Below are 144,179 nucleotides of genomic sequence, written 5' to 3' on the forward strand. Positions count from 1 at the left end.
TAAATAAAAATATAAATAAAGTGGAGGTATGGTAAATAAATAAAACCTCTTTTCATACTTCATCCAAAGGTACGGTAAATAAATAAAAATATAAATAAACTAAAGGTATGGTAAATAAATAAAACCTCTTTTTTTATTTAGTCCATAACCCTCTTTCTATTTAAGAAGGCTCAAAAAAGAATCCTTTGAGTCAAATACCATATTTATAAAAGAGGTATGGTAAATTAATAAAAATATAGATAAACGGGAGGTATGGTAAATAAATAAAACATTTTTTTATATTTACTCCATAAGTCACCTTATATATATATATATATATATATATATATATATATATATATAAGGCTACTTCTATATTAATACAAAAATATTTTACACTGAGGCCGTGACCTCGTAGAGCTAGCCCAAAATTGCGGCATGATTACAAACAAGGCATATCTGTATGCTGAAGTGCAGTAGAGTAGTGCCCTTAAGAACTGTGGAGAGCCTGTTCATGAGTGAGGCAAAAATACAGAAAACCCCATAATAGTACTTAGATAAACTGGGATTATACGACAGCCAAAACTTGGAATTGAGAAATAAACCAGAGCTATACGACAACCCAGACAGTAAAACTAGACTTGGTAGCTATGACCCGCTGCACGACAACCCATAACTGTAAACAAAGGTGACTGTGACTGCGACCAAAATTGGAAAATGAAGGCTGGCAGAATGCCCCTTTCGTGTGAAAAATTGGCAGTGTGAGCTAATGCATTTGTCAACATATCTAAGACAGTGATGAGTGAACCTTCTCGAGCTGGCAGAAGTCCATGAAAACCAGAAAGAACCGACCTACTTAAGCATCAGGAGAGGTGTCAGGCGGCTCCTCGGTGATGCGGCATCCATATTTGTAGTCTTCGTCGTCATTAGAGGAGCTCGCCTGAAGCTTCATACTTTGAGGAGCTTTAACTTTACCAGAACCTGAGGCTTTGCTCTGATCGAGGTTTGTCTGGATGGGGCCTGGTTCTTCTTCCGCCTGCCTATCCGAAGTCGCTCTGAAGGAACCAGCCCCTTGACCTGAATTGAGCTCGCTCATCTTGATTGTAACCGTGGCCATAAAGGAGGAGGAGCCGTGACTGCAGGGGAAGCGTAACGGAGCGGCGTTAGTCATGGATTGGAAAGAGCTCGGTGCTGTTATCTGTAATCCTCTGCCCCTACCCCGTCCACTCTGAGTAGCAGGGTACCTATCTGAGCGAAGGTCCGGGCCGGAGGTTGAAGAGTCTATCGGGGAGGAGGCGGCCTGGCGCCCAATTTGCCCGTGCGAGCTGCCCCTTTTGCAACTCATACGCTGTCGCAATTTCGGCATGGCTGGAAGGGCGTGATGATCCTGGCTTCGAGGAAGACAAAGGAAGCAGAGAAGGAAAATGACAAACTTGGCTTCAGAGCTCAGGGCAGCGAGCGGGAGGTGGACTAAGGAGCAGGGGAAGCAGAGGATGGCTTGAAGGCAAAGCCAGAAGCTCTGCCAGCAAACCAGAGCCCGGTTAACTTCTGAGAGAGGCCGAGAACGAGTCGCTGCAACTGCAATGGAGGAGGAGCCAGAGCGGAGATGATAAGCGCGATTATGGCGAGTTGATAACGCCATGATCAAGAAATTAACCGGCGTAGGTGAATGTACAGGCATCATTAAAGTCGCATTAAGCTGGAGCAGAGGCAGAGTGATGACCAGAGCTGCGTGAGGGTGTGTGGCATTGAAGATAAACCACGCACTCATCCATACCTCTGGCCACGTGTGTCCGATGCCATCAGACACTCGGATCCGGGATAAGTCACCTTATATTTACGAACACTCAAAAAATGAGTTATATTTAGGTGAATCCTATGGCCCAAATACTATGGGCCAAATACCATGGGCCAAATTATTATTAATACCATGCCAAAAAACATTATTAACCCTAATATTAGTATTAATAAAAATAAAGATGGCACATGGTATTGACGTGGAATGTAGCCTATTTAAAGGGGGGAATTAAACCAGCATAGATCCATCTTTACTCTGGGTCTACTAAGTGCCGAGAGGGATCAAATATTGTGATATGCAAACTAGCATAGAGTGAAAAAATATTTGATCCCTCTCGGGGCTTGGTAGATCAAGAGTAAAAATGGATCTTGTAATTTAATGTCACTTAAACATTTTAACTTGGTTAAAATAAGTAAATGAATCAATCAATCATTAATTTTTATAAATTACTAATAGTAGTTTTTAAGCTCAAGGTTTATGATAACCCATGGTATTGACCCAAGGTAATATTATGGTATTCATGTGAGCATAGACTATTTAAAGGGGAAATTCTATCAGCTTAGATCCATCTTAATTCTGGTGTACCAAGTGCTCAAAGGGATAAATAGATTTCATCCCTCTAAGAGTGGTAGATGTGGAGTTAAGATGGATATAGGTTGGTTTTTATGATAATAAAGATATTAAATAGACTTAGGAAATTATATTGTAAAAAACATCTTAAGGTGAATGGTTAAAGCTACATTTAGTCACTTCACAAAATTTACTAAAAAATACCAATATCTCCATTAATATTTGGTTTTCTGATTTAACAAAAAAAAAATCAAACCAGTGAAATCTTAGCACTCTTTCCGCATCACCCTCGTAGAAGAGAGATAGTTGCTGCTCAGATTTCCCGCCATTTTTCAAACATTCTTAATATGATATCTTCATGAAAAAGTTAAGGTACTGATGTTGGATTAGTTGTTTGAAAAATATACTGGTTTGTACAACCTTTCATCTTCTCTGTTATTCTTAGTTTGTCGTAATGATCTGTAGGGGTTGAGACACTGCACCATATTGTCCTAAAAGGTGAAGATTGTGCACCAAAAAGGAAATTAATCCACATGTTACAACGTTGTTAAAAGATGTAAGACGTATGAAGGTAGTGAATTATGCTAATAAGCAATTTAGATTGGGAGAGACGTAATTAAATTTTATTGTTTAATTGAAGATTTCCAATTAAAATAATAATAAATCTACATTTATATATTTATATATTGATTGGAAGGCTTCTGACAATGGTCACTTCTTTCCATTAGATCCCCTTCAGGCCTTTGGGATACCTACTACTCTCTTATATTATATAGTTGGGGTTTGCTACTTGTTGGCATATTGGGGTAAAGAAACTTGATGTGTTTTTTTTTATCTCGCAATTGAGTCTATGGAATAAGAAAGAAATTTGATAGCTTGACAAAAGTGGTAGAGAAAATATTAATCTCTCCTACCTTGACAGAACTGGTGGTCAAGATCAACACCTGCAAGAACTTTGTTGTGGAATATTATCAAAACTAATAGAAAGATATGAAAGAGTGTACAGTAAGAACCTTGACAAACACGACCACTGAAACTTGCAACATTGTTTGTAGGAAGAGAAAATTATGTTTCTTTTTTTCAAACATGTATGCTAGTATATTACAGTTTAATGAATATGTTTTCCTATTATCATATATGATTTCATACTTTAACAAAACATTTGCCATGACTTCACAATGTTTTATTATTCAGTGAAAGATTTTCCAAGATCTTACAAGATTTTATAATTCAGTGAAAGATTCGCCATGACTTTACAAGATAATATAATCTGGTGAGAGATTCGCAAAAAAATTATATATACATATTATATTATTGATAAAATCGTCTCCCATTTTTCCTATGTATCATGGGGGTTCGCCCATTTATTATACATATAAATTTAGGTTGGTTCTTAAAATTTTCCCTGCACCAAACTATAACAAAAGATGAAAGGTCAAGATCACATGGAAGACTCCTCATCTTCAAGTCATAAGGAGTAGGAAGAAGAAGAACATGCACCATCTTTTTGAGAAGACACAAAAAAAGCAACAACAAAGAATGGCTTTACATTGCCATGTCATCGTGTAGTTCATGTCATCAGTGTCATGTCATGTCGTGTCATGAGTCATCATGTGCCACATCATTTTTATTGAATTTGTAATTCAATATTGGAGAAATGTATTGTAAAATGGAAGTCCAAAGGACATGTACAGAATATGAAGAATCATGTAAAGTCTAAAAGTCATGGGAAGTCAGACAATCATGAGGGTAGTTAAAGAGTCACAAGGAAGGTGAAGCATTACCTCCCCATTGATTATATATACACCCTAATTGTATGAGCAAGGGAGTTTTCACCTTGGTTCCTCCCGCAAGGCATTAGAGAGACAAACTAGTTCTTTTGAGGAGTAAGGAGTGGCTACAATGCTCCACTACTAGAGCTGGTGGTGTTCACTGTATACATGTGTCTTGGAAATTTTACTTAATATTAGAAGCCTTATGGCCAACACTTTCTTCATGTATGGATTATGGATATTTGTAAGACTATTCTGTGAATGTTTGTAATTCATGTTTGCCTTCATTTGTGCTAAAATAGTTGAACTATTTCAGTTATTTTGGTAATTATCATATTGAGAATGTTGTAATGGTTATTATCGGTGTCGCATCCTCATGGACTATTCTGCTGGATATTAGACAAATATTTCTTATTTTATTGGTTCCAATGACCATCGCATCGTTGTGGACTATTCCGCTAGATGTTGAAGGGATTCTTCTTGTTTATGTGTGTCTCTACTAAGGTGGTAATATTAACTTTCTCTTAGAGGCTCACTTCTCCCCCCCTTCCATAGTAAAACAACTTTGACACACATACGACCGAACACACACCAAGCACACCCCTTTATTTTTGAAGGCACATTTGCACTCCTCTCTCTGACTGATAGTTAGAGCCAAGGAAAATCTATAAGAATATATGGTAGTCAGGATAATACCTCAGATGGGGCTCCTATTCCAAATGGTGGGAGGTCTAATTGGGACTTCACATCGAGGAGACTCCCTTGGTTGATGGATTTCCAACACCGTCAACACCTCTATATGGACACCATTGTTGTAGTGGTTGTAGTGGTCGTTAGGATCTTTGCACTATCATGTTGTGGTTGTTGTATTTTTGCCTTTTCCCCCTTTTTATTCTTCTTACCTTCCTTACAATTTTCTTGTTCCTCCTTCTGCTTCAATCCACTTGATTGCGCTCTCTTCAGGCCTATGTTCTCCAGGTACTGTGCTTGTATACAAGACTCATCCATCGATTTGGCCTTGGACAACATCACTTGCTCACGTAGATGGCGATGAAGACCCCCCAAATAATTGAGGAGTACATCTAGGTTCACTGGAGGGATATCCAACATTATAACCATCTTCCTGAATTCTGTGGTGTACTCTTGTATGCTTTGGCCCAACTTTTGCCTGAAGTAATGCCATTAGATCCACTAGTCCTCAACGTACCCAATGGGATAAAATTGTGACTTAATGAGGGTTTTGAAATATTCCCACTTAGTCCCTGGAGGTTATCCCTCCAACCTCAAGGTTTTCATGTGGTTTTCCCACCAAGTCAATGCATGGCCCTCCAATTTCAACCGCGCAAATGAGATTTTTTGTCCTTCCTCAATTTGATGGATGTTGAAATATACTTCCAGTTATTGCAACGAATGGTTAAGCTTGAGAGTGTCGATCTCGCCATGGTATGGCTTGATATCGACTTTTGCTTCCATTTTAAACAGGGACTGATTCACAACACTCGAACTGGGTTTATCTTTTTTGGATTCTTTCTTTGATTTGTTCTCCATTTCTCCCCGATCTTTTGATCCCCGTTCAGATTTGTCCTCTGCATTTTAACCCCCATCTTCTCCAAATATCCCTAGCTTCTTATTCAAGGCCGCCATGAGGAGGTTTACATTGCGGTTGATATCTATGACTTGTTGTTCCAGCCGCGCAAACCTCACCTCTGTAGGATCACCATGATTAGGGTTTTACGATTTTCGGCCTTGCCTATCTAGATTCTTGCAATCTCCACAAAATACCCAAAGAAGTCTTCTCTGGTACCAAGTGATCCGTAAACTGTCATGGATATTCCACTGGATAGTTCATCACAACAAATTTGATAATAAAATATTAAATGTATAATTTCTACACTATTACAGTTTTATTAAACTTCTAGACCTGTAAATTTAACTGTAATTAGTGCATGCATGCAAATTGAAATTGTGAAAAAAAGTAGAGAACGATAAAATAAGCTCACACACACACATAAGACACAAGATATGCACTGGAAAACCCTTTTGGGAGAAAACCGAGATGGAAGGTGAGGTCGCTTCACTCTCTTTATCTGTCTGTAAAATAAGGCTACATGTACAAAGAAATAATGCATGTGGCTTGTGGGTTGTTACAGTGCACAGATCCACTCTGTGTGCTCTACCTCCTATCTCTCGTGCCTATCTTTTCTCAACTGTGGAACAAAATTCTCTTTAAAGAATGGAATGCCTCTTCCTCCTAGTGTCTTGGTTGAAACATAACTCGATAGCCTAATAGTGGTTAAGTTTGACTACATAAACTCTTAACTAGAGTTACAATATATACTCTTCTAGAGTGTTTTACATCTAAAACACGTGGCTAACCCCTTTTCCATGAATAATGGGAGTTGACGGGACATCCTCCCAAACTATAGGTGTGAAAACATGAAGGTAAACTTCTGAGTGGAATAACTTTCGCATACAGACTCCAATTTACGTGCTTCTTGCACTGTTGGAAAGATCTGTGTGTGTAGAATAGCATGAAAAGGTGCAACGCAAAAGCGACAAATTTTTACCCCCAAAAAATGTCATTTGATGCCTCAAAACGTTCCCAGAAGGTTCCAAACCTCGTTTTGCTAAATTGGGTCCTGTAAGTAAAAACGATCCCATGAGTTGATTCCTCCACTTTTTCCACTTTAAATGCATCGAGATGGATGAAAACATTATAATGATTCATTTCAGATCACACAATTAACCATTTTCTATTGTTTAATATACAACCTTGCTAAATAAAGTAAGTTTTGCTCATCAATGTAATAAAATCCCCACACACAATCCATAAAATGTGAGTCTAAACTGATCAAATTCAGGAAGTTGGTTCCACTACTTGGTTGATCCCCATTTCATCATTGACTACAGATTTTGACAAGGTGAGGTTACACCAAGATTCATCGGTTCTAATACAACACAAGTTTATGTTTTAAAATAATAGCATTGGACTTTGTGGGTGTTGTTTCTCATCTTCACTTTGAATGTTATCAACCAAGGAGGTATATCAAGCAGATTGATGCGCTTGAGATGGTTGTGGTTAGTTCTGTAAGGGATCCTAGCTTTCAAAATGGTTTCATCCATGTCTCATGTAATTGTTCTATTAACATGGATAATGACAACCTATGTGAGTATCATGGTTGTTTGAACCCATTAAATGCATAGTACACGTGATCTCTAATGTGCAACAAAAGTGAAAGGGATGGGTTCAACAAAGAGTTGGATGAATATATGTCTTTTGAATTGAAATTAAAACCAACCAAATTGAAATTTGGTTTTAATTTCAATTTGAAGGATATATATTCATCCAACTCTTAAGTGATAAAAGTTGGAAATATTGATTTTTTTCTTGGTTTCACTAATATGTTTGTGATTAGAAATACTATCCTGTGGTCTAAGAAATCATAACCTAGGGGCATCTAAGCCATCAAAATCACCTAGAAATTTTTCCTGGCCTAGGCCATGCTAACCCTTAACATGGTTGGATTTTTATTTATTTTTCCTCCCAACTACTGCAAGTTTCAAACCTTGGATCCTTACAAAATAGAACCCTCAAAATCCAATTGTGTTATTGGGTTTTGATTGGAAAATTTGATTGTACTTCAATGAAGTAAATGGAATGTGCGCTCATTCTAGCTTCCTTTAGTGTGGTTGAGGAGGGGTTGGTATGGATGGTTGGATTAGTGAAAAATCTAGATTCAATATTGACCCATGTGTCAGTTGTGGAGAGAACTATCTTTTACCACACAAGCTTGTTGAATTCCTAATGCAAATGGGAGGCATACTTTGAAACAAGTCGCAGATCCGACTAGAACATCGATATGGGCTTAGGGATGGTTTTATGCCAATGAATTAAATTTGTTGATTGCCTTTTTAGATCACTGACTAGATTATACTAATGCTCTAAATATTTCTCATGTAATATTGAGGAATAAGGATGACAATTTGAGTTGGGTGCACTCCCCTCATGGGGAATATTCTCCAAAGATGGTTTATTTGTATATCATCGCTGACAGAGAGTCAGGAGATTGAGCTTGGTGGTGGAAGAAATTATGGAAGTTAAGTTGTCTAGAAAAATTTAGGCTCTTCCTATGGTGCATTCTGGAAAATACGATTCCATCTGGTGACAATCTAAAGAAGTAATGCATAGTTGGGCCTTCTTGGTGTACACTTTGTAAAAATGTGGAGGAGACAGTGGGCCATATTTTCCTTGTGTGTCCCTTTTCCACTGTTGTGTGGAATACTATGTGTTCTTTTATGAGATTATATTCTATGTGGCAGGGCCCCTCATGTAAAGAATCTTGGCAATCTTGGTGGGATCATGCAACCTAAAAAAAACTTAGAAATCTCCTGTGTTATAGGTCATTTTGTCGCATCTAATAAAATGGCCTAAAACCCTGGATCAATCAAAATCCTTAACACTTTTCCATTATCCATTTGCAAAGCCTTAAGCATCATCTCTCCAAAAAGTCTGATATTCTAGGTCAATCAACTCAAAAACCATGTTTTTGGCCCCAACACACTCTACTCTTCAGTCCACTTGTGATGATCACATGTTTCATAACTGAGAACTTGCACTTACCAACACAGGTTGCTCTAATCTGTAGGTGCGATGATTCTAGAATTTCAGGAAAATTAAAAAATAATTTTTAATCTTCTCCTTCTAGAAGCTTCTAAGGTGGTTTTAACTATTTACCATGGATAGAGATCTCAAATTCCTATATGATCCTACTCTAGTGGTCTTATCTCTTATCCCTAGAGCTTATCTTCCTTGATATGTTGATCCCAATCCTGAAATGGTAAATCCTAAACTACCACTTTCACCCTATATATTTATTGCCTCCCATAAAGTTTGGGTTGCATTTTGGAGATCACTAGTGCCCTCATGATGTTGTCTTGAGCTTAAGGAATCACCATCCATTTATGCATTAGGGTTGAGTTTGGAGGTTTGTTTTGTGGCAAGGAAGGATAAGACAATTGGGGAGATATCTACAAAGTCAACATCTATAAATGGTTGTAACTATCTCCTTTATTTATTAATACAAAAAGCATTATGCTTTCCTAGACTTGTGTCATGTTGATGCTTATGTATTGCAATGCCATTCTGACTCATTGATTAGAGACATTTATTTATGCTATCTAGATATTGTAGGTCTCTTTCTTGTTTTAGTCATTGTTGCAAGTTCCATTTATAGCATGTGGAGCCAGAGTTAGAGCTTACAAGTAAAGAGAAGAGGAGGACTTACTACAAATTCCAGGTAAGTCTTTTTTCTGTATTCTAATATCTGTAAGGAAAAGATAGATCATTTTGCCCTTTGTTGTTCTATATCAGACTGCTAGATCTAGGGAGTTCATTTTTTCCGCAAAAGTGAATTTTCCATATAACACCTGCCTATCATTAGTTGGGGAATTTGGATTGCAAGGAATAATGACATTTTCTAAGCAAAGACTACAACTCCAAAAAAGGTGGTAGCTCATGCTCTTGCTACTTATGATTTAATCTCTAAAGCTACCTCTGTTCATAGACCTCATAATATTACTATTGAAGAAGTGGATCACTCCTACCCTTGGGATTGTTTTGATGGGGCCCCTTTCCGGGGGAGAATGTGGCAATGGTGTTATTTTATTTTTAAAGGATAATCACTTCTATAAAACAAGGCGGGCTAGGCAGGGGTACTAATAATTATGTAGGATTAATTTGTCTCAAGAATTTTCTCTTGTTTGCTATAGAAAAGGGATGTATGCAACTTTAGATTTTCGGGGAGTCTTTGGTTATTATAAATTGGTTCAATGAGGTCACTAAATGTTACATGCACACACTAATACCTATTCTTGAAGAGATATTATAGCTAGAACATGATTTTGATTAGATTTCCTATTGCCACATCTATTAGATTTTGGGTAGCTCGGAAGGTATTTTCAAGAGAGGACAACCCATCAATAAGTTGTTTGTTGGCAATTTACCCAAAATGGGGTTTTGGACCTAAGTAAGGGGTTTAGGACTAAGAAATAAATAATAATTTATTCTCAGGGTCAAAGAGGATAAAACTCTAGATCTAGAAGTTTTTCTAAGTGACCCAAGGAAAAGCATAAAGGAGCCTAAGGTGAGGTTCATTAGAGATATTAAGTGTAAGAAAATATGTCATCATTCTTGTGCTAGGAGAGCCCTAGGAAGGTTGAGTACCCTTGTTATATGAAGGTTGAGGATGGATGAAAGGCTGCAATCAACGAAGAGAAGAAGCCACAGAGATGAATCAGGCCCTAGATCTGAGGGTTGAAGTGAGCATAAGGCAACCGAGGGCCTCTAGGATTGCTTTGTCATATCGTGTGCTCATAAATGATGTTGGAAATGGAGGTCGAGACCTAAAGAATAAAGGTCGAGGAAATCAATATCCTTGACCAAGAGATTATAGATTAAAAGGGTCGATGGAGAATTCATCACACAACATTGAAACTCGTCTTATGTGAAGACAATGGCCTAAGAAGACCACAAATCCTCAAGGAGTTGAACTAGAGTTGAAAGAAGAAAGACAAATATACTCCTTGTGTTCTAGTGTAGATCAAGCTTTGGAGGGCTAGTTGAGTTGGTTTTTGGATATGGTTTTAGGCATATGAACTATGGAATATCTTTGTGTAAAGGTAGAGCTTATTCCTATGCTATTATGGATCGCCAAGACCCTCATCTTTGCTAAACATAGAGACCATGATGCATATGGTGAAGCTGGAGTGAGGGTCGACTTCCCTAAAGTTATGCGCATGAGTTTAAGGGATGATCATGTGAGGTAACCGTAGATATTTATAGTTTCAGGTGGTTGCAGGAAAGAGCAGACCCTAAGGTGGCCGCAGAGGGTTAGATCAGGGTTGAGATTCCTAAGTAAAGAGTGCCACAAGACCAAGTCTTCTCATATCTAAATAAAGGTAAGTTGGGAAGGATATTGGATATGTATTAAAGTAGATGATTACAAAGGTTCATGCTTGGAGGACTGTCCACTAAGGTGTGCTTGGACAAAGGTTGTTGAGGACTGATATACAATGATTTGAGGGTTGTCAAACACTGTGAGAAGTCAAGGTTTTTGGGTTGTCTTGGACATTGAATTCTGGGGTGAATTCAAGTTGCGTGCAAACCTTGTTTTGTGTCTTAAGTACATTGATTTGATGAGGCAAACACCACTATGAGAGGGTAGATATCTGAGCCCATGAATAGTGACCTTGGAGTAACATTGTCATTGTGTAAAGGCAGATTGTTAGAGCTTATGTGTTCGAGTGTTTTGGAGCAACAAAACCCTTGTGAGCAGATGATTCATGGAGGCAAAGGCATTGATAGAAAACAAGTGCAGAAAGGGCTAATATAGATGGGCTACTTCAACAAGTAATATATGTGTTGGTTCTTATCTATTTCTTTGTGGGTAGATTGTAGATTTAATGTTGCAAACTGCAAGTACTAGTTTGTATATTATGTATACTAGTTTTATTTGAGAGTGAGGGCCATGATCCCTAGTACAAGAGCCCCATGATTCTTTTGTTAATGAATTAATAAAATAATCAATCTCTTGGCTCATATCTTTGTGCACTAAATTGATTTCACTGCTAAATATTTTTATTGTGCAAAGTTCTTAGAGTTGTGGTATTCTAGTGTGTTTGTGATTGTATTTTAGACATAGACATGATTCGAAAGTGTTGAGGAAAAAACGAAATGGCATGAAAGCGAAGTCTGAAGGCACGTGGATCATAGTGTGCATAGGAAGTAGTGTGTTCCAGTGGAGGTTGTGTAGACTTAGAGGGAGTCTAACTTCAAAGGGAGACTGTAAAGGATTGTCAGCTGCCCTATGGAAGTTCAAATCATTAGGTTCAAGCAATTTCAAGAAGTTTTTAGCCCATGTAAGGTCAGTCAAGAACCATGCGAGATAATTCATGGTGGTGCAAGGAAAGTCATAGATCCTGCGAGGACAGACAAGGATCATGCTTAAAAATTCATGTTGCATGCGAGAACATTCATGCACCATGCAAGTCAAAGATAGGCCTAGAACAAAGAAGTCACGACACACACATGGATGGATATGGCTATGCAAGGAAAGGCATGACTCATGCGAGGATGTTAATGGGCATGCAAGGAAAGGCACGACTCATGTGAGGATGTTAATGGGCATGCAAGGAAAGTCATCGAGCTAGAAGCATGAATGAAATACCTTCCTCACTAAGAGGGAGTGTTAGATTTTGGGTAGTTTAGAGGGTATTTCTTAGAGAGGACAACCCATCAATAAGTTGTTTGTTGGGAAATTTACCCCAAAATGAGGTTTTGGACCCAAGTAAGGGGTTTAGGACCAATAAAGAAATAATAATTTGTTCTAAGGGTTAAAGAGGATAAAACCATAGATCTATAAGTTTTCCTATGTGACCCAAGGAAAGGTATAAATGAGCCTAATGTGAGTTTCATTAGGAATATCAAGTGCAAGAGAAGATGTAATTTCTCTTGTTTTAGGAGAGCCCTAAGAAGGTTGAGGGGGGCTGAAAGGTGCCAAGTTATGTATAAGGAGGCCACATTAAACTAAGATAAGAAGCTGCAGAGATGAATCAAGCCCTAGATATGAGGGTCGAGGTGAGCAGAAGGCATTCAAGGGTCTCTAATATTTCTTGGTCATAACATGTGCTCAAAAATTAGGCTTGAAATGATGGCCCAAGCCTGAAGAATGAAGGTTAAGGACCTCAAGATCCTTGACCAAGTAAGAAAAGATTAAAAGAGTCGAGGGAAGATTCATCACACAACATTACAACTCATCTTGTGTGAAGATAATAGCCTAATAAGACCGCAAATCCTCAAGGAGCTGAGCTGGAGTTGAAAGAAGGATGAATATACTCTTTCTTGTGTTCTAGAGTAGTTTGAGCTTTGGAGGGATGGTCGATTGGTTTTTGGATATGGTTATGGGCATATGAATTGTGGAATATCTCTTTGTAAAGGCCAAGTTGATTCCTGTGCTATTAAGGAGGTCTGAGACCCTCATCTTTGTTGAATAGAGAGGCCATGAGGCCTGTGGTGAAGACAAAGTGAGAGTTGAGTTCCCTTAAGTAATTCTCAAGATTTTAAGGGATGAGTACGTGAGGTAACCATAGAGATTTATAGTCTGATGTGGTCACAGGAAAGAGTAGACCCTTAGGTGGCTGCAAAGGGTTAGATCAAGGTTGAGATTCCTAAGTGAAGAGTGCCACAAGATCGAGTATTCTCAGATCTGAGCAGAGGTTAGTTGGGAAGGATATTGGTAATGTCTTGAAGTAGATGGTTGCACAGGTTCATGCTTGGAGGTTTGTCCACTAATTTGTTCTTGGATAGAGGTTGTTAATGACTGATATACAATGGTTTGAGGGTTGTCAAACACTATGAGAAGTCAAAGTTTTAAGTTGCATTGGGCAATGAATTCTATGGTGAATTCAAGTCATGTACAAACCTTGCTTTGTTCCCTAAGTATTGTGATTTGATGAGGCAAACACCGCTCTGAGAGGGTAAACATTTGAGCCTATGAACAATGACATTGGAGTTACATTGTCATTGTGTGAAGGCAGACTGTTGGAGTTGATGTGTGCAAGTGTTTTGGGGCAAAAGAACCCTTGTGAGCAGATAATCAAAGGAGGCAAAGGATATGTTAGGTGTTAAGGACAATAAGTGCAAAAAGGGCTAATCTAGATGGGGTACTTCAACGAGTAATCTATGTGTTTGTTCTTGTCTATTTCTTTGTGGGCAGATTGTAGATTTGATGTTGTAGAATGCAAGCCCTAGTTTATGTATTATGTATACTTGTTGTGTTAGAGATTGAGGGCCATGATCCCTGATGCGAGAGCTCCATGATTATTTTGTTAATGAATTAATAAAATAATCGAGCTTTGGGCTCATATCTCTGTGCACTAAATTGATTTCACTGTTGAATATTTCCGCTGTGCAAAGTGCTTGGATTTGTGGTATTTCAGTGTGTTTGTGATCGTGTTTTAGACATAGAATTGATTCTGAAGTGGCAAGGAAAAATCAACAAAATCTACAAGAAACATAATACTACTACAAATGCACTTTCTTAGGTGGGCATTGAACATAATTTGGGCACGTGGAAGATCATGGAGCAACTAGATGACACATTTTATGAGTACTATCATCGACCTTTTATAAAAGGCCTGCATATGGATATTATTAATCTTTGAAGACCATATTTCTTGTTGACTCTGTTTCTTCTCCAAGATATACTTCCCGGTTGGCTGGAAGTTTCTTATTTTTGGCTATTTTAGCTATGTATTTGTAATATGTACTTATGTAGTGAGCTGATTGGAAATGGGAAGGGTTTCAAAGGCTTGTTATTTTTCTCTTTGTTGATGGATGATTGTACTTCAAAGCAACCCTTTTTTGAATGCATCCTTGTGCATATTTAAAATGTAATTTTCTAAAAGAATTCTTCAGAATATATATATCTATCTATCTATCTATCTATATATATATATATATATATATATATATATATATATATATACACACAATATTGTACCATACCGTCATATATAATCATTTAATCCTTTTTATTAGTTAGTGCACACAAAATGGGAAACAATTAAGGAGGTTCAATTTAGAGGCTTTACTATTAATGCCCATATGCCCATAATACATGACAAAATTATGCAAAAGAAGAGAGAGAGAGAGAAATTGAGAGAGAGAGAGAGAGAGAGAGAGAGAGAGAGAGGGGCGGGGGGGGGAATTAAAGTGCATATATATATTATATATATATATATATATATATAGAGAGAGAGAGAGAGAGAGAGAGAGAGAACTAGGATGTTGGATGTTGATTTCATAAACAACAATGAAGTGCTTCAATGGGAGCTATACAACCATAAAAACTGACTATGAATATCAAATACTTATTGGAATTAGTGGAATCAATGAGCTTGTTGGGTCAAAATCAACAAGATAATGCTCATGTTAATTTCATAACAAAATGTTATAGACCTTAATGTCTCAATGAAATATGGGTTCTCAGTAGTCATGATGCAAATACACTAACCCCTATACATCTCCTAACTCAATGTTATACTTGATTTCGTAGACCAACATGCTATTCTCATGCAAGAGCACCTTGAAGCATTTGTTGGGCGTGTAATTGTACATTAGAAGCTTTGATAATGCATTTTTGCACCAACTAAGAAGTTGAATAATGTTTTAAGGGCAGTGTCTAGTGTGTCGACTCCAATTGAGAAGTTCCATACTTTCTCATATTCTAATTCCTTGCACATCCATAACTCCTTCATAGTAATCAGATCATCATTTTCCATCTTTGCATTGTAGACCATGCCTTAACAACCTTTTATTGGTTAATGACATATTAAACGAATAAATTAAGCTATTGAAATGAAGTCATCTTCCATGACTATTGGTCTTCGAATGCTCCATATTCACATTGCTCATTTAATAAACCTTTGTCACCAATCAGAGGCCCAAAAGCATCATCATTGTTTCCATGTTGAATAGAAGGATCATAACCAACTTAACTTCATAAGACTCCCAAGCATGCTTTGGCACTTATAAATTTTGCATGTCCTATAGTATGCAAAGTGCTACATTATAAGGCATTCACTTATAGGAAACCCTTTGAACATAGTTGTCTTTAACAAGGACCCAAAGAAATTGTTGTAATATTAATAGAAATGAGATGTTGAAGTTGGGGAAGAGAAAGTAAGTTTCTAGAAAGCATATTGTGAGATATATTTAAGAATGACAATTTAGTAAGCCCAACGATTGGTATGGAACTTGGAAGATTGCTCCAATGCAAACTCAATGCAATCTCTAATCTTTGCATTATTTCCATCTCTAGAAGAATTTTACGTCTGAATTGATTTTAGTCTGGTAATTGCATATCATTGCAACCGCTAAGCATCAACGACAATGTCCTCAACAATCTAAGAATAAAAAGAAACCAAGAATATAACTATTATTATCTTTAGAATTGATGATGAAAATATATATCTACTATCAAATAACATGAACTAGTTTTTTTTTTCAACTTTCACAATATTTAATCTTCACAAATTATATATATATAAAACTTTAATTCACTATATTTAACAACAACAACAAAAAAATTGAATTTTTATAAATGATAAAGTGAAACAAATTTTTATTTTAATAAATCAACTTGAATTCTCACGGTAGACTACAACGCAATATATAAATTTTTATTGAAAAGAAAACAAATTAATAACATGTCACCTTTATTAAATTAAATATTATATTTACACTTATTATCCCTGTCGTGGCAGGTATTACGCACTACCCGAATTAATGGAGCGTTGACTAAAAATTAAACAACCAATATGTAAACGTCGACATTAGAAGATCAATATAATTTATTTTCTTAAATTTTAAAATTTGATTTATTCACCTTTTCATTGGCCCAGAGGGATTTTGTCACACCCCTACACCTGCGGTAGTCTTCTAACCGCTTATAGCGAGGTGCGGCACCACCGAACACTTTCTTTTCACTAATACTAATGTTCATGGACTACGCCTCATTCACTTTTCCTTAGTTTGTGTTTCGCAACCAAGCAATATTATGTTTAGCCTTTATACTAATGAACACCCATACTCATTCATTATCCACAGCAATTATAAAAGAGAACAACAATTGCACAGTATAAAGGGAGGGGCAACTCCCTGAACAATGAGTCTGCCCGATAATATATTAAGAATATCAGTTTACAATATACAAGTATGTCTTGGCAAGACCAAGTCCCATACTTAGCCAATTTTACATCAATACAATCTTCGTGCACACCTTGCACGATGGGCGGGTGCTCACCCGAGTCACCAAGACACCCTCGCCAAGTCCCGGCACAATATCACAACCGCACATCCAACCCGGGCACATCTTGCCCAACACCTTCACCTCTCACCGTGAGCAATCTCCACAAGTGCGTATCTCCAAGGAGTGCGCATGAGCTATGCGCTCAAGCTCCTTCTAAAACTGCGCACTTCTCCAAGAGCGTAGAAGATGTGAATGCTTGTCGAATTGTGTGTTGAATTTGAGCTCCATCGCACCAAATATATAGGCTTCCTTCGTGCGTGGGTGGGCTGCCCAGCCGACCGCCCACACACCCCGCACACACACCCGTTCAACGTTTTATAAGTCGGCCTCACCGCTCATCGCAAGTCGGGCACGCCCTCATCGCAAACGCCCTTCGCGTGGGTATAAACCATCGCACATTTGCCTTAGTCGCTTTTCGCTATCGTCACATATGTCGCCACCGTCGCACATCGCGCTCGTGTGCGCTCACCCGCATGTCGCACCGTGTGCCCGCGCCCGTGTCCGTTTACCGCGCCCGTGCCCGCGCTCTCGCCTGTCGTGCGGCCCGCACCCATCCGCGCCCGCTCGCCCAACCGTGCCCGACTAAACTCGAGGACCTTACAGATTTGGTCTTATTAGACAATCATGATTTCCACTGTCGCTGTCAACTTAGTTTCCTTTGTTGTCATACATGTACCTGTCAAACAATACATTCCATACCTTCACACTTGTCGACACAGACATGATGTTTCCCATGTAATTGTGTTACTATTAATTAGAAATTCAGATTCAATTAATTTTCAAGGGTTCACGAATCAACAAAAAGCAAGACGTGGCATTACATGCAATAATCCCTAGCTAGAGATCATCCCGTTAGTGACGAAAATCGTTAATTTTGCGCCTTCAATACCGTTCAACAAATTTGTGGGATGCTATTAAAAGAGCCAGTTCACGAAGACTTTAAATGAGCCGAGAACTAGAAACGCTGGGTAAAAGTTTGTTTGGGTCCAAAATATTTTTCAAATTATTTTGACAAGTCCTCTCAAAATATCCCATTGATACATCGAAGTCACAAGTCATTAACACTCTCCAACATTTATCATAAGGTAATGTGGCTCTAGTGAGTTATGTAAGGCTTAAATTAGGGCCTTAACAAATATTTTGACTCTCTCGTTTTTACAATTTTTAAAACAAGAATTACTTTAAATTAAATGTCACCATGGAAACGTAACATTTGTAGACGATAATTAATTTTTTAAATGACAATTTAAGTAAAACAAATTGTTATTTGAAAGATTATATGTTCGAATTTTAATAAATAGAAAGCTATATAGTTACCTTAGATCAAAGGTCTTCTATTTATAGAATCACTTTATGCTTTCGGTATCTTCTAATAAGAAAGGAGGTTGCAAGCAATCAGAAAATAATTTTCTTTTTCTTTAATCATATAAATTAAATTAAATTAAATTAAATGCGACCATTATTAAACAATATTATTACATTAAGTAATTAAATAGATATGTTGTATTTAAAAAGTGTACGCTATAATATATATATATATATATATTCAATTATTTTTTGGAATATTAGTACATTTTAATTAAAAAACAATTATAACAAATACAATATGCATTTAAATGATAGATATTTCATTGCACAGTTTTAAGTTATTGCTAGATGGTATCTTACGAGCAGAAAAACAAAAAATTGGTTGGATAACAACTCCTCATCCACGAGCATGGTAACATTCTCATTCATTATTATTTAAAACAAGTGAGGTGTTGTGTAATGTTGACTACCATGAATTTCTTTTCTGCCAATATAATATAAGTGTGTATTTCATTGCTAAGTATGAGATGAAAGATACATTTTATAACTACTTTTACAAAACATAGTAACTAACAATAATTATCTTATAATTTCACTATTTTTTAGTGAACGCTAACTATGCAACCTTGTTAATAAAATATTTTTAAAATACCCTATTCCCAACCTATGTTAGAAACAAACCAAACATCTCACACACAGATGCAGTGGTTTTATTCCTTTGCATTATAGAGTTGTTGTCTATAGAGTTTATGAAGAGGTGAAAGTCAAAACTAGAACCTCAGTGGGTATTTCATACAGCTTTAAAAATGACATTGGAGTCAAGTAAGGTTGTCCTTTATTCCCTGCTCTTTTTGGTTTATATATTGATAAACTAGAAGAGTCGCTAAATCTACAAGGTGGAGATGGTGTTCGGTTGGGGGAGTTTGTGATAAAGCTTCTTTTATATGCTGATGATCTTGCATTGATTTCTAAATCGACCCATGGATTGCAGATGCACCTATGTAGAGGAGTGGGGATGCAAGTCAATACTAGCAAGACCAAAATAATGATTTTCTCTAATAAAAGGAAGCAAAACCAACATACGTTCTTCTTTGAAGGCAACATTCTTGAAAAAGTAAATGAGTACAAGTACCTCGAGATTGATTTCAACGACAAACTTAATTGGGATGATTGCAGAAAGAAGATAATTTTAGGAGGGCGTAAAACATTATATGTTCTTCAAAACAGATGTAGAGAGGCAGAGTTATGGGATTGGAAAACGATTAAAGTGCTTTTTGGACTCCTAGTTTGTCCACTAATGTTATATGGGTGTCAATTGTGGGCTAGTTGCACCCCCGTCTCAAAATGGAAACAAATTGAGGAAATCCAAAAATGCTTGATCATGAGCAAGTTCAAAATAAAAAGTTTGGTACCTTATGAGATAACGTTGAGTGAAATAGGAACAACTCCCATTGAAGCAATTGCTATGGTGCGACTCATAAGATATCTAAAAAGAATTGAACAAATGGGAGTAGGTAGATGGCCTAATGTTATCTTCAATGAAGGCATGAGTGAAAGAAAGAAAACATGGATGAGACAAAAATACACATGGATGAAAAAATGGAATATCTACCTCAATGCCTGTCTCACAAATGATCCGTAAACTGTCGTGGTTATTCCACTGGACAGTTCATCATAACAGATCTGATAATATTATATTAAAAATTTGAGATTCTATACTATTACATTTTTATTTAATTTCTAGATCTATACAATTAACTGTAATTAGTGCATGCATGTAAAAGTAAATCAAGTAGAAAAGTAGAAAACGACAAAATAAGTTCACACACACATAATACACAAGATATGCTCTCTAGGAAACCCTTTCGGGAGAAAACCTAGCTGGAAGGTGAGGCCACTTTGCTCTCTTTCTCTGTCTGGAAATATGGTTGCAGATACAAAGAAGTAATGTTTGTGGCCCGTGGGCTGCTACAGTGCACAGATTCTCTATAAGTGTGCTCTACCTCCTATCTCTCCTGGCTATCTTTGATCAACTATGGAACAAAATGCTCTCGAAAGAATGGAATGCCTCTACCTCCTAGTGGCCTGGTTATAACACAACTTGATAGCCTACTAGTGGTTAATTTTGACTACATCAACTCTTAACTAGAGTGACAAAATAAACACTTCTAGAGTCTTTTACATCACAAACACATGACTAGCCACTTTTCCATGAATAATGGGCTTGATGCAACATCCTCTTGAACTTTAGGTATGAAAACAGGAAGGTCAACTTATGAGTGACATAACTTTTGCATACGGTCTTTGATTGACACGATTCTTGTGCCGTTGGAAAGCTCTTTGTGTGTAGAATAACATGAAAAGGTGTTGCACTTAAGTTGCAAAGTTTTACCCCCCAAAAACGTCGTTTGATACCTCAAAATGCTCCCAGAAGGTTTCAGACCCAGTTTTGCCAAATTGGGTCCCGCCGGTAAAACACAATCCCATGAGCTTATTCTTCCACTTTTTCCACTCCAAATGCATCGAGATGGATGACAAACAATATAATGATCCAATTCAAATCACACCTACCCATTTTGGGAGGCTTTTGGTCCCCAAAAGCTTTTACTGAAGGAGGTGAGGGAATTTTTCCTCCACACCCTCTTTGGTGTACCATTTAGCTTTGCCTGGAAGTTGTCCCTTCAACCCAATCTGCCAAAGGTCTTGTTGCCCTTGTCTTGTAGTTCTAGACCTCTTCTACAAAAAATATATCTTCTGTCAACTCTTCTCGAGCGTCTGGTGCCAAATCCTCTATAGAAGGTAGCACCTGTTCCTCTTCTTGATCTAGCATGGAAGGTTCATAGAGTTTCAAATTCTCCACATTTACAACTGAGTAAATGCACATATATGGTGGTAAACTGAGTCGATATGCATTATCACCCACCTTTTCTAGTATCTCAAAGGGACCATACCTTAGAGTCTTGATTTTCTTACCAGGCCCCTGCAGTCTCTCCTTGTTCAACTGTAGCCATACTCTGTCTCCCACCTTGATTGATTTCTCTGTTTTGTGCTGATCATGCCTGGCCTTATACTTCACCTACAACTTATGCAGTGTTTCATATACTTATAGATGGATCTACCTGATCTTCTCTATAAAATTTTCAGCCCTCAAAGCATCTCCTGTAATGTCTTCCTTCACTCCTCCTTGCTGCCCATATGAAATATCCAAAGGTTAAGGTGGCAAATATCCAAAACAAGTTTTAAATGGGGACTTTTAGAAGAAGTGTGAACTTCTCTATTATAAGAATGTTGTATATATACCAGATTTTCATCCCAGGTATTTAGATACTTTTGGTTGCAACCCCTTAGAAGTTGCACCAAAGTCCTATTGACTACTTCTATCTGCCCATCTATCTGTGGATGGAATGCTGTAGATCTCTTCAACTTCGTGTCCATCTTCACCAACAATGTGGTCCAAAATGCACTGAGAAATCTTGTATCCTTGTCTAAAATGATGCTCCTTGGTATCCCAAAGTGTACCCAGACCTATCCAAAGAACGCATTTGTTGCTTCTTGTCTGCTGATGGTCTTTTTACAGGGCATCAGAACACACATATTGCTAAACCTGTCAACTACCACGAACAAGTGCTCATGTCCCTTCCTAGTTGTCGGTAAACCTCCCACAAAGTCCATGGAAATGCTTTCCCAAGGACGAGTAGGTACAGGTAAGGGATGATACAGACCCTGTTTCCTATTGCTAGGCTTGCTGGTACAACAAAGCATGCATCCTCTTATGAACCTAACTACTTTTTCTTGCATCTTGGGCCAATATACATACCTATGCAAGTTAGCCATGGTCTTCCCTACACCAAAGTGCCCTGCAACCTTGGAGGTGTGAGCCTTTCTAATCAATTGCCAATGCTCACCTTTAGGAACACATAACTTATCCAACTTGTAGAGTAACCCATCTTGGAGATGGTATTCAACAATGTTGTCGCCATCATGCACATGACATTGACTTTGCAATCGTTGATACACCTCCTTGAAGTCCTCATCTTCTGAATATGCCTCTTTGTATGCATCATGGGTGAATGGCTCCATGTGCATAAGAGTCCCCAAAGCTGTAATCTTTGATGCGGGTGGCCTTGAAATCATATCAACCAACTTTTTTGTGTTTCCCTTCTTATAATTGATCACCAAATGAAACTGCTGTCAAAACCCCATTCACTTGTAGTGCCTGGTCTGTTGTAGCTTATTCTGGGCCTGCAGGTACTATAACAACTGATGATTTGTGTGGATTATTGTCTCCTTTCCCATCAGATAGTGCTTCCACTTCTTCAAAGCTTGCACTATGGCATAGAGCTCATTGTCGTAGGTAGGGTAGTTAAGAACTGCCCCATGAAATACTTCAGAATGGTAGCAAACGAGCCTTCCTCCTTGCATTAAGACAACTCCCATAACATACCCACTCGCATCTGTCTCCACTTCAAAGGGTTGTTGCAAGTTTGGTAATGCTAGAACTGGTGCTTCATTAATCTTCTTCTTTAACTCATCGAAAGCCTTTTGCTGCCCTTTTCCCCACTGGAAACTCTTGCCACTTGTTGTTATGGCGTGGAGCGGTGCTGCTATCGCTGAAAACGAGGCTATGAATTTCCTCAGGTACTGTGCTGCTCCAATGAAAATCCTAACCTCAATAACATTAGTAGGCACCGACCATTTCATGATGGCCTCCATCTTGGAAGGATCTATCTTCAATTCTCCTCCACCAATCACATATCCCAAATACACCAAGGACTGTTGCACAAACTCACACTTCTTGAGATTTGCTAGCAGCTGGTGCTTTTTCAATGTTTCCAACACCTGCGTCAAATGTGAAATATGCTCCGCCTAGGTAGCACTATATACCAATATATCATCCAAATACACAATAACAAATGAATCGGACGCAATACATCATTCATTAATCTCATAAATGTAGCTGGGGCATTACATAGGCCAAATGACATAACTAATCACTCATACAAACCCTGCCTGGTTTTGAAGGTGGTCTTCCATGTATCTTCTTCTTTGACTTGAACCTGGTGATATTTAGACTTGAAGTCCAACTTGGTGAAATAATTTGCTTGCTGCAAGATCTAGAAAATCGTCTATCCTGGATAGGGGGTATCTGTTCTTAAGCGTGATTTTATTCAACGCCCTGTAATCTAAACACATTGGCGAAGTCCCATCCTTCTTTGTCATAATGATGATGGGTGACCCACATGGTGATGCACTTGGTTGAATGACACCCTGTTCCAGCAGCTGCTACAACTTTTTTTCACCTCACTTGCTTCTATAACAGACTACCTGTACAACCCAATATTTGGCGATGGGGAGTCTAGGAATAGCTGGATCTCGTACTCCACTTCTCTCTTAGGGGGTAGCCCTTTAGGCTCTCAAAACACGTCCCTGTATGCCTGTAACAACTCCTCCAATTGTTGTTTTTGTTTCTTAGTACACCCCTCTAGGGATGCCTTGCCTCTTATTGACTCCTCTAAAGACCAATTTTCCCTTAAAAACAATAAAACATACTTCTTGCTGGAACTGACCAGTTTCTTAGCTTGGTTGACACTTACTAGTGAAAATTTCGACTTGCGTTTGTGCGCGTTGATGATGAATGATTTTCCATCCTTGATGAGCCGATATTGGTTAGCTCTCCTCATGAATATTTCATCACGCATGTACATGTATGGACTCCCAGACATGACTCCACATACATCAAGGGGAACCACATTCAAATATACTTCATCAATAAAATCAACACTAATAAGAAATGTAATTTTACACTGTTTTGTTACCTTCAGCTTTGCATCCTTATGTACCCATCCCAATGGATATGGGTTTGGATGATCACGAACTTTCAGCCCCAACTTCTTGACCAAATCTGCTGCAATGAGATTTGCCTGCGATCCTGAGTCAAACAGAGCATCAATCTTCGTCTTCTTGACCTGTATCTTTACATGGAAGAGTTTGGTCATTTCTTTCTCTTCCTATTGCTGAAGGCTACTCAGATTCATCTCCTTCTACACTGATGTACAAACAATCTTCTCATCCACGTCCGAGCTGCTTTCAACTTGGTTGCTCGAATCAGTGGCCATGAGATTCTTCTTCTTATTATCTTTCTTCTCGTTCTTTGGGTTTAGGTCTGGATGCAATTTCCAACACTTCTCCTTTGTATGGCCATCAATGTTGCAGTGGTTGCTAGGATCTTTGCACTAGTGTGTTGTGGCTACCGTCTTTTTATCTTCCCCCCTTTTTGCTTCTTCTTCCCCTCCTTAGAAGTGTCTTGTTGCTCCTTCTGCTTCGATCCACTTGATTTGCGCTCTTTTCAGGCTTATGTTCTCCATGTATTCTGTCTGTACATAAGCCTCGTCCACTGTTTTGGGCTTAAACAACATCACTTGCTCAAGCAGATGGCAATGTAGACCCCCCAAATACTCGAGGGGTACATCTGGGTTCTTTGGAGAGATACCCAACATTATAGCCATCTTTCTGAATTTTGTGGTGTACTCCTACACACTTTGGCCTGACTTTTGCCTGAAGTAATGCCACCGGATCCATTGTTCTTCCACGTACCCAATGGGATAAAACTATGACTTAATGAGGGTTTTGAAATCCTCCCACTTAGTCACTGGAGGTTCTCCCTCCAACCTCAGGGTTTCCGTGTGGCTCTCCCACCAAGTCAGTGCATGGCCCTCCAATTTCAGTCGCGCGAATGAGATCTTCTGCCCTTCCTTGATCTGATGGACACTGAAATAAACTTCCAGTTGTTGCAACCAATGGTTTAGCTTTAGAGCGTCGATCTCACCGTGGTATGACTTGATATCGAATTTTGCTTCCACTTTAAACAAATATTGGTTCCCGACACTCGAATGGGGTTGATCTTTTCTGGGTTCTTTCTTCGGCTATTTATCTGCGTCTTTCTGATCTCTCGACCCCCCTTCTGATTTGTCCTCTACATTCAAATCCCCTTCTTTTCCAAATATCCCCAACTTATTGCTCAAGGCCACCATGAGGAGGTTTACATTGCGGTTTATATTCATGACTTGTTCTTCGAGCCGCAAAAACCCCACCTCTGCAGGATCACGAGATTCGTTTACAAATTCGTCGCCCATGATTACGGTTTTACGGTTTTCGGCCTTGCCTATTTAGATCCCTGTAATCTCCACAAAATACTCAAATAAACCTGCTATGATACCAAATGATCCGTAAACTGTCGTGGATATTCCACTAGATAGTTCGTCACAACAGATCTGATAATGTTTTATTAAAAATCTGAGATTCTACAGTATTGTAGTTTTATTTAATTTCTAGATCTGTAAAATTAACTGTAATTAGTGCATACATGTAAAAGTAAATCAAGCAGAAAAGTAGAAAACGACAAAATAAGCTCACACGCAGATAATACACAAGATATGTTCTCTGGGAAACCCTTTCGAGAGAAAACCTAGCTGGAAGGTGAGGCCGCTTCGCTCTCTTTCTTTGTCTGGAAATATGGCTGCAGATACAAAGAAGTAATGTCTGTGGCTTGTGGGCTACTACAATGCACAAATCCTCTCTATGTGCTCTACCTCCTATCTCTCTTGGCTATCTTTGCCCAACTATGGAACAAAATGCTCTTGAAAGAATGGGATGCCTCTACCTCTTAGTGGCCCAGTTATAACACAACCCGATAGCCTACTAGTGGTTAATTTTGACTACGTCAACTCTTAACTAGAGTTACAAAATTGACTCTTTTAGAGTCTTTTACATCACAAACATGTGGCTAGCTCATTTTCCATGAATAATGGGGCTGACACGACATCCTCCCAAACTATAGGTGTGAAAACATGAATGTCAACTTTTGAGTGGCATAACTTTTGCATACGGTCTCTGATTGACGCGATTCTTGCGTCGTTGGAAAGCTCTTTGTGTTTAAAATAACATGAAAAGGTGTGGCGCTTTAGCGACAAAGTTTTACCCCAAAAAAACATTATTTGATGCCTCAAGCCGCTCCCGAAAGGTTTCAGACCTCGTTTTGCCAAACTGGGTCCTGCTAGTAAAAACGGTCTCATGAGCTAATTCCTCCACTTTTTCCACTCCAAATGCCTCAAGATGGATGACAAACAATATAATGATCCAATTCGGACCAACAAATAACAAGGAGCTAAATAATTTTTTTATGGAGAAGTTTCGTAAACTGCTATGGGGAAAAGAGTTAGGTAGAAAGAAGTACTACATTGAGGATTTCAATCCTCTAAGTGATCTCCAACAAAAAGAGTACATTGAAGCTAGCATTCTGTGGAGGGCAAATGTTCTTATTGTTCAATTAAGAACAAACTCGCATCAACGTGTGAAACATGACAGTGAAAAAGGCTTAAAGAAGCTTGGAAAGAACGAGTGTGTACATTTTGCACGTTTGGGGCGGTGGAATAGGAAAAACATTTCATTTTGGAATGTGATGCGTTCAAAGACATCAAAAGAAAGTTATAAGAATATGTTAGCGTCAGTTTCTTAGAATTGTCTTTTCAGCGAGAGAATTGTTGGAAGGTTGGGCTAGCTCATCATCAATTTGAATAAAAAAAATATTAAATTGCAAAAAGCGAAAAACATAACATTAATAATCCCATAGACTATTTTTAGTGTCATAAACGTTAAAATATCATTTCATTTCATTTTTTCCAACACTAAAAAGTTTTAGAAACTCGATGTCCCATAAAACTACGACTTCCGCCAAAATTTTATCAAAGTTAAATTGAGAAAATATTGGAAGTGAGGATCGTTTGAGTGGCCCCAACACATTTGAGACTGCCATGTACAAGATCATCAAGTGTAGGTTTAAGAAACTCGATCGATCCGCCAAAATTTTATCAAAATTAAATTGAAAAACTAATTGGTACTCAGGGTAGTTTGAGTGGCCCCAACACATTTGAGACTGCCATGTACAAGATTATCAAGTGTTTAATGCCAGCATTAACCTTCTCACAGAGGTGATGAGCGTTCATTTTTCCTGTTTTAGATGTTTTTAAATTTGACAACTCCTAACAAGTAAAGACCATAAAAGCCTCACCACGCATACGAGTGGAGTCCACAGAAATTTTTGAAAATAATATTCATTTTAATGTGTAGTTTTTTTTATAATAGATATCTACATTTTATATCAAGTCAAAATGGCAATTTTTAATTGCAACATGATTCGGGGCTAAAACAGCAGCACCATTGAGTAAGTTGGACTCACAGGAGTTGAAGGGTCGGTACCATGCTGCGAATACTCGTAAGTCCTCCATACTTTAAAACAGACAACCGCAAACAGCTACAAAGCAGTAGGCCATAGAATTGAACTTCAATAGCTCAGAAATGGCTAATTGGGCTACTGTCCTTGCTATAGGAATTGCAGTGATTGCTGTCCTTATAGGGATAGACCCACTGCGAATCAGCCTAGCTGCAGATTTTCCGAATTTGACAAAGAAGCCAGTTGCACTCCATCCCCTCTCATCCCAACCCGAAGTCAGAGATGTACATAACAGACTGAAGAATTCAGGGATTGCTGCTGTGATTGATGGAGCAGTTGGCCCAGAGAGCTTGGTGTTTGACAATGAGGGCAGAGGTCCTTACACAGGGGTCAGTGATGGGAGAGTCCTTAGATGGGATGGTCCTGATGTGGGCTGGACTGACTTTGCTGTTACATCGCCTAATAGGTAACTGGGTCTGCCCTCTGCTCTTTACTTGATGGGTTTGTACGTGTATACTGATGTTCAGTGTGTGAAGTCAATCTCATCCAGCTAAAGAAAAGTTAGAAAAAGATATATGCAGACTCCATGAGGAAAACCATTTTGATAGCTTTATTTTCATGGATAGATAACTTTATTGAAAGAGGTTTATTCCATTGACTCAGATCTTACTCGCATTCGTGATCTTATTCTGAAGGTGGCTTAAGACATATGATGGTCAAATTATCTTGAGCTATTTTATATTGCCTATTTGAAAAGTATCTGTTTTATTCTTGAAATAACGCCCCAGAAACTCCTGGGTATTTTCCTGTTCCAAGGATGCTACTAAGTATAACGCCTACTCTGTGGAAAATCGTGGACCTGTACAGCACACCAGGTTACTGGTAACATCATGCCAATAATGGTATTAACCAATTGAACTGAACCTGAAGGTTACCTATTTGAAGACTATAGGCCTGATTCTGCCCATTTTTAACAACTGATAAACAAAAGCAAAGGTTTTCTCTACAATAAGATCATCTCTGTTTGCCCGAATCCCCAAACTATGGATCACACTAGAATCCGATGTCCTGCCAACTCTGTTGAATCTACTAAACATGATTGCAATGTACAGTGAAGAATCTAAGAGAAAAGTTTAATCCCTGAATCTCACCACATTTAGATTCATCTTTAAATATGATTTAATATATAGTAAACCTAAGACTATCTTTTTTTTGCTGAAGCAAGAGTCGTCGTACCTTCTATTTCATTAAATCAAACATAGTTTACAATATATACACTTTTCCTTCCCACAGAGTGGCGTAAGCCACCAAAGAAAAAGTCCTATAGAATCTAGGCCCTCTGACCTCCAAAAGTGCTAGCCACTCATGAATGAGTATTGTCAAAACCAGGCGACGGGGGTCATAGGGCACAAGAACTCTCCCCACTGAACCCCGTGCCAGCAGACCTTTATCATGCCTCAAAATCTCTACCGTCCGCGATTTAACATAAATCCGACGGTGGAAAATCTTATCGCTTCAAAAAGTAACCAGATATTTAATCCTTCGGACCCACCAAATCGCACACGCCATCCAGATCGTCGATCGGGTTTGCAGTGATCAGACGGTCGCGCTGAATATCGCACGCCAGAAGTGACCGTTGTTTAATGTGCGATGAGGGTGGTTTTTATACCCCGCCCTCTTCCACGTGTCAGTTGTTGTATGGAATCGCTGCCCCTGCAATGAAACCACCTTCTTCTTAAATGCGGTGCGATCGCACCAAAACCGTCCTAGAAGCGGTTTTAACTCCCAACGCTGGATGAGATGAGAAATGAGGTCAATCCTGTCTCATTAATCTTCACTGTTAATTCTTCTAACCCAATCCGACGGCAGCGGACAATTTCGCGATGGAAAGAAGCCCGACACCTAACTAGCCCGACCACCAAACTGCTCGAACCATCCCAGCCGTCGCTCCACATCATATGATCGGACGGTCTTGGAATGTATCGCACCCCCCAAAATCGTCGAACAATAGTGTGCGATGAGGGCGATATTCCAACCGGCCCCACTGCCACGTGTAAACCTTTGAATGGGATCGCTGCCAAATCGGGAAAACCGGATTCCGCCTTCGGGGCTAGCGATCGCCAGAAAACCACTTCCAAGCTGGTAAGCAGATTCCGGACAGAAAACTCCGGGTGGTGCGACCGTTGAGAGTGCCAGACGATGCGCCCATTCTTTCGGAACGAAAGAGAGAGGAAACCCCTGCCACAGAGCCAGTCAGGGATGACTCTGAACCAGCCTACAGGCGAACACTTGAGGTGATGCTGCAGTATGAGATGTTGCTTTCTTCGGTCAGGGCAACTTTGACACCCATCATGGAGAAAAATCCTAATCGTTGTTAACTTAATCACTAACTTTGGCTTGTCTTCCATCATGAGCCTTTTTGTCCAATCTTGAGCAGCCCTATGACCTCTGATCATAACTAGTTGGTTTCTGTCATTTTGCTTCTATACTCTTCTATGTCTTCCTCCGCCTGGTTATGACAGAGTTTTTTCAGGTTGCTTTGCGCCATTGTGTTCCACCTCCATAAGATTGCGCTGTCCTTGCAACTGACACCTTGGTTGGCAAGAATGTCTGCCAATTTGTTGGCCTTTCTTTTCACATGTATAAATCTGAGAGTACGAAGTTCCTGTAGATGAACTTGAATTCTCTGTAGAACCCACGTTAACCTCCCGTGTTTTGTGACCTTTTCCGACCCTGTTCCATTACTGATTCTCCTGGCTGCGTTGATGACTAACTCTGAATCCGCCTCTATTATGACATTTTGGCAATTGTTCTGTATCAAAAATTCTAAGCATTGTTCCAAAGCCATTAGCTCTGCCATGTTGTTAGTGGCTTTTCCTAAGTGTCCATGGAAGAGGGTGATTATTCTACCTGTTTCATCCCTTAGAGCTTCCCCAAAGCCAGCCTCCCCCGGGTTGCCTTTCGAAGCTCCATCAATGTTGTACTTAAAAAAACCTTCAGGGGGAGGATGCCAGAATTCTTCCACCTCATCTCTCATGCTTGTTTTCCTACCTGGACCCTGAGGAGTAAGCCCCTGCATGTCTAACATCAGAAAGATTCTCAACTCTTCTACTAAGGGAGGATTTTTGGGGAGATTCCTGACTGTGGTACCCACTGTCTCCTTAAGTTGTTCTACAATCAGCGTCACCAAGCTAAGAGAGTCAGTCTTTACCTCTTTGAATATTCTTTTGTTCCTTTCTTTCCACACATTCCATATAATGAAACCCGGAAAGAGTTCCCAGGCAGAATTGAGAACTTCATTATCAGAGAAATTAATCCTCCAATTGTTAAGAGTGTTACCAATAATTTCTTTGTCTCTATTAGACTGCCTGAAGATGTTGGTAAAGAAATCCCATATCCTGTCTGTGAAAATATAGCTGTTGAGAAGATGCTTGATGGTCTCCTCTTGGGTTTCACAGAGATGATGTTGGTACCATTCCTTGACCTCCTTTTTCCTCTTGAAACACATCGTTTGCCTACCTTTTTCCTTCATACATCTCTCAGACCCCTTGAAATTGATTAGTTAACAGTATTATAGTTGTTAAATGCATTAGAATTGATTTATGAGTTTTATGTTAAAGAATTAGGGATTTTTGATAAAAAGACTACAGGAAGTTGCAACATCCTGTAATTGGTTTATTGTTTGACATATGGCATGACAGCTAAGCTAGAGCAAAGGGTAGGGATGAAAAATAGAATGTACAAGCATGGACGAACACCTATCCTCCAGCAGAACCAACGCTCCTGAATGCGCGGTCAATGATGGTCAAAGCACAGCATGTTGGCGACAAAAGCAGCAACAGCATAGGGTTCTAAACCGATTTAGTTTTGTTCCTTTTTGGAATCGGTTCAGAATGGAAACAACTTAAAAACTATGCCATAGCAAAAGCGGCAACAACCGCATAACGAATGTACATTCATTCCGAAATGTAAACGTTGTAAAACATATGTAAACACAGTTATGTGTTGTTAGTAGAAGGTTATCATTGTATCGTTTTGAAAACAAAGCTTTTGAACTTAATACCAAAAACACGGTTGCAGTCACGATTTCATTGTTGCGTTGATTCTATAGTTGCTTGAGCACAGTCCAGTATACCTTTGAAACGCGGACGGGCCCTGCGTGGAACGGGTATACTGTCATTTCATTTCATTTGCAACTTCTGAATATTCAATAGTATGCACAGTGATTAGAGTTTGGTTTATGTTTTCATTGATTTAATTAGAAATTTGTATGAGTAATGTTTATGATGATAGCTTGAAGGATTCATCGCTGAGATCGTTGAATTGTATCCTGTAAGGGATTTGATCTTTCGTTATTTCTAAAAGCATATTCATGAACCCTGTTTCTCATATATTTGAATTTTAAGTGTGCTTATGATTTTAGTATGTTTCAATCTTTCATGAATGATAAACATTGAATGCTGAGTGTTCACTGAACAGGGGTTTTATGCACAACATCCTTGTAAGGGGATTGAAATCTTGGTTTAAGTAATACACAGTGTTTTTAAAATAAGTAGATGAATTGAGTGATCTGAGTGTCCAGGTGATAGGGAGCATACCTCAACCTTCCGTAAGGAAGTTCTGTAACCTACCATCACGAACACTTAGTTAGGAATCCTTTATGTCTATAGATTGTAGACACATGCCTCGAAGTTTACTGATCCTGGTCGATAATAAATATAGCCTAATCTAGCACCCTAGATAGGACACTACATTTTGGCGCCGTTGTCGGGGAGGCGTAGTTAAAGGATTTAAAAAGAAAAAAAATTCAATAAACAAAAATGAGCAAAAACATAGATTTAGAAATCATGTTCATTTATGCCCAGATTTAGAGATAATCAAGGTAGGTTCATAAAAACCCCCCATCCAAAAACTAACCTATCATCAGGAGCAGACTCTTTAGGAAATACAACACCAGCTGAGGAAGTCACCATACAAGCATTAGAGGATAAACAAAAGTCAGGGCAAAGACTTACTCTCATCGAAAGGCAAACTTTATTAGCACATAAATCGCAGAAGAAACACTTTCCTAGATCCTCTATACAAGGAGAAAGTAGCACAGTGACCGAACAATCTTTCTTTAATTTTCTCTTTAAAACAAGTGACACCGACACAGAGGAACCTATTAAAATGGCTGAGGAAGGAGATGGATCAGTACCAAATCAAGGACGAAGAGATGAAGAAGAGTCAACCTTTAAGTTTCCTATTCATGAACCACAAGAGGATGATGAGATCAAAATGAAAAACATACCTCCATCCGTGCTACCAAACTTCTATGGTATGGCTTCGGAAGACCCAGACTCATTCTTGTTCGAGTTTGACATTGTATGTCGAACATACGGTTACACAGATGATGCCCATAGGCTTAGACTCTTCCCAGCGACATTAAAGGCATTAGCCTTAAGATGGTTCATGAGGCTTGGTGAGCATGCGATAATTGATTGGGATGGCATGAGAAGAATATTTCTAAGGAAATATCAACCTTATTGTAGATCCAAAGATTCCAAAGATGATATCTTTAGAATGAGCCAACAAGAGGATGAAACCTTAGAGGAATACTTAGAACGGTTTGTCTACAACTTACAAAAATCCAAACACCGAACTATGCCTCTTGATTTGATTCGCACAATATTCTTGAAAGGCATCCGAGAGGAATACATGGATGATCTTAATTTGATGGGCAAAGGTGACATTTCTACCTTACGTTTTGAAGAAATCACTGAATTATGTGAAAAGTATTCAAGGAGCAAAGCTAAAATTGGCAAAAGAACCCTGTCATCCAAAGTCACAAAATCTGCTTCAGCAAGTGTCATAAGGGCTGAAATAGGGAATCTGTTAGAAGAATTTAAAACAGATCTGTTAAGCACCTTAGGGAACCAAATTGACACTCTAAAAGCTAAGAAGAAACAAGAAGATGAAGATCAGATAATGGCTATCTTCTGCCCAAAATACCGGAAGAAACATGCCTTAAAAGACTGCCCATTAGAAAACATCCAAGTTTGTGCCTTCTGTATTGAAAATCATGATATATTTAATTGTCCTAAAGTTAAGGTTTTGCAGAACTGTAATATGGCAGCTAATGCAGAGATGGAAAATGTGTATTACATGGGCACAAAGATATCATGGCAACCAAGGCCAGCACCTCAAGGTATGTTTCCAAATCAAAATTTGCAATTTCCTGTAAATGATCAAATGTATGCTCAGAATTCATGGAATGTACCCATGCCATGGCAGCACCAAAATCACCCACAGCAACAATGGAGACCATCTCAACAATACTCTCAATCATATCATACATATCCTCAATCATACCAACCATATCCGCAGCCATATCAACAATATCATCAGCCATACTCATCACATCCTCAACCATATCAGCAGTATCCTCAGCAGCAAGTTGTTTACCAACCTCAACCTACTCAACAAGCACTGCCTGCTCCTCCATCAATAAATCCACCACAACTGCAATTTCCATCTAACTCACAACCTCCCAGACCTACTCAAATTCCTGCTCAAACTGTCCCAAATCCAAATAACAGAGCAGAGAGGCCAACCTACAATGTAGAAGAGGGAACCTCATATCCCACACTACCCTTGCAAAATATCAACTTGAGGTCTGGTAAGGTACTCCACAAAGATTCTCCAATAACTGATAAACAAGAAGAAAACACAGAAAATGAAAACGAAACGACAAATCAAAGAAAACTAAACGATGATACCAAAGATAAGCAAATGCAACCATTGCATCCACCTTTTCCAGACCGATTGGTCCAAATGAAACTTCCAATGTCTATACCACAGTTTGATGTTTTAGATGAGCTCAAGAATGTCTATATAAAAATTCCGCTACTGCAAGCCATAAAAGACATTCCCATATATACTAAAGCAATCAGAGAAATGTGCCTTAAGAAGCCCACTAGGAAAAGGATTGATCCACAAACCATTCATGTTATAGGACATTTAGCTGGCCTTATGACAAATACCATCTCAATGGAGAAGTATGTTGATCCTGGTATCCCCAGAGTTACTACAATCATTAACAACATACAGATCCCAAACACTTTAATAGATCTTGGGGCCGCAATAAATGTCATGACTCTTGAAACCATGAGAACACTCCAGCTTATAAATTTGCAACACACAACGATTGTTCTAGAACTAGCTGATAGGTCTAAAGTGATTCCTGAAGGGATTTTGGAGGACATAATTGTTTCACTAGACTCTTGGGAGTACCCAGTGGACTTCTTAGTTCTTCAACCCAAATCCAATTTAGGAGGGCACCCTATCATTCTTGGTAGACCATGGTTAGCGACTGCTGATGCATTCATAGGATGTCGATCAGGCAACATGATCATTTCAAGAGGGACCGAAAGAAAACAACTCACTCTTTATCCATCGGCACAATCACCAGCAGTAACACACAATTTATGGCTTGATGATAAATACAATGATAAAGAAGAAGTACAATCTATTTTTAGCATCGACCAAATCTATGATTTCCAAGAACAAAATAATAATGATTTGGTAGAATTGTTCCTTTCTCAACCTGATATTTCCGAAAATTTGAGAAACGACCAATATCATGCTGCAGATGTACTTTTAGCCCAAAATTTTCAAGAAACATGCACCATTCAATCTTTGCAAACCACATTCCATGATATTTTTCCAGTTCAATCCATCACAAACACACAGAGTCAGATCATAGAGATTAGTCCAGGGAAAACTCTGAACATTGGCAGTCACCTAGACTCATCTCAGCAAGAGAAATTGACTCAACTATTGAGAAAATACCAGAAAGCATTTGCTTGGGACTACACCGATATGCATGGGATTCACCCCGACACATGCACTCACCATATTTATACAGATAGTACTATCAAACCAGTGAGGCAACTGCAGAGAAGAATGAACCCCATGCTCCAGGATATTGTCAGAGAAGAATTGCAAAAACTGTTGAGAGTTAATTTTATATATCCCATTTCTGATAGTCAGTGGGTATCCCCATTGGTTATAGTGCCCAAGAAAAATGGTAAGTGGCGCATTTGTGTTGATTACAGACAATTGAACAAAGCAACGCTCAAAGATTACTTCCCACTACCATTTATTGACCAAGTGTTAGACACATTAGCTGGGAAATCATCATTCTCTTTTCTTGATGGTTTCAGTGGCTACAACCAGATCAGGATAGCCTCAGAAGACCAGGACAAAACCACATTCACCTATCCTTGGGGCACTTATGCTTATAATGTTTTGCCATTTGGACTTTGCAACGCTCCAGCTACATTTCAGAGAGCTGTATTAGCTATTTTCGCTGATTTAGTTCATGATTGTGTTGAAGTTTACATGGATGATTTTTCAGTGTACGACAATTCATTTGAACATGCATTAGAGAACCTTGAAAGAGTTTTGAAAAGATGTATTGAAGCTAATCTATCCCTGAGCAATGAAAAGTGCTTTATGATGTTAAACGAAGGGATAGTATTAGGCCACTATATTTCTTTTCAAGGCATTAAAGTTGATCTAGCAAAAATCCAGATCATTGTTGATTTGCCAATTCCAAAGAATCAAAGGGAGGTAAGAAGTTTCCTTGGGTATGCAAGCTATTACAGGAGGTTTATTGAACATTTTAGTAAAATAGCTCTACCTTTGTTTAATCTTCTAACAAAAGATGTACTTTTCAACTGGAATGAGAACTGCTAGCAAGCATTTGAAGCACTCAAAAAGAAGTTATCAACCGCACCAGTCTTAAGAGGGCCTAACTGGAGCCTACCATTTCATATCTTTACAGATGCATCTGACACTGCAGTAGGTGCCTCATTAGGCCAAAAAGAGGAATCTTGTAATTATGCCATTTATTTCATTAGCAAAAATCTAACACCTGCAGAATCAAACTACACAGTCACAGAAAAGGAAACACTTGCCATCATATATGCTGTGAATAAATTCCGACATTATATAACTGGTTATGAAGTCTTTGTACATACTGACCATTCTGCCATTAGACATTTAATGAATAAACCAATAACTAGTGGCAGAGTTACCAGATGGTTATTATTGTTACAGGAATTTAACATCACAGTGTTAGATAGACCAGGTAAAGAGAATCAGGTGGCAGATTTTCTTTCTAGACTGCAAAATCCAGGTGAGGTTGTTCCGGTTGAAGATTCTTTCCCAGATGAAAATTTATTTGCAATTTCCATAGTGAATCCTTGGTATGCTGACTTGGCCAATTATTTGTCTACAGGAAGGACACCTCCATACTTTACTCCAAAGGAAAAGAAGAGACTAGTCAAACAAAGTGCTCGATACTCATGGATTAATGGCGATTTATTTTACACTGGTTATGATATGATTATTAGACGATGTGTAAGAAATGATGAGATAATTGATATTTTAAAATCTTGCCATGATGAACCGTGTGGTGGGCATTTTGCAGCTAAGCGAACAACATTCAAAATTCTTAGTCTTGGATACTACTGGCCATCCATTTTTAAGGATTCCAAGAGGTACGTGAAGAGTTGTGATAGCTGCCAAAGAATGGGCAGGCCAACAGCTACAGATGAGATGCCACTTCAGCCCCAAGTTCACCTAGAGCCATTTGAAAAATGGGCTCTAGACTTTATAGGACCCATTAACCCAACCTCCAATGGTAAGAAGTACATCTTAGTATGTACTGATTACGTCACAAAGTGGGCTGAGGCAAAAGCACTAGTTAGAGCCACCGAACAAACAGTGGTAAATTTCCTTTTTGAAGAGATTTTCGTAAGGTATGGAGTACCAAGGGAAATAGTGACTGATCAAGGTACTCAATTTACTTCAAAGTTAGTGAAGGACATCACAGACAAATACCAAATCAAGCATAGAAGAAGTACACCTTACCATCCACAGGCCAATGGGCAGGTGGAATCCACAAACAAAACTTTGGAAGGGATCATCACTAAAACTGTGGCAATGAACAGAAAGAATTGGGAAGAGAAGCTCAAAGATGCACTCTGGGCTTACAGAATTACGTGGAAAAATACTACAGGATTTACACCATATCAGTTGGTGTATGGCAAAGAGGTAATGCTTCCTATTGAGTTTCAAATACATACTTTTAAACTGGCTGCAGATTTGCAAATTGACCTGGACCAAGCACAACAAGAAAGAATTCAACAGTTGAACCAGCTGGATGAAATGAGGCAGCAAGCAGAGGAAACCACAATCCTCATGCAAAAACAAAGGAAGCAGTGGCATGATGCACATATCAAGAAGAAGCAGTTCAAGGAAGGAGACTGGGCTTTACTTTTTGACTCTAAATTCAGAGATCATAAAGCCAAGTTTACCACACATTGGATGGGCCCATACCAAATTATTCAGGCTTACGACAATGGTTCAGTCAAGCTCAAAACTATTGATGGAGAAGGTCATTCCTTTATTGTAAACGGTCATCGCCTGAAACTTTACACTAAGCCCATCAGCAAGCAAAATTTTCTCCAAACAGTATCTCAACAAAGAGAGGTTGAGATACTGCAGCCTCCAGCTGCAGTATCTCTGCCTTAGTTCATTTCATTTCAATTTAGAAATTCAAAAGAAATTAAAAAAAAAAAAAAAAACAAAATCTAAAAAAAAAAACACAACAAAAAAATAATAAAAATGGGTTAGATGTGAAAACCAGACTCTGGCACACTCTAACCCCGAATTCTTACTTGAAAACCAATTCGTTGGCGGGTAAGAATTCCTTTTCTTTTGTTTCCTATTTGATTTATCAACTGAATAATGACTTGAGGACAAGTCAAAACTTTAGTGGGGGAGAGAAGCATCAACATTTTGTTTTCTTATCTCCCCATTGTAAATTCTTAAAGATTTCTTATCTCCTCACTATAAATTTCCAAAGAAGTTTGTTTCAGCACTCCAGATTTCAATAAAGAAGTTGTTTTGTCATTGTTTTATCTCAGAGGGACCTGGTTAAAAACATTATGCAGGGGGACCTGTTCTGTCCAGAAGACCATGTTACCAACACCAGCAGTAATGGGACCTGTTCAAGACACATAAAAGGGACCTGTTAAGAGACTGTTACTTCAAGATTACCTCAACAAAGCTTCATCGAGTTTCAACAAGGAACCTGTATACATATAGTTCTTTTTCCGGATTTCAAAGAAGCTGCATGAACATTTTCCAGATCTCAGAGGGACCTGTTGCATTCGAATCTATCTCAGGGGACCTGTTATGAACAACAAAGAATAGTCAAAAGAGACTAGTCCTACCTAGCATGCCAATGCAACGCTTGAACAACCAACAAAAGTGTAATGTATTCCTTATTCTTAACATTTAAATTCTTAGATTAATTTTTAATGTTAAATTTAATAACTGTGACTGCTACGATCAATTTCAGAGACACCTCCATACCTATCACTCCTTATCCTATTGTTAATCCCTATCATCTTCCAATACTCCAACCCATCTCATACTTATATGATTTTGTTAATCCCCTCTCATATCACCTTTTCAATCTCTGTTACCAACCAATTAGACCCTACAACCATCCCAACATTTCTATTTGGCCGGGTACCAACAGAAGCAGGACACGTGGTGAATTGTGTGGAAACCAAATGTCATGCGGGCTTGTTCATTATGTTTGAAACGGCCGAATTATGATTTAACCACCCGACGAAGCCAAATGATGCAAACGACTACCTGAAATCATATCCCAGTACTTCATATATGCTTCTAGCGCTTCTATGATGGCATCCATACGACCAGTACAGCCATTCCTCTGTTTCGAAAGATGAATATGTTATGAATTGAGTTAAGCCGGTTATTTCATTATCATTTTCAGTTGTTCTATGTTAGCATTCGACTCCTGTGACTTCAACAGTAAAGACTGAAAGTAGCAAGCGCCACGAAAGGAAAATGTAGTTAACTGGGTTCGACCTCCACCATAATTACAAGACAGTCAATCGAGCATCGCTTGGGTTACTAAAGGAGCTAGTGTTAAAGAGCCGAGGACGCCACCAGGTCAGCAGTATTGGGCGGAAGACAAAAGGTAACAAATCAAAACTTCTTTGTTGAATTTGCAAAACATAAACAAAGAAGAGTTAGAGCACAACTCTCTGCCAAAATGACCAATAGGGTCGAACCAAGCATATTCGACAGTTCCCAGTATCACGAAGATTGCATTTCAATTCTTAAAGAAATACAGTGGCTGCCCTTTTTAGAGAAATTTCATGGAAGTAATGAAGAGGTCACCAAACAGTTCGCTTTTACATTCAACGGAGAGAAAGCTCTGATAGGTAATTTTTCATTCAGAGTTTCGGAAGACACCATAGCTCAGTCCCTAGGGATTAGCCCAGAAGGGGAGAAGTACTTCAAGACAAAGCAATTTAAAGAGAAATCATGGACTCAATTTATGTCCAGATCTAGGGTTTCATCCGTTAATTGGAAGAAAGGTGTCCCAAGGAGTTGGCTGGTGCATCCCTGGGACGAGATGGTCTATATCATCCAAAAGTTTGTAACTTGTGAAGGCCGCTACAGTATTGTTTACTTGTACCATATCAAGTTACTGTTACATTTGAAAGGGCAATGTGTTATCAGTCTGCCATACTTCCTCTTGCAAAGCCTAACCAAAATGTCGAAGACCATCCAAAAGCAGAAAGGTAACGAAGACAAGAGCTTATATCACTTTGGGCTAATTAAAATTCTTATTGAGTATGAATTACAGAGAAGAGGGAAAACGTGGAAGGAGTTCTTGGCTGCTAACCAAATTAAAGACGAAGAGGACAAGGAAGAACCACAGGAAAACTCAGGATTTATGAATGATATCGATGAAGAAATTCCTATACACAAAGCAAGCAAGGTGCCTCCACCTGTTAGTAGTATAAGGACGAGAAAAATGAGAAAAGAGAATGCTCGGAAAGCAGAGCAAGATAAAATTTTTACCACCTATTCAAGAAGAACCAGGAGAACATCAAAGGCCCAGCTACAAGAAGACCAGCCTGAATCAAATGCACCTATGCCGATGGATATTGAAAGTAGTGCCCACTCACAACCTGGACCAGGAGCTGAGATGGAGGTTGAAAGCAATAACAGGCAAGAAAAAGATTCACCACCTGCCATAAAGAAACAGAAGAAACTGGAGAAGCAAATTGAGAAGTTAAAGGAAGAACTAATGGAGGCCAATATGCTGGAAAAAGTTATCAAGAAAGAAAATGAAATGCTCAGAGCACAGAGTAAAGAGACTCAACAGAAAATTGAAAAGTTAAGGGAACAAATTAAGGAACTTGAAGCTGAACAAACAGATATTTGTAAGTGGGCCACTAAATGGTACAACCAAAAGAAGGTCCTCAAGGAAAAGTACAAGAGTTTAAAGCATGAGCTCCATGGTCAGAAAGATGCCCAGGTGAAGAAGAATGTAGATACATTGTTGAAGGCAGCAGAGGTACAGGCAGGGACAGAGTTCAGAGGAAGCACATCGGGGTTAGCATGAGGTCATGCTAATTCATTAAGTCGGGGAGAGATGTTGGTACCATTCCTTGACCTCCTTTTTCCTCTTGAAACACATCGTTTGCCTACCTTTTTCCTTCATACATCTCTCAGACCCCTTGAAATTGATTAGTTAACAGTATTATAGTTGTTAAATGCATTAGAATTGATTTATGAGTTTTATGTTAAAGAATTAGGGATTTTTGATAAAAAGACTACAGGAAGTTGCAACATCCTGTAATTGGTTTATTGTTTGACATATGGCATGACAGCTAAGCTAGAGCAAAGGGTAGGGATGAAAAATAGAATGTACAAGCATGGACGAACACCTATCCTCCAGCAGAACCAACGCTCCTGAATGCGCGGTCAATGATGGTCAAAGCACAGCATGTTGGCGACAAAAGCAGCAACAGCATAGGGTTCTAAACCGATTTAGTTTTGTTCCTTTTTGGAATCGGTTCAGAATGGAAACAACTTAAAAACTATGCCATAGAAAAAGCGGCAACAGCCGCATAACGAATATACATTCATTTCGAAATGTAAACGTTGTAAAACATATGTAAACACAGTTATGTGTTGTTAGTAGAAGGTTATCATTGTATCGTTTTGAAAACAGAGCTTTTGAACTTAATACCAAAAACACGGTTGCAGTCACGATTTTATTGTTGCGTTGATTCTATAGTTGCTTGAGCACAGTCCAGTATACCTTTGAAACGTGGACGGGCCCTGCGTGGAACAGGTATACTGTCATTTCATTTCATTTGCAACTTCTGAATATTCAATAGTATGCACAATGATTAGAGTTTGGTTTATGTTTTCATTGATTTAATTAGAAATTTGTATGAGTAATGTTTATGATGATAGCTTGAAGGATTCATCGCTGAGATCGTTGAATTGTATCCTGTAAGGGATTTGATCTTTCTTTATTTCTAAAAGCATATTCATGAACCCTGTTTCTCATATATTTGAATTTTAAGTGTGCTTATGATTTTAGTATGTTTCAATCTTTCATGAATGATAAACATTGAATGCTGAGTGTTCATTGAACAGGGGTTTTATGCACAGCATCCTCGTAAGGGGATTGAAATCTTGGTTTAAGTAATACACAGTGTTTTTAAAATAAGTAGATGAATTGAGTGATCTGAGTGTCTAGGTGATAGGGAGCATACCTCAACCTTCCGTAAGGAAGTTCTGTAACCTACCATCACGAAGACTTAGTTAGGAATCCTTTATGTCTATAGGTTGTAGACGCATGCCTTGAAGTTTACTGACCCTGGTCGATAATAAATATAGCCTAATCTAGCACCCTAGATAGGACACTACAGATGACATCTGGAGGGTCCCAACATGCCTCTTTTTTTGAGGTTGTCCCAGGTTAGAATTTTCCGGTGGTGAACTAGCCACATGAAGAGTTTGATTTTCATCTAGCCTTTGTGCTTCCAAAGCTTCTGCCAAGTTTTATTTGGAGCTTGTGGTTCCAGATCAAGGAGAAGACCTTTAGCTTCCTTGATATTAAAGTTGCCCTCTTTGTTGTTGCCCCATCTCAGTTGATCCTGCCCTTTCGTTACAAGAATTATTCTCTGCTCCAGCATTCTTTTAAGGGACTCAGCTTTACTGTTGAGGGTCCTATCCTCTCTGCTCTCTATTTTTTTCCAAATTCTCCACTTTCTTGCATTATGTGGATTCTCCCAAAAGTCTTTCACCTTAGCTAATCCTTGATTGCCAGTCTCTTGCTTGAGGCCTAAAAATTCTTCCCTTAGAAGATTAGGTTCTTGTTGCCATTTGTCCTCCCAAAAAAGTGCCAGATCTCCCTCTTTGATTTCCCAGAAACTATTCTTTTGTACCACTTCTCTGTTCTCCCATGCCTTGTTCCATATGGGGGAGCCTTTCACTGTTCCTGTCATACGTATTATATCAGAAGCCGACCAGGCATTGACATATTTTTCCTTCCAGATGCTTGCCCATTGAGCTTTAAGATCCTTAACCTACCTCCACCAAAGTTTTGCTCCAAGAGCCTTGTTGAGGATCTCTAGATTGTCCAAACCCAGGCCTCCTTGGTTCTTGGGTTTGTAGATCTTTTCCCATGAGACTAAAGCCCATTTTTTCCTTGTTTTCTCTTTGCCCCACAGAAAATCTTGTTGAATATTCCAAAATTGCTGTAAGACTCCAATTGGAGCTGGGAGGGCTGATAGCATAAAGATTGGGATAGCTTGGAGAACTGCTTTAGTAAGAACCAGTCTACCAGCCAAAATTTAGAGATCTGTTTGTCCATTTCCTGACCTTGTCTTGCCTTTTAGTAGCTAATGGATCCCATATGCTCTTGTGTCGGGGTTTAGTTGTAAGAGGAACTCCCACATACTTAGAGGGAAGGGATTCTCTTTGAAAGCCTAAAATTCTGGAGACATTTCTCTGGATGGCGATATGAGTGTTAAAGAAAAGGACTTTTGATTTGGTAAGGTTAACTTCCATACCTGTAGCCTTCGCGAAGTTATTCAAAATTTGTTTGTAAGCCTGTGCTTTTTTAACTGTGGGAATTCCCTGTAACATGGCATCATCTACAATCTGTTGATGAGTGAGAACTTTCCCATTCTCCGAAAGTTGGAGTCCTTGACTTTTTCCCATCGCTCTTGCATTCTTGATGGATCGCCCCAGCCCTTCCATCATGAGGATGAAGAGAAAAGGAGAAAGCGGATCTCCCTGTCTAAGACCCCTGGAAGGGAGAAAAAGTTCAGAAGGAGAGCCATTCACCAAAATTGAAAAGCTGGAAGAAGTCACCAGGGCCATGACCCATCTGACCCAATTATGATCAAAACCAAACGCTGTGAGCACTTTTTTGATGTATATCCAATTCACTTTGTCATATGCTTTGGCTATGTCCAGTTGCATGATCATTCCCGCTCTCTTGTTGCATGTTAACGAGTGAACCACCTCGTGAGCTTGAATTATGTTGTCCAAAATTTGTCTTCCTTCTACATACCTTGTTTGTTCCCCGAAGATAAGCCTGGGCAGCAGGGGTTTAAGTTTGTTAGCCACAACTTTGGAAATTATCTTGTAGACAACATTGCATAAGGTGATGGGCCTATATCTCTCTGGTGTTTGAGCATTATCTTGTTTTGGAATAAGGGCAATAAAGGAGGTATTGAGAGCTTTCAAAATGGTCTTGTTCCTCCTGGAGTCTTCCACAATCTCCACTATATCCCTTTTAACGATATTCCAGCAGGCTTTAAAGAAATCCACATTAAATCAGTGTTTTAAAAGCCGGCCGGCTCAAAACCGACTCGGTTGAGTTGGTCCGAGCCGGTAAAAAAATTTGTGACTCCGCCGTCGAACCAGTTCGGCCAAGTTAAGACTGACCCGGCTGAGTCATGCCATGACTCGGCCGGGTCAGTCTTAACTTGGCCGAGTCCGTATCAACTCTGCCAGGTCACTTCATGCGGCCAGTAAACCCTAAAAACGCAAACTTTTATTTATTTATTTATTTTTTATATTTTTTTCTGAGTGTGGGGGACTCCAAATGGTTTTATTAATTGGTTTTTTGGTCTTTGGGGTCCATTCCCCTCTCCTAGTATTGATATGCTATTCAAATTTCATGGTAATATTAAATTTTTAAAGTAAAAGTGACATTCTCCTTAATCTTCATTTTCATCCTTTTACTTAAATTTTTAACATTACCATGAAATGACTCAGGATGTTTGAGAGTGGTTTTGGCCTTATTGGATTTCATATGGAGAAAGTAGAATTTTAGATTTCATTCAAAATCCAGCAGACTTATCAGTTTTTCAGGATTTCAGGATTGGGGGATTGCAATGTTTCCATTGAATTTTGTCATGTATTAGGGTATGGAACTCGTATTTAATCAAGAGCACCAATCCCTCTATGTACCTTGATGTTAGTGACATTGGTTGTTGAACTCCTCCGGGATTCGCTCCCAAACCGGGAGCTTCTGAAAATGTCGCTCCCGCTCCCGTTTTCGCTCTCGCTCCCCACTTTTGCTCCCGCTCCCAAGTAACACTGAGCCAGATGATGTTGGCAACTCTAGCAGTAGCTAGTAGTACTGGTCACAAACTTTTGTTGTAGAGGCCATTTATAGCCTCCTTGGTTATGTGTTTTTGTTTTGATCTTTATATCATCATCGTGTATGTTTTGGACAATGCACTGGGTGCCATTTTGATATAATGGATATATTCATGAGCCTACTTTGATCATATGTTGTCTTCCATCTATATTCTAATGTTGTGTGTTTGGAAACATGAATGAAAATCTTTAAAATTATGTGTTTTTATAAAAAAATAAATATTTAATGTATTTTTTGCAACGACCGAGTCATTGAAATCGAGCCGGCTGAGTCGATACCGAGTCGGAGTCGGAGTTGGAGTCGGCCCTCGGCCGAATCAGAGTCGGAGTCGGAGTTGGAGTTTTAAAACATTGCATTAAATCCATCCGGCCTTGGTGCCTTGCCATTTTGCATTTCCTTGAGGACCTCACTGACCTCCTTTTCAGTTACAGGTCTATTGAGATTACAATTATCCTCTCTGGAGACTAGTTTAGGTATGTGTTTAATTATGTTCTTAATGAAAGGTTCTCTTTCTGAAATGTTTTCTTTGGCAATGTCCCGAAAATGCTTTACTAACACTGCATCTATCTCCTCGTGGGATTGATGAATTTGGCCATTTTCATCCTTGATCGAAGAGATTCTGTTGTGAGTTCTGTTCGCAATGGTAGATCTGTGAAAAAATTTGGTATTACGTTCTCCTTCTTTCAGCCATAGAACCCTAGATTTTTGTTTCCAAAAAATTTCTTCTTGTTTGCACAACATTTCCCATTCATGTTGATATTTCTCTGCTAGATCATTTTTGTCTTTATCAAAGCCATTCCTGATCAAAGCTTGATTGAGCTCTAGAATTTTGTTTTCTACAATTTTTTTACTTGTGAAAATATTGCCAAATTCCTTCTGGTTCCATTCCTTTAGCTTCTGCTTGATGTGCTTTAGTATTTTATGTAGTAGGAACATAGAAGATCCCTGAATTTGCAGGTCTTCAGCCCACCATTTTTCAATGTTGCTGTAGAAATCCGGGTGTGACAACCATATATTTTCAAACCTGAACGGTTTGTTTCTTGGGGTGCCAATGCCCTTGATCTCCAATAGCATATATTTTTCCTTTTGGAGGTTCATATCACTGGCCCTTGTCTAGAAGCATGAGCTCTTCAGAGATCATGAATCTGTCTAGCTTGGAAGTTACTTGAGAATCCCCTCCTCTTTTGTTTTTCCATGTGCAAAGGCCATTGTTTGTCTCAATGTCCACCAGCTTCATGTTCTCTGAAAAACATTGGAAAGCTGAGGAATCTTTGTGTAGTGCTCTTGTACCCCCTTTTTTCTCCAAGAGAGATCTAATCATGTTGAAATCTCCTCCTATAACCCACGGTAGCCCTGCAAATCTGTTTCGAAGGTCCACTAAGGAATCAATAAACCTGATTTTGTCATCTAACCTTTGAGGGCCATAAACATTTGTAACAAGATAAGTGTCCCTGTCACCTACAGGCTGAATAACAACTGATAAATAATTCCTTGATGCCTCCGCATCAATAATACCTATTTTTTGGGGATTCCAGAGGATAAGGATACCCCCTGCTGTATTTTCTGCTTTGACTTCTATAAACTCATATCTGCTGAGCCATTTACTATGTATTTGTCTTATCTTTTGAATAGAGCATTTCGTTTCTTGGACAAAAATTATATCCGGAGCTACCTGCTTCATTCTATTATTCAATATTCTCTGCTTTCTTTTGCTTCCTAGACCTCTGATGTTCCAAGTTGTAAACTTCATAATTACAGATTGGTAAAGGAGTAACTGGTTAGATCTTTCATCTTACTTGAGTCTATCATGAGCTTTCCACATTCCATTAATAGCTCGTTCTGCTTTTTTCTGCCCCTTTTTTTCCCCGGGTTTCTTGGAGCTAATCCTGGAGTCGATTTTACTGCTTTTATTCCATGGTTGGCTTGTCTTTCCATGCTGTTATCTTCGCCCATGCTCTTTGCCTGAGTTTTCCATAAGAATAACTGCTTTATTCGATTGCATTCTTCTTGTGGTAGAGATTCTACCCCACCCGTTGTTCCCTTACTCAAGAACCCTTCTAGATCTAGGTTTTCTCTGTCAAGAATCTCTTGCAACTCATTATCTTCCATTTCCATTTCGCTCTGAGTCATTTCCTGATCCATATCCATCTTTGATTCACTCATCATGATCTCTTTCTACTTTTCCTTTCCCTTTTCTTGATCCTGTTCTTCTTCCTTGTCCTGCTTAACATATCCATCCTTCATTAATTGATTTTCAATTGCTGTATCTTCCTCCACTTCAAGAACTTGGAACTGGTTCGGCCTCACTTTTTGATCTCCACTTTGGTGTTGTTTTGTCCCTTTTTTTTCCATTTCTACCTTTGTGAGCTACTTTGTGAAAGCCCTCTGTTTCTTTCATTGTGTTGGGATTGCTTTTGATCTCTACCTTACTGAGAGGGCAGTCTCTAAGAAGGTGCCCATGTTCATGACATTTTCGACATCTAAAAGGAATATGCTTGTAGTCAACCGTCTGCACCCATTCCTCATCATAAACCTCCAATATAACCTCGTCCGGAAGTGTTCCAGATAGGTCCATCTCTACACAAATCCTGGCAAAGGAGGTTTCCCCTTCTTGTGGCTTCAGAAGTTTTGACATACCTCCCTAATTTATTGCCTATAGCTGTTAGTGATTCTATTTGCCAATAATCCAGAGGTAGCGAATAGAGTCTTACCCAAACCGGGACTGAGGTAAAGGTTTCTCGCTCCGGCATGAAGTTCATCATCCACGGCTACATATAGAGCCCTGCTGCTGCAAAGAAGTAGGGCCCACCTTCAAACACTCTATCTTTGTCCTCAATGTTTGCAAACACCACAGTGAAAAAACCCTTGGATCCTAGATGAAGATCAATGCTTCCTTTAGGCTTCCAGTGGTTTCTGATCCATGTTTGTAAAGCCTTTTCGGTGGGCCATAGTCCCATGAATTTGCATATGATTGCATAAGTCTGCATGTGCTCCTTGTGGGCCTGCAACTCTGGGTTATTTAAGATTACTCTGGGAGTGATTTCAGCTTTGGGCTTGCACAGTCCCTTTTGGTTCTTGTTTGTTGTTCCCTGTTTTTTGTCATTTTCCTCCTTGTCTTTTGTGCCATCATTTTTCTTCTCCTTGTTACTTACTGTTTCCTTATCCCTGTTTTCTCCTTCTACCGTCGAGTTACCTCTGCCTGATTCCAGGGGTGTCTTGCCCTTGTTAACCACTGCCTCTCTGAAGGAGGGAGTGGAGCCCTCCTCTGCGACTGTCCATGGAGAAACACCCGCGCAGAAGCTCTCCGCCTTGGTCTTCCGCAAACTCCTGCGCTCCCCAGTTCAACAAACCAAAAGGTGGTGGGCTTGGCCCGGGCAAGTATCCCCGCGACTAGTCAATGCCCTCGCTCAGGTTTGAGCACAGGACCTCACTGTCTTTACGAGTCCGACTTTACCAACCAGCCGCCTCTGCCGACCTTTAGTAAACCTAAGACTATCATTCTTCAAGTATTTTACATTTAACATTAAGTGCAGGGTCAACTAAAAGAAATCTCTCGTTTTTGTAATAGTAAAAAATGAGGATAATATTGCAGCACAGACAAAAGTGAGTCCACTCATCAACTGCTTGTGTCTAGTAGCAGAATAAACGTAAGGCATGCGCATAGATGTCAACTCTTGCTTATCAAATAAAAGCTTAGTATTTACAGCATTATCAAGAAATACAAGTCTGTCAAGTTCATTGTTATCTATTGCATGGTGCAAACAATTCAATATTGAAAATTTGCATAAGAAGAATTGATTAAATTGGATACAACTAATTTGAGTCAAGGTCCAACTGGGACTTTTGAAACCTATTTGTACATGACTAAGACATTTTATGGATTCGATATTATTTGGGTTTTGATCATAATATTATACACTCAGTTTTTCAAGGTATAGACCTAGGGTTTCTTCATGCTCTTGGGAGATGCCACCGACTAAGGATTCAAATTAGGAGGTAGGGAGCATGCCCTCTGACCTCGTCCCTAAGAGGAAGAGGATGAGGCTTGAGAGAGGCACACTACCTCCTTCCCAGCAGCTGAGGCTATGGGTATTATTGGGGCCAACACTCTACTGGAAGCTGATTTGGGACAATTTTGGGGGGAATAATAGTTGTTCTATTCTATTTGTTCTTTCAAACAAGAACCCATCCACCTTCATTGTCATTGTTGGCTTGGGTAAGAGACTGACCATAGTTTGAGTAGCATGTGTAGTGCGGATAAGGGATAATGGGGAGTCTGGTTGGGCCTTCAGTGTGTATTCATGGATTTTATGGTCTAGATTCTAGACTTTGGCATAAAAAATGAGAAATGGTTAGTTTAGTGTATCTCATAGGTTATTTAACAATTATATCCCTTTACTTGAATAAGGACAAACTCCTTTAAATCCTTGAATATGTTGATTACTAGGCAAACCCTTTTATAGGCTATAATGTTGAAAAATTGTGAATGCTTATGACAGATAAAGCCTTCAATGGGTGCTAGAGTATGAAAAAGGGCCATAACTACATAGGCAATGTAGGGAACTCGACACATGCAAGACATGATCATTGGTTAGTTTGGTTAGTACTCAACAACTCCATTTGCTACCATTAAAATCTGCACTTCAAAACATAACTCCAATTGTCAAGCACAAACCCTAGGGCAACTTGAGGATGCCACCCTTTGTCACCTTGGTGATTCTCCTCCTCACTTTAGGCCGACTCTCCTCTTGCACAAGGGTTGAATACCTAATAAAACTACAAATTCATCCTTTAAGTGCTGATGTAGTAACCAGATCTGTAGAATGAAATTGTTTTTAATTTTTAAAGATAATATGGGAGAAGCCCAAAAAGATCTACTACCTTGCCCTTGGGCTATGGAATCAACATAACAAATGGACCTTGAAAATGGATGAAGATGTGATAAAACCACCAAACAAGAAGTATTATTGGTCATCGGCATATCTGATACATATGTGATGGCCATGTGAAATGTTCAAGGAAAACACAACACATCCATCAACTTCTTGCAGCTACATAAGGTATCCAAGACGAGATTAGAGTAATAGAGACAACTTTCTCTTGAGTGAACAATCCCTTAGTACATCATAATTCATATTTGATATCCAAGGAATAAAGAGGGTTTAGAGACCATACGTTAGTCTCCTTTTCAAACAAAGAATAACTCAATTTGATATGTAAAAAATTCTTACACAAAGATATAGCAGGAGTACATTAATGACAGCCTTACACACACACCAGATTGGTGAAAAAAAATAATATGGAAGCTCTAGTTGGTTAAGCCCCTCCTCATTTCCCCTTCAATTAAAAACTTTTCCACCTTAGGGAGATTTTCATCCGCTTGAAATCTACCTTACAAAGGAGACGTTTCCTTCCTTTTATAGCCTTCAATCAAAACTTTTTCATTAAATTATTCATCAGAAGATACTAGAAACCCTAAGAATGGAATGGTCCTCTAGATGCTATTGACAATCAACTTTTCCGAGTGTGATCATCTCCTATAGGACATGTTACCGCACAAACTAGCAGGGGTCCTTAAAGGGAAACCTAAAGGGACAATTACCAGGGCATAGTCACAATATGGAACAAGGAACCACTATCACCTCAGTCAATGTCCCCTACTCTTTACGGATTTTCACCGATGGGAGGAGTCCCGGTATAGGGGAAATCACTAGGATGATATAGTCAATGGCTAGGTATGGATTGATTTCTGAGGCCCATTCAAAGGAGAGACTCAAATAATGGCTCAAATGCTTCAAAGGGAAGCTAATGGCTCTCCAAGAAAGGCTTACGAGGAGACCCTCACTTGAGGTAGATGTATATTTAAGGAAGTTATGAAGTGAGGCAAGGTGGCTCATTCAATGGAAAGTTCAATGAAAGTGTGAGCTTTTGGAGGAGCTAGGAAGAATTTCCAAGAAAAAACCCTTGAAAGAAGATCTACATGATACCTAGCATTGAGATAGTTTATGGTACAAGGGTTCATCCGAGGTCAAGATAGACAAGAGAAAAGGCTATGAATGATATACTTCAACAAGTACTAAAGCTAAAGCCTTCAAGGAATCCCCAAGTTGAAGGATTAGCCTCTAGGGTTCCCTCTTGGTGTGATAGCTAGGGCATCAATTATATTGAAATTCCACTGTTGGAATTTGCTCAAAACTAGAGGATGCCTAGAGGAGACATTAAGGAAGAATCTTGTCTAGATGGAATTAAAAAATTCCTCCTCCCTAAAATTTCGCACCAAGCCTTAGAAAACCTCCTTATCCTTAAAGGGACGAATTTAGAGAGACAAAAGAAGAAAATTAATGGATTAATTCCAAGTTTGACCACCAAGGGACTTGACTAGTGCCTAGACCATTGGGAGTATGGAGTCATGGGTGCTTATAGTAGGCTAAATTGACCTTCAAGGAGGCTAAAAGAGGAAGCACTAACTACCCCTTTCAACAATTACCTTCATTAGAATTAATTAATAGAGTTTCATGGATAAATTATAACAATTTTCGACTAGGAACATTCATTTCATATCATCAATAACACATGCAAAACTTCCTCACAATTTCACACCATATCAAGTAAATTAGGGCATAAATCTTCACTATGAGAAAAAATTCCATGCATTAGATATTTACATAAAGATATTCAACAAGGAAAAGCACTTACTAGACAATATGAAGTACATCTATTCATCAATAATGCATTTAGAAGCTCCAAAAAGACAACAATATATCCATACATCAAAGTGCATCTCAAAAAAATCCAAATCTTCTCCAAAATTGTAGGTCTGAATACTCTAATGAGGCTAGCAAAAATCCCAAGTGTGATGAATGAATGAGAGTGCCTCTCTCTTATTAATACAATCCTGCAAGGGATTCGAATGTTCTAATTTAGCCTAATGATGCCCCTAAAATAAAATAATGTGCAAAATAACCCTACTTCTGTGACAAGCCCACTAAATAACTCCAAAGTAAGAATAATTAGCCTCCCAAGAGGGCCGAAATGATAGAATAGTAGCACGAAGGGCTATTGGAAGGCTAAATGAAGTCCCTCATGTGCGATAATGAATAGGAGGGCTCCAATAACAGTGATGAAGGGGGTGGCCCCTGTTAGAAAATCGGAAAGGCAAAAAGATCTTTTTATACATGATAATTACTTGTGAGATTCTTGTGTTCTTATTAATTTTCTTATGTTCTTCTTTTATCTTAGTTCATCAAGCAATTACCAAAACAATAGCACAAAGATCAAGGACACCAATTGTAGGTGGATAACCAGGGCAAAACCCCAATCTTGGGGAAAACCTAGTAAACAACTCTTCCTTCAATAATTTTCCTGAGATAATCCAAGACTCTTGACTTAGACACAAACTTCCTCCACACCAAGTCAACCCTTACCTTTTTCAGCAGATGATCACTTTCCATTACTCTCTTCGACCTAGATGCATCAGTAGCAACAACAACACTTCGATTTAGTAGTATCTTTGACCTAGCAACTTTGAACTTAATGCAACAACTTCGACCTTGAAGCACTTAGCTCTTTGACCTTGAAGCAACACTTCGACCTTGATGCTGTAACAAAACTTCTTGATGTCGTAACAAAACTTATTGATATTGTAACAGAACTTCGACCTTGATGCCGTAGCCCAGAAAATCACACGTTTGAGAGAGAGAGATAACCCAAAACTTTTGATCCTGAAATTCTCCTTCTTCCACTGCAATTTCACACTTTTTCACGGCTTCTTTTAGGAGATCGAACTTGTGTGAGTGATTGTCCTCCAAATGAATCGAACTGCTTCAATATATAGGCATCTGGTGAGATCGAATTACCTTTCTTGAGGCCAACTTGGTGTGGAGGTGACATAATTAATTTTTGACTCCAAAATAATTCTTTTCACATGATTCAAAAGCTGAAGAAGGGTCTCTTTAAATGTACAATAACTCTATTGACTTAGAATAAATCCTAGAAGTCCTCAATGGAGACTTTGACTTAAAACATGATGACCTAAGCATGAAACCCATGCTTTAATAAGTCATACTAATAATAATAAAATTTCTTTTCATTCTTTTCCATAAGTACATTTTATTATGACTCAAATATAATTATGAAGACCGAACCTAGTTACATTTTTCAACACTCCCTCTTAACTAGGGAGGTATTCATCATATACAAGTACAAGGAAGATCTCCAACTATGTGAACTATGAAGAGTTTAGGCACCGCAATGCCATGGACTAGATTCCTGACCAGGGCAATCTATCCAAGGTCTCTCAACAATTTAGGCACCACAATGCCACATACTAGATTCCTGACCAGGGCAATCTATCCGAGTGGGACTAAGATGGACTAAAGCTTTCAGCTTCTCTAGGTACCATCAGGCTTACTTGCTAACCACCAACCCAGGGATCTAGGTGTGTATCCGAGGTCAGAGCTCTATGACCAACACCACCCTCCCTACTTCGGGATCTAGACATCAACACATAGTGCCGACCTGATGTCCTCCCAGGCAATGCTTCACTCACAAAGCCTCAACAAATCTGATTTTTACAATCAGTAGCAAATCCATCCCGATCAAATAGATCAGTAACAACAAATCTCCCTTGATCAAACTGATCGATAACAACAAGCATGTAAAACATGCTATCAAAACTTCCGAGAGATTTACCTTTACAAACACAACCCCAATCAGTAACGATCTTTCAAATGCACATAAGTAAACACAAACCTCCGGGGTCTTTCTGTTAAGTTATGGTATGTTCTATGCTTATAACAATTTACTTCTTTTTCTTATTATATTCCACAGATTAGCAATCACATGTACATAAAGTAAAGTGCAGATAGAACATTAAACGATTGACGGAAAACAAGCCAAGACAAGAGACACAACATGTGGCGGCTAGCTAGGGATAAACCCCACAATGTGTGGGGAAACCCTTTGATCAAATTTTCTTTTATCTTCAATAATTCAGCAGAGAGAAATAGTACAATAAATCTGATTCATATCAGCAGTAGCAAACCCTAGATCAACAGCGTTAGCATTAGCGGCTTCATCTTCAAACTAGGGCAGACGATATCTCACAAACCGACCGTCGAATCGGCTTCATTCCACCACCAAAAGTTGCGGCTTCGAGAGGAGGTTCAGATGAACCTACAACGCAGTTCAGATGAAGAGATCTTCTAGTCCACGCAGATCAATCTTTACTTCTGCAGTTACAACTTCAGTTTCGGCAGCGTCTGGATTCAAATGTGTGAGGGAGAGACCCTTTTCTGCGCAGTAGAGAAGAGACTCTTTTCTGCGCAGTAGAGAGAGAGAGCTGTGATGAGATGAGTGAATCCAAATGAGGAAAAGTCCTCCTGTATTTATACACAATGTTGGTGTTTGAATAGATGCGACTGTTGGGCTTTTGAGCCTACATGAGTTGTAGGTCGGCTTGATAATAATTCCATAATCAAAATAAATTCATATCTCCATGAATCGGAATCGGATGATCTTTATATCAATCCTACACCTCTCGATGAGAGGAATCTAATAAAAATATTATCAGCCATGAATAAGATGACCCACATGAAGTTTTGCCCTGGTTGCCAATTTTAACACTCCCTCTCAACTAGGGAGAACTTCATCTGCAATCTATCTATCGGTCGTTACTATTCATCCATCAAATGCACTGCCCTGTACAACTTGTCCCTTGCCCTGCTCTGCTCTATTCTGCCTGTTCTGCTTTGTCTTGTTTTGCCCTGTATTGATCTGTATTATTCTGCTCTGTTCTGCTTTGCTCTTGCATTGTTCTGTTCTGCTCTGCTTTTGTCCGAATTATGAAGAAGAAGAAATGATCGAGGATGTATCATACTGACTCAAAGTCAGTCTCAGAGTATGTACCACTAGTCCCAGACCAGTCTCAACCAACCTGAAGTCAGCGTCATAGTGAGTACAACTCCACTGGCCCCAGACCAGTATCATCCTCCACTGACTCAAAGTCAGTGTCAGAGTGCATACCATTGGTCCCAGACTAGTCTCAACTGACCTGAAGTCAGCTTCATAGTAAGTACCACTCCTACCACTGGTCCCAGACGAGTATCGCAGTCTCAGAGAGTGTACCACTGGTCCCAGACCAGTCTCAACCGACCCAAAGTTAGTGTCATAGTATGTACCACTCTCACTGGTCCCAGACCAATTGTGCACTGACACGAAGTCAGTCTCAGAGTATGTACCACTGGTCCCAGACCAGTCTCAATTGACCCGAAGTCAGTGTCATAGTATGGTACAACTCCTACCACTGGTCCTAGACCAGTATCATTGATCCCAGATCAATGGAGGTCATCCTAGCGTAGGGAGTACGGTAGATACAACGATGCATCCATCGATACTACTATGGTCCCTAACTTCATTTCCTTGCTCATTGATCAGATGAGAGGTACTTCCCATGAGTCCCAGACTGCATGGGTAGGATGCCTCGACAGGAGAACTAATCAATCCTGTCCTCACAGGGAACACATCAATCCTACTACAATCGCCATGGAGAACACATCAATCCAGGGCTCACAGGAGAACACATCAATCCTGCTACAATCGCCATGGAGAACACATCAATCCAGGCCTCACAGGAGAACACATCAATCCTGATACAATCACCATGGAGAACACATCAATCCAGGCCTCACAAGAGAACTAATCATCCTGCTACACAGGAGAGCGAATCATCTTGTCCCACAAGAGAGCGAATCATCTTGTTCCAATGCGCACCACCAGGGGAGGGTGAGTCACCCTGTGGTCGTATGTTGCTCCAGTAAGAACCTTATGCCCTTAGAGCTCCCAGAGTTCAATGTATGCAACATGCAGGACCCTTGCACAAGGGTTTCTTTACGACTCCAAGTCGTTTGGGAAAATCACAGATTAGATCTTTCCTTGGGGCTTTGACAAGGTGTATCGACCTGTACATCATCTTAATGCGATGGAGCCTCCTTGCTCATCGACTTACCATATCCCAGATGATGTCTATCTGCTGGAGCAATCGACGAATACGGGATTCCTCAATAATCGAATCCCACCTCTGGTTGTTATAGAGAATCACAGTGGTATGTGTTCAAACAGCTCACTGAAGAGCTTCCCCAACTAGGCAGCTTCATACGAGATCATACTCGTAGATATGTATCTGGTCTCGGCGGTGCTTATGGCAACCGACTTCTGCTTCCTGCTCATCCATTATATCGAAGCAGAATCCAAAGAGAAACAACACTAAAAAGTGCTCCAGTGATCCTTCACACTACCTGCCTAATCAGCATTCGAATAATCATGCAATTTCATATTTCCGGCAATGTATCTCAATCCATGAGAGATTGTGTCCTGAAGACATCTCAGAAGATTCTTGGCACCAATCTAGTGAGGCTCAACCAAATATGAGCTCACAATGCTAACTGCAAAACATATGTTCGGACGGAGGTTCATCAAGAACATCAACGTGAATGAGTTTTTGAAACTCATAGGCATTTCCCAAATCTGGTCCGACATCACTACCATATAACTTCTGAAAGTTAAGATCCTTGAGGTAGTCACAGGCTTGCAGTCCATCATACCAAATATTTTCATAATCTTCACCACATATTTTCCTTGAGATAGGAAAATTTCCCTTGGCTTCTGCCACACTTCAAGTCCTTGGTTCTTCATTTCAAATTCAGAAGCCAACTTCCTCTTACATTTGTGAATGAGAGGGTATGCACCTGTTAGAAAGAGGTCATCCACATACAACACCAGTATGAGAGGCTTGTCATCTTCAACCTTAAAGTAAAGGTTAGGATCAGCTTCACTCCTAGTGAATCCCAGCTTCATCAAGTAGCTATTGATCCTCTCATACCATGCTCGGGGTGCTTGCTTCAACCCATAGAGAGCCTTCTTCAACCTACATACATAAGATTTTCAATCATAAATCTCAAATCCTTCGGGTTGCTCCATATAGACCTCTTATTTGATCGAACCGTGCAAGAACATGGTCTTGACATCCATCTGATGTAGGTTCCATCCTTGTGAAGCCACAAGGGCTATGATCAAGCGGATGGTCGTATATCTGGCAATAGGTGCAAATATCACATCATAGTCTATACCTTCCTTCTAGGAGAAACCACGAGCAACAAAATGAGCCTTATACTATTCCATACTTCCATCTGCTACAACTTTATCTTGTAAAGCCATTTTGAAGTAAAAATTGTCTTGTCCTGGGGTCTGGGAACTACTTCCCAGACATCATTCTCCATAATGGTCATAGCATCCTTCCATACTTGATGCTTGACAACATCTAAGAATGATGAAGGCTCATTTTGTATGATTGTGCTCATACTAGTTAGGTATCCCTAATACTTGTTGGGTTTCTTACTTTCACGGAAGGTTCCTCGGGGTGCAACATTTCCTTCGGTATCATCAAGTAGCCCCCTAAGCCATTAAGGCCTCTTCCTTGATTCCCAACACTCCTTTTACCTCTGCCATTAGATTTTCCATTCCTTTGATTACCATAGAGGGATTTTGATCATCGTCTCGGTGTGACTCCTTTCTATGAGGGCATTTCCTTGCATAGTGACCTGCTTTATTGCAGATGTAACATCATCCTTTTCTTCCACCCTTAGGTCCAGCCTTTCCTTTTGATTTAGTCCCAGAATTATTTCTTTTCTTAGCATGAGAAGAAAAGGCAACAGGAGGACCTTTAGGCATGGGCATTTCTTGCTCTTCTACCCTTGTTTCTTCTTGAATACATCTAGCCATTAATTCCTCGAAACCAAGAATTACATTATTGTTCAAAAGAGTAGTCCTGAACACGTACCATTTGGATGGTAATCCTCCAAGAGTCGTGAGTGCCATTTCTCTGTCAGTAATAGTCTCCCCAATAGATAGGAGATCGTTCTTGATCTCGGTGATTCTTAAGAAGTATGCTTGCATACTCTCATCTTTAGCCTTCTTGATTTCCCTCAGTTTATTTCTAAGAAACAAAACTTGATTTGCATCATTAACTTTAAATAAACTCACCAGTTTATCGTAGATTTCCTTGGAGGTGTTCAGGTCAGAGATGTAGGCCACCAAGTGCTTGTCGATAGAGTCCTGGATGATCTTCTTTGATTTGACTTCTTCGTTTTCCCGTTTGTTCCAGGCAACAACGGATGCATTTGATGGAGGCTCAACAATATTGCCTCTTACATGATCCAACACTCCTTGATCCTCAAGGGTTAGATCGATAGACATCTTCCATCCGTGATAGTCAGCTTTCTCATGCAGCTTGTCTTCGGCAGGAAAGAGTGTTGAGGACCCCATTGTTCTTTTAGGATAGCCTTGCCAATCTTCTCTTCGGTGATTGCTCTTGCTCTTGCTCGGGCTTTGTCTTCACCTCAACTCTGATACCATGTTAAGTTATGGTATGTTCTATGCTTATAACAATTTACTTCTTTTTCTTATTATATTCCACAGATTAGCAATCACATGTACATAAAGTAAAGTGCAGATAGAACATTAAACGATCAACAAAAAACAACCCAAGACAAGTGACACAAGATGTGGCGGCTAGCCAGGGACAAACCCCACAATGTGTGGGGGAACCCTTTGATCAAATCTTCTTTTATCTTCAATAATTCAGCAGAGAGAAATAGTACAATAAATCTGATTCATATCAGCAGTAGCAAACCCTAGATCAACAACATCAACATTAGCGGCTTCATCTTCAAACTAGGGCAGACGATATCTCACAAACCGACTGTCGGATCGGCTTGATTCCACCACCAAAAGTTGCGGCTTCGAGAGGAGGTTCAGATGAACCTACAACGCAGTTCAGATGAGGAGATCTTCTAGTCCACGCAGGTCAATCTTTACTTCTGCAACAGCTTCAGTTTTGGCAGCGTTCGGTTTCAAATGTGTGAGGGAGAGACCCTTTTCTGCGCAGTAGAGAGAGAGAGATGTGATGAGATGAATGAGTCCAAATGAGGAAAAGTCCTCCTGTATTTATACACAATGTTGTTGTTTGAATAGATGCGACTGTTAGGCTTCTGAGCCTATATGAGTGGTAGGTCGGCTTGATAATAATTCCATAATCAAAATAAATTCATATCTCCATGAATCGGAATTGGATGATCTTTATATTAATCCTACACTTCTCGACAAGAGGAATCTAATAAAAATATTATCAGCCATGGATAAGATGACCCACATGAAGTTTTTCCTTAGTTGCCAATTTTAACACTTTCAGACATCTTGATGTTGCTTCTCAACTTTTCACAGTAGGACTTAGAGCTTTTCAAATGAATCTTGACAGAAGATTCTTCAACCATATAGCTTCCTTCCCTACTGTACATGAAACAACATATTCTACAACCGGATCCTCCTTTCCTTCTTTCAGCAACACCTCAAAATGCATTCTCCAATTTCTTCTTTCAAGGTAACCATCATGACTATAATATGCCCTCCCTCTTAATTAGGGACTTATTTCCATGAAGACAAGAGTGATATGTCCTTCTTTCACTCATGGCCTTCACTAAGACTTACGGTTGTTAGTCATGGTCTAGTGCATTACACATGAAGTAGAGAACCATATCCATCACTCCCTCTTAACCAGGGGGGATCTAATCATTCCTAAACAACGAATATACCCAAGCTCCCCATTAACCTAGGGAGATCAACTTCTTTTCTAGGACATCGAAGAATCTTTCATGGCTTCCATGCTTCAAAGTTATCATGACCATCATCATCCATATAAATTTCTTCATCATGCTTATCAAATGAACATCTTCACCATCTTGAAGATTATGTATCTGCACAATTTTAGATAGCATGTACAACCAAATCTATAGAAGCATGAAGTTAACCTCATCAAAATCATACAATAATGGAAGCATTAGACTTTATAGACATAATCAACAAGAGATTTTACTTCTATACTTTAACTTCTTGCCCAAGTTTTGTTACAAACCCTAAATCACATTAACAACTCAAGATATCGATCTCATTATATCTAGGGCTTCAATATTTCTTTCAGAGATATGACAAACTATTTTATAACATATACCAAACCCTAGAGACCAGTATAATAATGCATCTAGAATTCATATGTTAGACTTCCTACTATGATTTCATACAAACCCTAGATTTCATACATGAGATTCAAAAACCAATCAGAACTTAATCAACAACATGAATAGCTTCTACTAGGGTTTGATGTAAACCCTAGATTTCCATTTACTAATTCTCAGCAATCGAACTGATCACAACACAATTTCAAGTTTTTATCAACCTTTCATAAATCCCAGATTTGTCAAATAATATATTAGAATTTAACTTCTACTAAGGTTTAGCTACAAAACCCTAGAATTCACAAACAATATCATCCTAGAATATCAGGGTTTGACTAGGGCTTAGTTACAAACCCAAGGACTTATGATCATCAATAATTAGGTTAGCGCATATGCATATATAAGATTTCATCCTCATGCATAAGCATATCATAACAACATATGTCAGGCAAACCCAATGACACAAACACATTAAAGTCAGAAATATAACAAACTTGATCAGACGAACAAATGTATACCTAGGGATTCATTCCTAGGTCATAAGGGCCTTGCTCTTAAACCCTAAAGATCTAGGGTTTCAATACAAAACATAACAAACCCTAAATTACCAAAACTTCAAAGGTTTAGGATTTCTGATATCACTTTTCAACCCTAACAAGTTAGGGTTTTCATAACCATACCAAAACCCCAAACATGACATCATCAAAGCATCAAACATTTTCTTTAGACTTCATCAATAACCCTAAGTAGGCTAGTGTTTCACACATTATCATCTACATGCGTTAAGTTAGGGTTTTATAGAGAACCTCTTTAGGGTTGTTCTACAAGAATAATCAAAGATGTGAGGAGGGTAGATTTATCTAATGATGAATCACCCGATTCAAGAATCTTTAAGATTCAAGAGTGCTAGACACAACAATGTTAGTAATGTAGAATAGATTACCAAAAAGAATGAATATACCTTTATCATGAAGAGAACAAAGCTTATGGTCTAAGGCATACCTTTGTTTCATAACAAACCTTGTGATCCTAATGCTTTGTCTTGTGAGGCCTTCTTTCATAATTCTTGAGTATTCAATAAGCCTTTCCTAAACAAGGAAAATATGAATAGAAATGTGATTAGTACTTAATATAAACAAACTTCGATAAGTAAGGGAAACCAAATATAAAAGATAATACAAGAAGTAAGATACTTATCTTTGGAAAGTGGTGAGGGCTCCCTCTTAATTCAAACTTGAGGGATAGGTAAGAGATAAAGTCCCTAACAAATAGGTCTTTGACTTTGGATCCTTCCATCTTGTTCTTCTTTGGTGAAACTTCTTTGGCAAAGGTTGCTTGATCCCTGTTCCTCCTTTTATTCCTTGGATTCTCAGGACAATCCATTTCATAGTGACCCATCTTGTGACAACTGTAGCATTGACCCTTGGACTTCTTGAAGGTTCCTTTCTTCTTGTGATGAGCGGAACAATCATTGAGAATTTTTCTTCTTCACTCTCCTTGTTGATTACTAAATATATTCTAACTCCTTGACTGCATGCATTCCATCCACTATTAGGCTCATGGCCAAAATCTTTGTTTCTCTAAACTTTGCTTTCTTTGCTTCACTTGATTCATCTATAAGTTTCTTTACTTTTCCTTTTGTTAGTTTTTGGTAGCATCGGATGTGCTCTAGCCATGAAAATTGGTGGAGAGGCTAAGGCACATGAGTTCTAAAGAACCTAGAAACCATTTGGTGAAATTCTACCCGGATTGTATTTTATTAAAATCATTAATATTTTTAATGGGGTTCCTAAGTCTAAACTTAGGAAAATTAAAATATTAATGGGTATTAATCAAAATATGGGTGAGAATGTTCTAGAAAGCGGATCAAGTCAAGTTTTAATCTTAGTCGTTGATTAGAGACTTAATCTCGGCCGTTGAAGTCTTAACGAGAAAAGTATAAGGAGGCTTGGGGTTCATTTAGAAACACACACGGAAAAAAAAATTGATCTGGAGTTCGATTTATGGGGCTAGGAAGCTCAGAAATTCGAACTAAGTGATCATTCTACAACAGAGGGGCAGGGATAGTTCGGGAATACTGGACAGAGAGGCGGAGAGCCACTAGTGGAGGCAGCGCAACACCTAGAGGGACTGATGCTGGGCCAGTTTGAGCCCACACAGTCTTAACATAGAGCGAGAAGGGCCAACGTAGAAGTGAGGCTGCCCTCACACAAAAATCCGAAACTGCCAAGGAGTTGCCGGAATAGCCGGGAGAGGTTGACGCAGAAACTCCAGGAGGCAGAAGAGACAGCGTAGGGCTAACGCAGGGCCTACGCAGAGATAGTCAGAGTTAGCCAGTTCTGTTGCCGGATCAACCGGAATCTGCCGGGTGAAGTGAGGTAATCTCACTCATTTTTCCACCATTATATTTTTTCTCTGTCACTGGACTATTGGGACGACATCCAACATTGTATTCAAAACTACAGCTTAATAATATAAAACCCTCAGAGCTGCTGCACCGGTTTTCCCAAATTGGTTTTTCCGGGGACTATTTTGTCAAAAAATAATGGTGTCCTATGTATCTTGTTCTTGTTAGATCGAAGACCTTTGTGATCCATAATTAAGAGAGATAGTCTTTCGGATTAATCACATCGCAATGATTGGGTCGATGTTTCGAACCAACTAATGTGGTTCATCCTTAGGACAAGGTGAGAAATCGATTGATCTGAGAAAATAAATAGCAGGGATGCATCATTGCACAGTGTTAGCCGTTCATAGCTAGCCATTAGTGAAATAATATTATTTAGTTAGAAACTAGCCGTTATGTAAAAATAAATTACTTATTATCGAACGAGTCACAAATTTATTAATTAAATAATAAAATAATAATATAAGCAGGGGCTGACCTAGTCAATTAACTAGTCAATATAATAAGTGATTATAATAATATTAGGTAAAAGTTTGTTCTTTGCTCAGTTTCTTGATTCATGTAATCAAATTAAATTGGTGTAGGCTGCAAAAGTAATTTACTTAAGTATTTTTCAGAAAATAACTTGATAATATATATTAAAATCAAGTAGGAGAAGTAAATTCAGTGTTGCTGCAGGAGGGGTTCCTTGAGTGTAGGAATTTTCACATGGTATCGGAGCATTGCTTTTGAAACAGGAAGAGTAGATCCAGTGCTGAGTAGAGAGGCCAATAGCTGCATTTGGCAGCAATTCGAATCTCCTTGAAGGGATTGCGTAGTCCTTGCCGGGAAAGCAGAGATTCCGAGGAAATCTCTCTCTGAGAGAGTTGACAAAGAGGTACGATTTTCGGTTTGTGAGCTTGCAAAGGCAGAGGGAGTGACGCAGAGCCTCAACGCAGTACTTGAAGGATGTAGTTTCTGCTAGGGCAAAAATCCGTCAGAAAAGAGCGAAGACACATAGAAGGGGATTTTCTCCTCAGAGGACTTTTCTCGCCAAAAGTTCGAATTTTTCACTTGCCGGGCAGCGTGCCAGTGTTGAGCAGTGACTAGAGGAGTCAATTCGACAATTGGGTGAGATGGCATTACATGGGCTCAGAGATCAGGATAGGTTGGAAGGAGCTTCCAACTATGTCATATGGAAGACCAAAATCTTAATTGTTCTGGAGGAGTACGATCTTGAAGCTTACGTCAAGAGTGTTGTGGCTGTTCCTGCGGACAATGATTAGAAGAAGAAGTACAAGGCCGAGTAGGGAAAGGCGAAGAGGTTCATACTCGATGGAGTTCGAGATCATGTGGTCTCACACTTGCAGGGCAAAGATACAACTCGAGAAATGTAGGAAGCTTTGTCTTCACTGTATGAAGGCTCTTCCGAACAACGAAAGATGTACTTAGAACAAAAGTAGCAACGAACATTGATGGAGAAGGGAGAAGGGGTTAACTCCTATCTTCAATGTCTTTAGGACACCAGAGTAGTGTTGCAGGAAATGTCCCCCCCTCCCTCCGGATCAAAACCCGGATCCGCGATCCATACGGATGCGTGGGGGAAGCGTCGTCCGAAACGCGTTTCAGGTTGATAAACACGTTTCCTGGAAATTTCAAGAAGCATGTGCCCGAAACGCGTTTTGGATGGCGCTTTGGCCGTACGAAGAGTCAAGCTTCCGCAAAAAAATTATAAAAAAAAATGCAAAAAAATAAATAAATAAATAAATAAATAAATAAATAAATATATATATAGCAAAAAAAATATAAATATAGCAGACGCAAGTTTTGAATATAAATGCAATATATATATATATATATATATATATATATATATATATATAGCAAACACTTCCGCAGACGCTTCGCTTCCTAGATTTTTGGAAAATGACGCTTCCGCGTCCCTGCTTTCAAAAAACGTCCCTGTTTTGTCCCCGCTTCGTGCAACATTGCACCAGAGACCAGCTCGCAGCAGTGGGGTCTACTCCTTAGTCTACTGCGATGGTAAGGCTGGCCCTGAATGGAGACTGGGATGAATGGCAAGTCTTCATCCAAAGTATATTGGGCAGAGAAAGACTACCTTCATGGGAGGAGATGTGAGTAGCCCTTCAACAGGAAGAATTAAGGAGCGATCTAGTTAAGGTCAACCTCAGTGGCAGCAGTGGGAGTGGCACGAAGACCAAGGAGGAGGAGGAGAATGCAACTCTAGCATCAAAGGGACAACAGAAGCAAAAGCAAAAGAAGGATATTTCAAAAGTGAAATGTTTCAGATGTGGTGAGATGGGCCACTTTGCATCCCAATGTCCTTTGAAGCAAAAGGATAAGGATGAGAAACATGATCCTAAGGCTGCTCTAGCAAAAATTGACGAAGATGAGTTTGCCATGAGTGCCCACGCATCTCTAGGGGGGAAATAGGGCGAATAAAACTGTAGTTGGGAGGACTAAATGTGGGCAGGATCCTTGAGGAACCCACCTCTTGGATCAATTCCTTGCTACGGGAGCCCAAGATTCAATAGTAGCGAGATGGACTTAGTGTCAGATGATGCAGTGGGTTCGTTGGAGAGACTAACGCTGTACCTGAGACCAGAGACTGATCAGCGCAGAGTAAGGTTGGCAGCAGTGCAGAAGTGAGCAACAACGCAAAAGATTTAGAGGGTCAGAGACTAGTAGCAGTCATATTCCAACATTCACACGGTATTATGCTGAACATAATTAGTTCACTAATTTTGGGTATTTTTCAGTTGCTTCTCTCAGCAACAACAGTGCGGAAAGGAGATGCTTCAGAGATAGAACAGCATGGAGTTGGACATTGTTGCTAGAGCACACTCCTCGCTAAGAGGGAGTGTTAGATTTTGGTAGTATCGGATGTGCTCTAGCCATGAAAATTGGTGGAGAGGCTAAGGCACATGTGTTCTAAAGAACCCAGAAACTGTTTGGTGAAATTCCACCCGCATTGTATTTTATTAAAATAATTAATATTTTTAATGGGGTTCCTAAGTCTAAACTTAGGAAAATAAAAATATTAATCAAAATATAGGTGAGAATGTTCTAAAAAGAGGATCAAGTCAAATTTTAATCTTAGCCGTTGATTAGAGACTTAATCTCGGTCGTTGAAATCTTAACGAGAAAAGTATAAGAAGGAGGCTTGGGGTTCATTTAGAAACACACACAGAGAGAACGAATTGATCTGAAGTATGATTTCTAGGGCTAGGAAGCTGAGAAATTTGAACTAAGTGATCATTCTGCAGCAGAGGGGCAAGGATAGTTCGGGAACACTGGACAGAGAGGCGAAGAGCCACTAGTGGAGGCAGCACAACACCTAAAGGGATTGACGCTAGGCCCGTTTGGGCCCACGCAGTCTTGACGCAAAGCCAAAAGGGGCAATGTAGAAGTGAGGCCGCCCTCACGCAGAAATCCGGAACCGTTGGGGAGCTGCCGGAACAGCCGGGAGAGGTTGACGCAGAAGCTCCAGGAGGCAGAAGAGACAGTGCAGGGCTGACACAGGGCCTACGCAGGGCCAATGCAAAGATAACCGGAGTTAGCCAGTTCTGTTGCCGATCAACCAGAATCTGTCGGGTGAAGTGAGGTAATCTCTCTAAGTTTTCTGCCATTATATTTTTTCTCTATCACTGGATTTCCTAGAGGGCATCCAACATTCTATTAAGAACTATTGCTTAATAATATAAAACCCTCAGAGCCGTTGCACCGGTTTTCCCACATTGGGTTTTTCCGGGGACTATTTTGTCCAAAAATAGCAGTGTCCTATGTATCTTGTTCTTTGCTGAGTTTCTTGTTTCATGTAATCAAATTAAATTGGTGTAGGCTGCAAAAGTAATTTACTTGAGTATTTTTTAGAAAATAACTTGATAATGTATATGAAAATCAAGTACGAGAAGTAAATTTAGTTTTGCTGCAGTAGGGGTTCCTTGAGTGTAGGAATTTTCACACCTTTGACTAGATCCAAAACTTTATTCTTTTCGAGGATTAGATCTATCCCCTTTCTCCATGACCTGTAATATGATGCTCCTACTAATTTGATCTCTCCCTTTATGGAGTTAGACATTGTCCTTGAAGGTAATAAACTTCTTTCCTTGTAAGGTCTCCTTATATGATCCTTTGCTCAACTTCTTGACATTCCTTAGTCTTCTTTTGATAGATCTTCAACCTGCCTTTTTCTTTCTTCTTCACCTTAGCTCTGAAACCATGTTAGAAAATCAAAAAGGCAAAAATACTTTCTTATACTTGATAATTACTTGTGAGATTCTTGTGTTCTTATTAATTTTCTTATGTTCTTCTTTTATCTTAATTCATCAAGCAATTACCAAAACAATAGCACAAAGATCAAGGACACTAGATGTAGGCAGATAGCCAGGGCAAAACCCCAACCTTGGGGACAACCCAGTCAACAACTCTTCCTTCAATAGTTTTCTTGAGATAATCCAAGACTCTTGACTTAGACACATACTTCCTCCACACCAAGTCAACCCTTTCCTTTTTCAACAGTTGATCACTTTCCAGTACTATCTTCGACCTAGATGTAGTAGTAGCAACAACACTTCGATGCAGTAGTATCTTCGACCTAGCAACTTCGATATTAATGCAATGACTTCAACCTTGAAGCACTTACCTCTTTGACCGTGAAGCAACACTTCTACCTTGAAGCAGTAGTTCGACCTTGATGTCGTACTTTGACCTTGATGCTATAGTTCGACCTTGATGCTGTAGCCCAGAAAATCACACGTTTGAGAGAGAGAGATAACCAAAAACCTTTAATCTTGCAATTCTCCTTCTTCCACTGCAACTTCGCACTTTTTCACGTTTTCTTTCAGGAGATCGAACTTGAGTGAGTGATTGTCCTCCAAATGACACAAACTTCCTCCACACCAAGTCAACCCTTTCCTTTTTCAGCAGATGATCACTTTCTTGTACTATCTTCGACCTAGATGCAACAATAGTAGCAACAACACTTTGATGCAGTAGTATCTTTGACCTACCAACTTCGATATTAATGCAACAGCTTCGACCTTGAAGCACTTAGCTCCTTGACCTTGAAGCAACACTTCTAGCTTGAAGCAACACTTCGACCATGATGCAGTAGCCTAGAAAATCACACGTTTGATCCTGCAATTCTCTTTCTTCCATTGTAACTTCACACTTTTCCACGACTTCTTCTAGGAGATCGAACTTGAGTGAGTGATTTTCCTCCAAATGAATCGAACTGCTTCAATATATAGGCTTCTGGTGAGGTCAAATTACCTTTCTTGAGGCTGACTTGGTGTGGAGGTGACATAATTCATTTTTGAATAAAAAATAATTCTTTACATGATTCCAAAGCCCAAGAAGGGTCTCTTTAAATGTTCAATGACTCTATTGATTTAAAATAAATCCTAGAAGTCCTCAATGGAGAATTTGACCTAAAACATGATGACCCATGCATGAAACCCATGCTTTAATAAGTCATAATAATAATTATAAAATTTCTTTTCATTCTTTTTCATAAGTACATTTTATTATGATTCAAATACAATTATGAAGACCAAACCTAGTTACATTTTTCAACACTCCCTCTTAACTAGGGAGGTATTCATCATATACAAGTACAAGGAATATCTCCATCTGTGTGAACTATGAAGAGTTTAGGCACCACCATGCCATGGATTAGATTCCTGACCAAGGCAATCTATCCAAGGTCTCTAAAAAATTTAGGGACTGCAATGCCACGAACTAGATTTCTGACCAGGGCAATCTATCCGAGTGGGACTATGATGGACTAAAGCTTTTAGCCTCTCTAGGTATCATCAAGTTTACTTGCTAACCACTAACCAGGGATCTAGGCGCGTATCCGAGGTTAGAGCTCTATGACCAACACCACCCACCCTACTTCGAGATCTAGACATCAACACATAATGCTCGCCTGATGTCTTCCCAGACAATGCTTCACTCACAAAGCCTCAACAAATCTGATTTTTACAATTAGTAGCAAATCCATTCCGATCAAATAGATCGGTAACAACAAATCTCTCCTGATCAAACTGATCGATAACAACAAGCGCGTCAAACATACTATCAAAACTTCTGAGAGATTTACCTGTACAAACACAACCCCAATCAGTAACAATCTTTCAAATGTACATAAGTAAACACAAACCTCTGGGGTCTTTCAGACATCTTGATGTTGCTTTTCGACTTTTCACAGTATGACTTAGAGCTTTCCAAATGAATCTTGATAGAAGATTCCTCAACCATATAGCTTCCTTCCCTACTATACATGCAATAACATATTCTATAACCGAATCTTGCTTTCCTTCTTTCAGTAGCACCTCAAAATGCATTCTCCAATTTCTTCTTTCAAGGTAACCATCTTAACTATAATATGCCCTCCCTCTTAACTAGGGACTTATCTCCATGAAGACAAGAGTGATGTGTCCTCCTCTCACTCATGGCCTTCACTAAGACTTATGACTGTTAGTCCTGGTCTAGTGCGTAACACATGAAGTAGAGAACCATATCCATCACTCCCTCTTAACCAGGGAGGATCTAATCATTCCTAAACAAGGAATATACCCAAGCTCCCTCTTAACCTAGGGAGATCAACTTCTTTTCTAGGACATTGGCGAATCTTTCATGGCTTCCATGGTTTAGAGTTATCATGACCATCATCATCCATATAACTTTCTTCATCATGCTTATCAAATGAACATCTTCACCATCTTGAAGATTATGTACTTGCACAACTTTAGATAGCATGTACAACCAAATCTATAGAAGCATGAAGTTAACCTCATCAAAATCATACAATAATGGAAGCATTAGACTTTATAAACATAATCAACAAGAGACTTTACTTCTATACTTTAACTTCTTGCTCAGGTTTTGTTACAAACCCTAAATCACATTAACAACTCAAGATATCAATCTCATTATATCTAGGGCTTCAATATTTCTTTCAGAGATATGACAAAATCTTTTATAACGTATAGCAAACCCTAGAGACCAGTATAATAATGCATCTAGAATTCATATGTTAGACTTCCTACTAGAATTTCATACAAATCCTAGATTTCATACAAATCCTAGATTTCATACATGAGATTCAAAATCCAATCACAACTTAATCAACAACATGACTAGCTTCTACTAGGGTTTGATGTAAACCCTAGATTTTCATTTACTAATTCTCAGCGATCAAACTGATCACAATACAATTTTAGGTTTTTATCAACCTTTCATAAATCCCAGATTTGTCAAATCATATACTAGAGAATTTAACTTCTACTAAGGTTTAGCTACAAAACCGTAGAATTCACAAACAATATCATCCTAGAATATCAAGCTTCGATTAGGGCTTATTTACAAACCCTAGGACTTATGACCATCAATAATTAGGTCATCACGTATGCATATATAGGATTTCATCCTCGTGCATAAGCATATCATAACAACATATGTCAGGCAAACCCAATGACACAAACACATTAAAGTCAGACATATAACAAACTTGATCATACGAAGAAACATATACCTAGGGATTCATTCCTAGGTCATAAGGGTCTTGCTCATAAACCCTAAAGATCTAGGGTTTCAATCTTAAAAGGTTTGGGATTTCTGATGTCACCTTTCAACCCTAACAAGTTAGGGTTTTCATAACCATACCAAAACCCCAAACATGACATCATCAAAGCATCAAACATTTTCTTTAGATTTCATCAATAACCCTAACGTAGGCTAGGGTTTCACACATTATCATCGACATACCCTTAAGTTAGAGTTTTACAAAGAACCTCTTTAGGGTTGTTCCACAAGGATAATCAAAGATGTGAGGAGGGTAGATTTATCTAATGATAAATCACCCAATTCAAGAATCTTTACGATTCAAGAGTGCTAGACACAACAATGTTAGTAATGCAGAATAGATTACCCAAAAGAATGAATATACCTTTATAATGAAGAGAACAAAGCTTATGGTTTAAGGCATACCTTTGTTTCTAACAAGCCTTGTAATCCTAATGCTTTGTCTTGTGAGGCCTTCTTTCATAATCCTTGAGTATTCAGTAAGCCTTTCCTAAACTAGGAAAATATGAATAGAAATGTGATTGGTATTTAATATAAACAAACTTCGATAAGTAAGGGAAAAAATTATAAAAGATAATACAAGGAGTAAGATACTTATATTTGGAAAGTGGCGAGGGCTCCCTCTTAATTCAAACTTGAGAGATACGTAAGGGATAAAGTCCCTAACAAATAGGTCTTTGACTTCAGATCCTTCCATCTTGTTCTTCTTTGGTGAAACTTCTTTGGAAAAGTTTGCTTGATCCTTGTTCCTCCTTTTATTCCCGGATTCTCAGGACAATCCCTTTCATAGTGACCCATCTTGTGACAACTGTAGCATTGGCCCTTTGGACTTCTTGAAGGTTCCTTTCTTCTTGTGATGAGCGGAACAATGATTGATATTTTTTCTTCTTCACTCTCCTTGTTGATTACTAAAGATATTCTAACTCCTTCTTGATTGCATGCATTCCATCCACTATTAGGCTCATGGCCAAAATCTTTGTTTCTCTAAACTTTGCTTTCTTTGCTTCACTTGATTCATCTGTAGGTTTCTTTACTTTTCCTTTGACTAGATCCAAAACTTTATTCTTTTCAAGGATTAGATCTATCCTCTTTTCCCATGACCTTTAATCTGATGCTCCTACTAATTTGATCTCTCCCTTTATGGAGTTAGACATTATCCTTGAAGGGAATAAACTTCTTTCCTTGTAAGGTCTACTTATATGATCCCTTGCTCAACTTCTTGAGATTCCTTAGTCTTCTTTCAATAGATCTTCAACCTGCCTTTTTCTTTCTTCTTCACCTTAGCTTTGAAACCATGTTAGAAAATCAAAAGGCAGAAAGATTTCTTATACTTGATAATTACATGTGAGATTCTTGTGTTCTTATTAATTTTCTTATGTTCTTCTTTTATCTTAGTTCATCAAGCAGTTACCAAAACAATAGCACAAAGATCAAGGACACCAGATGTAAGCGGATGTTGATTTGGGGTAGCATCGGATGTGCTCTAGCCACGAAATTTGGTGGAGAGGTTGGGGCACATAGGATATCCAATACCCAGAAAGGGTTTGGGTAGACTCTAAACAAATAAGGAGATATTAAAATAATTTATATTTTTAATGGAGTCCCTAAGTCTAAACTTAGGGAAAATAAAATATTAATGTGTATTAATATGAATCTGTGTTAGAATGGTCCAAAAGACATGGATCAAGCCAGATCTAATCTTAGCCGTTGATTAGGGACTTAATATCGGCTGTTGAGATGTCAACAGAAAAAGTATAAGAGAAGGCTTGAGGGGCACTTGGAGAACACACTGAGGGAGACCGGTCAGTGCAATTTTTGGAGCGGGGTTTGCTGAGAAATTGAACCAGTGGTCTGGAGGGTAGTCAGGAGGCAGCAAGTACAGAACAGAGAGATGGGAGATCAACGCATAAGAGGCGGAGAGCCAGAGGCAGTAGAGACTACGCAGAGCCAAAAGGGCATGCGTCATCCACGTAGAGGCTGCAGGAGTGATGCAAAAGCCCAGAGACGCTGCGCAGAGCCTCAGTAGACTGACGCAGAGGGTTTCAGGTTGTAGCAGAGGTCAGTAGGGCCTACGCTGGGCTTAGAAAAGTGTTGGAAGTTTGTCTATCTGTGGGTAAGCTAGTTTGGCACTCTGTTGTACAAGAACATTGCTGAATAATAAAATCCTCCCTTGCTGCACTGGTTTTCCCACATTGGGTTTTTCTGGGGACATTAGTCCAAAATAATTGTGTCAATGTGTGCATATGTTTGTTTCTGTATTATGGTGTGATATCTGCAACATCATTTATTTTAATGTTTGTTGAAGTAATTTCATGAATAACTTGTGATGAAATAAGTAGGAAAAATAAATCAGTTGCTGCAGTGATAGAATTTTCACAGCGGATAGCCAGGGCAAAACCCCAATCTTGGGGAAAACCGAGTCAACGACTCTTCCTTCAATAGATTTCCTAAGATAATCCAAGACTCTTGACTTAGACACAAACTTCCTCCACACCAAATAAGCCCTTTCCTTTTTTAGCAGATGATCACTTTCTAGTACTATCTTCGACCTGGATGCAGCAATAGTAGCAGCAACACTTCGTTGCAGTAGTATCTTCAACCTATCAACTTTGATATTAATGCAACAACTTCGACATTGAAGCACTTAGCTCTTTGACCTTGAAGCAACACTTCGACCTTGATGTCGTACTTCGACCTTGATGCCATACTTGGACCTTGATGCCGTAGCCCAGAAAATCACATATTTGAGAGAGAGAGATAACCCAAAACCTTTGATCCTGCAATTCTCCTTCTTCCACTGCAACTTTGCACTTTTTCACGACTTCTTTTAGGAGATCGAACTTGAGTGAGTGATTGTCCTCCAAATGAATCAAATTGCTTCAATATATAGGCTTCTGGTGAGGTCAAATTACCTTTCTTGAGGCCGACTTGGTGTGGAGGTGACATAATTCGTTTTTGACTCAAAAATAATTCTTTTTACATGATTCAAAAGCTCAAGTAGGGTCTCTTCAAATGTACACTGACTCTATTGACGTAGAATAAATACTTGAAGTCCTCAATGGAGACTTTGACCTAAAACATGATGACCTAAGCATGAAACCCATGCTTTAATAAGTCATAATAATAATAATAAAATTTCTTTTCATTTTTTTTCATAAGTACATTTTATTATGACTCAAATACAATTATGAAGACCGAACCTAGTTACATTTTTCAACACTCCGTCTTAACTAGGGAGGTATTCATCATATAAAAGTACAAGGAATATCTCCATCTATGTGAACTATGAAGAGTTTAGGCACCACAATGCCATGGACTAGATTCCTGACTAGGGCAATCTATCCAAGGTCTCTAAAAAATTTAGGCACCATAATGCCATGAACTAGATTTCTGACCAGGGCAATCTATCCAAGTGGGACTAAGATGGATTAAAGCTTTCAGCCTCTCTAGGTATCATCAGGCTTACTTGCTAACCACTAACCTAGGGATCTAGGTGCGTATCCGAGGTTAGAGCTCTATGACCAACACCACCCTCCCTACTTCAGGATCTAGACATCAACACATAATGCTGGCCTGATGTCTTCCCAGAGAATGCTTCACTCACAAAGCCTCAACAAATCCGTTTTTTACAATTAGTAGCAAATCCATTCCGATCAAATAGATCGGTAACAACAAATCTCTCTTGATCAAACTAATCGATAACAACAAGCGTGTCAAACATACTATCAAAACTTCCGAGAGATTTACCTTTACAAACACAACCCCAATCAGTAACAATCTTTCAAATGTACATAAGTAAACACAAACCTCTGGGGTTTTTCAGACATCTTGATGTTGCTTTTCAACTTTTCACAGTATGACTTAGAGCTTTCCAAAAAAATCTTGACAGAAGATTCCTCAACCATATAGCTTCCTTCCCTACTATACATGCAACAACATATTCTACAACCGAATCCCGTTTTCCTTCTTTCAGTAGCACCTCAAAATGCATTCTCCAATTTCTTCTTTCAAGGTAAGTATTATGACTATAATATGACCTCCCTCTTAATTAGGGACTTATTTCCATGAAGACAAGAGTGATGTGTCCTTCTCTCACTCATGGTCTTCACTAAGACTTGACTGTTAGTCCTGGTCTAGTGCATGACACATGCAGTAGAGAATCATATCCATCACTCCTTCTTAACTAGGGAGGATCTAATCATTCCTATACAAGGAATATACCCAAGCTCCCTCTTAACTTAGGGAGATCAACTTCTTTTCTAGGACATCAGAGAATCTTTCATGGCTTCCATGGTTTAGAGTTATCATGACCATCATCATCTATATAACTTTCTTCATCATGCTTGTCAAATGAACATCCTCACCATCTTGAAGATTATGTACCTATACAACTTTACATAGCAAGTACAACCAAATCTATAGAAGCATGAAGTTAACCTCATCAAAATGATACAATATTGGAAGCATTAGACTTTATAAACATAATCAGCAAAAGACTTTACTTCTATACTTTAACCTCTTGCCTAGGTTTTTTCACAAACCCTAAATCACATTAACAACTCAAGATATCGATCTCATTATACCTAGGGCTTCAATATTTCTTTCCAAGATATGACAAATTCTTTTATAACATATAGCAAACCCTAGAGACCAATATAATAATGCATCTAGAATTCATATGTTAGACTTCCTACTATGATTTCATACAAACCCTAGATTTCATACATGAGATTCAAAAACTAATCACAGCGTAATCAACACCATGACTAGCTTCTACTAGGGTTTGATGTAAAGTTGTAAACCCTAGATTTCCATTTACTAATTCTCAACAATTAAACTGATCACAATTTAATTTCAATTTTTTATCAACCTTTCATAAATCCCAAATTTGTCAAATCATATCCTAGAGAATTTAACTTCTACTAAGGTTTAGCTACAAAACCGTAGAATTCACAAACAATATCATCCTAGAATATCAAGCTTCGACTAGGGCTTAGTTACAAACCCTAGGACTTATGACCATAAATAATTAGGTCAACACATATGCATATATAAGATTCCATCCGCATGCATAAGCATATCATAACAACATATGTCAGGCAAACCCAATGACGCAAACACATTAAAATCAGACATATAACAAACTTGATCAGATGAACAAACACATACCTAGGGATTCATTCCTAGGTCATAAGGGTCTTGCTCATAAGTACATTTTATTATGACTCAATTACAATTATGAAGACCGAACCTAGTTACATTTTTCAACACCCCTTAATCTCCAAGCAAATGACCTATGGTGCTCCCAAGTCGCCTTGGGGCCACAACGAACATCCCCATGGGTTTCCAACTGAATCAAACAAGTATGTGCTCCATTTGTAAGGGTTGGAATAATTATGCAAGCCCTCCCTTGTCTCCCTAGGTGAGACAAACCTCATATGGGCCTTGGATCAACAACCAAGTGTGTGGTGCAAGTGTGTAGCCGATTGGGCAATGTGGTCTAGGTGCATCATCATCATCAAATAAATGGGACGTGAGCAAGAAATAAATGACATTGAAGGATCCCATGGCGTGGCTATCTGCTCTCTGCTATGGTGGAGACCCATGGCTCTCAACGCTCACCCTACAAATGCCAGTATGACTCTCTGGGGGGCTTAGACCTCGTATAGTGAGACCAATCCTGTATAAGATCCAATGCATCCCCTCACCTTCCAATACATCAATTCATCAGTGCAATTGAGCAAATGAACGTACACATCATGGAACCATGTGGGCACTTTATAGTGGCATGCCCTTCCATAATGGGATTTAGAGTGTACAAGTCTCCCCAGGCTCAAGAAGGAGGTTAATCAAGGACCCTATTAGGTGGTTTCAACCTTTAAGGGAGTGACAAGTCCATGGTACATCCGTCAAATGGCAGGTGTCATATGAAATAATGATGGAACATAATGGGGCACAGGAAAGGCTCTAAGCCACGTGCCATGGTATAAGGGTAGCTATAATAAGGGAAGCCCACACTTGGGTGTATAAATGTAGGAGGGAGCAATTGTGGTACACGAGTTACCTCGACCTTTGTTTTTCCATCCTTCTTCATATGCCTTTTGCCTTTTAATGATTTTTCTTTTTTAAACTGCTCGGGGCTCTAGGGAATAAGATCATGATGTGAATGATATAGCAGTAGATACCCCCTTTAGGTAGGGCAGTTCATCACCCACTAGGGGTTGATGTAGGGGGCTCACATAAGGGGTCCTAGGAACCAAGGTGATGGCCGTGATGATAGGGGTAGAGCTCATGTTTGGCTTTTGCTCAAGTGTTAAAGTTTTTATGTCACGACCATCTTTTGCATTTTATGATACATTTCCTATTGTAAGTGGCCAAATTATGTTTTTAACTTTTCTTTTAGCTGTATCAACCTCTGGGGCATCGTTCCAGGCCTGACCCAAACTGTGGGCAAGGGGAGGGGGAGGCTAACTCCTTGTGGACCCAATGGACAAATGTGGACCCATATATGTGAATGGGGGCTATAGTAAGCAGAGGGGAGTGATGTATGTGATGTTGGGAAGTGGGACCATGCAACCAAGATTAGGCTTTCCCATGTAGTGTCACTCCTGAAGCTAGTAGCCAGTAGAGGAGCAGTAGAGGAGATCCCACGGGACTAGGATACAAGACTAACCACCAAGTTGGACAAAGGGACAAGAGTATAGATCAAGCCCATTCTTTCCGCCAAATCCCCCCACTAATCTATGTCTAGATGTGCCACGCTAGTTGGTGGGTAACATCTGGCTCCAACTTGAACATGGTCTCTTAGTTAGAGTGCACGAATGTACTCGAACGGGGAGGTCATGAGAACACCAACAATCTCCAGAGACCATAGACCTGTTACCTGCACATCATAGACTAGGAACACAGGGCAAAATGTTTTTGCAGCGTCTTATGATCGCCCATGCTTTTGTTAGGCCACAAAATCAATAGGAAACAAAATCGTACTTTATAGAATGCAATTCTAATTTAAGTGCACCTAATCTAGCATGATAACATAATATGATATTAATTTCTAATGCAAAAAAATATGCAATGCATCTTACTCTAATATGCAAATTACATCACTAAGTGTAATCATAGACCTAATGCAACCAACATATCATCCAATCAATATGAGAACACTTGCTCCTTTGCTTACTCATGCAATAGATCCAAAGGTAAGGGCAAGAATGGCCATATGGAAGGTCACAAGGGCGGGAGGTGGGAAAATGAAATGATCACACACGAACGATCATGGGTGAAAAGGTAATGAAGGGATGCAACCTATTCCACAGGATACTCTCCTTCAACCAAAAGATAGAGGTATCAACAATCAAGCTCATAAATCTCCAATGAATGGCAACCTCAGGCATATCATCTTCATTATGGTCCCTATCATTTTTATCGGGCTTTGTGGCCATGACAAGGTCATGATTGGAAGGAAAGGGAGACTGATGACATGGAGAGACACAACAAGCAGGTCGCTCATGATGAACACACTTAGGAGAGAGAGGATTCCTCCTCATTAGTGATAGTGCATGAAGGGTTTAGGAAAGGGTCCACATGAGACTTAACTACATCCCCATGATCGTGAGGAAAGACAAGGATCTTATTGATATCATCATCATCATCAGTGTATGGATAGGGTCCTCGTCAAAATGATGCCCATGAACTTCCCACTTCCCCTCTTCAATATGTAAGTAATCATCGATATCAAAGTTCAACGGGGGAGCGAGATCATTTTTCCCAAAATCTTCATGATACTCAATGAAGGCCTCTTTTTGGACATCTAATGATTGGCATGCTTGAAAATGTCTAAGAAAGCCATCAAAGAATTCCTCAATAGATGAGATGCTCCAAGGTTTGCAATTATGTAACCATGAATTATGACCATGGAGGGATCTCATGAACAACATCATGAGGACATCCTGATGAGCCAACTTAACGTGTGAGGCATATGCGACAAATCTTGCCACATGATCAACTGCAGATAGTGGATCACCATCAAACTTGGGCACCCCACGTATGATAGTCCAGGTAAGATGCTTAGGGCGTCCAAGAATGCAAATAATGTCCAATGCAGGGAAATCATCGAAGAAAGACATCCTATTAAGTTAGGCATATCAGTCATGTAGGAGTCGCCAGGGTGAATTCAAAGGTGCCTAAGGAGATGCTTGCTTCACCCAACAAGCATTGACTTTGAAGATCAATGAAGAACCAAGGCTTCGTTCTTCCAATGGAGTCGCCAAGAATGATATGTCAATATTGTCGTATGCGGAACAAGACACACGTCGCGTGTCCCCGATAATAGTGCCAAAAATGTTACCGCACAAACTAGTAGGGGCCCTTAAAGGGAAACCTAAAGGGACAACTACTAGGGCACAATAACAATATGGGACAAGGACCCACTATCACCTCAGTCAATGTTCCCTGCTCTTTACGAATTTTCACCGATGGGAGTCCCGGTATAGGGGAAATCACTAGGATGATATAATCAATGGCTAGGTATGGATTGATTTCCGAGATCCATTCAAAGGAGAGACTCAAATAATGGCTCAAATGCTTCAAAGGGAATCTAATGGCTCTCCAAGAAAGGCTTATGGGGAGACCCTCAATTGAGGTCGATGTATATCTAAGGAAGTTATGAAGTGAGGCAAGGTGGCTCATTCAATGGAAAGTTCAATGAAAGTGTGAGCTTTGGGAGGAGCTAGTAAGACTTTCCAAGAAAAAGCCCTTGAAAGAAGATCTACACGAGACCTAGGGTTGAGATATTTTATGATACAAGGGTTCATCCGAGGTCAAGGTAGACAAGAGAAAAGGCTATGAATGATACACTTCAACAAGTACTAAAGCTCAAGCCTTCAAGGAATCCCCAAGTTGAAGGATTAGCCTCTAGGGTTCCCTCTTGGTGTGATAGCTAGGACATCAATTATATTGAAATTCCACCGTCATAATTTGCTCAAAACTGGAGGATGCCTAGAGGAGACAATAAGGAAGAATCTTGTCTAGACAGAATTCAAAGATTCCTCCTCCCTAAAATTTCACACCAAGCCCCAAAAAACCTCCTTATCCTTAAAAGGACGAATTTAGAGAGAGAAAAGAAGAAAATTTATGGATTAAATCCAAGTTTGACCACCAAGGGACTTGACTAGTGCCTAGACCATTGGGAGTATGGAGTCATGGATGCTTATAGTAGGCTAAATTGACCTTCAAGGAGGCTAAGAGAGGAAGCCCTAACTACCCCTTTCAACAATTACCTTCATTAGCATTAATTAATGGAGTTTCATGGATAAATTATAACAATTTTCCACTAGGAATATTCATTTCATATCATCAATGAGTAACACATGCAAAACTTCCCAAGATCAAAATTTTGCACCATATCAAGTAAACTAGGGCATAAATCTTCACTATGAGAAAGAATTCCATGCATTAGACATTTACATAAAGATATTCAACAAGAAAAATCACTTACTAGACAATATGAAGTATATCCATCCATCAATAATGCATTTAGAAGCTCCAAAAAGATAGCAATATTTCCATACATCAAAGTGCATCCCCAAAAACATCCAAATCTTCTCCAAAATTGTAGGTGAAAATCCCAGGCGTGACGAATGAATGAGAGTACCTCTCTCTTATTTATACAATCTTGTAAGGGATTCAAATGGCCTAATTTAGCCTAGTGATGCCCCTAAAATAAAATAATGTGCAAAATAACCCTACTTTGGTGACAAGCCCACCAAGTAGCTCCAAAATAAGAATAAATAACCTCCCAAGAGGGCCAAAATGATAGAATAGTAGCAAGAAGGGCCTTTGGAAGGCCAAATGAAGTCCCTCATGTGCCATAATGAATAGGAGGGCTCCAATAACAGTGATGAAGGGGGTAGCCCCTTAATCTCCAAGCAAATGACCTGTGGTGCTTCCAAGTGGTTGTGGGGGCACAAAGAACATCCTCATGGATCTCCAACTGAATCGAACAAGCATGTGCTCCATTTGTAAGAGTTGGAATAATGATGCAAGCCCTCTTTTGTCTCCCTAGATGAGACAAAACCTCATCTGGGCCCAAGATCAACAACCAAGTGTGGATCAACAACCAAGTGTGTGGTGCAAGTGTGTAGCCGGTTGGGCAATGTGGTGCAGGTGCATCATCATCATCAAATAAATGGGACATGAGCAAGCAATAAATGATGCTGAAGGATCCCATGGCGTGGCTATCTGCTCTATGCTATGGTGGAGGCCCATGGCTCTCAATGCTCACCCTACAAATGCCAATATGACCCTCTGGGGGGCTTAAACCTCGTATAGGGAGACCAAACTCCAATATGAAGACCCACCTGCAATCTTGTATAAGATCCAATGCGTCCCCTCACCTTCCAGTATATCAATTCACTAGTGCAATTGAGCAAATGAGCTTACAAGTCATGGAACCAAGTGGGCACTTCATAGTGGTAGGCCCTTCCATAATGGGCTTTAGAGTGTACAAGTCTCCCCAGGCTCAAGAAGGAGGTTAATCCAGGACCCTATTAGGTGGTTTCAACCTTTAAGGGAGTGACAAGTCTGTTGAGAAATCTAGGGCAGCTAGATTAGATGATTTCTCTTACTTTTGTAACTGCTTGTGATAACTTTTTACTTAACTTGATTAACTTCTTCTTTAACTTGATTATTATTGTGTTTTCTATCATAAAACAAATACCAAATGATGAAGATCAAAGAGACACGAGGGCACAAAATGTAGTCTACTAGCTAGGGCCAAAACCTCTCCTCTTGAGAGAAAAACCAACAAGAATTTTTCTCTTCTTATAGAATCTTAAATGACGAATTCCAAGACCTAAGACCCTTGACAAAGACCCCTTTAAGGCTAAGTCAATCTTCCTTCTTGATGAACTTTCCTTACATAGCTTACAACAACAAACTTTGACCTTCCAACAAAAACTTCATCCCAGCAACTTCGACCCCAACAACTTTTCCAACAACTTCGACCCCCAACAACTTCGATCTCTAGCAACTTTCCTGCAACTTCGATCTCTAGCAACTTTGACTTCCAACAACTTTCCAGTGACTTTGTCCTCTAACAACTTGCCAACGACTTTTACCTAGCAACTTCAGAATTTTGTTGCACTTAAGAGAGAGAGAGAGAGACCCAAAAACTTCGATTTTAGCTTTCTTCTTGAACTTCGCTTACCTTAGGACTTCTTCCTTTTGAGATGGAACTCTTTTTCTTGATTCTTCATATGTCTTGGATGTATGCTCCAAAGAAGGTCGAATGCCTCTTATGTATAGGCTTTCTAGGGGTACAAATTGCCTCCATGAGGTCGACTTGATCTTTCATGTAGGCCGACTTGTTGCTTCTCGTTGATAAGATCTTGGAGGGCCTTTTATGACTCAAATAAATTTCTTTTACATAATACAAGATGCCCAAAGGGGTCTTACATGTATGACAATGACTCTTTTGACTTCATAATTCTATGAAAAACCTAGAAACACTCAATGGGTTCTTGACCTACAAATAAATTTACCTTGAGCATGAAACCCATGCATCAAGAATGAAAATAATAAATTTCTTTTTCTCTTTTCATCAAATACATAAAATCATGATTACAATAGACATTATGAAGACCGAACCTAGTTACACATTTCAACACTCCCTCTTAACTAGGGAGGTATTCATAATCCATACATGGTACTTGGACATTCTCATACTGAAGAATTCTCATAAGAAGAGTCGGATTGGTAAGCCATCTCATAAGCTATTAATTCAACTTATCTCATTGCATCTCATCATACCAACTAGAATTGTCACATAACAAGGCCTTGACTAACACCTCTATCTCTCCACAAGATCAGAGCACAATCCTGACGAGACAATCACTGATAGACACCATCATCATTGTCTCTCAAGGCACATACCCCATCTAGATGTTCACAAGGTATGTCCTTTTAGGACCATTCCTGTCTTGGAATAACACATCCTCAAGGAATTTCCTCTTGAACTACTCTTACCTATTTGATGCCCTACCACATCCTCAAAGAGTATCGGAAACCAGATGCTTACCTAATCCTCCATTCTTTCTTTATAACATGAAGACAAGAATGATGTGTCCTTTCCTCCCTCATGGCATTCATTAAGACTTACGGCTGTTATTCCTGGTTGTTGATTTCTTGTAGCATCGAATGTGCTCTAAGCCTCAAAATTTGCAGGGAGGCTTGGACACATGTATTCCACAATATCCATAAGCTGTTTTGGGAAATTCCACCCGGACATAGTTTTATTAAAATAATTAATTATTTTTAATGGGTGCCTAAGTCTAAACTTAGGAAATTAAAATAATTAAAGGGATTAATCAAACTGTGGGTGAAACTTCCAGAAGAAGACGAGGATCAAGCTAAAATGATCTGAACCATTGATTAGAATATAATCTGGGCCGTTGGTTCTCAACGAGAAGATTAGAAGAGGAGGCTTGATGGGCATTTGGAAAACACGTTAGAGAGAGATCAAGAGATCGAATTTCTCAGAGGGCAGCACAACAGTGGCTAGAGAATTGATCAAGGTGATTCCTTGCAGTGAGGGGCAGGGATAATAGACCAGAGGAAGCTTTCCGGGTCTGGGGAGTGCAAGGCAGAGAAGGCAGAGAGCAGTTCAGTGAGGCAATGCAGAGCTTCAGAGGGAGTTCGAATTCTAGCTAGGAGAGATGAGATTCAGTGCAGGAAGCCGAGGTGTGAGACCGAAAGGCCTGGAGATTGAATTTCCAGTCAACAGGAGGTTAGCAGAGGGGTTAACGCAGAAGTTGCGCAGAGGCAGTGCGGGGCCAGTCAATAAGCCCCTGATTAGAATCGAATCTTCCAGAATAGTGTGAGATTTCTCTCACTAACCTTTTTGCCAGTTTCTCTCTGTATCAGATAGCCAGTTGGGCATCCAACGAATTGTACTCAAATTTACTACTGCATAATAATTAAAACCCTCAACTGCTGCTCCAGTTTTCCCGAGTTGGGTTTTTTCGGGGATGTTTGTCCAAAAATAATGGTGTAATGTGTTGTGTATTTATTTCTTGCTCAGTTTCTTGTTTCCACATATAATTTTAATTGGTGAAGGTTGCAGTGTATTAGTTTCAGTATTTGTTGTAGGAAGCAATAAATAATTTGTTCAGTAATTAACAAATAGAAGGAACTTAATCAATTACTGCAGTAGAAATTTGGGCCTCCAAATTTTCACATGGTATCAGAGCTGCAGGTGAAGCAAGGGAGCAAAGTCGGAAGAGCCCAACGCTGAAGAGAAAGAGGGAAGTTGAAGTGCTGCATAGGCGACAAATCGAATCCCCAGAGGGATTGCAGTCCAGGCCAAGAGGGCAAAATTTTCGAGGAAGGTCTTTCTCTGTGTGAGTTGACAGAGAGGTAAGACTTCCAGATCAAAGTTTGCTAGTGTCAAAGGGAGCAGCGCAGAAGTTTCAACAAAGTGGAGGATTTTGGTGTGACGCAGTTTTCTGTGACAACTGCTGGGGCAGAAAACATCAAAAGGAAGAAGAGAGACACTGTTGATGGAATTCTTCCTTAGAGGACTTCCAACCAAGAAGTCTGAATTCTCATTTCGCTGAGCAGCAACAGGGAGCAGTAGATTTACTAACTCCAGCAGGGAGTGCATAGGCTAGCCCAACGGCAACGTAGAGGAGAGAGGAGGCAGTTTGACTTTTCATTGGCAGAGATGGCAGCTAATGGGTTGCGAGATCAAGATCGGTTGGAGGGTGTTGATTTCTGGTAGCATCAGATGTGCTCTAAGTCTCAAAATTTGCAAGGAGACTTAGACACATGCTTTCTCCATACCTAGAAATCGTTTTGGGAAATTCCACTCGGAAACAGTTTTATTAAAATAATTAATTAATTTTAATGGGACCCTAAGTCTAAACTTAGGAAATTAAAATAATTAATGGGTATTAATCTAAACTGTGGGTGTAACTTGTAGAAGAAGACAAGGATCAAGCCAAAATGATCTAAGTCGTTGATTAGAAGTTAATCTAGGCCATTGGTTGTCCAACAGAAAGATATAAGAAGAGGCTTGAGGGGCACTTGGAGAACACACAGAGGGGAGATCAAAAGTTCGATTTTCTGAAGCAGAGCAGTGGTCTGAGAGATTTTTGATAGTGATCTTTTGCAGTGAGGGGCAGGGATAGTATCCGAAGGGAAATCTTTCCCGATCGAAGAATACTCAATAGAGAAGGCAGAAAGAGATCCAGCAGTGGCAACATAGAGCTAGAGAGGCTGAAGCAGGGCCACGCAGAGGCAGCGTAGAAGTCAAGAGGAAATCTGAAAATTTGCTGAAGAAATCGATTGTAGAAGTCAGATGCTGGGGTGTGAGACTGGGAGGTGCAAATCGAAGTTCCTGGGCAACAAATCGATCGCGGAAGGGGTGACGCTGTCCCTAGAGGGTGTGACGTTGGGTTAATGCGGTGAATGCGCAAAAGCAGCCAGGGGCAGTTCATTAAGTCGCTGGATCAACCAGGTTTTCCATTGATAGTGTGAGTTAACCTCACTTATCTCTCTGTCAGTGATATTCTCTGTAACCGGATTTCTAGGAAGGCATCTAGAGATTGTATTCAGAAATTACTACTGCATAATAATAAAACTCTTAGAGTTGCTGCACCGGTTTTCTCGCATTGGGTTTTTTCGGGGACATTTGTCCAAAAATAACTGTGTAGATGTGTTGTGTATTTCTTTCTTGTTCAGTTTCTTGTTTTTGTATTATATTTAAATGGTGAAGGCTATAGTGTATTTGTTTCAGTGTTTACTATAGGAAACCGTAAATAATTTGGTTCAATAATTAACAAATAGGAGAAACATAATCAGTTGCTGCAGTAGGAATTTGGGCATCCAAATTTTCACATGGTATCAGAGTTGCAGGTGAAACAAGAGAGCAGTGTCGGAAGAGCCCAGTGTTGAAGGAGGAAGGGAGTTTGAAATTCCTGCAGAGGCAGCGATTCAAATCCCCTGAGGGTTTGCGTAGTCAGGCCAAGAGGGCAAGATTTTCGTGGTAAATCTCTCTCTAAGTGAGTCAATAGAGGTAGAATTTCCGGATCGAAATTTGTCAGCGGCAGAGGGAGCAGCGCAACAAAAGCTTCAACAAAGAGGGGTTTCTGGTGGGATGCAATTTTTTGCAGGCAGTTGCTGTGCAAAAAGATGTCAAAGAGGAGAGAGACACACGGTTGAGGGAATTCTTCCCCAGAGGACTTCCAGCCAAGGAGTTCGAATTCTCACTTGCTGAGCAGCAGCGGAGAGGGGCAGATCTACAAGCTCTGTAGGGAGTGTGTAAGCTAGTCTAGTGCTGCGCAGAGGAGAGAGGAGGCTATTCGACTTTTTCATTTGGCAGGGATGGCAGCCAGTGGACTGAGAGATCAGGATAGGTTGGATGGGGCATCCAACTATGTGATCTGGAAGGCAAGGATGTCATGCCTTCTGGATGAGAATTTTCTCAAAGTCTACGTCGACAACGTGGTAGCTGAGCCCGCAGATCTAGATCCACTCAAGAAGTACAAGGGAGAAATGGCGAAGACAAAGAGAATGATCCTCGACGGAGTGAAGGATCATATAGTTTGTCACATTGCTGGCAGAAACACTGCCAAGGAGATGTGGGATGCATTGTCGACGCTATATCAGGGATCTTCTGAGTAGCGGAAGATGTACTTGGAGCAGAAGATGAGGTTTATGTAGATGCAAAAAGGGGAACGCATTGATTCGTTCCTTGCAAAGCTTCAGGAGACCCGAGATGAGTTGGCAGCTGTGGGGTCAACACCTCAAGGTTCCGAGATGGTAAGACTGGCCCTAAATTCAGTATCTGAGGAGTGGCAAGTCTTTGTCTAGAGCATCTTGGGCAGGGCAACTTTGCCAAACTGGGATGAGATGTGGGCAACTCTTAAGCAAGAGGAATTGAGTAGAGACTTGGTCAAGTGTAAACTTGACGGGAGTAGCAGCAGTGGGTCGAAGCCCAAGGAGGAGGAAGAGAATGCAACCCTCGAATCCAAGGGGCAGCAGGAGCAACGAAAGAAGAAGAAAGATGTTTCGAAGATCAAATGCTTCAGGTGTGGTGAATTCGGTCACTACGCGACACAGTGTCCTCTCAAGAATAATGACAAATATGAGAAGCATGATCTGAAGGTTGCAGCCATGGAGATTGAGGAGGAGCAGTTCGCCATGACAACCCAGGCATCTCCAGGAGGGAGGTGGGGAGATTTAGAGCTGTAGATCGAAAGGACTACAGTTAGGCAGGATCCTTGAGGAGCCCACCTCTTGAATCAATTCCTTGCTACATGAGCCCAGATTAGAAGTAGTAGGATGGACTAGTGTCAGTGGGTGCAAAGGAGTGTCAGAGTGATAGTTGCAGTGCCTAGTAGCGCCAGAGACTGAGCAATGCAGAGTAGAGTTGGCAATAGTGCAGATGGCACAGAGCAAAGTCAGCTGTAGTGCAGAGGCTTCAGAGGGTCAACGTAGAGACTAGCAACAATCAAAATTGCAGCAATGAGATGCATCACACTGAACACCAGTTCAGTAATTTGGGATGCTTTTCCATTGCTGATGCAATAGTAGTAGTAGTTGGAGAAGATTGCAATGCAGATGCAGTATTGGCAGTGGCAGTGCTAACAACAACACAGATGCAAAATTAAGAGGGAGTGGCAGTACGGATGTAGTGTTGATAGTGGCAGGGTCAGCAGCAGTACAAATGCAACATTTGCGCAAGAGTTGGTGGATAGGATGTCAGACATCAACAACGCAGAACGAGATGTTACAGAACAGAGTGATGCTTCAACAGGGTGCATTGCTAGAGCACATTTCGGTAAGAGGGAGTGTTGATTTTTGGTAGCATCAGATGTGCTCTAAGTCTCAAAATTTGTAGGGAGGCTTAGACACATGCATTCTCCAATACCCAAAAATTGTTTTGGGAAATTCCATCTGGAAACAATTTTATTAAAATAATTAATTATTTTTAATGGGACCCTAAGTCTAAACTTAGGAAATTAAAGTAATTAATGGGTATTAATCTAAACTGTGGGTGTAACTTCTAGAAGAAGACGAGCATCAATAAGTTAAATCTGGGCCGTTGGTTGTCCAACAGAAAGATATAAGAAGAGGCTTGAGGGGCACTTGGAGAACACACAGAGGGGAGATCAAAAGTTCGATTTTTCTGAAGCAGAGCAGCTGCCGGAGAGATTTTCGATAGTGATCTTTTGCAGTGAGGGGCAGGGATAGTATCCGAAGGGAAATCTTTCCTGGTCAGAGAATACTCAATAGAGAAGGCAGAGAGAGATCCAGTAGTGGCAGCGCAGAGCTAGAGAGGTTGAAGCAGGGCCACGTAGAGGCAGCGCAAAAGCCAAGAGGGAATCCAAAAAATTTGCTGAAGGAATTGATTGCAGATGGCAGAAGCCGGGGTGTGAGATTGGGAGGTGCAAATCAAGGTTCTTGGGCAGAAAATCGATCAACTGAAGGGGTGACGCTGTCCCTAGAGGGTGTGACGCTGGGCTGACGCAGTGACTGCACAGAGGCAGCAAGGGGCAGTGCATTCAGTGGCTGGGTCAGCCAGGATTTCCAGTGATAGTGTGAGTTAACCTCACTTATCTCTCTGTCAATAATATTCTCTGTAACTGGATTGTCGGGAAGGCATCCAGAGATTGTATTAAGAAATTACCACTGCATAATAATAAAACCCTTAGTGCTGCTGCACCGGTTTTCTCGCATTGGGTTTTTGCAGGGACATTTGTCCAAAAATAATTGTGTAGATGTGTTGTGTATTTCTTTCTTATTTCCGTATTTCATTTAAATGGTGAAGGCTACAGTGTATTCGTTTCAGTGTTCACTGTAGGAAACAATAAATAATTTGGTTCAATAATTAACAAATAGGAGAAACGTAATTAGTTGCTGCAGTAGGAATTTGGGCATCTCAATTTTCACAGAGGGTGCATCCAATTATGTGATCTGGAAGGCAAGGATCTCATGTCGTCTGGATGAGCATGATCTCAAAACCTATGTTGACAGTGTGGTAGTTGTACCTGCGGATCTAGATCCACTCAAGAAGTACAAGGCTGAAATGGCGAAGGCCAAACGATTGATCCTCGACGGAGTGAGAGATCACGTAGTGTGTCACATTGCCGGCAAGGATATTGCCTGGCATATGTGGGAAGCATTAGCCACGTTATATGAAGAATCTTCCCAGCAGCGAAAGATGTACTTGGAGCATAAGATGAGATCTACGCAGATGCAGAAGGGGGAACACATTGATTCATTCCTAACGAAGCTTTAGGAGATCCGAGACTCGTTGGCAGCTGTGGGGTCAACACCTTAGCCTATCGAGATGGTGAGGCTTGCCTTGAATTCAGTCTCAAAAGAATGGCAAGTGTTTGTCCAGAGTATCCTGGGCAGAGAGAGATTTTGCCGGATTGGGAATGAATGTGGGCCGCTCTTCAGTAGGAAGAGATGAGGAGAGACTTAGCCAAGTGCAAACTTGATAGTAGCAGCAGCAGCAGTGTGACGAAGCCAAAGGAGGAGGAAGAAAATGCAGCCCTTACATCTAAGGGGCAGCAGGAGCAGCGAAAGAAGAAGAAATATGTTTCGAAGATCAAGTGCTTCCTGTGTGGTGAACTTGGTCACTACGCTACACAGTGTCCTGTCAAGAAGGACAAGTACGAAAAGCATGATCCGAAGGTAGCATCTGCAAAGATCGAGGAGGAAGAGTTTGCCATGGTTGTCGAGATACCTCCAGGGGAGAGGTGGGGTGATCTAGAACTGTAGCTCGAAAGAACTGCAAATGGGCAGGATCCTTGAGGAGTCCACCTCTTGGATCAATACCTTGCTACGGGAGCCCAGATCAGAAGTAGTAGGATGGACCAGTGTCAATTGGTGCAGAGGAGTGCCGGAGTGACAATTGCAGTGGCTAGGAGCGCCAACAATTGAGCAGCGCAGAGCAGAGTTGGCAACAGTGCAGTTGACACAATGTAGAGTTAGCAACAATGCAGAGGCTTCAGAGGGTCAACGCAGAGACTAGCAACAACAGGCCTCCAACAACAGATGCATCATGTTGAACACCTGTTCGGTGATTTTGGATGCTTTTCTGTTGCTGATGCAGTAGCAACAACAGTTGGAGAAGGTTGCAGTGCAGATGCAGTGCCAACAACAACACAGATGCAAAACTTATGAGCGTTGCAGTACAGATGCAGTGTTGGCAATGGCAGTGCCAACAACAACACAGATGCAAAACTTATGAGGGTTGCAGTACAGATGTAGTGTTGGCAGTGGCAGTATCAACAACAGTACAAATGCAGCAGTTGCGCAATAGTTGGTGGGCAATGATGTTAGACATCAAAAACGTAGAGGGAGATGTTACAGAGAAGGGTGATGCTTCAGCAGGTTGCATTATTAGAGCACATTCCTCGCTAAGAGGGAGTGTTGATTTCTGGTAGCATCGGATGTGCTCTAAGCCTCAAAATTTGCAGGGAGGCTTGGACACATGTATTCCACAATACCCATAAATCGTTTTGGGAAATTCCATCCGGAGATAGTTTTATTAAAATAATTAATTATTTTTAATGGGTGCCTAAGTCTAAACTTAGGAAATTAAAATAATTAAAGGGTATTAATCAAACTGTGGGTGAAACTTCTAGAAGAAGACGAGGATCAAGCCAAAATGATCTGAGCCATTGATTAGAATCTAATCTAGGTCGTTGGTTCTCAACGAGAAGATTATAAGAGGAGGCTTGATGGGCATTTAGAAAACACATCGGAGAGAGATCAAGAGATCAAATTTCTCAGAGAGGGCAGCGCAACTGTTGCTAGAGAATTGATCAAGGTGATTTCTTGCAGTGAAGGGTAAGGATAGTAGATCGGAGGAAGCTTTCCAGATCCGGGGAGTGCAAGGTAGAGAAGGCAGAGAGTAGTTCAGTGAGGCAACGTAGAGCTTCAGAGGGAGTTCGAATTCCAGCAAGGAGAGACGAGATTCAGTGCAGGAAGCTCGGGTGTGACACTGGAAGGCCTGGAGATCGAATTTCCAATCAGTAGGAGGTCAGCAGAGTGATTGACGCAAAGCCCAGCCAGAGTGACGCAGTTCTGCGTAGGGTTGACGCAGACGCTGTGCAGAGGCAGCGTGGGGCCAGTCAACAAGCCCCTGATCAAATCGAATCTCCCAGAACAGTATGAGATTTCTCTCACTAACCTTTTTGCCAGTTTCTTTTTGTATCGGATAGCCAATTGGGCATCCAACGAATTGTACTCAAATTTACTACTGCATAATAATTAAAATCCTCAGCTGCTGCACCGATTTTCCCGAGTTGGGTTTTTCTGAGGACATTTGTCCAAAAATAACTGTGTAATGTGTTGTGTATTTCTTTCCTGCTTAGTTTCTTGTTTCCACATATAATTTTAATTGGTGAAGGCTACAATGTATTAGTTTCGGTATTTGCTGTAGGAAGCAGTAAATAATTTGTTCAGTAATTAACAAATAGAAAGAACTTAATTAGTTGCTGCAGTAGAAATTTGGGCCTCCAAATTTTCACACTAGTCTAGTGCATGACACATGAAGTAGAGATCCATATCCGTCACTCCTTCTTAACCAGGGAGGATCTAATCATTCCTATACAAGGAATATACCCAAGCTCCCTCTTAACTAGGGACTTTCCCAAGCTCCCTTTTAACTATGGACTTGTTTCCAACAGTAACTATTTGCGCTTTGGTGGAGATCATGGTACTATCAGCTGCTTGTAGGGCTCCTCTTTTCGATTTCATGAAATTCAACTTCTTCATCATGGAGCCTTCATCTTCCAGATCTTCTTCATAGGGCATCGACCATCTTCTTCATCACTTTCCTTCAACGAACCATAGTGTTGAACCAATAGTCATGTCATCTTTCTCTTCATCAGAAAGTGATCTTCTAGTCCACATCTAGCTTTTCTTCATACAACTACCTCTTCCAAGTCATGTTTCTTTTAGGATGTTCCATCCAATCATGAGTACTAGTTGTAGGTGACATCTACAACTCTCTTTTGGTAGCCCTGTTTCAACCCAACCAGATGATTTCAAAAATCAAAATGAACATCAAATCAAAATTACCTTTTTATGATGGCCTTTCGTCATGACATCAGCTTCATGCAACATCAACATCCTGCACATGAATGACTCCATCTCCAAGACATTCAATATCAAGGGTCTCCTTCTTTTTCAGATTTTATCAGGGTCTTTATACCTTCTCCATGGAGATGTCATACTATTTCTTCTAGTTATCGGATGTTGATCACTTATCTTATTTTATGTGACTATAGTTGCATCTTTCACAAACTCTTCTTTCATCTTCTTCACATATTGCTTTCCTCAGGATCATGGTTCTTTCAACATAGGAACCATGATTGTCAGACACCTCATATTCCATATGAGGTCATATTATGTTGCTTTCATCTTATCAATATGTAGAAGTGTTCAAGGCACATTGTTTTCAGGCCTTCACGCATCGTTATAATGGAAGAGATCCTTATTCTTCGATCATGCTCATGAGATAGAGCATTCAACCATGCTATCTGCAACTATATGATGACATGACTTTATCTATTAAATATATACATACCTTTTTCCTTCTTTTGGTCATTTATAATTCCTTCTTGTAACTTCCTTTCATTGCTTGAAGATGAAAGTACTTCAACCAACTCAACATGATGCACATCTTTGTCATCATACCTTACCAATGGATCCCACACAAGGTGGAATGTGAACTATCTGCGAGGCACTTGCTTCTTCTTAGTAGAGGTGAACCTTCTAATGAAGATTCTAATGGAGGATCTTGATTATCCTCACCCTGCAAATGCTCCTTCCTAATGATGATGATGTATGATGATTTCTTTATCTTCTATCTTTCTAGATGGCTTTCCTCCAACCATACATACTGCTACCACGGTTGTCCTTATATGCTTCTAATGGAGATGTCACGAGTTACTTTCTTTCTATCATGATGATTGCTACAACCATGTAGACTTCTACTTCAACTATCCTTTCATGCTTCTATGATGATGTCATCTCTATCTTGCTATAATGCATCCTATCATACTTGTGAAGCATTCTATTCTCTTCTATAACTGAAGAGAATACTCATGGAGGAGTTCTCATGTGATCTTTGAGATGAATACTCCTCCTTGGTGCTTCTTAGTCCTCCTTAATGATTTCCTTGTGCTCGACCCTTATGTATCCTTTTTCAATAATGTGATCTTCACGCTGCCTCTTTTTGACTTGTTACCTTAGCTTTGATACCATGTTGAGAAATCTAGGGCAGCCAGATTAGGTGATTTCTCTTACTTCGATAACTACTTGTGATGTCTTTTTACTTAACTTGATTATCTTCTTCTTTAACTTGATTCTTATTGTGTTTTCTATCATCAAACAACTACCAAACAATGAAGATCAAAGAGACAAGAGGACACAAAATGTAGGCTACTAGCTAGGGCCAAAACCTCTCCTCTTGAGAGGAAAATCCACAAGAATTCTTCTCTTCTTATAGAATCTTCAAATGACGAATTCCAAGACCTAAGACCCTTGACAAAGACCCCTCCAAGACCAAGTCAATCTTCCTTCTTGATGAGCTTTCCTTACACATCTTTCAACAACAAACTTTGACCTTCCAACAACATCTTCAGCAACTTTGACCCAACAACCTTTCTAGCAACTTCGACCCCAACAACCTTTCCAACAACTTCGACCCCCAACAACTTTCTAGCAACTTCTACCTCCAACAACTTCCCAACGACTTCGATCTTTAGCAACTTCGACTTCCAACAAATTTCCAACAACTTCGTCCTCTAGCAACTTTCCAACAACTTTTACCTAGCAGCTTCAAAATTTTGTTGCACTTAAGAGAGAGAGAGAGAGACCCAAAAACTTTGATTTTAGCTTTCTTCTTGAACTTCTCTTGCCTTAGGACTTCTTCCTTTTGAGATCAAACTCTTTTTCTTGCTTCTTCGTATGTCTTGGATGTATGCTCCAAATGAGGTCAAATGCCTCTTATATATAGGCTTTCTAGGGGTACTAATTGCCTCCATGTGGCCAACTTGATCTTTCACGTAGGCTAACTTGTTGCAGCTCGTTAACAAGGTCCTGGAGGGTCTTTTATGACTCAAATAAATTTCTTTTACATAATACAAGATACCCAAAGGGGTCTTACATGTATGACAATGACTCTTTTGACTTCATAATTCTTAAAAAACCTAGAAGCACTCAATGGGTGCTTGACCTACAAATAAATTTACGTTGAGCAGGAAACCCATGCATCAAGAATGAAAATATTAACTTTCATTTTCTCTTTTCATAAAATACATAAAATCATGATTACAATAGACATTATGAAGACCGAACCTTGTTACACATATCAACAAAGTCCATGGTACATCCATTAGATGGCAGGTGTCATATGAAATAATGATGGAACGAAATGGGGCACAAGGAAGGCTCCAAGCCACATGCCATGGTACAAGGGTATCTATAATAAGGGAAGCCCACACTTGGGTGTATAAATGTAGGAGGGAGCAATCGTGGTACATGAGTTACCTCGACCTTTGTGTTTCCACCCTTCTTCATATGCCTTTTTCCTTTTAATGATTTTTCTTTTTTTTAACTGCTCGGGGCTCCAGGGAATAAGATCATGATGTGAATAATATAGCAGTGGATACCCCTTTTAGGTAGGGCAGTTCATCGCCCACTAGGGGTCGGGACAATCATGGGTTCCTTAATGATGCAGCGGGCTCATATAAGGGGCCGTAGGAACCAGCGTGATGGTCATGATGATAGGGGTAGAGCTCATATTTTGCTTTTGCCCACGTGTTAAAGTTTTTATGTCCCAATCATCTTTTGCATTTTATGGTACATTTCCTGTTGTAAGTGGCCAAATTATGCTTTTAAATTTTCGTTTAGTTGCATTAACCTTTGGGGCATCGTTCCAGGCTCGACCCAAAGTGTGGACGAGGGGAGGGGAAATATGTGGACCCAATGGACAAATGTGGACCCGGATGGGAAATATGTGGAAGGGGCCATAGTAAGCAAAGGGGAGTGATGTATGTGATGTCGGGAAGCAGGACCACGCAATCAAGATCAGGTTTTCCCATGTAGTGCCACTCCTGAAGCTAGTAGCCAGTAGAGGAGATCCCACGAAACTAGGATACAAGACTAACCACCAAGTTGGAAAAAGGGACAAGAGTACAGACCAAGCCCATTCTTTCTGCTGAATCCCCCCACTTATCATGTCCAGATGTGCCCATGACAAGTAAGCAAAAGAAAAATACCACATAATGAAAAGCTATATCTTCGGGGTTGGAAGGCCCACCTTCAAACATACAATCATAACAGATGGGCGAGGGCCCGTAATGGCTGGGTCATGTGGTAGAGATGGTGGCACATCGAGCTATCTGGGGGCTGCTGGCTGCCGGTTGAAGACAATCTAGGAGAAAAATTCTCCTATGTGTGTCACCCACTATTTGGTGGGTAATAGGACACTCAATGCTTGATTTGTGGAGATAAGGTGTCCCAAATCCCCCATATCCATCATAAACTGGAGCGCCCCCCCTATTCTTCTATTCTTTGACTAGGTCACATGCTTTGAATGAGCCTTTAATAACATAGGCCAACTCTCCATGCGAAGCGCCCCTACTTCAATGCTTCTTTAACTTCCCTTTCCTTCAATTTTGCCATAAAACCTCCTTTGAAGTGGAGAACTTCTCAAGAAAGGGTTGTTTTTTGCTTAGTTAAGAGGGAAAAAGGAAACTCAAGGGCCGCATTTAACTCCATATCGGCCACTCTTCTAGATAAGTGCATTTGCCCTTGTTTCTTGTTCATAAGATGGAATCAGGTACACATAAGACCCTCCTAAGATGGATGCTCCTTGACGTTGTCAATTTTTCTAAGTTACTAGGATTTAGATATAAATTCGTATACGGATATGGATCTAGATCCGAATTCGCTAGATTTTTGAAAATCTAGGATCCGGATACGACAATGATATGTCAAGTACACAAAATATAATAATATTTTTAAAATTTTAAAAAACACATTTAGAGTTCAAAAATCAAATCCATTTATAAATCACAACATTTAGAACTGAAACCATTAGATATATTACAAATATGAACACTAAAACACTGAAATGATGCATCCTCCCTCATACAAAAATGATAATATCATAAACGATAATAATAAGTACAAAAATGAGTGTCTCATCCATGATCACTTTACTAATATCATAATGTGCCGTAGTTTTAACTACATATCCTCAACTCTACATTATGAATAGATGATAGGGGTCCTAGAATGTAGGAAGTTGCATCAGTAGGCTGGACTGGTGGTGGAACAATGTACTCAAGTAGGTTGAGGTGAGTCATGGCATTCAGTGACAGGTTCAAGTCAGAGATCTCAGGCTCCACATCCCACATCTTGCTCAGACCTTTTTTGTACTCTGGTTCAACATGTGATAGAAGACGTAGGTTGGAATGAACATACACAAGATCCTTAGCCTTTCCCGCTCCAACCTGTTTCACTTCACTGAATGGATGAAGTCATATGTACTCCAATTCCTCTTAGCTGATGAGGAACTAGCAACCTATGATAACAACTTGGTGGCTAGAGTTGAGAGATGAATGCTATCCCCACCATGGAAGCCCCACCAAGTAATAGGATCAAGATTCCCTCGATCATGTATAGCTATTGGATTTGAAAGGCTACTAGTAGATTGTACAAATCCTCCAAATTCTTGACGTATGTCCATTGCAACTCCCACATCTCTATACATTTTCCTTAAAGACGTCTTGTATCTTTGTACCATTTCGGAATCCTTGTTTGGTGTTGCTCTACCAGGTAAAGACAAAATTTTTGAATGATAATATTTGGGGTGTAATGCATATGCCAAAAGGTGTAATGGTGTGGTCATTTTGTTCCATCTTTTGATAATTATGTCCTTCACTATATAATAAAATGTTTCAAAATGGTCATTTTCACTTGCCTTGATAATTCCCCTTATCCTCTCCAATATACTATCAATGTTTTCATAAACTTCCCCCAAGTAAGATGTATCTGTGTCAAATGTCCTGATCAAGGTCAAGATTGGTTCAGTAAACCATAGAAGGTATTAGACCTTGTCCCACCATGCATCATCAAAAAAAATGGACATGCTTTTTTCCCTCTATCAGAAGTGGAAGTCCCCCATGATTCCCAAAGAGGGTCAATGACCATTGCTTGTAATGCTTGTCTCACCTCCACGAGCCTCTTTATGACAAGAGTGTGAGAGGCAAAACGGGTTTCAATAACCTACAAGTTTCAAAAAGTCAAATCTTAAATGAGAAATCATATAAAAATTTGTAATTAAAATTACAAATTTTCAAATTCCAATATAAATAATATTGATTGAAAAAAGAGTACCTTCAGTATCTCCAACTTTGCAAAACCTCTATACATGGCCTGAGACATGGAATGATTGGTTATGAACATTTGGATTTCTTTTGCTGCTACATATATTTCATTAATCCATTCAATCTCGCCAATCTTGGCAAGCATAAGCTTCAATGAATGTACTGCACATGGAGTCCAAAATATGTGATCATATTGACCCTCCACAATCAAACCTGCAACTCTACAAACCTGTGCATTGCCCATAATGACTTGGACAACATTATGTGGCCCCACACTTTCTATTGCATCAATAAGAATTGTGGATATGAAAGATGCATCTTTCTCTATTCCACTGTAATCACCAACCTTTAAAAACATTGCACTTTGGGAGCATATTGCAATAACATTAATTAATGGGCGGTTTCTTTGGTCTCTCCATCCATTACAAATGATGAACACCCTTGTTTCTGCCCATGTATCATGGATTGACTGTAGTTGTCTATCCAAGGATTGTCTCTTTAATGCTAACAAAGTAGTGTAGACCTTTTCATATCCAGGGCTCTTGTACCCTTTTGACACTTCATTAATTGCCTTAATAATTTATTGCCAATAAGGAGAACGCACCAAATTGAATGCTAGCCCAATTACATAAATGCAACGAACTACATGTTCATTGGATGTGTCTCTACCCTGGTTATTGAAAACTGCTTTAAGAGGGCCTAGAGTGGAGCTTTTATTAGTTGTGGCAGTATGCCTAGGTGGCAATGGAGGCCTAGTTGTAGAGCTTCATAAGGTGTTTTCCCTTAGCAAGCTCCCTATCAGTAGCATCTTGCAAAGATGCATATAATTTCAATTTTCCAGGACTAAAACCTTGGCCAGGTTTTCCATTTGCATCTTTTGGCCCAGTGCATACTTGCACCCCTGTGTTTGTTTGTCTAGTCAGAAGGGCTTTCACTCTAGTATATGGGCCATTTTTGATATCTTGGCATTCATCGCACTTCCATTTATATGAACCATTTCCAAGATTTTTTCCAATAATCTCCACATACTGCCATAGAGGATATTTTGGGTCTGTTTTGACGTTTTCCCCTTCACTCTGTCGTGATGGTTCCATTTCTATAGGTTATAGCCTTGTAGGGTATAGTGTGTGACTGCATATAAAATTCAAATTATAATTTATTATAAATACACAAAATAAAAAATTAAAATACATAAAAATTAGAACTTAAAAATTTAAAAACGTACACCTAAGAGTGCAGGAATTTAAAAATCTTGTACTAAATTTGCATTAGACTGTAGGGATTTTTTACAGTTAGTGTAGGGAAACGAATGTAATAGACAATTTTTTTGAAGGTTTGGAGCAATGCCTTTTTTATTGAACATCTTACAAATGTCTTTGGAGATACAATTGAATAATAGCATGATTGGTAGTTCATCTTTTTCATGCACCGAATTGATTATGTAAACACATGGTAGAATCTTGGTAGTGCATCCTTCCTAGACAAAATCAAGGTTTCAGTTTGTGAATGCATTTTGATTATGTAAACGTAGATGGTAGAATCTTGGTTGTACATCCTTCCTAGACAGAATCAAGGGTTCAATTTGTGAGCGTATTTGGAGATATTCTTCAATTGAGTCAAGTTTTCAGAAATGGAACACATGCCACAACACCATCTTTATGGTGTAAACACCTAGATATCATTTAAAATCGTAGTGCTGCATTTGCCTGGTAGCTAATGTTGCTTTATTTAGCAACTATTAGTTAATTTTCTAAGTTTTGTCTTTGTGCTAACTTCTCTTTTCGTTGCCTATACTTTGTTTGTAACAATAATTTTGCGGCACCTTGGTATGACACCACGTAATAAGTGGGAGTACTTGCTATTGATCACCAAGGGCTTATATAAAATTTATGCGATTTTAAACATAAGTTTAATGTATAACTGTAACTAAGATTTATGTTTAAAACCTTAGTTTATAAGGAGAATTCCAAAAAATTCAAGAAGTGGGCTTTATAATTTATAACTGTAACAAGACCTAGGAATTTATTTAGTACAAATATCAAAACAGACAAGACATAAGTTATAACAGGTCAGAATAGATATGTACATGTTTCTTTCGCCGACTTTCTGAGTTGTGCTCCTTTCTGTGGTTGTTGCTCTGTCGCTTTCTGACGCAGGGTGTCAAGTCCCAAAAAATTTGTGAATGTTGCTGTTGCTCTATAGTTGTCTGAAGCAGGGTGCCCATTGCCGAAAAAATTGTGGAATGTTCCTCGCTTGGGCTTGCTTTGTCGCTGTCTGAAGTAGGGGGTGCTGACAAAGTCTTGGAATAATGCAAGAAGAGGGACCACACTTCATCGAATTAACCAAGTCAAAAAACTAAAAGTTAAAATTCTGAATTGCTTTTCAATTTTACTTGAAATCCGTAGGACCCGTCTACCTAGCACGATGTTGACCACACTTTGTCAACACTCCAAGGAAGCAGAATGCAAAGACATGAATACATTTTTTCAAAATTCAGATTCATCAACCAACACAATTTTATCATTGTAAACCCAATTTTTGCAAGTTATATTGTAAATGATGCTAGTATGACCATTTAATTATGTATCATCACCTAGGTAAGCCCCTGATTTTGGCAATGGATTTCATCTTAGGAAGGTTTTTAACTTCAACGAATTATGTGTGTTTTTAAACATGGAGAATCGACAGAGTTTTTCTTTCAGCTTAAACCCCAACACTAGGGTGGAATCTCTTGACAAGGTCTTAGGTGAGTCCTAGTGTTATATCGAGTCTTTGTAAAAGTGTGTTTGAGAATAATTTAAGCACATTTGGCTAAATTATTTTATTACAAACCACTTGGTCTATACTAGATCATATTGTGTCACAAAATTGGGTAATTTCATGAGGGTCTATATGTAAAGATGTATTCCCTCTTTGAAGGTTGAATTAATTGTAATATCTTGATGTAAAAATATTTTAGTGCATGGTCCCTCATACTTAGACACCATGGCTAAAATATTTGAGGGTGGAAAAATTATTAATCCCTTCTAATGTCAATTAATTAATTTTTTGGTAAAAATAAAATTAAATCTTAAGCCAAAAAATTAATTAATTTTGAGTCAAAAAATAATTATAGAGAAATTAATTTCTCTCCAAGTGGAAAATAATAAAAAATTCGTGGGTCAAAAGAAATTCAATTTTTGGAGGTCCCCCACCAAGGGAAAAATGGATATTTTAAGAAAAATTGAGCCCTTGGACCTTGGTGGTTAAGTCAAAGTCAATTTTTTGAGGAAATTAATCCAAAATATTAATTTTTGGATTAATTAAAAGTGGGTTTTAAGAAAAAATCGATTTTTTCCTCAAAATTAAAAATTCGACGATGGAGATTAAAAGATCATCAAGTTATTTTCAATGGTCAAGATTATTTTGACGGGGATCAAGCCAACTAGCCATTATTTTCCACTTGGAGGGATTTCTCTATAAATAAAAGTCATTTTGCTTCTATGTAATATCTTTGGATGATGTAAATTTTGAACGCTGGTATTGAGCTATATTTATCTGTTGGGAACATTTCTATATCATAATAAAAAGACTTTGGGGTTCATTTCATGGTGTTTTTCTTCCATTGATCTGTGGTACGTGCTACTCTATATTGTGCTAAATTTTTTATGAACTTGTTATTTCATTTGTCAATGATAAGAGCATTCTATTGGTAATTTTTTTATCTTAGGTGATCTAATTCACCATATGATCTAACAGTCCTACTTGAAAAAAATTATAGAGATTTGCAGGTACACTATGACTGGCCCTTGGGCTCCAAGTTCACAGACTGTGGGTAAGAGCTGACTATGTTGGGGCTCTAAGATTTTTGAATGGTGTTTTAATTTTGTAGGAGGGTTTTGGCCAATATTCAAAATTTTCGAAAAATATATTCATCCACTGCTATTACTCAAAAACTATTTCTCCAAAAAAATTAATTTGCAAACGTTGTATATTTGTAAATAATTTGTAAATTATTTCTAACTCATTTGTTTTGCAGCAATTGGGGTTTTATTTTTGGGGTTTTATATTTTGTGTGTATATTTGGGGTTTTGGCATTTTTTTGATTCATTCGTGCAGGTGAACTTATGGAGAATTTGTTGGGGTTTTGAGGTAGATCTAGCCCTAGGAAGGCAAGATCTAGCCTCCAAGCTCAACGTCCAGCCTGAAGAGGAAGCCATCCAGCAATTTTGCAGTGATTTTGTGGATAAATTTTTATTTGCAGGGGTTTCGATTTTTTTTTTGGCATTAAGACCTAGCCATCCAGCCTTTTTCCTCTTGGCTGTGAGCAGCCCCAGAGGGCTTCTTAGGCCCTTGGCCCCCTTGTTTACCCTAGCCATAAGCTTTTTAAGGTCTTGGCCTCACTATAACGAAGCTGTCCAGCCTCTTGGAGGCCTTGGCCCCCTCCTTTTGCCCTGCTGCAGCCCTTTGTGGGCTCTTCCCTGTAGCAGCAGCCCTTTAGGGCTAGGTTGCAGCCTTTAAGGGGATTTCCCTCCTAGCTGCAGGCTTATTTGGGCTAGCAGCTGCCCTTTTAGGGATTTTCTCCCCTAGCTGCAGGCCTTAACGACCTTTTTTCCTTTAGCCGCAGGCCTTGTTGGGCCTTTCCCTTCCATTGTTTGTTTTTTTGGGTTTGGTTGTGGGGTTTTGCTGCAGTTCTTGAGCTAATTTTTTTGTGGTTGCAGGCTTGGGGCATTATTGAAAATTATTTGGCATTGGTTTATGGTAATTTTAATAAAAAAATTTGAGTTTATTTGGCTAACACTTGGTTTTGCAGATTAACTAGCCTCTTGGGCTAGGGTTTCAAGGGCCAAAGTTGTCAAGCAAGGCCTCAACCAGCCATTAGTGCCCTAGTTGTAGTCATAAGAGGGTTGATCTATTTATTTTCAGCTAACAATTTGTGTTGCAGGTCATTGGCCCAAGTCTCAAGTCATTTGAAAGACAACTAGTCACCAAACTAGGTCATTAGGCCTAAGGGTTTGCTCTCTACCCCCACATTTTCTTTGCTGTTTTGTTCTTCAGTTCTGAATCATTTTGTTACAACAGTGTATTCAATACTAAAGCACTCTGAATTTAAGCTTATATCCATTAATCAATAACATAACACATTGAAAAATAACCTCAAGACACTAAATATCAATTTTGAGGTCATATTGATTGCATGCAAGTGGATTTTGTGAACTGTTTGATAATTTTTCAGATCTGATTCATATGCTACAGCCATCTACATTTAGCTTACAACAGTAATTAACTTCATAACAGTGACATAATAACTCATTGACAATCATATTCCATCATTGTACTGTCACTTGTATTCATTAGGCTTGCATTTATTGGCATAATTCATTATTTTCTAAAGGCTGTAATATTAATTTAAGGTCTGATATAAAATTTGCAGTAGTGTTAAAAGTGCTGAAACTCATCCAATTTCACTTAGCTATTGTTCCTTGCATCTTGTGGAACTTGGATAAGTATTTAATTGTGAAGATTTGGGTGATTTTCCTATTGTTGATCCATATTTTCTTTTGCACTATTGGCATCCATTTTCACTCTTGCATTCTCCCACATAAGTGCTCTAATCAAGTTGATAAGTGTTCAATTGGCTAATTATTCTAAGTGATATTGTGTATTAATGTTTCTCATTGCTGTTATGGTCATTGGATAAGTAGATTCATTGCTCATTGTTGAGGTAGATATCTCTTGTGGATCTCACAATCAAGTTTAATCATAAGTGTGATAAGAGAATCTAATATTGTATCTAAGTGGCATATTAGTTGTTCATTGATTATAACCTTGAAGTTGCTAATTGTATCAAGTAGCATTGATTTTGTCTTTTAAGCAATTATCTTTTGGTATTACTTGTCACATCTTCTGGCACTGTTAAGTTTGAGCACTTTCTCTTGTGGTTGGGATTATCATTTATATATTGTTACAAGTACTCTATTGTCATAATCAAAGATCATTTGTAATTAAGTACTTAAGTGATCTCACCTTGAGAGCACTTATCCATCTCTTACACTTTCATAGTAGGATTAGTAGCTTGCATTAATTAATTTACTTCCAAGCTTAAACTTGGTCAATAGAGAATAGGACCACCTATCTCATCTAGCTTGAGGAGCCTAACACCTCTTTAGTGGTTAACACGGTGACTTTGCAGTTGTCAGAACGATAGTCTCTGCAGCACCGGAGGCATCGGGTGGTTAGAACCCTGGGGAGGTATCATTAACTGTTAAAATTGACAACTAGGGCCAAACTCCACATGAGTCATCTTATTTATGACCACTGATATTTTTCTTGGATTCCTCTCTCTGAGAGGTATAGGATTGATCTAAAGATCATCCGATTCTGACATGTACAAATGAAGTTATGAATTTATTTTGATTATGATCAAATTGTTAAAGTCGGCTAGCAAACTTATGTAGGCTCAAAAGCCCAATAGTACTTCTCTCTCTCTCCTCATTGATTGGGTACGGATTTCTCGGCCTCTCTCTCTCCACATATCCGAAATTTCAGGAGAGCGAAAATTCAGGAGGTCGAAATTTCGGGAGACCGAATTTTTGGACAGTTTGACCAAGCGTTGACCAGCATGCATTGACCTCGTTTGACTGTGTTTTTGTGAGGGCTATCTCTGTTTGGGCAGGCCGCATTTCTAGGCACAAAAGTCGAGGCTAAACATTGACTGTTGACCAGCGTTGACTGTAGCTAGGCTGATCGTAAGTGGGTTGTTTGACCAGACTTTGACTGGGTTGAATTTGATTGTTTTGAGGGTTGTTTTATCTCGCTGTTTGGAGGCCGAACTTGACTGAAGTTGACCGATTCGCTGAGGGTCAAATCTGCCTTGTTGACTAGCGTTGACTTTTCTGGTTAGGGCTCTTTTGCTGCTGTTATAGATTATAAAATTTGTAAATTGTACTATCTCTCTCTGCTGAACTATTGAAGACGAAAATAAGATTTGATTAAGGGTTTCCCCACATTAGGGTTTGTCCCTAGCTAATGCCACATCTTGTGTCCTCTTGTCTTGGCTTGTCTTCTACTATTTATGTTTATGTTCTATCTGCATTTTACTATCATGATGATGTGATTTCTAATCTGAATATTGATACTGGGCTAATAAAGAAATTGAAGTAAAATTGCTCTAAAGCATAGAAAATACCATTGTTGCCTAAAATTAACATGGAATCAGAGCTGAGGTGAAGATAAAGCCCAAGCAAGAGTGAAAGAGAAATCACCAAAGATAGTTGGACAAGGACAAAAGGTTCAATGGGTTCCTCATCCTACTTCCCAGCTGAAGACAAGCTCCATGATAAATCTGACTATCATGGATGGAAGATGTCTCTTGATTTGACCTTGGAAGAAAAATAAGTGATGGACTATGTGCAGGGTAAAATCCTTGAACCTCCTTCAAATTCACCGGCTGCTGCGAAGACCAAGTACAATAGGGCTGAAGTCAAAGCAAAGAAGATTATTAGGGATTCCATTGACAAGCATCTAGTGGCCTACATCTTCGAATTGAAGATCTCCAAGGAGATCTACGACAGGTTGGTCAACATGTTCAAGGTTAGTAATGCTAATCAAATCCTATTTCTCAAGAATAAGTTGAAGGATATTAAGAAGGGCAAGGACGAGGATATTCAATCCTATTTCTTGAGGATCACTGAAATCAAGAATGATCTACTCTCGATTGGAGAAGTCATTCCTGACAGGGAACTTACTCTCACCACCCTTGGAGTACTCCCACCTAAGTGGTATGTATTTAGAACCACATACTCAACAATGATCAAATTCTAGGGTTTGAAGAATTGATGTCGAGATGCATTCAAGAAGAAACAAGAATGGTGGAGCAAGAAATGCCTTCTAATAGAAGCAATTCCACTGCTTTCTCTGCTCATGCCAAGAGGAAGAACAATGCAGGTTCAAAGAAGCAAAGTCAAGGAAGACTGGGATTCAAAAATGGAAGAAAGAGAAGATGCTTTGTTTGCAATAAGTTTGGGCACTATGCAAGGGAGTGTCATAATAGAAGGGATACACCTCGAGATGATGACTATCATAACAACTCCAGGGGCAACTTCAACAACAATGATCAAAGGAATGGAAGGTCAAATGGCAAAGAGAAAGGAATGCGGGACATCAAGGAAATGGTTGACCCTCCAAGAAATCGATGAACTCTAGGTATGAGAATCAAAAGTTGTTAACAATAAGCAAAAAGAGTACTATCTTATATCGGCCCTCTCCACTGCCTCTCCTTTGGACACTTTGGGAAATTGGCTTATTGATAGTGGTGCCTCAAGGCACTTCACCGGATACAAGGAAGCCCTCTCTAATCTGATAGAAAAGGAGACAAACTTGGAGATCATCTTTGGATACGATGCCACCTATCCCGTAAAGGGAGTAGGGAGTGTTACCTTTCAATTGAATCAAGGTAACACTATTCATTTGCAAGAAGTACTATATGTACTTGATCTCAAGAAGAACCTGGTGTCCATTTCAGCAATGGAAGAGAAAGGATTCAAGGTGGATTTTATCGATGGAAAGATACGTGTTTGGAAAAGAAATTTTAAAGATGCTTTTCTCTTGGGTTCAGGGTTGACACTTTGTATCAAGTTGGAGGAAGTCCATTAGGAGCCATGTCTTGCGACACATCTCTACAATTTGAACTATGGCATCGGAGATTTGCCCATCTTCATTATAAGGCCCTAGCTGATGTGAGACAGATGGTGACAGGTATGCCCGAGTTCAAAGTAGAGCATGAAGGTGTATGTCCGGGATGTGCCGAAGGAAAACTTACAAGGGGACCATTCCCCTCAAGTAATAGCAAGACCACAAATATATTGCAATTGATCCACTTTGACATATTTGGTATGATGCCCATAAACTCTTTGGGAGGATACTTATATTATCTCACCTTTACAGATGATTATTCTTGCAAGACCTGGATCTACTTCTTGAAGAAGAAGGATGAAGTGTTCACCTGGTTCCGACACTTCAAAACCTTGATCGAAAACAATACGAGAAGAAAATCAAGATATTGAGGACTGATAATGGGACCGAGTACGAATCCAATGAATTCCAAGATTATTGCAGAGAAGCTGACATTAAGAGGGAGACTACAACGCCATACACTCCTGAGTAGAATGGTGTGGTTGAAAGGAAGAATCGCTCTATTGTAGAAGTAGTTCGTGCCATGCTTCATGATCAAGGCTTTCCGAAGTTCCTATGGGCTGAAGCTGCAAATACCGCCGTGTATGTTCAAAACCGATGCCCTCATCAAACATTGGACTCCAAGACTGCTGAAGAAATGTTCACTGGTAAGAAACCCGATGTCTCTCATTTTAGAATTTTTGGAAGTCTCGTATATTTTCATGTGCCGAAAGAGAAAAGAAGCAAATTGGGTGCATCTAGGAAGAAAGGAATCTTTGTTGGCTATAGTGAAAATTCTAAGAGATATAGAATTTATGTGGTTGGTCATAAGGAAGTTGAGATAAGTCATGATGTCACCTTTGACAAAGATATGGCCCTCAGGAAGATCAACAACCTTCACATCCTAAGGAAGGACAAAGAAGATGACACTGGAAATCAGGGTGCAAAAGAAGACGAAACGATGCCTGATGTTGATGAACCTATGGATCCTATTGATCCTCCTCCTCCAAAAGGAGACCTTCATGGCTTAGGGAGACTCTCGAAGATGCCGAGAGACACATTGCACCAAGGGGGACTTTCCATGAAAGCAAGAAGTCGAACATGTATCAAGGATATTTGACCACCATGAGCACTATCATTCAAAATGAGCCTTCATCATTCGAAGAAGCCGTGAAGCATCAAGTATGGAAGGATGCTATGAATGAAGAATACGAGTCAATTATGAAGAATGATGTTTGGGACGTGGTCCCTAGACCCCATGACAAATCTGTTGTCACCTCTAAGTGGCTCTACAAAATCAAGCATGGAGCTGATGGAAGTGCAGACCCTCTCATTCACAAATGTAAGAGGGAGTTGGCTTCTGAATTTGAGATGAAGGACCTAGGACCGATGCACTATTTCCTAGGGTTGGAGGTTTGGCAAAATCCAGGTGGAATTTTACTCTCTGAAGGAAAATATGTTGTGAAGATATTGGAAGATTTGGGATGGTGGACTGCAAACCTGTGACTACTCCGATGGAACTTAACTTTAAGAAGTTATGTGGTAGTGCTGCTGGACCTGAATTGGGAAATGCTTTTGAGTATCGTCAACTCATAGGAGCACTGATGTTTTTGGTGAACTCCAGTCCGGACATATGTTTTGCAGTTAACACATTGAGCCAATATATGGTTGAGCCTCATCATATACATTGGATTGGTGCCAAGAAATTTCTGAGATATCTTCGGGGCACAATCACTCATGGACTGAGATACACTGTCGGAGATGTGAGGCTGCATGGTTATTCTGATGTTGATTGGGCTAACAGTGTGGTGGATCGCAAGAGCACTTCTGGATGTCGTTTTTCTTTGGGTTCTACTTCGATATGCTAGATGAGCAGGAAGCAGAAATCGGTTGCCTTGAGAATCACTGATGCCGAATACATAGCTCCTAGTATGGCCTCTTGTGAAGCTGTCTGGTTGAGGAAGCTCTTCAGTGAGTTCTTTGGACATGTGCTGGATACCACCGTGATCCTTTGTGACAACCAGAGTGGGATCTGATTATCAGAGAATCTCGTGTTTCATGATCGCTCCAAGCATATAGATATCAGGTACCACTTTATCTAGGATATGGTATAACGAGGAGCAATAAGGCTCAATCACATTGGGATTGATGAGCAGGTCACCCATATTTTGACAAATCCCCTGGGGAAGGTCAAATCTTGGCCTTCCGAGAACGACTTGGAGTCATGGAGAGACCTTCTTATGAGGGTCCTGTATGAGATGGACATTGAGCTCTGGGAGCTCTGGGGGCTTGGGGTACTTCTTGAAGCGATGAACAACCATAGGCTGAGTGGTTCAACCTTCCCCTAGTGGTTTGCTGTGTACAGGGTGAGTGGTTCAACCTTCCCCTAGAGGTTTGCTGTGTACAAGGTGAGTGGTTCAACCTCCCCCTAGTGGTTTGCTGTGTACAGGGTGAGTGGTTCAACCTTCCCCTGCGATACCCCTTGACGACATGTAGGTAGGATGAGTGGTTCATCCTTCTCCTGTTGAGACATCCTACCCATGCAATTTGGGACTCATGGGAAGTACCTCTCATATGGCCAATGAGTAGGGAAATGAGAATAGGGACCATAGTACTACCGATGGACGCATCGTGTACTATCGTACTCCCTATGCTAGGATGACTGATATTGATCTGGGTTCAATTGGAACTGATTTTGGGTCAGTAAGAGTGATATGAGACACTCTCTTTTGATTGGCACTGACTTCGGGTCAGTAAGAGTGGTATGAAACACTCTCCTTTGATTGGGACCGACTTCGGGTCAGTAGAGAATGGTATGATACATTCTCGATCACTTCTTCTTCTTCTTCATAGTTCAACAGAGCAGAGCAGTGCATTGATGGCAGAGATAGTACAGATTGGCAGATGGAGTTCTCCCTAGTTGAGAGGGAGTGTTAAAATTGGCAACTAGGGCCAAACTCCACATGGGTCATCTTATTTATGGCAACTGATATTTTTCTTGGATTCCTCTCTCCGAGAGGTGTAGGATTGATCTAAAGATCATCCGATTCTGACATGTACAAATGAAGTTACGAATTTATTTTGATTATGGTCAAATTGTCAAGGTCGGCCAACAAACTTATGTAGGCTCAGAAGCCCAACGGTCACGTCTATTCACCCTCAACGTTGCATATAAATAGAAGGTGACTTAGCCTCATTTGGACACACTCATCTTCACACTTATCTCTCTCTCCTCATTGATTGGGTACAGATTTCTGGGCCTCTCTCTCTCCACATGTTCGAAATTTCAGGAGAGCGAAATTTCAGGAGGCCGAAATTTCAGGAGATTGAATTTTTGGATAGTTTGACCAAGCGTTGGCCAGTGTGCATTGACCTCCTTTGACCGCGTTTTTGTGAGGGCTACCTCTGTTTGGGTAGGCCACATTTCTGGGCATAGAAATCGAGGCTAAACATTGATTGTTGACCAACGTTCACGGTAGCTAGGGCTGACTGCAGGTGGGCTGTTTGACTAGACTTTGATTGGGCTAAATTTGATTGTTTTGAGGGTTGTTTTATCTTGCTGTTTGGAGGCCGAAGTTGACCGATTTGCTGAGGGTCAAATCTTCCCTGTTGACTAGTGTTGACTTTTTTGGTTAGGGCTCTTTTGCTGCTGTTATAAATTATTAGATTTGTAAATTGTACGATCTCTCTCTGCTGAACTATTGAAGACTAAAAGAAGATTTGATCAAGGGTTTCCCCACATTGGGGTTCGTCCCTGGCTGGTGCCACAACTTGTGTCCTCTTGTCTTGGCTTGTCTTCTATTGTTTATGTTTATGTTCTATTTGCATTTTACTATCATGTTGATGTGATTGCTAATATGAATATTGATACTGGGCTAATAAAGAAATTGAAGTAAAATTGCTCTAAAGCATAGAACATACCATTGTTGCCTAAAATTAACATTAACCAAGCCTCAACTTGCTTCCCCTCGGTTTCTCTCTCACAACCTACTCTAGAGACTAGCTTCAAAACGTTTAAGAGAAAGGACACACATAGAATATGCATATAATCTAAAATTAACCAAGATTTTGCATTCCACCTAGATTGTAGGATTTGCATCTCATTTAGGATAGTGAAGCATTTCTTAAGCAACAACTGTTCATCTAGTAACTTGGTAAATAATCTAAGCAAGTATTTGACTCCATTTAAGGAATTATTCTTCCACAATAATTCAATCAAATCATTTAACTTGCTAATTCAACCAAGTTGCTAAGCCATTCAGTTGTGTCTCCCCAATTTGTTGGTTGCCAATGAATCTTCTATCTTCACATTTCATAGGGACTACCCCCCATAGCTTATTGTAATGAGACAACTAGAACGGAGAGGGTGGGGATCAGAGTAACAACCCCCGCCCTGAGCGTTGTCGTGTCTTGCCTGTACAGTGCGGGCGACAAAATGCGGGATCCATTTCCTTAGCCTACGATTTGTTTCCTGCAAATATGGATCCACCACATTGCCATATTTTTCACGGATCCTGGTGGATTCAGATCCAGATCAGATCCGCAGATCCTGGACCTCCTTGTGCCGGATCTGGTAACATAACAATTTGTTCTTCATTCTAGGCATTAATGAGGGCCTAGGGACCAATTTCGACATGTTTAGGGCATTGCTCCTCTAGATAAGTGTTCCTTCAACTTCCTTTTATAAAATAATGCATGATAACTCCTTGGAACCCTCCTAGATCAAGGGGCACCGCTAGAATCACTGATTTGATCTTGTATAAGATGCTTTGATGACATGTAATGTCCACAAGCTAGGCGCCTCTCCCAGATATGTATAATATGCCTCACACAATGTGAGATGACACCTAGGTGGTGAGAAATTCCTCCAAAAATGTAACTTATGCCTTCAGCATTGTGAGACACCCCAAATGCACCCTTTAGTGGAGAAATATGCATAAATATATGTAGCAAAGTCCCCCAAAAGTGAAATGCTGCCACATCTACAGTTGTGCTTCCAATTGCGTGAACTCAACAATGACAAATACCTCCAAACATGTAAACATTCTCCAACCTGTTACTGCTTGAACTCTCTCCTAAGGGAAATTTCCTAACCCAACAGGAGAGCTAAGGAGCAACTGTAGGCAAGCATCCACTGTCACCTTGGTGGCCTTGCTTCGCACTTTTAGGTTAAGAAAAAGAGGTTCCCAACCTAAGGACTGTATTCCTAATCAAGATATATTTGTCGTATATGTCAAGGAAGTTTCATTACATAATCACCACCATACTCAAGGACACCAGACTAACTTGAATATATCCAAATGGAAGATCAACTTTGGAGGTTTATTAAATGTTTAAACTAGTGTTTGTTTTAAATCACAATCAGAAAATAAAATCTTGCTTACAAATTTGCACCATGGCATGTCATGTATCAATTGCCCAATATCTCTAACATCCATTGAAAAAAAATTGAGAGTTTGCAACTCTGTTACTATCATTGCCAGCAGAATTCAAAACGTAAATCGTTGATCAAATTTAATTTGCCCAGATATCGTATTGCTAAAGTGTTTGCACCAGATATTTATGCCATCAAAAGTTAATATTGGTGAATACAGGTTTACCATGGTTATGACAGTTTAGTTCAGATTCAGAATACCCAAACAGATATTAATGCAATGAGATTGCAGAGAAATCGAAACATGAAGATTTAGATGTCCACCACATCTTTAGAATATTTAGATGCCAGCTAAGTGAAAAAGACTACTGCATCGAAATACACCAGCAAGATATATTTAATTGTGTGCTTAGGGTATGATTAGAAATGTCTGCAGACTGCACAGCATATAACAAGTGCTGAAGCATTCACTATTAACTTTGAGAATAATGAAATAAGAAATCATAAGCAAAGTTATTTATGCTCAATTTAAGATCAACAGCGTATTCATATTAGTAAGGTTTTATTTAAAGAAATGACCTCGATTACCAGATTTGCAAATTTAAACTTTTTCTTGTCATCAGAAATAAATAACAATAGCTCAAAATTTACCCACATAGCATCACAATCAATTTTTTTTAGCACTTAGAAAACAGATCTCAAAATGTCATTTGGTTTCACTGCCCGAAGTAAAGTATAGTAAGATTCATTTAATTCATCACCAGAATAACAAATGGCATGTCAAAGAAAAAGATTATGCAACTTATTCGCTGTATTAAGGACAGATTGCAAACAAAGAATATATTGATCCACAGTTTCTTTTTTATAACATTTAAGATGCCAATCGTTTAGGATGTATTGGGTTTCCTGTATCAAGATACCAATATGACAGTGAAAAGAATTATAATCAGCCCTGAATTATGCTAATACCATACCATTGCGACGATTATATGATTATTTGTATAGGTTCCTACAGAAAATTTAAAGTTTAAACCATTAAATGTGAGTTGGATATGTTCAAACCAGATTTAAGACAACACCCTTTGAATAATACCATGCCATAGCTAAACTCGAATTTTAAATACTCAGCAACAAAAGACAGGGATAAGACTGTGTAAGCTTATACAACTAACAGTTCAGATATTATGTGGGTTATAGCGATTATGTGGATAAATTGCACCAGGGCTGTAAGAAGCACCTACAGATCACAATTTACTGAAAGAAACCATCAAATGCAAGTAAACCACAAAAAAATGTTCACAGTTTTCAGTAAGTCATTTGATCCTCAGATGTGGCGACTTAATAGATCAGATCTTGTTTAAGGTTTATTGTTGTTTAAACTTTAGACATGAGAAAATGACTCTCTGAATCTCTAGCAGAGCGGAGTTCTGAAATCTTTGAACAGTGAATGACTTGTGGTGTTTATTGTATTATTAAGGATCCATTTGAAATACTAGAAATGCCAGAAACACAATAAAGAGAGTGATGTAATGAGATCGTGTACTTACCTTAATGCAGAAAAAAGGAGATCTGAGAATTACACTGTATGTTAAAGCTTATAGGGTTTGATGGCATGATTGCACTGACGCTGGAAAGAACCCGTGAACAAGAGACCTTCAAAGATAGTGCATGGCTAGCAACTGCCTTCTTCAACTGCTCAACATTGGCAAGGCTACGCTTCTGCTCCACAATGTAGTACTATTTAAATTATTTAAATTTTAGTTATAACTTTTTGACACTATCTGAATACTTTCTTGTATTCATCTGATGTCTTAAAGTCAGATATCTATGAAGAGTCTTAAACATAAAGTCTTTTATTGCATATAAAATAAGGTGAATATTACTTGAGCTATTTGCAGATGGATATTTTTAGGGCAAATATATAAATAGTTTCTCTAAGTATATCATCGGACTTGGCTTGGTAGAGAGTAAAAATTTCAGGCCACTTAGGGCCCTTCAGCTTATTTGCAAGTAGAACTAAAAATACATCTTCTTGAAAAATGTTCATGTCATTTCAAAGACAGGCAGGTTCCTTAGATTCCCATGTATGACTGAGGTTATTTCTAAAACGAGCTTACATACCATGAATTGCCAGTTTTAGATACAAAAATAAGTTTTGAGGGTGATTTTGTCTTGTGCAGTTGCTTATTTGTTGAGATTGAGATTGCTTGTGTAGATCAGAAATATGTGATCCTAAGAATCCTCCTGCACCAAATCCAGAGTTTGAGCACATCTGTGGCCGGCCATTGGGAATGAGGTTCCATAGGAAAACTGGTGACCTTTACATTGCAGATGCTTATTTTGGTTTGCTTCTTGTGGGTTCTGAAGGAGGGCTTGCAAAAACCATTGCCAATGAAGCTGAAGGAGTGCCATTTCGATTCACAAATGATCTTGACTTTGATGAAGGAGGAGCAATATACTTCACTGATTCTAGTACCAACTTCCAGAGAAGGTAACTAAATCAAACTTTGGAGTTTCTTTAACGTTCTAGTGACTTCTGGGCTCTGACGAACTGCAGGTTTTCAATGGAATGCAGACACTTTTTGTTGTCTATCTTCAGTGGAGATGACACTGGCAGGTTGATGAAATATGATCCAAAGAGTGGGGAAATCACTGTGCTCCTAAGGAACCTCATGTTTGCAAATGGAGTTGCTATGAGCAAAGATTTCTCATTTCTTCTTGTTTCAGAAACAACGAAATGCAGGTCTATTTCTGACCCATTTGTAGTGAATCAAACTGCTAACAAATAGTTATTGCACCAGAAGCCCCTAATGGGATCCAATAGTTCTTTTCCACTCATTCACTTTTCTTAGGTGTTTCTCTTTTAATTTCTTTCTTCCTTGTTTGAAATCATCGAACTTTCGATGATCAGGATTTTGAGATATTGGTTGAAGGGTCCGAAGATGGGCAGTTCAGAGGTATTTGCTTTATTGCCTGGATTTCCAGACAATGTTCGACGCAATTCCAAAGGGAACTTCTGGGTAGCTTTACATTGTCGGAGAAATCTACCTACAAGCTTGGCATTGTCTTATCCATGGCTTCGCTGGGTACTCTTTAAGCTCCCTATCTCCATCAAGCAGCTTTATTATGTTTTTATTGGAGGAACCGAACATGCTATAGCCATTCACCTTGATGAAGATGGAAAGATTTTGGAGGTATTGGAAGACCAACAGGGCAGCACTGTCAAGCTTATTAGTGAGGTGGAAGAAAGAAATGGCCAGCTGTGGATGGGATCTGTCATGGTGCCCTCTGTAACCCTCTATGCTCTTGATAACAAGTTGTAGTTTTTGTTCACTTATGCCTGTCATCACAGTCATCTCTTAGACAATTATGGTGAGCACATTTGAGATTTTCAGTGAACCCTGCAACTGCGTATGTGCAAGTGCTGGATGGACTATTTCAGTTGTCTGAATCATAACTAGCACTTGAAATATTGGCAAAAGTAGTAGTTCTGCTTTTTTATTGTGAATCATCACATGACACATATTATCTCTTCATTTATTTCACCTTGGAAGGAAACATTTGTCACCTGTAACTAGCTTTTTGTAGGATTTGCTTTGGGACACGGTGCACACCCTACATTCTAGGTATGAAATACATACTGGACAGCTAAGCCAGGCAATTCTGCTTGGAGTTTGAGTTTTTAATTCCTTTTTAAGACATAAAGGAAATCAAGATTGTATACATAATCAGAAAATAAAAGCTTTCTTATAAATGGCTACAAATTAGTTGAGTCAGTCCACTTTATAAATGAGAGATAAATTGAGAAGCACATTAAAGTGAAATAAAATATAAAAGCACAAAATAACTTGAAGTTATTTTTTTTATTGCATATGTCTAATGTCTATTGTCCATTTGACCATTATAATCTGATATTTACTTTAACACTTTCCTTGAATGGTCAATCTATTAACTGCACCAAGCTCATCTTGGAATTTTACATACTTTTCAGGACCCAAAAATTTCATGAACATGTTTGCAATGTGGTCCTTTGTGGGACAGTACTGCAGCACAATAGATCCATCCTCTACAAGTTGTTCTATGAATTGGCAATGTATCTCAACATGCTTGGTATGCTTGTGGAAACTGGATTCTTGGCTAGTTTGAGCACCCGTTGATTGTCATAGAGTAGGGGTGTTGGCTCTGTTTGTGGCATCCTCATGTTTGAAAGCATCTTCTTGGGCCAAACCACCTCACACACTCCTTTTGTTGTTCCTTGATATTCTACTTATTTTGAGGAAAGGGCTACTGCATGTTGTTTCTGGTTGGTACATTTCATTGCACTCATGCCAAGATTGAATACATATTCAGAAGTTGATTTTCTATCATCCACACAACCTTAACAATTAGAATCTTTATACCCTCGCAACCTAGTGTTCCTTTCACACATCCCAACACCCTCTTGGGTGCAATCCAATGCTCTAACTTTGGTGTTGTCATAAATCTAATTCTGAATCTTACAATGTAATTCAAATTAGATCTAGTGGTTGTAAGATATATCAAGCTTGCCGGCTAGCTGCTTGTAGGTTGATTCATTAACTGCCTTAGAGTCAATCTTAGCCAAAAGCTTCAACCCTTCTCCATAGGTGTAGACAAGATTTTGCAATTTGTCATTTTGAACTTGTCAAGCAAACTGTTTGCTTGCTTTTTTTGTGAGACAACAATATTGCTACCTGTTTGCTAAACTTCTTCACCCAGATAATAATGTAGGAGGCCAAGATTGGTCATGTCAAAAGCTTTACTCATATTAGATTTGATCTTTTTAATAGCACTTGCCTCACTACCCGTAATAATGATGTCATCCACACAAATGACAAGTACAATGATATCATTAGCAACACTTTTGACATGTAGATTGGAATTTGAAGGAATCCTTTTAGACCCTTGTTCACCCAAGTGCCTTTCAATCATTATTTACCATGCCTAAGGTGCCTGCTTTAGACTATATAGAGCCTTCTCAAGTTTGCAAATAAGATGCTCTTTTCCTAGAACCTGAAAGACCCGTGGTTGACACATGTAGACATCTGCCCCCAAAACTCCATTGAAGAAGGCACTCGCCACATCCATTTGATGGACCTTCTAGCAAAACTATGCTTCCATGGCTATTACTAATTAGATCGTGCTCATCTTTGCTATAGAAGCAAAGGTATCCTCATATTCACTGCCCTCTCACTGAGATTAACTCTTTTGCAACCAATCATGTAATGTACTTGTTAAATGTGCGGTCTACTTTGTGCTTGACCTTGTGCACCCATTTGCAGCCAATGGTTTCTTCCTTGGTGGAAGAGTTGTGAGATCCCAAGTCTAATTTTTCATCAAACTCTCATGTTTAGTTACCAAAGCATTCTCCCATTTAGGGCCCCTTTTTCTTCCGTGAACACTTGTGGCTCATATACTTCTTGAACATTGGCCATTAGAGTAAAGTTCATTGTATTAGGTTTCTTGCTTTCATTTCTTGATGATCGTTCCTTGATCTTAACATATCTAATGATTTTGTGCCATTATTTAGGTCTCTTCTTGGGATCTTCCCCATTGACATTGTCAACAGGATATGGGTTACTTGTACTTGTACTTGTATCGTAAAAATTGGATCCTAGAAGCTCCTTATGGTCAAAATTTTCCCACCTTTGAGATGGAGCTACTTGAAGCTTGATACTTGAATCCTTAGCCGCAACATGTTATTGTTCTATGATTTTGATCTCAGAAGAAGTTTGGAAAGTTCTAGCTTCCTCATCAATTACGACATTGAAGCTCAATTGATTGGCATCAACATCAAGTAATCAATAGGCTTTATAATTGTCACTGGACCTTGTGATCATCAATATCTTGCTCTTAGGATCCGACTTGGTTCTCTTCTCATCTGGAATCCAAACATAAGCATAGAACCAAAGACCTGAAGATGATTGACTCTAGGCTTCCTCCTAGACCATGTTTCCTTTGGGGTCTTTTGCTTCGCTGCCATACTATTGTGAATATTGCCTTAGCCCAAAACCTATTGGGAACACACCTATTCTCCATTATACATTAAGTCATCTTTGTGATAGTACATTTTTGTTGCTCAACCACTTCATTCTTCTGTGGAGTGTAGGGTGTATCAAATTGCCTTTTCGATACTGTATTTGTACAATATTTATTGAATCCTTTGGAATAGAGATCATTGTCATCATTGGACCTAAGAGTGGTAATGTGACACCTTGCTCTTTTTCTATTATTACCTTAAACTTTTGAAGTTCATTGGACATTTTAGATTTCAATTTCAAAAAGTATACCCGCATTTTCTTGCTATATCATCAACAAATAGAAGGAAATATCTAACATTGGTGACTGATGACGTGTTCATTGGTTTACGAATGTCCACATGAACCAATTCAAGGACTCTATGTGCTCTCCAAGCTTGATCTTTGTCAAATGGCACTAAGTGCCACTTACCTACTTGACAAGCTCCAATGCAACCTAAGTCTGCTACTAGATGTCAGGAAGTCTATCAACCAAATATCTCAAGATAAAATTAAGAGAGGCAACTCAAGTTAAGATGCCCATATTGCTTATGCTGAAGTGTCATAATGTTTGATGCACTTTTGGTTGCTAATGCATATAACTTGACTTGTCCAATATTAACCAATCTGAAAAGTCCATGGTCCTCCACACTAAGGGCAATAATTTTCTTGGTCTCCTTGCCAACTATGTAGCATTTATGATTGCTAAAGTTGACATCTCGTTGGAGCAATGTCTCATACTATGACTAATTGATAGTAGATTAAGCTCCATCCATGAAACACGATACACATTAAGGAAAATAAACATTTTCATTACAAAGAAAATCTGCACATTCCCTTTGCCAACTACCATATACTCTTCCCCACTAGCGATGATCATTGAACAAACAAGCACTATCCTCTGTGAACCAATCCTTGGTGAAGTGGCATGATGCACTTGAATGAATAACGTAGTTACCTATGAAACGAAATAATTACTTAGTAACCGTTTTTTTAAAGGTAGCAAAAAAAACACTCGATTTTGAAAAGTGGTTATTCAATATATATATATATTGAGCATATTTTTGGCACTTGCAATTTTCTTATGAAATTTTTTTTAGATGTGAGTGGTTTTCATGACATCAACCCCCTTTTTTAAGAGAGTTTATTTTTGACACTTTACATTTTCTAATATCTTCTTTTTCCCCGAGATACTTATTTTTAAGTATGTTTATGCATTTGTGTTTTTTTTAATTTTTCTTTTCAATTCTTTTTGTATTAAAATCTTAATTTTTCCAATAGTTAAAGAAATTAAAAAGGGTGATTATTTTAATGTTAGGATTTTTTTATATGTTTATGCATTGTTAATTAATATTTCAATGCACATCAAATAATTGTCACTAAAAAACCAATATTTTTAAACATATGACAAAAACTACACATTTTTAGTGTAAATACAATGAAAAAAATACACATTTTGAGACTTTTTGTTAAAAATGACATGTTATATAAATGATTTTTATGGGAAAATCATAACAAAAAACCTTAAAAAAAAAAACATTATTTATTTATTTATTTATTTTATGAATTTTATGCCAAAATTTAATAGTAACCACTGTTTTTTTGTTAAAAATAATGATTCACTTAAAAATTAAAGTGAAAATTAGATAATACGAATATTAAACATATAACAACAATAATGAAATACTCATTCTTCTCATAAAATCTCAAAGTCTAAACATTACAAGTAAAACTGATGAATAACTCTCAAAATTGAGCTTTATTTGCAAGCATAACTTAAACTTAATCAATAATATCGACTAATCCATGTTCAACATTTGCTAGCCTTTCATTAATGCTTTCTTCCGCAATATTTCTTGCTTCAATTTGGTTATTGTCCTCTTCTAATGGATCTTTCATGTATGCAAATCTTCCAAAGTGTCATTTTCCAATCATTCCATATAACAGTGGTTGATGTTCCTTTGTTTTTTTTGCCACATGTGATTTATTAAAATCCCCTTTTTTCAAACCAACTTCTTGCATTGCAATGGAAGATATTGAAGAGCATTAATTCTTTGTTGAATATAATTGCATTGTAGTGAGTCTTTTTCAGTGGCAATGCAATTTCTTCCTTTTTGTAGGCAACATGTTAGTGTTGTACCCAATCATCAAGCACAAAAGAAATAATTAAGTAAATTAGTATAAACACATGAAAACTAAAAAATAAAATATTAAAATTGAATTTTATATAATAAAACTTACCTGAACTTGAGAATAAATTCAAAACCTAATCTCCTTCATTTGAGCATAAATCTATAAGATAGTTAATCAATGTTTGTGGTTTTTGATAAATGTTAATCATCTCTCCATTTGCATCTTTATCCTCATATGTAAGTTTTCTTATGACAATATCATGAACTTGACTATGACTCTTTCCATCTACTCGATTCAAAAGAATAAGCTTATAGCACTATCTTTTGTCCATCATTCAATATGGATGAACTCACAATCATTTATAATAGCCCGATCTTTGGAAGAAACAAGTTCTGACTTTTTCTTGTAACACGACATCCTAAAAGTTTAATTAACTTGTACGGAAATATTTTTTTAACATTAATCAAACATAAAATTTAATGTCTTACCATGTAAGTTGCATCTTTGAGTTTGCTTTTCCCTTGAAGCTTGTTAAGAACATTGCAAATTGTGTGTCTGAATGAAGTATCACAAAACTCCAAAGTGGTGATGTTGTGACGTCTTGAAAGTATGTAACCACTTTACCAAAGGCTTGATAAGTATAAGGTTCACTATCATAATCAATGTATGGAAATTGAAACCATGAGGAATATTTGCAATAACTATGGCATATTTCCTTTTAGGTTTGAGTTTTGCAATGTCTTCACAATCACCTTGTATTATTTGATATTAGATAGTATCGAGCCAATTCCAAATGAAATGAGTAATAGTAGGATCAAGTTCAACATTCGTAAGACGTTACTTTCTCAACCTTTCCATCTTAATTTTTTCAATAAGCTTTTGAAAGTATTTGGTACTCCATTTGTATCCTTCTTCGACATCTTTAATGAAATAAAAAATATATATGTATAAGTAATCAAATAAAAATAGTTTCCATAAAAATAAAATGAACGTTATAAATCAACATACTTTATTGAATGCAAGATAAAAATCTTTAAGTGTTGCTGTAGAATTTGATTCTGGGTAGTTGCGCACAACATCATTCCAACGCGCTTCATTCAACATTTTAACCATATGTTCTTGTATTTTCATATAAGTCATCTGACTAAATAAATAAAGTAAAAATTGTTAATATAGTGATATGTATAACAAATACTACCAACAACAATATGCTATATTTAAAAGAAACTTATAATCCAAGAAAAAATAAAAATAATTCAACAAATTTACTTTTGAAATTCTGCGCACATTTCATCCATTGATAATTCCCCTGATTTCACAAAACATAGTATTGATTTGATTAGTTTCTCATCCTTCACTCCTTGCATTGTTCTCTAAGGTATTATAGTCATATCATCTGGAAGTTGCTTCATTTCAGGACCTATCTTACCGTTGGAACATATTAAGGGTTTACACTTTCTAACCTTTTGATTTTTTATGGAAATATTTTTCTACTGCTCGAAAATCTCATCAATCAATTTCCATATCTCCCCAGTTCTAAATGCCAACTGAAAAATGTTATCCATGCCTCTGAATAAATGTGAATTTACTTTGCCACCTTTTGAATTGATTTTATCCTCAATTTGATAACCTGTTTCCATTAAACATTCCTTTCGAAAGCTTAGACTGACTTTTGTCTTATCCCCACCACATTTTTCTACAAATTCATTATGAATAAATTTGACCCTTTGGATGAAAGTCATAGACATTCTATACTCATTATCTGCATTATGATTCCATGCCAATAACTTTGCCTCTGTTTCTGTTAAACCAACATAAATGATACATCTCACTATTTTAAAAATATAATTATTGGGGTATTCCTCAATCAATTGTCTTTTTGTCTCTGCTGAATGGTTCACTCCAATTACATAATATCTATATTCAAAACGGTGTGTCCTATCAAATGTTTGTTTGTTGGGAACTTCATTTGGATCAACAAGAACCATATAATCCACCACATGCGCAAATGGATTGAACCTAAACAATGTTTTCAAATTATGCACGTGTAGGTAATGTGCTTTTCTAATTTGATATTGAGATTGTCTTTCATTTGGGCTATAGAATTTGTTGACATTAAGCTGAAATGTTTGGCCACCATTAATTAATTTATTCTTCCTCTAGTGATCTCGAATGACACTTTATTTTGTTTTAATAATACCATCCTCTAACTCAGTGCCTGGTGTTATGATTTCTCTGCTTCCTTTGGAATTTTCACTTTGTTCTTCATTGTTGCCTATGATTTTTACAAATTGACCAACATTTGATTTCTTCTTCTTAGCGATTAACATATCTTCTTCATCATCAACGGGAAGAGCGATATTAGTGGTCATTTTTCTTTTTGAAGTCTTCTTTATTTTCTCCTTTGCAAGAACATCTCTAACCTCCTCCTCACTAATGGTAACATATTTTTCAGCTTCAGCATCCACATCTTCAAAAGAAACATATTTACCTTTACTAGATTGATCCGTCTTAATGATTCTTTGATGATCCTATGTATGTACTATTGCAGCGTCACAATTTATTTCTCTTTGCCTCTTTCTCCTTTCTTCTTCTACCTCTTTGTGGAAACTGTTGATCCAAATCATAATATTTGGCTCCATATAATAAATACCCTCTAACATGGTTGAAGGAATTTCACCAAAATCTTGTGAAACAAAATACAATATTTCAATGATCAATAATTTATAAAAAAATTAATGATCCTTACAATAATGCATAACACAAATATAAATAAGCATACTTACAATGTTATTTGCAATGTTGCTTGCGATTTCTTTACACAACTGTGTGATTCTTTATCTGTGTCATACCAAATCTTTGTGAGATGATATCAAACCTTTTCACGTGTATTGGTCAATCTTGCAAGAACATAAACAATGTTTGTGTTTGGCACCAAACATATGTCTTATACTCTACTCATCACCTCATATGGTTCATCAAAATTAATCATACCACAAAGCAGAAAGATATGTATACCATCATCGGTTGCATTGTTTTTAAGATGCCATGAGAAATACATTTTATTTATTTCTCGTGCATTCTTCCATTCTGAAATAAGCTTGATTGCACTTGTTTGACTTTTATTATGTTTCTTAGTTCGGGTGTGTTCAACAATATCCATATTGGGTCTAGCTACAATATTAGTTGATGCAATTGCTGCCCTTGGTCCAAAAACATTCACTGAGATCCTCTTTGATGCCATCTTCCTAATAAAAAAAATCCAAATTAATACTATATAACTGAAAATCTGAAAAAAAAAAAAAAAAAAAGAAAAAAGAAAAGAAAGAAGAAGAAGAAGAAAAAAGAAAAAAAAAAAAAAGAAAAAAGAAAAAAGAAAAAAGAATATATATATATAAAATTAAATTTTAAAAAACATTAACTATATATTTAAAAAAATAACTATATAGTTTAAAAAAATAATTCTAATTTTTTAATTTGAAAAAATTTTTTTAAAATTTATATAAAATTACATTTTTTTAATATATATTTTAAAATTTATAATTTTTAACAAAACATATAACTAAGTAAATTTAAAAAATAAATAAATTGTTTTTAAATATAAAACAAAATATAATTATAAAAATTAATATATCAATTAATATTTCTTTTAATATATAATTTTAAATTATTATTTTTATAATGTTTTTTTTAGTATAACAATATAAATAATTAAAAAAAATGATTTTTATTTTACACACAAATATGTATATATATATGTATGTATATGTATATGTATATATATATATATATATATATATATATATATATATATATATATATATATATATCGGAGGCCAAAGGCCGGTAGGCGGGGCTGCCTTGGCTCGATAGCCTCGCCCGTTGGCCTTCGGTCCCCAGCTAGGCCGAGGGGTTGATTTTGCAGGGCCAGGGCGGCCCCGCCTGCCGGCCTCCGGCTGGGTAGAGGTGTTGATTCCGAGATCGATAGGCTGGGCTGCCGGGTCAGGGTGGCTCGACCCGCTGGCCCCCGACTGATCCAGAATGGATCTTGTAAGTCAAGTCAAAGTTTGCTATATGTTTAAAGACCAAGATGGTCCTAGGTAGAAAAACTGTTCTCGACTTGTGAAGCATTTTACTGTCCTAGTTGCTCATGAAATCAACATTAAGTCGAAGTGCTGAATGTGTTGATTCCCGCGGTATCTTCGGATTTGCATTTGGCCTCCGTATGAGGGAGAAAAAGTCCATTGAAGTTTTTACTACAACTAGGTAAAAAGTCAAAGTTACCACAAGTCAAAGTCAAAGTTACCACAAGTCAAAGTCAAAACGCAGATGTTGATTGTGTTATAAGAATAGAGAAAAAAGCCAGAGCTCCACAGGTGCAGGCTGCGGGGGTTTTCATGCTAGGGTTTGAAGAATACCTGATCAAGCTGTAATCACAGTACCAAATCTGGAGGAGGACAGTGCCAGAGCTGCAGAGCTTCGTAGAAGAGGGCAGGTTCTGACCCAACAAATGAAAAACGCGGGGTCCAATGGGACCCCATCTTATAAACATGCAATGATGCACAAGGATAAAACGGCACTAGACGGGGTGCAAATCTCAGGATCTGAGAAGATAGGAAAGGAGGATCTGACCAATAAAGGAAAGCTAAACGTCGAGGCCAAAGACACCCAGAAACGAAAAGAAATCAATGGTAGCAACAATACAGTAGGTAGAGACAGGAAAAACCCTTTTCCAGAGCAGATATCACAAGAGAAGGAGCTTGAGGATGAGCGAACAGGGAAAGAGGAAGATCTGAACCAAGGTAAAGCAGAACAGGAAGGAACAACTATGGGTGCCAAAAAGAAAGAGAACCAGGGACATTGCAAGCCTAAAGCCACTGAAAACCTACGGGTAATAATCTCTGACCCAAAACTATAGGCTTACCGAGAACACATGGCAGAACATGCAGTGATCTGCAAGTTTATGGGTTTCTGGCCAACAGAACGAGCCCTGTGCTTGTGGATCAAGCAGCAATGGAAACCCAGAGGGGATGTAAGACTCCACCTAGGGGCCAAAGGATTCTTCACGGTGGTTTTCACCAATCTGGATGACAAGGATCGCATCTTCGATGGAGGCCCGTATTTCTTCGCCTCAGCAGGTCTATACATGAGACCTTGGAAGCCCAACTTCGCACCAGAACAGGAAACCTTCAAACAGGTACCTGTTTGGATTCGCTTGTTTTCTCTACCGATTGACTACTAGAGACATGCAGCGCTAGAACAGATAGGCAATAAGTTAGGCACCTTCATCAAAGCTTCAGAGGCAACATTACAGAAGAGATACACCTCCTGTGCTAGAATATGTGTCGATATGGATGTTTCAGGGGCTCTACACGAGGGTTTGTGGTTGGAATACAGAGATGAAGTATATTTTCAAGCTATAGACTACGAGCAGATCCCATTTCGCTGCAGGAAATGTCATGAACATGGACATCTGATCAGAGAATGCCTAATGAACAGAACGACGGAGAAACCCAAGGAAAATACAGGGGGTAAGAATAAGGAGGCTTTTATTCGACCTCATGCTAGACAGTGAGCAAACAAAAGACAACAAAATAAAGCAAGTACATCCATCAGAAGCACATACAATGCATTTGAGTTGTTGGAATCAGAGACAGAACCAAAGGAAACCAACCAAGAGCATGATCCACTGCGAGACATCCACACCGCAATGACACCAAGGACACAGGACCCCAATTCCAATCCATCAAGCAACATCCCACTTGCTCCTGGACCAACAAAGGGACTAGAAGAAGATTCAGAAATGATAACTAGCGAAATGGGGCTAGAGGATATGGAGCTAAGCGACATTCTAGAACAAGAAGGTATGGATCTACCAAACATGGTAGAACAATGGAAAAAGAAAGGCATAGAACACATATCTGAAGAGGAGGTGAACAAAAGAAACACGTTATTCATGGCAAGACAACAAGCAGAAATGGACATGCAGAAAATAAGCTTGGGAACAACAAAGGGTCTAGGGGTGAGAGCTCAAGGACTGCATCAAACCACAACCAACCCAAAGCACTGGAAAAAATGAGGAAGAAGAACAAACAATGAAGCATTACAAGAGCTCGGTCAAATGCTCCTCAACTCAGGTAAGATGAAAGCCCTTGAGGCCTTCACACCTACTTCCTAAAAATTTGTTAATTATGAAAGTACTTTCATGGAATGCTAGAGGGCTAAATAGCCTAAAAAAATAACAGCTATTAAAGAAAAAAGTAAAAAAGGAACAACCTGATATGATTTTTTTGCAAGAAACTAAATGTTCCAGCAAGATAATGAAAATCATCAGTAAAAAATTGGGAAATAGAATGGATTGCCTAGAGATAGAAAGCAGTGGAATGGAAGGGGGCTTAGCCACTCTTTGGAATCCTCAGGTACTCCAGCTTATATCTTTTGAGGCTGCTAGATCTCACATCTCAATAGAATTCCAAATGGTAGGGAATCCAGACACCTATCTCTGCAAAAATGTCTATGGCCCTCAGAAACTAGAGGCAAAATTGCTAATGCTTAGAAGTCTATCCAACTTGCAGCATATATATCCCCTGGCAAAAACAATTTTCAGAGGAGATTTTAATATGATCACTTCACTCACGGAAAAAAAGGGAGGCATCAGAATGCTCAATCAGGATGCTGAAGCTTTCAAGGACTTTATCAAATCAGCAAAGCTTGTAGACATCTTCCCCAAGAGCGGTGCATTCACATGGAACAATAAAAGGGGAGGTGATAGGAAAATTGCCTCTAGACTGGACAGGTTCTTAGTTATAGAAACAATCCTTCTGGAATGGATTACTGTGGATTCAGACATTCTACCAAGTGGAGGATCCGACCACTGGCCCATAATAATGAATGCGTCCATCCTTGGCACCCCAAGGAACAAACCCTTCAGATTTGAAATTTTTTGGCTCAGTCATCCAGAGTTCACATCAAAAATAAAATAGTGGTGGAGCAAACCGATTGGTATAAGGGGAACCAAGATGTATAATCTCCAAGCTAAACTTAAACATATCAAAACCAGGTTAAAATCCTGGAATCAAGAGGTCTTTGGCAACATATTTAAAGAAAAGAAGGTGATGGAGGAGCAATTAGAACAGATTCACAAGGAATGGATCCAGGGGAATATCAATCAAGAAACAATGAACACATAACAGATACTTATGCAGAATTGGTAGGCCAGATGCCAACAGGAGGAAACTCTGTTGAAGCAAAAATCTAGAATTCAGTGGCTTAAAGAAGGTGAAAAGAATACAAAATTCTTTCATTGTTCGACCATTGATCACAGGAGTGCAAATAAAATATTAAGAATAAAGAATGAACAAGGGACCTCTTTTCAAACCCATCATGAAATATCAGCCCTCCTCATAAACCATTTTAGCCAAATTGCTTTGGAACCTAGCATTAACAGAGAGGATGCTATCAGCGATTTAATGACTTCTATTCCCAAGCTTATCACATAGGATCAAAACAAGTCTCTGAATCGAGCAATCACCATGGAAAAAGCGGAAGAAGTAGTGAGGGATATGCCCAATGGTAAGGCGCCAGGACCGAATGGTTTCACCATCGACTTTTACAAAGCCTATTGGGAAATAATCAAAACAGAGGTTTGGGAGGTGGTGGAAGACTCCCGATGCTCCTCATCCATCCTAAAATCTCTCAACTCTACCTTCATAACCCTTATACCAAAGGAGGAGGAAGCAAACACACCGTGGAAGTTTTGCCCAATTGCATTATGTAATGTTTTGTACAAGATCATATCTAAAGTCATAGCTAACAGATTAAAGCCAATTCTTCCGGGGATCATTTCGGAAGAACAATCAGGCTATGTAGAAGGTAGACAGATTATGGATAACATATTGCTAGCTCAAGAGATGATTCATACTCTCCAAACTCAGAAAAAATCTGGCATGCTAATGCAGCTGGACCTTTCGAAGGCTTATGATAAAGTCAGCTGGAACTACTTGGAGGCTATTTTGGATGCCTTTGGCTTTGCGAAGAGATGGATAAAATGGATCCTAGCCCTGATTAAGTCTACCAGATTCTCCATCCTGGTTAACGGAGCTCCTACAACCCAGTTTACACCTACTAGAGGTATACGGCAAGGGGATCCCCTGTCCCCCTTTCTGTTTGTAATACTAATGGAAGGTCTAAGTCGGCTTATCAGAAAGGCTAAAGAGGATAGCTTAATTCGAGGACTCTAACCCTTGCCCTCATGCCCTGTAATCACTCATCAGCATTTTTTCGATGATACTATGCTGCATGGCACGCCTTCAGTCAAAGAAGCTCTTGGTTTCAAAAGCATTCTCAATCGTTTTAGCCTTGCTTCAGGTATGGAACTCAATCTCTCTAAATCTTCCATATTCTTTTTTAACATGCACCTAGTTGTCCAGAAAAATCTATCTAAAATCCTCGGGTTCAAGAGGTGTAACCTCCCTTCTAGATACCTAGGTATTCCGCTGACAGACAAACCTTGGCAAAAAATTCATTGGGAGAAAATGCTCGCCAATCTAGAGAAGCGTTGTCAGCATTGGACCCATAGAACCCTTAACTTTGCAGGCCACCTAGTCCTCACTAAATCCGTCCTCCAGGCCATTCCTCAATTCATGCTTTCTATTCTCTTGACACCAAAAGGTGTGCTTCAGAGAATTCGACTCATCTAGAAAGCTTTCCTATGGTCGGTAAACTCAGTTAAACAGAAGTGGCCCTTAAAGGCATGGGAGAAAATTTTCAAACCCAAGCACCTGGGTGGGTTAAGCCTTCAGGACCCTTACACCGTCAACCGAGCTTGTGGAGCCAAGTTATGGTGGAGATGGGTTAAAGAATCGACCATTCCCTGGGCCAAACATTGGAAAGCCAAGTATGTAGATCATTATAGCCCTCAGAATCTGATCAGGATGCAGGAAACTCTAGAAGGGTCTCCAATCTAGAATCTAGCAAAAGCTAATCGAGGCATAATTCAGGAACAGAGTTTTTGGGAAGTACGTAATGGATAGATTGCTCTGTTCTGGGAGGATGCTTGGCAGCAATTACCCAAACTTGAAAGCCCAAATTTCCTCACCATTCAGAGAAGATACTAGGAACAAGGAAAGATAACCGTGAATCATTACTGGAAGCCTGACACAACTAATCAACTATGGAAACAATGGATCTTCAACGACACATTGCAACCAGAAGAGAGGGACAATAATATTATGGCTCTGCAAAGAAAGCTTGCTAAAAGGAAAATTAGAAACACTCAAGATGCATATCAACTGTGTTGGGGCAAGCTCAAGGGGGGTACCCTTACCCTCAAAGAAGTAAGAGCCTGTATAGAAGAAAGAGACCAAGGGGAAAAATTCAATTGGTATAATAGGGTATGGGATGCTGAACTATGGCCGAAGATTAAAACCTTTCTATGGCTCTTGATGCATCGTAGAACCCTTACCTGGGAAAACCTACGGAAAAGAGGGTTCATAGGCCCCTCATGCTGCCCCCTGTGTGAAAATGAGGAGGAATCAATGAATCACCTCCTCAATGAATGTAACTAGACAGAAAGCCTATGGAACTGGATGGAAACCATCTTCAAGAGCACGGATAGGAACAGAAACTCAATATAGGAAAGCATAGCAAATTGGTGAAGTAATTTTTCCAAATCTCAAACAGTTAATACTTTATGGAAATTAACCCCTGGTTTCATAGTGTGGTCAGTATGGAAAGAACGAAACAGAAGAGTGTTTCAAAATGAAGCTAAAACCATAGAGTTTATCAGAGCCACCATACTGCAAAACATGAGGGAAACGACTCTTACCAGATGGAAAGCAGAACAGAACAAGGATCTATCGGTGACTGACTTACAAATTCTGCAGACGTTTGGAATTGAGGTAGGTACCGACTCCAGTTCATCTGAACCGCGACAACAACAAGGCCCCTCCACGAATGCTTGGCTACCACCACCAACAGGCTTTCACAAACTGAACTTTGACGGGGCCTCTCGAGGCAATCCTGGACCGGTAGGTATAGGAGGTGTCCTACGTAATTACAAAGGTGACATTCAACATATTTTCAATCAATCTATGGGAGAGGCCACCAATAATGAGATGGAATTCGCGGCTTTAGAGCAAGGGCTCCGAATACTAATTCGCCTGGGAACAGGAGCTATAGTGGTAGAAGGGGATTCTCTTTTGGCAATCAATGCTGCAAGGAAACTGCAGATGGGTTCGAAACCGGGTAAGGTAACAAAGCATTGGAGGTTGGCCAAGGTTACAGAGCTCATAGCAAAGCACCTCTCAAGCCTCGATGGAATCATTCTGCAAGTGGTAAGAAGAACGACAAATGCGGTGGCTGATTGTCTGGCCAACTATGGGATCAATCACCATATTACTTACCCGGACACCTGTTGGCATGATGTCACATGCACAGAACTTCAGGACAAGTGTTTACATCTATCGAGAAAAGACATTCGTTACAGGGAGGAGGGGTGCAGTAGTACGATGGGAACACGCCTTAATAATGAATGAAGATAGCCATTAAGGCTCACCTCCTGGATCATTATACCCCAAATTGGATTTGGGAGGACAGGTACCATCACCTGCAGCGCAAGATGAAGGAAATCCTGCAGAAGAATGATTGTCAGAGAACTCTAGGCCCAACGGATGACACGTGGCCCATGACAAGAAACTTCAAGCATGACGAATCCGTTGCTTCGGATCGCAGGCAGGGGAAGGCACTCTGGAAAAGAAAGAGGAGTAATTCTGTCAGAATCTGGAGATCCACGCAAACCTCGCTCAACCTATACACTCATCCCTCCACTATAACTACAATGACTTACCAAAGAGCTCTCTCATCTTATGCTCCTCGCCCGACTCTTCGTCCTGAGCGCTCTGTATTGTTCTTTGTTTGGTTCTCCAAAGTGTTTTCATCACCCGCTGTCACCTACAACAACACTATGTCAGCTGGGGGTAGTCACAATGAGTCAGCGAACAAAGAGTTGAAGAAAGCTAGGGAGGCATATGAAACTTTAGTCTCTGCCAAAAGGAAAGAACAAAATTGATGAGATTGAAGCCGAAGTAAATGAGGAACAAGAGAGGCTAGACATGCAATCAATTGAGGAAGAAATAGAGTGGATTTCAGATCCAGGGACCCCAGCCACTAGAGCCACGTAGTTTGTTAGGACACAGAGTGAGGCTTGGCGAATGAAAACCATGTTGGCCAAAGCTCTCGTCAAGCAGGGGGAAGCCATGAAAGAGGCATATTATGCCACAATGCTTGCATCGGTTAAAAACTTTGCAAGACTAGACGCTCTGGAAATTTGCCTGAAGTCGCTTACAGAGGAAATCAAAATGCTGTCGGAAGATCTAGGGGCCTTCACCAGGCTCTTTAAACTCTCTATCTGACAAGGTATGAACATTGTTGTTGATGTTCCAGCGGAAGATACCAACGTTCCTGTGGTGAAATGCTAGAATACCCAGAAAGCTCCAAAAACTGGAACATGTTAATGCAGCAGTTGGCCCTAGTGCCACCTTCAAAGATTATGTGGAACTTGAGCTGTAGAGATGTCTGCGCACTTTGCTCTGCACCCGCCAGCTTATGAGGACTTCATGTTTGAATTTTGAGCCTGTTCTAAGTCTCAGGTCATCCTAGTCACTCTTTAGTTTTGTCTTTTGGTTCAGGCAGCCCTGCGTGGTTAGCCCCTTCAAGATTTTCGTACTATATGGAAATTTTAGTTAGTGTTGTTTTGTCTGTGTCTTGGTTAGGCCTGTCTTCTCAGTTTGCAGGTCGGTGCTCCTATAGTGTTCAGTACAGACTTTTGATCGACCAAGCGAAAAGCGGAATGTTCTGTCTAGTTATACAGACCTTTGTATTTTATGTAACTTTGTGAAATAATATACTTTTACTGACTTAAAAAAAGAAGAAGTCAAAACACAGATGTTGGTCAACGCTCAAAGTTCTAGTTTACTGAGGCAAGCCCGGACTCTGTCAGGTAGCTCATTTTGGGATGTCAAATTGCTATTGGTTGATGTATTTTAATTGAGTCAATAAAAAAGCGCCATGTGGGCCAATGAATGGATGCCACATGGCCTCTCCATAGCCTTTTAAAAGTTATTATGAGTGCATGGTTCTAGGAGATTCAAACTCTCAACCTCAACAATCTCATACAACACCATTGCCAATAAGATAGCTACGTGCTCCTTACAATAAAAGGGCGCAATGTTGGTTACATGCTAAGACATAGCGCACGAGAGGAAAAGTTAAAGATTATGGTTTCTAAACCATATGACATATCAAATATCAAACCTAAGGTATAAACTATGGTGTAAAAATGTTTGAATGGCGTAGTGAAAACCATGACAAACATTGTATTAATTTCATATGGTGGAGTTATAACAAAACAGGTTCATGGCACATATGTGGCGGAAAGCACATGGAAGCTTACATCGCCAAATAGACCACTGAGTGTTGGTTTTCCACGAGGCAAAGTCAACAACATTGTGGCATGGCAGGTACAACAGTGCAGAGTCGCAGAACAACATTCTGGAGGTGTACCAAGTTAGCAGTGCCACGGGTTGCAAAGATATTACATTGCCAGTCCAACGAACCGTCGGGGAGTCAGCTTGGCACGGAACAAGGCTGTGACCACCAGAGTAAAGTTATGACCTGTCGGATTTGGATGCCATGTCATGAGTTAGAGTGGTTGGAATATGGTGCTGCGGTCCAGTCAAACATATATGCAATATTAAAATATTAAAGTTGATTCCGCCATGATAATTGCAAAGGTTTCGGTCCTATAAGAAAACCCCATGTCTTAAATTATATGCACCAAAGTTAGGGTTTTTATGTTATATGGTTTATGAACGCGCCAAACCCAAAGTTTAATGCTCTATCTATGCGCCAAACTATGTAATGTATTAATGAGATATGGTTTGGTGGATGCGCTAAGGTTAGATTACATTAAGTTATATAGTTTGTGTTGAAATATCATTGCACCGAGAACTAGTTTGTTCAAACTAACCAAACTGTATGCTATGTATAGCCCGGGAGGTTCGACCCTCGAACCTGCTCGAGGCCTTATACAAAGCTTAGCCATTGCACCATTGCACTAGTACAGGGGGAGTTGAACAGTGAGCTCCAGAACATAGTCATATTGGTGCTTGTAATGTTCGTTTGAACATATCTTGGTCATCCTTGGGCCTTTTTGTGAACGGAGATAGGCATTGGAAAGCTGAAACATAGGCCTTCTTTCTGACAGTAACCAACAATGTCTACATGCACAATTCAGTTGGGTGAAAGTATATGTAAAGAAGCATTTTGAAGCCATTTCAGAGGCAAGAAGTTGTCAAGTTAGTTTTTTCTTTCCGGAAGCATACAAAAGCCGATTTGGAAACTTGAAGAGCCGAAATGAAGGTTTTGGCACATTCCAGATTCAATTACAGTACTTGTTCATCACCAATAGTAGCGAAATCCATAGAAGTCTGTACCTGAACTGTGTCTCACTTAGACAAGTGGAGACGAGGTAAATAATCAATGTATTGATGAAAATTGAATTCATAATTTCAGTAGAGGTCAAAGTCATTGTTAAAGACTCTATATTTATGCTGTAAATGACAATTTGTTTGTAAAATGTTAAGTAAAATTGCGATAGTTCTCTGAAGGAGAGAATTTCCATATTGAGGGAAATAGCCGCAATTATATTTGCAAAATTGATGTACCTCTTCTTATTCATTGAAATATGAGCGGCTTAACCCTTTAGAGCAGGGCCCAGAGATGTAACTTAGAAGGGGTGAACTCTGTCAACAATCTCGGTGTCATTCTATTTGACGTTGCATGATTATGTGTGTCGTGTCCTTTATGGTTAACTTTCTCAGCTAAATTAAATCATTGTTTTGAAAGGCCCATTTAAAACTTGCCAAGTGTCAGGTAGCGATCTAATTTTGCAATTTCAGATCATATTTTGGTATTAGAGCAGGTCCTCACCAAGAGAAAGAATGGGTAAAAACTCAAGACAACTTTGATTGCAAGAACTTGAAGAGTTCAACCAATAATTTCAACAGGAAAACATTGCATTGTGGCGAATGGTGCAAGCTCTACAAGAGGACAAGAAAAGACTATAGGCGAAGATTGAAGCCCTGTAGAAGAGTCGAAGAAGAAAAAGTCCATCAATTCAAAGTTCATCTACTGTAGGGGAAAATGAAGTCTCGCCTCTTCATCAGGAAGATGAAGACAGTTCATCTCTGTCTACCACTCCAAAAGCGCAATCGGTAGAAGAAGCCATTGGAACCTTTTCCTCACCTTCTGAGGAATCTCCTTATGCACCAGCCTCACCAAGAAATGATTTGGAGAGGGATGAGGCTATTAGCAACCACGAGATTGGAGCATTTGAGAGGCATACTAGAGGAATGGGTATGATGTTGATGAACAAGATGGGATATCAGCAAGGACAAGGCCTCGACAAGCATGGCCAAGGAAGGCTCCAACTGATCTCCATGTAGGAAAGGCCGAAACATGAAGGCTTGGGCTATGACCAATCGATATGTGACTACTGCGGGAAGAGAGGTCACATTGCAGATTGATGTTGGTCCCTACACCCTGACCTAATGCCGAAGAAGCTGCAAGACCGCAAAGGTAAATAGACGAATCACTCTAGCAGTGATTCGAAAGGTGAGTCCTTAAATCAAAACTTTATGTTGAAAGTCATTAAAAGGATTTATCCATGTACCTTTTGTGGGAGTAACACGCATTGTAGAGGAATGCTGGAAGTAGAAGGTTTTCAGCAAAAAGATGAGTGCTACAAAGAGTAAGCCACAGAAAGATGATGCAACACTACAAGTGAAGAAATGTCCTGGGAAGACTTTGCTTCAGTCAGACAAGGACTCATCATCATCAAAACAAAGCTCGGGAAAATCCAGCAAAAAGACAGCCAATACAAACTCCGGAGAAAGAGTTTGCATTCAATGCAAGCTGAGAGGAAATTTTAAGAGCACATGCCTGATGTTACCCCGTGAGACAACACCAGTACAAGCAGAGCAAGAGACAACAAAATAAGTTAGATTAGAGGAACATGAGTCTCCAGAACAGTCTCCTGTTGATTTTCGGGTAGCATCGAATGTGCTCTAGCTCCGAAATTTTGTGGAGGGGCTAGAACACATGAGATCTCCAAGACCCAGAAATCGTTTGTAGAAATTCCACCCGGATTGTGAGTTATTAAAATAATTAATATTTCTAATGGGGTTCCTAAGTCTAAACTTAGGAAAATAAAAATATTAATGGGTATTAATAAAAATATGAGTGAGGTCTACGTGGGGTAGCTCAAGTGGAATTGGCCGTGGGAATGAAGTCTCTCTAAACCAAAAGTATTGGATTCAAATCTTGTGCTACCCTCCCCCGGTAGCGGGGTGAATAATGGACATGTAAAAACACTAAAAAAGAAGTCCTACCAAGCTTACAATATATATATATATATATATATATATATATATATATATATATATATATATATATATGGGTGAGAAGCTTCTAAGAGATGAGGATCAAGTCTGTTTTAATCTCGGCCGTTGATTCATCAACAGGAAAAGTATAAGAGGATGCTTGAGGGTCAGTTGGAGATACACCAAGTGATCAAATCAGTGCAATTTTTCTAGGGCGTGGTTTGCTGAGAAAATTGAACCAATGATTTGAGTTGTAGTGAGAGGGGAAGAAGTAGAGATTTGGATCGGAAAGGAGTTCCGAGCGAAAGAGTACGTGGCAGAGAGGCAACAGTAGCATTAGAGAGGCAGTGCAGAGGCCTACGCAACCCAGGAAGGGGCTCAGACAGTGCTGACATAGGCTAGGAGGGTCTCTTGCAGTGGTAGTGCAAAGTATTCATCAGAAGTCCGAGATTTTGCCGGAGAAGCGAGGTTATGAGCCGAGTGGGTTGAAAAACAGTCTTCCTCCAGCAAATAAATCCATCAGAAGGGGTGAAGAAGTCTCCTAGAGGCAAGGCGCTGGCCCAAGCAATGATTTCACTGTGATTTCGCAGTGTTTGCCAGAGTTAGGCTACTCAGTGGATTAGTTGTGACTTGGAGAACAAGGTAAACCCTCGTATGTATTTCTTACTACCGTGGTTTCTCTGAAAGGTTAGTCGGTGTGAGAGGCAACCTGTTGTACTCATATTCTGATTTCTTAGTAATACAAACCTTCTATCTGCTACACCGGTTTTCCAGCATTGGGTTTTTCCGGGGATGTGTTGTCCAAAAATAACGGTTTCCCTTGTGCGTTTGTCTCATATATTGTTTTAGTTTATGATCTGTATGTTAGTGTAGTTTGCAGTAGTGTTTTTCATCATTGTTTATAATTAAATAACTTGTTGAATGAAATAACAAGTAGGAGATGATAAATAGTGACTGTAGTAGGATTTATGTGTCTAGATTCATAAATTTTTACATGGTATCAAAGCATTGCAAATCATAGGACACTAAATCCATCAGCTGGGAGATCCATTAGATCTGTTGCAGAGAGATAGCTGTCTCGAGTGACAATGTTGTTTCAGAGCTAGCAGAGCAGCTGAAGGAGTGACGTAGTGCCAGAGGAGTGACGCAGAAGCTCATGCAGTGCCTGCGTCAAATTCATGAGACAGGAAGAGGAGACACAGTAGCCGAGAGGAGCTCACGCAGTCACTGTGTCAGCGCTCCAAGCTAGCGTAGAGCCTGAGGGGCTCAGATTAGTCAATTGCTGGGGTAGTAGGAGTAGTGAAGATTCGATCTTTGGTGCTGGTAGGACACTGTTGTTGTTGTTGTAGAACAATGTTTGTAGAGACGAAGCCGAGGTAGAGGGAGTCACTGCCTTAACGTATTTCTTGCCAAAGAAATCTAGGTTCAGGTTGCTGAGTAACAACAAAGTAGGATTGGAGAAGTGGTGATTTGACATTATTTGGTAGGAGGATTTCCGTGAAGGAAGTCAGGACTGAGAGGGAGTCTAGAAGGAACTTTTTCCTTAGAGTATTTCTAGCACCAAATAAATCCAGAACCGAGTCTTGTTGGGGTAGCAACGAGGGAGGAAGAAGAGAACTTGTTCTACACTTTTTTGAGCAGAGATGGTAGTCAATGGACTGAGGGATCATGAAAAATTGGATGGAGCATCCAACTTTGTCATCTGGAATGCCAGGATCCTGGTAGTCTTGGACAAGAATCACATCAAGGATTATGCCTTGAAAGTGGTTGCTGTATCGGTTGATACTGATCTTCTCAAGAAATACGAGGAGGCTCAAGCAAAGGCAAAGTGCATGATCATGGATGGGGTTAAGGATCATGTGGTCCCACATATTGCTGAAAAGGAAACAACAAGGGAGATGTGGGAGGCCTTGACCACCTTGTATGAGAGAACTTCCGTCCAACGAAAGATGTTTCTTGAGAACTAGCTAAGATAATATTAGATATAGAAGGGAGAAGAAATCGATCCCTTACTTCTCAGGTTTCAATGGATTCGAGACCAGCTGACTTTCGTGGGGTCTACACCAGATCCTCAGTTCATGGTTAGGACTGCCCTGAATGTAGTCACTGAAGACCAGGAGACCTTTGTCGAGAGCATCTTGGGCATGGATTCTCTCCCAATTGGGAGGAGATGTGGGCAACTCTTCAACAGGAAGAGATCAGGTGGTTAACCAAGGCAGGAAGTAGTGACAAAGGAGTCAAATTCAATAAGGAGGAAGAGGAGAATGCAACTCTCACATCATCAGGACAATAAGGGCAACAAAAGAGGAAGAAAAAGGATATAACCAAAGTCAGGTGCTTCAGGTGTGGGGAATTGGGACATTTCGCCACTCAGTGCTCTTGGAAGAAGGTAAAGGAAGAGAAGTCTGAATCAAAAGCTGCTCCAGTGAAATATGACAAGGAGGACGATGATAGGATTATACCATGAGTGCTCATGCACCTTTAGAGAAGAGGTGGGGGGATATTGAGTTGTAGTCGGGAGGACTACATGAAGAGGGGTAGGATCCTTGAGGTGCCCAAACTCGTGGATCATATATGACTACGAGAGCCCTTAATGATAGTAGCATATTGACGAGAGCCAGTTGGTGTGAGGGATGATGGAACGACAATGGCAGAGCTAGAGTGCCAAAGTCTGAAGCACCGCAATAGAGTGTTGAGCAGTGCAGGAGGCACAGAGAAGATACAAAAATAGCGTAGTAGCATCAGAGAGTCAACATAGATTAACAATAGAGGTAGCTTCAACATCACAAAGTATCCAAACTGACCAACATGTCAGCTTTGGGTGGCTATTCAGTTGCTTACTTCTCAGCAACTGAGTTGCAGTGCAATAGTTAGCAGCGGCAGTGCTATGTGCAGCATGATGCAACATATTGAGAGGGAGATGTAGTACAGATGCAACAGTATTAGTGTCATGGGAAGTAGTATAGGTTACAGTAGTGCAGTGGATGAAGGGAAGTAGGCCGAACATCAGCAACACAGAGGACCGATGTCGTGGATCAATTTGATACCTTTGTTGAGAAGTATCGCTAGAGCACATTCCTCACTAAGAGAGAGTGTTGATTTTGGGGTAGCATCAGATGTGCTCTAGCTTCAAAAATTTTTGAAGGGGCTAGAACACATGAGATCTCCAAGACCCATAAATCGTTTGGAGAAATTCCACCCGGATTGCAATTTACTAAAATAATTAATATTTTTAATGGGGTTCCTAAGTCTAAACTTAGGAAAATAAAAATATTAATGGGTATTAATAAAAATATGGGTGAGAAGATTCTAAGAGATGAGGATCAAGTCTTTTTTAATATTAGCCGTTTATTAGGGACTTAATGTTGGCCATTGATTCATCAACAAGAAAAGTTTAAGAGGAGGCTTGCGGGTCAGTTGGAGATAAACAAAGTGATCAAATTAGTTCGATTTTTCTGGGGCGTGGTTTGTTGAGAAAATCGAACCAGTGATTTGAGTTGTAGTGAGAGGGGAAGAAGCAGAGATTTGAATCCAAAAGGAGTTCCGAGCCAAAGAGTACATGACAGAGAGGTAGAAGTAGCATCAAAGAGGTAGCGCAGAGGCCTACGCAGCCCAGGAAGGGGTTTGCGTAGTGCTGACGCAGGCCAAGGGGGTCTCTTGCAGTGGCAGTGCAGAGTATTCGTCAAAAGTCCAAGATTTTGCCGGAGAAGCGAGGTTATGAGTCGAGAGGGTTGAACAACAATCTTTCTCCAGCAAATCAATCCAGCAAAAGGGGTGACGCACTCTCCTAGAGGCAATACATTGGCCCAAGCAGTGATTGCACTAGGATTTCACAGTGTTTTCCGGAGTAAGGCCACTCAGTGGATCAATTGTGACTTGGAGAACGAGGTAAACCCTTGCATGTATTTCTTGTTGCTGTGATTTCTCTGAAAGGTTAGCCGGTGTGAGAGGTAACCTGTTGTAGTCAGATTATGCTTGCTTAATAATACAAACCCTCTATTTGCTGCACCGGTTTTCCTGCATTGGGTTTTTCTGGGGACGTGTTGTCCAAAAATAATGGTGTCCCTTGTGTGTTTGTCTCACGTATTGTTTTAGATTATGATATGTATGTCCGACCTCCACTAGGTATGTAATTTTGGTTTGTCAAATTGCTATTGGTTGATGTATTTTAATTGAGCCAATAAAAGAGCACCACATGGGCCAATGAATGGCTGCCACGTGGCCTCTCCATAGCATTTTAAATGTTATTATGAGTGCATGCTTCTAGGATATTCAAACTCTCAACCTCAACACTCTCATACAACACCATTGCCAATATGCTAGCTACATGCTCCTTGCAATAGAAAGGCACAATGTTGGTTACATGGTAAGACATAGCGCATGAGAGGAAAAGTTAAAGACTATGGTTTCTAAACCATATGACATATCAAATATCAAACCTAAGGTATAAACTATGGTGTAAAAACATTTGAATGGCACAGTCAAAACCATTGCAAACATTATATTAATTTCATATGGCAGAGTTATAACAAAACAGGTTCATGGCGCATATGTGGCAGAAAACACATGGCAACTTATACCGCCAAACGAACCATCGGGGGTTTGTTTGCCACGAGGTAGAGTCAACAACATATTTGTTACGACATGTACAACAATGCAGAGTTGCAGAACAACGCGCCGGAGGTGTACCGAGTCAACAGTGCCATGGGTCACCTAGTTTGCCACGGGTTGCAAAGATATTACACCACCAGTCCAACGAACCGTTGTGGAGTCAGCTTGGCACGGAATGAGGCTGTGACCGTCGGAGTAAAATTATGACCTGTCAGATTTGGATGCCATGTCATGAGTCAGAGTGGCTGGAATATGGTGGTACGATCCAATCAAACATATATGCAATATTAAAACATTAAAGTTCATTCCGCCATGATAATTGCAAAGGTTTTGGTCCTATAAGAAAACCCCATGTATTAAATTATGGAGTTGTCTATATTGCGACTTTTTGGAGATTCCGGTGACAGAATCTGGCCGAAGAAATTGAGGTTAAATCTTGATTTTTTGCAGTTAAAATGGTTTTTTAACTGCATATTTGGATTCAGCACCCTGGAAAACCCCTGGGACGCTTTGATTGTGCAGAAACTAGCTATCAAATTTGCGATTCCAATAAATTTCTGCTGGATTTTGACCGGAAAAACCCACCAGAAAAGCTTCCAAAAAGTCGCATTATAGACAACTACTTAAATTATATGCACCAAAGTTAGGGTTTTTATGTTATATATGGTTTATGAACGCGCCAAACCCAAAGTTTAATGTGATATCTATGCAACAAACTATGTAATGTATTAATGAGATATGGTTTGTTGGATGTGCCAAGGTTAGATTGCATTAAGTTATATAGTTTGTGTTGAAATACCATTGCACCGAGAACTAGTTTGTTCAAGCTAACCAAACTATATGCTATGTATAGCTCGGGAGGTTCGAGGGTAAACTAACCAAACTGTATGCTATGTATAGCCCGGGAGGTTCGACCCTCAAACCTTCCCAAGGCCTTGTAAAGATCTTAGCCATTGCACCAGTACAGGAGGAGTTGAACACTAAGATCCAGAACATAGTCATATTCGTGCTTGTAATGTCCATTTGAGCATATCTTAGCCACCCTTGGGATTTTTTGCGAACGGAGAGAGGAATTGGAAAGCTGAGACAAAGGCCTTCTTTCTGATAGTCAGCAGTAGTGCCTGCGTGCACAGTTCAGTTGAGTGAAACTCTATATAAAGCAAGGGCTCTAGCGGGCCTTCTTGCTCTGCATCTTTTGTGATATCCAGTCTACTTCGATCTTTGGCGACTCCAAATCAATGATTGATCATGTCAAAGGATCTTGCAATATAATGGCCCCTCATCTTGCAAGTTGGGTGGACAGAATCAAGTTCTTTTGGGGTCTCTTGAGGGATTGCTCCATTCATCACATTTTCCGTGCTTAGAATCAGCAAGCAGGCAAACTGTCAAAGGAGGGCCTGCTAGTTGATCCTGGCGCTTGGTCCATGAAGGTTATATATGGAGATTTCTCATGCTTTATCCAGGACTTCTCTATTCCCGGTTTATGATTGTCCTTCTCTTTCTCTAGTTTCTCCATTTTGTTCCTAATACTTGCATTTGTTTTGGCGTTTTGGATGTCAAACAGCCATGAATCTAGTTCTATCAGTTTTTCACATAGATGATGTATGCGCGCACATATATCGGGTATATGTTATCATTTGCTCTGTTTCCTGGTTTTTTCTTGAACAGCCCAGATGGTCCATAGTAGACTGTCTCTATCATGATCATGATCTTACAGCTTCAAAGAGCTGTTTTTCTGTAACTATCTAGTTCTATTATATATCCTCAATATAATACAATATTGCTTTTTCTCTCTGAAAAGAAACTCTATATAAAGAAGCATTTCGAATCGATTTTAGAGGCAAGCAGATGTCAAGTTAGTTTTTGGCTTTCCGGAAGCATAAAAAAGCCGGTTTGGAAACTTGAAGAGCTGAAACGGGGGTTTTGGAACATTCTGGATTCAACAGTAGTACTTGTTCGTCAGCAGTAGCAGCGAAATCCACAAAAGTATGTACCTAAACTATGTCTCACTTAGACAAGTGGAGACGAGGTAAATAATCAATGTATTGTTGAAACTCAAATACTCGATTTCAGTAGAGGTCAGAGTCATTATTAAAGACTCTATATTTTTGTTGTAAATGACAAGTCGTTTGTAGAATGTCAAGTAAAATTGTGAGAGTTCTCTGAAGGAGAGCATTTCCATACTGAGGGAAATAGCCGCAATTATATCAACAATATTGATGTACCTCTTCTTATTCACTGAAATATGAGCATCCTAGCCTTTTAGAGCAGGGCCCAGAGACGTAGCCCAGGAGGGGTGAACTCCGTCAACAATCTCAGTGTCATTCTATTTGACGTTGCATGATTATGTGTGTCGTGTCCTTTATGGTTAACTTGCTCAGCTGAATTAAATTATTGTTTTGAAAGGCCCATTTAAAACTTGCCAAGTGTCAGGTAGCGATATAATTCCTCAATTTCAGATCACTGGCCCCCCGCTGGGCCGAGGGGTTGATTATCGGAATCGACCGCTTGGCCCAGCCGAGGACCGGAGGCCAACGGGCGAGGCCGCCCTAATCGACACCTCAACCCAACGGGGGGTCGGAGGCCGGCAGGCAAGCCTCCTGCCCCTGAGTTAAAAACAAATATATATATATATATATATATAATTGATATAATACATTTTTTTATATATTTATATATTTAAAAAATCATTTGTTTTTTTAATTTAATTTAAAAAACAACAATTCGTTTTTATAAAACATAACAATAAATTTATTTATTTATTACTATTTTTTTAATTAAAAAAAAACAGAATAATTTGAAATTAAAAAAATAATATACATAATTTAAAAAAATAAAACAACTTATAAAAAAAATTAAACACAAAAGAGACATGAAATTTAAAAAATAAAAATAAAAGTAAAACATTACATATATATATATATATATATATATATATATATATATATATATATATATATTAACATTGTTTTTGCATGTGTTCGAGAAAAAAATTAAAAATAAAATAAATATCACTATTTTTTTAATGGAAATGGTTTTGTTTGTTTTTTGTTTCGTGGAGGATCCCAACAACTCTTAACCAAAAAAAAAAAAAAAAACTAACCTTTTTTCACCTAAAAATCCTATAAATTTGAGTGTTGTTGTTGTTTTTTTTGTTTTGTATTTTTGTACTTTTGTTTTTTATTTTGTTTTTTTTTTTGGGTTTTTTTTTTTTTTTTATTTATTATTATTATTATTACGCTATAAAAATATTTTTTAAAAAGGGTTTTTTTATGTGGTTTTTCCCGTAAAATATGATTTTTCAAAAAATATAAATAAAAAGGTTTCCCCAAATTCAACTTTGATAGGTCAAAATAGAAGGAAAACTAAAGTTTCAAATGTGAAAAACTCCCGTTCAATGTGTTATCAATGCCAATGCAACGTCTCGCAAAATTGCTCCAAACCTTTTAACAAAACCCAGAAAACTTGATGTGATGTGATGAATAGAAACAATGATTGTATTATAAACCAAAGATTGTGGAATTGCTTTAGCGTTTCTTGAATGTGGGTTTAAAATTAAAATTAAGAAAAATAATATTTAGTTAATATTATAGGTTTACAATAACATTTATTCAATGTCGACTAAAAAATAAAATATAAATTATAAAAATTAATTTAATTACGTAGCCAATTTTAAACAATTTAAATAAAAAAATTATTTTAGTTGCGAAGGAATGCATTAAAGGAATATTTTTGTGGATATTTTGAATAGAAAGTAGGGTGAAATTTTTCGATGCCAAAAATATAGTAAAATGTTTTCAAATACATTTTAGACGAAAATTTTGGAGAAAAATATTTCAAACGAAATTTTTGGAGGGAAATTTTTTAGCGAAAATTTTGGGGGGAAACTTTGGAGGGAAAAGTTTAGCAAAAATTTTTGGGGGGGAATTTTAGAGGGAAATTTTCATTCTTTAAGCTATATATTTTCATTGGGAGAGAGTGAATTTGTATCATTCAACATCTTCTGTTTGAAAGCCATGGATTCTTCTGATAGCGAAGTTTTTCTTTCTACAACATCAACTTCTTCACCACGCAACAACTCTATTCATAGTGATGAACATAACAACAATTCATTCACTATGAATAGAGAGTCAAATTTTCCACTTGGTCCTAATCCTATGGATGGTGAGAGAAGCATTGATGAATGGCAGCAAAAATAAATTTCTGTAAATCGAGAGTCAATTATTCCATTTAATCCTAATCCTAGGGATAATGAGAGCACCAGTGATGAAGGGCACGATGAAGAATTTCCAGTGTCAAAATTTCCAGTTAGTCCTAATCCGATTATGAGAGCACCACTGATGAAGGGGGGGATGAAGAATTTCCAGAGTCAAATTTTCCACTTCGTCTTAATCCTAAGGATTATGAGAGCACCACTGATGAAGGGGGGGATGAAGAATTTCTAGAGTCAAATTTTCCACTTCGTCTTAATCCTAAGGATTATGAGAGCACCACTGATGGGGGGGGTTGAGAATTTCTAGAGTCAATTTTTCCACTTTGTCGTATCCTAAGGATTATGAGAGCACCATTGATGGGGGGGGGGGTGAAGAATTTCCAGAGTCAAATTTTCTACTTCGTCTTAATCCTAAGGATTATAAGAGCACCAGTGATGAAGGGGGGGATGAAGAATTTTCAATAAATAGAGATTCAAAGCTTCCATTTAGTCCTAATCCTAAGGATTATGAGAGCACCAGTGAGAAAGGTGAGGGGAAGATGAATAATTTCCAGTGAATAGAGATTCAAAGCTTCCACTAAGTCATGATCCTAAGGATTATGAGAGCAACACTAACGAAGGGGTGGATGAAGAATTTCCATTAAATAGAGATTCATTGTTTCCACTTATTCTTAATCCTAAGGATTATGAGAGCACCACTCATGAAGGGGAGGATGAAGAATTTTCTGCAAATGATAATCCGACTAAAAATAGAGTCATATTTTCCAATTAGTCGTAATCCTAAGGATTATGAGAGCACCAGTTATGAAGAGGATGATTGAGAATTGAATCCTCCAAGGGAATATTTCAAAAGCTTGGATGAAGATGGTGAATATTTTTGTTCAAGTGAGGATTTGAAAAGCGTAGATGATGGTAGTGAAGAATTTTCTTCAAGTAAGGATGGTAATGAATAATTTTCAAGCAATAATGATGATGATGAATTTCCTAACTATGTTCAGAATGATCATAGTGAGGATAATATTCCTCCTAATGGTGATGAAAATGCTTCTACAGAGGATAATGAAATGATGAAGACGTTGCAAGAAAATATTGTATCCAGGAGTAGGAGTAGACCTTTTCATATCAATCCAAAATATTCT

The 144,179-nt window shown here is 39.2% G+C and overlaps 1 protein-coding gene across 3 annotated transcripts; it reads left to right on the forward strand.

Annotated features, from left to right (window-relative positions):
- Positions 1 to 27,472: 27,472 nt before the first annotated feature.
- LOC149166681 (protein STRICTOSIDINE SYNTHASE-LIKE 10-like) lies at positions 27,473 to 114,474 on the forward strand. 3 transcript variants are annotated; one of them, XM_089432738.1, is made up of 5 exons: positions 27,712 to 27,991; positions 112,210 to 112,339; positions 112,824 to 113,099; positions 113,184 to 113,351; positions 113,520 to 114,474. In XM_089432738.1, the coding sequence occupies exons 1-5, from the start codon at positions 27,853 to 27,855 to the stop codon at positions 113,929 to 113,931; spliced, it is 1,125 nt and encodes a 374-aa protein (XP_089288864.1). In that variant the 5' UTR covers positions 27,712 to 27,852; the 3' UTR covers positions 113,932 to 114,474. The 3 variants fall into 3 exon arrangements, with proteins under 3 accessions (XP_089288863.1, XP_089288864.1, XP_089288866.1); XM_089432740.1 differs by having other exon boundaries at positions 27,874 to 27,991; positions 112,166 to 112,339; XM_089432737.1 differs by lacking the exon at positions 112,210 to 112,339 and having other exon boundaries at positions 27,473 to 27,991.
- Positions 114,475 to 144,179: the final 29,705 nt, after the last annotated feature.

This window comes from Pinus tabuliformis, chromosome 5_1 (genome assembly GCF_031772625.1).
Source record: "Pinus tabuliformis cultivar Carrire ecotype Pingquan chromosome 5_1, CPIR1, whole genome shotgun sequence".
Lineage (NCBI taxonomy): Eukaryota > Viridiplantae > Streptophyta > Pinopsida > Pinales > Pinaceae > Pinus > Pinus tabuliformis.

Excerpts from the sequence above, each read along its gene's own strand:
- LOC149166681 (XM_089432737.1), top strand. The coding sequence starts at position 27,651 with ATGGCTAATTGGGCTACTGTCCTTGCTATAGGAATTGCAGTGATTGCT. Across the intron at positions 27,992-112,823 it reads GCTGTTACATCGCCTAATAG|ATCAGAAATATGTGATCCTA; the intron begins GTAACTGGGTCT and ends TTGCTTGTGTAG. Across the intron at positions 113,352-113,519 it reads TCAGAAACAACGAAATGCAG|GATTTTGAGATATTGGTTGA; the intron begins GTCTATTTCTGA and ends TTCGATGATCAG.